Raw genomic sequence first — 117,230 nt, forward strand, 5'->3', positions numbered from 1 at the left:
CACTAACCCTGTCTTATTCTTTAGTGGAGCAGCATAAGCTTTTTTAGAAAATGTATCTATTAAAGTTAAAATATATTTATTGCCAGAATTGTCTCTAGCATAGTTTTGCATATCAATTAAATCTATTTGTATGGTTTCGTTTATACCCAATACTTTAAAAGACCTTCTAATGAAATTCTTTCTTGCAGGCTTATGAAGTTCATATGCAATTTCATTCATTTTTTATAACATCATCCTTTCCTGTAACTCTAAATACATCACCATTAGCCCCAATCAAAAGATTATCTTCCATTCTTTTAAATACATAGTTTTCTGGTATATATGGTCTATTATCTATATACTTAAATCCACTCAAAGATGTTGGGTCAGCAACTAATAAATCAGGATTATATTCCATCAAATTAAACTTGTTTTCTCCATATACAAATTTTGATCCATCGTAATGCATAGATTGTGACATTAGACAAATATCATCCAAATGTTCCCCCTTTGGTAGATTTCTTATAAATTGTTTTTTGGCATCCCAACATTTTTCTTTTTTATCAAAAGTTATAGTCTGTTCTTTTATAACACAGTCAGTGTCATCAATGGCAGGTTTAACACGTACTAACCTTTTACTATTAAAACTCCAATAGCCTGCTTCCATTTTTGGAACTTGTGAAACATTCACAGCATCTTTACTATCTGTACCGTCTATCAAATTGCTAAGTTTCTGTTTCTTAGCATTCCAAACACCATTCTCTGATTCTAAAAATTCATAATTATTATCATCTTGTACAAATTTACCATCTTCTTTTCGTATTAAAGTCTGTTGTAAAGTGGGCACATCATTTAAACTTTCACCCTTTTCCACATCAGTAATTTTCCGTTTCTTAGCATTCCAAACACCATTTTCTGATTCTAAAAATTCATAATTATTATTGTCTTGTACAAATTTACCATCTTCTTTTCGTATTAAAGTCTGTTGTAAAGTGGGCACATCATCTAAACTTTCACCCTTTTCCACATTAGTAATTTTCTGTTTTTTAGCATTCCAATTTTTATTCTTAGATTCTAAAAACTCATATTTAGTTTTACCTTGTAAAAAGACATCACCTTTTCTAGTTAATGTCTGACCCAAAGTTGATACATCATCTACAAACTCTCCATCTTTAACATTACCAATTTTACGGTTTAAACAATTCCAACTATCGTCTTGTAAATTCAAAGTAGGTTCACTACTAGCCCTGGGTTCTGCAGTCTTATTATATGGATTATATAAACGATAAAATTTATCTATAAACATATTTTTATTTAATAAATAATACCACTTTCTCTCAATTCCTCAATAATGGAATCTATTTCATTATCCACTCCTGAGTTACCGGCTTGGCGACTTAGCCAAAGAAGTCTTAACCTATCTACAAGCTCATTAGGATCATCCCAATAAATATAGTCTATTTTATTACCAGTCACTTGTCTCAAACCTTCACCAACAGATTTAAATAGAGGTTTGATTATATTAAGATATTTAGTATGTCTATTACTTGAAATTGGTGCACCATCTTTGTAACTCTTTAAATGCCCATTTGTAGCTTCCAAAATTTCTTTATAATTTTGCAAATCAGCCGGAGTATAATCCTCAGGTTCTTTTAAAGTTAACAACTGCCACAAGCCTTTTGTCCCCTTGTAAGTTTTATTTGCAACTGTAACATCATCATTGGCAATATCAACTTCCTTATTTCCAATAAAAAATTTATTTGCTTCTCGTCTAATACCATATGTAGTGTCTGTCATACTACTTTTACTGAGGTAATTTCCTAAATAGTCTGATGCTAAAAGACCAAAATCTAATTTCTGTGGAGTGGATTGTTGTATTGGTTGTAATCTTGGTATCATTGATATTCTAGATGGAGTCATTGGGAGTATCTCCATTTGAGGCTTCTCTGTTTTACCAATAGATGTGATTTTCTTTAATTCTTGTAATGGCTCTATTAAAGGTTGGAATGTTTGGAACCTCTCTTCAGCCTCTAGAAACTTGCCACGTTTTAAAGCTCTATATTTCTCTCGTATTTGATTTGCAGAGTCAACCAATTCTTGTTGAATGTTTTTCATCTTTTATTTACATTTTATTTATCTCATTTGACAAAGGATTGTACTCAAACACTTTATCATGTATTATTAAACAATATGCAGATGTATTTGCTGGTACATTTTCTGCAGTTTCAATCTCTAATTTAATATCAACAATTCCTTCCTTCACTGTTTCGTTCTGTCTAGAACAGTCTATTACAATTAGTGGATATTTCTTCATAAACTCAGCCCTACTAATCATAGGATCTGGGATAGTATTATAGTAAGTCTCTCTAAACCTCATAAACATCTCATAAGCTTTAGAGACATCTCCATTTTCAAAGTCGAGATTTAAATCACTATAAGGATAATATTCAGAGTTTAGAAATACTTTGAGATTTTTTAATTTACAGTGATCAAATTCATCAGTTCTTTTTCGTGCACTATTATCCCTAGCTGTTTGGAAACCAAATATAATATACCTAGGCTTCTCCAAACTGGAAGATGTCTTTACTGACCATGTATGTCTTGTAGTATTGGGATATGATGGAAGTTCATGCAGCTCTAAACTTCTAAATGCAATTTGCAAATTTTTATTTTGCAATAACATCTTTTGTAATTGTAACTTCTCCCCATCTGATGGTATTACATGTGGCATCACCCATTGAATTGAGTTAAGTGTAATTTTGGGAATCATATCAGCAGTGCCACTGGCTGGAGCACTAGCGGTTGTTAATATACAATTCAAATCATTTTTGGATCTTTTCAATACCAATTCTTGTTTGACATTTACTAATACCTTATTAAAATCCTCAAATACACCCATTAACAGCTCTAATGGCAAACATGTACTAAACTTGCCACCTTTATGGAACTCTTTTAAATTCGTGTCAGAATCAAATGCTACATTTGACAATTTAGTTGTTTTATTGTAAGAGCTCAATATTTTCATAAGACTAGAAATTCCTGGGTTTCTTACAATGTCTATTTCTTTACCTGCGACTTCATATCTAATTTCATCAAATAAGAATGCAAATGCATTATTTATAAAATGACCTTTATCATGATTTTCAATTTCTCCCTTAATATACAGATAACTCCTACATGGGAGAGTTAGCAAATCTTGATTATTAATACATATTCGAATTTCATCAGAATTATTTATTGCCAAAGTGTTGTGGGGAACATAGGAGTGATTTGTAATTTTAACCACACTATCGTCGAATTGGGATTTCCCTGTAACGTCTAGAAAATCTTCCATTTTTATTAATAGAAAATTTTAACTTTAGTCCTATTGATCGTAGGAACCTAGCATTTTGTACACTTATAGATAAATTCTTATAAATTCTCATATCTTTTTTATATGACAAGTAATTGTAGTTTCTTCTCCGTTAAAGTCAATTGCCTTGTCGTGTTGATCGGCAAATGTAATACTGACAACATCTAAACTTCTCTTATTTACAGGAAAATATATAATATTTCTTGGAACTTCAATAATTTTGTAGCCAGGAGGAGCTTCTGGATAAAAGCTATGTATGGTGTGTGATTTGTTGCCATTTAAATAGGACCCATTTGCAATATTACATTTTACTCTAATCACATTTACATTATTAATGTTTATTTTATTTGTAGATTCAAACTGAACACCAGGAGTAGAAACACCTTTAAATCCTAATAAAATAGACCCTAAACATGGTTTTGTAAAATCAAACACGTGGCTAGAAAGTAATGTCGCTTTCATAGTTTTATTATTAGCTGTAAGGAAAAAGTCTGGGATTTGCTTTTGAATTTCCTTTGCAAGCTCAACCACCTCATATGTTCCTTCAGAAATTTCTATTGTAACTGGAGCATTGTGGTCATAATAGAAAACATCATCACCTTCTCTAATGGTTAATTTGTTTCCTTTAAGTTGATTTAATTTTGGAATAAGCCCTTTGAATAAAAGTTTGACTTTAGTATTAATTAATGCTTCTCCATTTTTATCTACTATAACTTTAAGTTTACCATCTAATAACTGGTTTAAATCATCAACTAAGATCTCTCCCTTTGGTAATGTTTTTTTCTCTACTTTGTAATATGTTAAAGTATTAAGTGGTTTTTTTACATTAAATATAGAATTATAACTTTGAAAATCTACTAATCCAATTACATAATCATCATTTAATTCTATGGGAGGAAAGAACACTGACTTTAGCTCTGGCTCTGTACCCGAAAATGTTATAGTAAACGAATCCATTTTTATAAACAAAAATTTTTTATGAATGATAAACATAAAATTCCACAAATAGAACTATTTAAATCTTGTATTTGATTGGTTGTATAGAATATTTTATGTCCCTCAAAATATTTAATTACTTCTTTTGGAGGTTGGATTCCAAATGGGTCAAAATAAATTACAATATCTTTATTTTTACGATATGCTGTCCAATGTGTGCCAGATGAACTGTCTAAATTAACTATTCCGCACTCTTTTACTTTTGGTGTTAGATTTTTTAGCTCGTTTTTTAGGTACACCCCCCGGAAGTGAGGCACGTCTTTTGCGGCCTCTAACAGCTGGTAGTTGTCCATCTTTTTTATTAAATTTTAATCCCATTCCCATTTTTGCTTTTGCCTTCATCAAATTTGTCACCGCATAAGCTGCAGCTCTTTCAGCAAGATTTGCGTCCTTGGCCGTTACTCTAGTCCAAGCTAAGTCTGCTAATCTCATGTCTGCTTTGTTCCGAGCAGCGGTATCGGGATTATTCATGTAGAATATGTCATGCTCTTTACAATAAGAGTCTAGTTTATTTTTTGGAGGTACATTTTTAGCTAAATTCTCACGTACATTCGTTCCAGGTCCACAGTATTGATATGTTGGTATTTTCAAATTAAATGGAAGGTTATTTATAAGAGTATTCAATAACCCTCGACCCCTGTAAGGCTTTAAGAATAAACCTTTGCCTTTTTTACATGTTTTCTTATTATCATTTTTTACCATTTTTATTATATAAAAAATGTCTTTTATTCAACAAAAACATAAATTTAAAATAGTACATACTAAGGAAAATATACCAAAGAAGTTGGGTCTATTTCCTACCAATATTCGATGTGTTATTTGTGGTCCAAGTGGAAGTGGGAAGACGGTTGTAATTTACAATTTAATTGTAAGAAAGGAAGGATTAAAATTTACAAACTTATATTTAATATCTAAATCTTTAGAACAAGAAAAATATAAAAAAATAATTGAAATATTTAGTTTGTGTGACGAAGTGAAGTTACACACGTTTACTGACTGTGAAATCACACCAAATGATGTAAAATCACAGTCAGTTGTTGTATTTGATGACATAAATAGTCAAAATATTACACTTTTTTTTTCAATGGGTCGACATAAAAATATTAACTGTTTTTACTTGTGTCAATCTTACAGCAAAGTACACAAACATTTACGTGATAATGTAAATTTCCTAATATTATTCAAACAAGATGATTTAAATTTAAAACATGTATATCACAATCATGTTGGTAATGACTTTTCATTTGAACAATTTAAAAATCTCTGTCATCAATGTTGGGATAAAACTAAATATGGCTTTTTCGTAATAGACAAAGAAAGGTCAAAGAATAATGGCAAATATAGATTTATGTTTGATCAATTCTATCAAGAGGATGGTAAGGGTAAATAAATAAAAGACTGGAGTTTTTTAACATTTACATTTATTATATATCTACACATACAATTTATTGAACATCAATTTTATAATGACCAAGTGCAAGAGTATTGATGCCATCTTCTAGAATAAACCTCTTGTCATCATCAAATGATAGTACTTTCTTGTTCATGGTCAAGGTTTGAAGATGATGATTTGTAGATTTTATCCTTGTCACATTCTCATAGTAATCTTGCCCAGTTGCAAGGCAGTTCAAATAATGTTGATGTCTGAGGAGATGTTTAACTGTGGCAGCATCAGCTCCTTTAGCTTTCTTCACCTCTAAAGCTTGCTTGTCTTCTTCATTTAACCATTTTAGAGGAATATAAGAATATAACTTTGGTCTTAAACCACAATATTCATACATAATATGACCATCTAATTCATCTTTAAACTTGCCAGTGACTTTTTTATTTTTATCAGAGTATAAGAAATGGTCTTTACTATATCCAGAGGTATCAAAAAAGTGCAAGTCACATTCTATTTCCTTGTAAAAGTCCTCTGTAACTATAGAATACATTAAAGAATCTGTATCTGTCATAAGAAATCTTTTGTTCTTAAATTTTGACATATAATTATAGTGAAAATCATACATTATTACTTTACTAATATCCAAAATTGTCATTCCTAAATATATAGGTTTATTAAACTTTACAACTAATTTATTTAAATGTATAGCATGTAAATTGTTATCGAACTTTTTGCTACAGTCAAACCTTGGATTAGTGACATATTTTGTTAATAGTGACTCATCTTTGAGATATATGTCACGAAACTTGCGTTGATTCATAATTGTTCGACCAAAGAGACTATTATTTAACAATTTGTAAAAGTCTTTTTCGAAATCATTTTTAGCACATTTGCGTTTTTCAATATTAAAATTAATATAGGGTGCAAGCCATTTGGACTGTCTAAATTTTAAAATTCTATGGTATTTTGTAGCAACCAAACCCAATTCCTCATATTTTTGTAATGCTTTATAATGTAAAATATATTTAGTTTTGTCATTTAAATTAGGTATTAATTTGCCATTCATTTTCTCAGGTGCCAATGGATAGTCATTATGTAAATCATGTAAGCTTTTATCATATTTTAAATCAACTTCTAAAATGTATCCAAACTCATCATTTTGATTGTATTTGTAGTCTATCTCATTCGTCCAACAAAATCCATCCACGGGTAGTGTCTCACACATAGCTGTGGAGTATAGCGAGTTACAATCTAAATATATTAAATACACACTTTCTTGATTGGGATCATAATGTTCGCCCATATATCTATTATTGGCTTTAGCATAACGTGTGGAAATCATACTGACTCCTCCTCTGATTGCACTTTCTATGAACAAATGCATGTCAATATCTTGAAATAATTGTAATTTTATACCAGTCATTCTAAGACAGGCTTCCCATGTTAGTCCTGGAAGTGAATACATATGTACGGGGTCAAGTTTATAATCTTTTAAACACAGGTCTCTAAATGTCTCAAAGACATCAGCCAGTAGCAATACATCTGTTTTAAGATATAAATCATGATATTCTTGTAAATTGTCTATATTAAAATGGGTCCAGACATTTTTAGCATGTTCATATTCCATGGGAGAGATATGTTCTTTAGTTAAAGTACTGTAAAATTTTTCAATTGGAGGTAGAGACTCTGCAAACTTATCTGGTCCTGTCATATATTCATAGGGAAATACACCTTTGCGTTGTAGTAGTGGATTGTCTATGAATCTAAATGTATTTAAATTGGAAGCTAATTTGTATAATGGAAGGGACAGAAAGTTATAGGAATCCAAAAATACTAAATCATCAACTGAGAATGAAATATACTTTTCCATATCCTTGGCTATGCAATTTAATTTACGATCAAACTTTCCCAAGTGTTGCATTATTAAATGTCCATCATAATTTTTCAAGTTATGGAAGAATACTGGTATTTTCTTTGTTACTTTATAGTTTAAATTACAATCATTATGGGCAGCTCCACGGTAACGGCCAGATGAATGACAATGATCACGTACCCTATCAAAATATAGGGGCTTTTCACAAATGTGACAATGCGTTGAGTTTTGGAAAGATGCCTCTTGTTCAGGAGTCATTACAAGAGGAATATATATCGCCATTTGACTTTTAATGAAGTCATAAGTCTCAAATAATCTTTTGAAAAACACGTCCATAACATTTTCACCACTATATAACTCTTCAGAAATAATCTTAGAATCTCTCACTACAACAAATGCAAATCCAGATGGAGTATGATTGTTTGAGTTTATAAAACATTCAAAATCTGCATAAATCACAAATGAGGCTTTAAGTTGATATTTATAATTTTTAAATTGTAATGTATCCTGCTTAGACATTTCCACTCGTTGGGCATCAAAGTTTTTACAATATGTTATATGACGCTCCAATTTATCATTAGTGTAAAAATGTTGTAAACACAGCTTACAAAAATGCTTCTTATGGTCGTGTTTTGTAGACCGCAGCATTAACCTATTAAAATCACGAATTAAACAATAATGTGATTTACGACCTTCTTGTAATAATAATAAATCTACATGAGTATTACTATTCAGTTTAGTTGTTCTTAATGGATATATAAATTTTTGGTCTTCAACTCCAAATACATTAACACTTATATTATTTTGTCTTTCAAATTTATCTATATCAGATATTTTAACAGGATACTTTATGTTTGTCATATTTAACTGATTTTCATAGGGTGCATATTTCGATACCCTTTCAGCATGTTCATTGGAGTTCCTTGGATGTAAAGCTGCTAAAATTGACCAAAGAAAGCATTTATTATCAGCATTCTTTATATTTAAAACTGCTTTTGTCAATTTAATACTTTTTGGTGTGGGGATATATGACTTTGGAGTTAGGGGCTTATACTTGTAAACGTGCAACTGCCAATATTTAGTATAGTCATATATCCATCCACTACCTTCGGCTTGGTATTTGTGCATGGAAGTGTCAATCTTTAAAAGAGCATTTTCAATTTGATGCTTTAAATCTCTCCTCTCAATGGTTAGGATAGTAAGGCTTCTAAAATCTGCAATACATTCTTTCTCATTAACTAATTTTCCATTTTGATCCACTGAATATTTTATAAATTTGATTCTCCTAACTAAAGTCCATTTTATTGGCAGAGGACAAGATTGAAGAGTATTTTTAAGTTCAGCTCTAATCGATTCACCAACAAATTTAATCATTGTATATGGACATTTATTGCAAGAATTGACATGTCTTTTAAAATGACCAACAACATTTTTTTTACAAAAGTTACAATTCTTATGCCTTTGTAATATATGCGATTTTAGAGCCACATTATTATCACAGATTAAATCACAAACCTTGCACAGTTTCACCTTCATTTGGTGTATTAACTTGTAATGACGGACCAAATTGCTCTTCTTGGACAGCGAGGCGGGACACAGTGTACAAGTCAGCATCACGCTCATGAATGAAATACCACCCGGATGTCACTTCTATATATAGACTCTCGCCACCTGGGGATTCCCCAGTCGCATGACCGCTTCACTTGATCCGTGTGGCAGTGCCCGCGGCCGGGAGCGCGCCCGGTTCACGTGCAAATCTCGCACTGTTAAGTTGATGATTTTGAGAATATACATGTGGATGGATGTGGATTTGAAATAGTAATGGTTTTATACAATGGTATTGAACATTTATATAGGGGTGTATAGGCCAAGAGCCGGATTTTTAAAAAAGTGGTCAAAAAAAGCTCACCATTTCCAGACGTGTTTTTCAGTATTAAAAAAGTAAAAAATTTATATATGGGTGTATAGGTCGAGAGCTGGGTCCTTAAGAAAAGTGGCCAAAAAAAGCTCCTGGGGCTTCGGACATTTTTTTCGCCGAAAATTTTAAAAGTTCTGGGCCAAAAAATGCCGGAAGTGGGGTCATATTGCCCTATTATATCTACTGACATGTTTAACTATACAGTGTGTAGCCACCATCACGTACTACATGGAATCATTTTTAAGGCCGCAATAGCAACTCCATATTTATCATTACGTTAGAAGTAAATTGAACAAACCTTCCTCGTAAGCAATGTAACCTAAGATACTAATATGATTGCATAATTGATCACTAACTAAACTTATTCATTTTCGGACTGGTGTAGATAGTTAGTTGTCTTTATTAGAACTTTAGATTATGAATGAAAAATTATCTGTGCTGTCACATTAAGCCAATGCTCATACTGTGGAGCACATAGTAAATGACTGTTGTCTTACTTCTGGGGATTTGGTAGGTCATAACACAAATGATACACTCTTCAATAGCTTACCGCCTTGGATTCAATTTTATAAAATATTTTTACTTCTAAACAACCCTACATGATTATTCAATTCAATTAATAATAGCGGATGACAATGAGAACCATGCGTAAGCTACAACGATTCATAGTACAAAAAAATAAAAAAAATAAGGATCTAGTGGGAAGATTTCCAGAAATTTAAATAATGGAAAAGGATGTCCTAGCCTCTACATCCATAATCAACCTTGGTAAATATCCATTTGTGGCTTGGAATCCATTAAAGCAAAATATATAGTCCTTAGATGAAGGACAGTAAGACTTTAGCAAATCAAATATGTATTTGGTTCCAGCTAAGGTTTTCATCCACTACCAGACCAAGATGTTTAATGCTTAATATTTAATTTTAAATTGAATTTTTGGAAATTTAATCCGTAACAGTGAGGGCCATTGTATACAAATTTCAAATTGCACTAGGAGTACGTACATACACATTTCAAGATACGTGCGCTTAAAGATGTATAATTATTAGGTTTTTAAGCTCTACAAATTGCTTTAGAACAAACATTGCGATTGTATGTTATGAGACTAAAAATCGGAAAATCCATTTTTAGCACATAAAACCCCGTTACCATAGTCCGATCATGCTTTTTCGTGAACTCATTCAAATAAAAGTTGGTTTACATTTCATCAAAATCGGATGATTTTTACTCGAGTTATAGTGCCATTGGACACACATATACACCACTTGGAAAACAAATTTTTGGGGTTCATCTGGGCCCCAAAACGAATATTTTCGGTCAACTCGAAAGTGTTGACGAAAAAATACTTTCTTCGTATACGGTTAAAAGATGAGAAATAAAAATTGGTCCCAGTCTAGGTCTTACCATGATACCTACTGTAATAGCTTATATTCCCATTATGGGAAGTTCGTTAAAATAAAATAAAAAACTGTTTTATAGACGACTATTTGAGAAAAAATCCCTCCTGTCCTATCGGCGAGAGTTGGATTCTTACAAATCAAAACCAAATTAATCTAATTAATTATAATTTTACCTAAAACAGTAGTCAATTATATGAATCAAATCCAAAAACATTATTTCTGGGCAGAATTGTCAAATACGTATTAATTACTGTCAGTAAATATAAATTCAAACTTCTTTTACTAATGCCATTTATATTTCGGGATGTTACGAGTTCGTATAACACACATGGAAAGGGGGTGGAGGAAACTTATTTGGAAGGGCTCAGGAAATGAAAGGAAGGGATAATAGCTGAGCCCAGGGTGGTTTACTACATAAACCAGTCCGTGAACCCAGTTATGCGCTGCACCGGCGATTTCATAAAGAAATATAATATCGAGTTAGCAAAGTAGAACTCAAAAGGAAATCAGATATTCGTGGATTATATATATGTCAAACGAATTTATACTAGTTATTGCATTTACTATCGAAATTGTTATTTATTTTTTGTATTGTGCCCAAAAGTATAAAAGGAAATATAGGCCGGTTATTCCAAACCTACATTTCATTTTTAGGGTTATAGTCTGTTATAGATTAACAAAGTTTCCTTTGAGGCTTTTAGCTGGTTATGTTTGAATTTGTTCAATAAAAGTATTCAAGCCCTTTGATGTTAAATATAGTAAAGACTGAAAAATATGTTTCATCAAACATAGTTTCATGAAATATGCGATGATTTTCTTTTCAACAAAACTTGCGCTGCCCAGTTTTTTTTTTCAAAATAACATCCTGATCGTAAGAAAATATTTTTTTTGTCAAATTCTCTTGCGATTGTTCATAAACTGTACAGTGTATACCTTTGTTGAAGATTCACATTTTCGTTGATTTCTTTAGTTATGAACTAATAAAAGACTCATTCAAAGTATAAATAAACAAAAGTACTGTACAAAGGATAAATATTTTACTAAAAATATAATCAATCATATTGAGTGTAGATCAACAGATTACCATTATGACCATTTACGATATTTATTTTGTCAAATTCTCTTGCTATTGTTCATAAAAAGTACATACCTTTGTTGATCTCTTTGTGGATCTCATTTTCATTGATTTCTTGTAGTTGAGAAGACATTTAAAAATATGCCTATTATACATTAAAATTTAACCATTATAAATTAACGTCAACAAAATAATAAGAACAGTGTGTTACATAACTTATGATTTTCACAGTGTCCTACTTTTGTAACATTTAACCTGTAAATTCATTAAACAAATATACGATTTGTACTCCGTTTCATAACGTGAATGTGAACAACCTTTCTCACGAATACAATATTCATGGTTATATTTCAGAGGTAATGAACTAATCTCTAACGGTTTTGGTGGTTGAGTTCAGTCATTATACAGGGTTATTCTAAATGATGGACCCATTTTTAATGCTTTATAATTTTTATACTATTAAACTTACCGCTATAAAATACACATCAAACGAAAAAGCAACTCAAAGAGTTTATGCCTTCCAAAGACACATCATTTAACAAAATCGATCCAACAGAACTGTAGATTTAATTGTACAAAGTTAAAAAGTAATCTCCAACTTTTTTCACCACTAGAAATTTGGAGGTTGCTTGATGTTTTTGCAAATAGCTTTTAAATGGCGAGGAAATCGACCATAGTGGAAGGTAATATTCCGAAAGAGAATAAAATTTCCTACAATCTACCATTATGCATATCTTGAAAATACTCAATAAATGTAGCCTAAATTTGGCTTAAAATAAAAAAGTGTGAAATTTAATGTTTGCTATGTTCATTGTCTACGTTGAAGACAAGGATTTTCATTTTTTTTTTTTGAGGCAATTTTTGGTACCTTTCTTGAGTATTTTCAAAAAATGCCTGATAGTAGATTGTAGGAAATTTTATTCTCTTTCGGAATAATACCTTCCACTTTGGTCGATTTCCTCACCATTTTAAAGTTATTTGCAAAAACGTCAAGTAACCTCCAAATTTCTAGTGGTAAAAAAAGTTGGAGATTACTTTTTAACTTTGTACAATTAAATCTACAGTTCTGTTGGATCGATTTTGTTAAATGATGTGTCTTTGGAAGGCGTAAACTCTTTGAGCTGCTTTTTCGTTTGATGTGTATTTTATAGCGGTAAGTGTAATAGTTTAAAAGTTATAAAGCGTTAAAACTGGGTCATTCATTTTGAATAACCCTGTATAATTAACCCCAAAGTAATTAATATTGTTGTGTTTAATGTAACGCTTACGCGGATACTCTAAGCAGGTAGGTAGATGTTCTAAGAATCACTTGGACGCTAAAACTGTATGATTAAAACGTTTCAAAGGTATTCAATCGGCTTTTGGACAATACATGAATGAACTTAAAGGTATATTGTTGGGACGTTGATTGGGACCAAGTAATTTTGTACGCCTGTAGACGCCTAGTCTTCGACCACAGCACCGTCACGTGTTACAGTTTACGTTCCCTTATTTGAAGGCTCGGTAAATATTTCATATTATTAGAGATAAATTAGCTTATCTTCCTTTGGGTGACATTCCCATATAGGTTAGGTCTCATTGTAAGAACTGTGCTCTGTAACAATGTACTTTTCCGTTTTGATGTCACATTTCGTGTAAACAGTTTTCATAATGATTTTATTAAAGGGATGCACCCTAAAAGCTCTTAAAGTTCCAATGTTATTCTTATGGGCATTTAATGTTTACCATTAATTTGTTTATCATATACCATCTGTTAAAACAATGTTATTTATGAAATCTGTCTAAAAATGTTTGTTTAAACAAACATGATTTATTTATTAATTTTTTACTCAATAAATTAATTTTTTATCAAGATTGAAATATTTGAAATATGTTTAAAATGTTATGTAAAACCATAAACTATGTGTGTGTGTGTGTCCGGTTATTGGTGCGGTTATTGGTTACGAAGGAAAAAAAAAATTTAAATTTGAAATTCCCATGTTATTTGTATGGAGAATAAGTTAATTATCTCTGAGTAATGTAATGGTTATGTGGTTTATGCGAGTCTTGCATGGACACTGATAAGCATTTATAATGACAGTTTGCATTATCTGTTTCCTCGGATTTATAAATTTAGAATTTAGGATACCACCGGTTTTCTCACCTTACCTTACGCTATGAGAATAAGAGGTGTAAAAGTCATCTAAGGACAGTTCCAACATCTCTCACAGTCAGAAGGGAATATTCCACGTTTGTTGATTGCCTTAAAGGTTTAAACGTTTGTAGACGTTTAACGCTGTTAGGTGATTAGCACTATTTAGCTTTCCGAGAAGACTCGGAGCTATTTGACGACTCAAGTGAGTCAGTTAAGGCTTGATTACATAGTATGTCACAGGCTGGCTCTGGGTTGAGTCAGCAAAGCGATCCTGTGCCTATAATATCAGTAGAGCAACCAACTGTGTTAGTAGAGCAATCCTTAACCTATCTGTTAATGTCCTTCCTGTAATGCCTCTAAATGTAGCTATCCTAGCTGTGGAGCCATATACTGTTACTATCCTGTCTGTAATGCCTCTAAATGTAGCCCCCCTAGCTGTGGTGCCCTATACTATTACTATCCTATCTATAATGCCTCTAAATGCAGCTCTCCTAGCTGTGGTGCCATATACTGTTACTATCCTGTCTGTAATGCCTCTAAATGTAGCCCCCCTAGCTGTGGTGCCCTATACTATTACTATCCTATCTATAATGCCTATAAATGCAGCTCTCCTAGCTGTGGTGCCATATACTGTTACTATCCTGTCTGTAATGCCTCTAAATGTAGCCCTCCAAGCTGTGGTGCCATATACTATTACTATCCTATCTGTAATGCCTCTAAATGCAGCTCTCCTAGCTGTGGTGCCATATACTGTTACTATCCTGTCTGTAATGCCTCTAAATGTAGCCCTCCTAGCTGTGGTGCCATATACTGTTACTATCCTGTCTGTAATGCCTCTAAATGCAGCTCTCCTAGCTGTGGTGCCATATACTGTTACTATCCTGTCTGTAATGCCTCTAAATGTAGCCCTCCAAGCTGTGGTGCCATATACTATTACTATCCTATCTGTAATGCCTCTAAATGCAGCTCTCCTAGCTGTGGTGCCATATACTGTTACTATCCTGTCTGTAATGCCTCTAAATGTAGCCCTCCTAGCTGTGGTGCCATATACTATTACTATCCTAGCTGTAATGCCTCTAAATGCAGCTATCCTAGCTGTGGTGCCCTATACTATTACTATCCTATCTGTAATGCCTCTAAATGTAGCTATCCTAGCTGTGGTGCCATATACTGTTACTATCCTGTCTGTAATGCCTCTAAATGTAGCCCTCCTAGCTGTGGTGCCATATACTATTACTATCCTAGCTGTGGTGCCCTATACTATTACTATCCTATCTGTAATGCCTCTAAATGCAGCTATCCTATCTGTGGTGCCATATACTATTACTATCCTATCTGTAATGCCTCTAAATGTAGCTATCCTAGCTGTGGTGCCATATACTGTTACTATCCTGTCTGTAATGCCTCTAAATGTAGCTATCCTAGCTGTGGTGCCCTATACTATTACTATCCTATCTGTAATGCCTCTAAATGCAGCTATCCTATCTGTGGTGCCATATACTGTTACTATCCTATCTGTAAAGCCTCTTATGTGACTTTCCTATCAGTAGAGCAACCAACTGTTAATATCCTTCCTGTAATGCCTCTAAATGTAGCTATCCTAGCTGTGGTGTCCTAATACTGGTAATATCCATCCTGTAATGCCTTTAAAAGTAGCCCTCCTGGCTGTGGCGTCACGTACTGTTACTATCCTGTCTGTAATACCTCTATTATGTGGCTGGGGACGACCCAACCAGCAAATAATGTATGTTTATTGACCTTTTCCTCAAACTTTGGCAACCCTAGTATAATTATGCCACTCATTGTTGCTCATAAAATGTGTTCTACTATCACACAAAACTCAGTTTTTGAAAGCTGTTAATTTGATCTACAAATAATTTTGACAAGGTTCAAATGGTAAAAGTCATTCTTAGGAGTGGTTTTACAGGAGCAGGCAGTGGAACTTTCCATTTTGGTTTAACCGACAATTACACAAGCAGGTAGACAGAGATTTAGATAAGACACATTTCCGCTATGAAACATAAAAGTAACAAAAATCTTATGATTGCAAACCTACTCTATCAGAGAGATACATGCAATCAAGCTACATCAATAAAAGGTTTACGTACCCGATAAATAAGTACCTATAAGATAAATTACAAATAATGAAGTCTTTATTTGACTCAAATAAAGTATCATTAGCAAATTTGAACGAATGGTATTTTTGGCCTATGGGGACGTCAAAATGAAAAAAAGTAAAACGGTCCCGGGTCTAGGTCTTACTGTGCCACCTACGGTAATAGCTACTTCCATATAGGGAAATTTGCTAAAAAGCAAACAAGAAAGAAAAAATGCCCTGCCACAACAATCCTGCACACTAGGCGAATTTCCATTTGCCTGATGTATTTTTTTACTTCAATATATTTGAATAACTTAAGGTTTAACCAGGAACTAGGTTTGCTGCTACAGAGAAGGTAATAAAGTGTGTTTTTGTAAAATACTAATAGCTTAGTATTGAATAAATAATTTGACCAATTTAATTAAAATACTTATTTTGTTAGTTAATTAGTTAGTTAGTATATACATACATATATTATCATCATTAGAACTAATAACACGGTTGAAATCAATCAATCTTTTGAAATATTTACTTTTGAAAATTTTCCTCCAAAACATTAGGGAATATGATTTATTATATTTATAAAATGTTAAATCAATATTACTTAGCACCAATCAAATATTTAAACTACAATTACTTGTTTCATATCATAAACTAATGTTAAAAAACAAATCTTGAAAATGTAATATTGAAAGCAAACGTTTGATCTCATGTGATAATCGAATTCGACTAGTCTATTTGCATATTCACTGTTTGAATTCCATCTACACACTCCGGATGCAAAACCCAATTTAGATTAAATTTTATAACAATGTAGGACAGAATCCCTATTTAAAACTTAGTGAACCAGAAATATGGAATTATATTGGAGATTGCTGTCACATCAATTTGCATTTTATTCAAACAATTTTAACATTTCAAAAGCTTGAGTAAATTTATCGTTTGGCTTCAGTGGATGTAGTCCTTTAATATAGAGACAGTTCTCCTTGCTTGGCAGATCTCTCCTAACCACCGTCCACCGGGTCATGACATGTTCACTGGTGGGACTTGAACCCGAGTCTACTGGACAGAAGTTCCGCACTGTCACAACAGTAACTAGACTGGTAATTGTTCTTATGGAGAATAAATAAACTGTTGTAGTTTGCTTGTTTTGTATATTTAAACCAAATTTGGAATTTTTTTATTATACTATACTAAGCTATCGACATTGCAATAAAAAAAACACATCTCAATATCTTCTCCGTAGCAGCAAACCTAAGTACTCACTAAAATTAATGTTAATTAAAAAGAAATAAATCTGACAATTTTTAGGGAATATTTTAGTAGAAATCCAGCCTGGTAAATGGAAATTCTCTTAGTCTGTAGGTTTGCTGTGGCGAGGGTATTTTTTATATTATAATTTGCTGAACCAACCTTAACCCATGTGTGTTATATTGATTAATAAACAGATGACACAAAACAGTAAGTTTGGTGGATACAAGCGTGTTACTAACAATGGTACTATAGCGCCAACTATACACAAAACTACAGTTGTGTTTGTCAAAACTTCTGTTTTCTAACTCCTATTTTGGTGGTTTACAACATAGTCTTAAGGGCTACTTTATTTTCTATTAAATATAAATCTATAATACAGAATTGCAATTATATAATATCTACGTATTTTCATTACTCATAAATAATGTAGCAAACGACACTGATATTACACGATGATGTAGTATTGTTACATTTTTTTTACCGGAACAACATTATACATTTTTACAATAAGAGGTAAAACTAAAATTAAAACCATTCAATACTGGCCAAGTACTAATAGGCAGTTAATAAGATACCTTGAGACCTTGAGAAAAACGAAAAATATACATTAATTAATCAAAAATTACTTTAGGAAAAGCCTCTCATTTTAGTAAACTTTGTATTTATCATTTAAATATACTGTATTAAATTATTCGGTTCGGTATATTCATTTACAAAGTAACCATACTATGAGTATTTGGTCATAAAACACTTGTTTAACTTGAAAGAATAACGACGCGGAAACCGCAAATTTCAGTGTAACATGTGTTACATCACATCATGTGTTGGGAATCTCGGCACAGAAGATGAATGGAAGAGTAAACGTGGCCGGAATGCCTTGTTGGAGTAAAACTGAGTCGAATGTTTTTAGTTATGCATCCAAGTATACATACCGGTAGCTTGTGTCTCAAAAGTCCCACCCCTGTTATTTTTTATTAATATAGATAAAATTATAATAGTAGGGAATATTTATAATGATCAAAAAATGAAGTTTTTGTGTATGTAAATTTCCCAAAGGGGGGGGGGGGGGGTAGGTCAAAAGTTTCAAACATAAACAGCTATTGAGTTACATAAATGTAAGCGTAACAATAAAAGAAAAAGAATGGCATAAACTAGAGGCTGCTACGTCAATCCTATCAAAAGTTATGGTAGTTTCAAAATCTAATAAAATACGTATTCATGTAAATGTATGAATATAAGGTACTTACTTATTCATGTTAAAATTTTAAAAATTACATTGATTAAATTTTTTTATAACAGCTCAAATCAACACTCAGTTTCCAATCACAGGTTAAATCCTGTTCGAGTTGACGGGGCAAGAGTAGTGACCCTGCTAGTTTGCTCCCGGCCACGATACTTTCCAAATTGTAATAATGCTTATTTTATACTTCTAAGAGAATCACTAAGGGTAGCTCACAATATATATATATACATATACATATATAACAATTTGAACGAATAGTATTTTTGGTCTCTAGGGACATCAAAATGAAAAATATATCGATGCCGTGTCCAGGTCTTACCGTGCCACCTACGGTAATAGCTACTTCCCCATAGGGAAATTCGCTATAATAATTTTGTCTAGGATCAAATATTATATCAATTTGATTCTCAGATTACAGCTGAAAACAGTAATTTGATTGTTCAAATTATTTTTTGTGTCTCGCATTATTGAAACATTTAATGGACCGGAGAAGTATAATTTATTAGTCCGTTTTAGCGAAGCAAAGGTCCAGAAAAGATTATACATAAGTGATAATACAACAACCCTCTAGGCCTAGCCTGAAGTGATGTATACAAATGGTTCTGGGCTATGGCTATAGTAAAGCGTCCTAGGGTGTGAAGATGGGACCAAGAAAATCGGGACGAAAATGTTTTCAAAATACGATCTCAAGCATAACTTGAGCGAGGCTAATCAAGTGGGTAGTTAGAACGTTTTACTTCTGTTTGCAGTCTTGGGTTCAAATCCAGCTAATCACCAATGGATTCTTGTTACGTGGATCAGGCCTACCAGTCTAGAAAAAAATGTTTCTTAGTCCAGAACATCTTCTGGCGTGAAGAACGCCTTGGAAAATGCATCACGATAGTTAAACGATAAAATTACAATTAAGTGTAAACAACAAAAGAATGTACAAAGAGAATTTTACAAACAAAATAAATCAACCAACCTATCAAAAAATAAATCTGTCGAACAAGTATGGCGATTTTGATCAACTCTGGTTCAGAAATGGGTATAATGGCCGGCATTATTGAAACATTAATGGAGCGGGAAGGCAGAATTTATGAGTGCGTTGTAGCAAAGCAGGGCCCACGGTTGGGTCGATGCCAGCTATGTCATCAGTCACCTCCAAAGAAAACAAGACGGCCAATTCATTCGTCTGTGATTTGCTCCACCTGTTACTTCCGTTTCCGGTTGTTTAGACGCGTGTTTCTACCGTCTCAACACGATATCGGCTAGTACAGTATGTTATGAGATAGTGTCGTCTTGTATGGAACCCCGCAGAGGTCGAAGGTTATGGGGGCTCACAAGGTTGGCAGTTGGGACGAGCCCCTGTCCTAAAACAGACACTAAATTAAATTATGTAGCCTAATCTAATAATAATAATAATTAATAATAATCATTAAGGATTTTCAGAGGATCATTTCGCATGGAAAATAAATAAATATCTTGCAATTTATGTAAAATCACAATCGACTATGTAACACAATACGGTAAAAAAGTAAACAGAGTTTAACAAAATCCAAAAACTAAAAGCTCTGTGGAAAGTTTGCTATTATTATATACGTGTCAACTTACTGTCCAAGCGGCTGATGCCTATTATTGTCATACAAATAATAGCACATAGTAGTACATATAAAAGCACTACTTATGGAAAAGATTGGAAAATAAATATACATGGGTCGTTATTCTGTGTTTGATAAAGAAAGGTTTGCTGGTCGTCTGCGTGGTATATCAAAATTTATTCTTGGATATTATCCAATGCTTTGGATCAACCTTTACATTTTTTTACTTATTAGTGAAAATTGTGAAGAAGCTGTACATTGCGTTTGAATGCGGAGGTCAACAGTGAATATTTCATGTTATACGAATGTTATTGATGAGACTTTTATTAATATTTCCAATCTGATTCCAATTGAGACTCTTGTATAAAAATAAATCAGGACAAATCTACTGGACCTAGATTCCCAGTTGAATTAGATGGGTATCAACCTACTAGACCTAGATTCCCAGTTGAATTAGATGGGTATCAACCTACTAGACCTAGATTCCCAGTTGAATTAGATGGGTATCAACCTACTAGACCTAGATTCCCAGTTGAATTAGATGGGTATCAACCTACTAGACCTAGATTCCCAGTTGAATTAGATAGGTATCAACCTACTAGACCTAGATTCCCAGTTGAATTAGATGGGTATCAACCTACTAGAACTAGATTCCCAGTTGAATTAGATGGGTATCAACCTACTAGACCTAGATTCCCAGTTGAATTAGATAGGTATCAACCTACTAGACCTAGATTCCCAGTTGAATTAGATGGGTATCAACCTACTAGACCTAGATTCCCAGTTGAATTAGATGGGTATCAACCTACTAGACCTAGATTCCCAGTTGAATTAGATAGGTATCAACCTACTAGACCTAGATTCCTAGTTGAATTAGATGGGTATCAACCTACTAGACCTATATTCCCAGTTGAATTAGATGGGTATCAACCTACTAGACCTAGATTCCCAGTTGAATTAGATGGGTATCAACCTACTAGACCTAGATTCCCAGTTGAATTAGATGGGTATCAACCTACTAGACCTAGATTCCCAGTTGAATTAGATGGGTATCAACCTACTAGACCTAGATTCCCAGTTGAATTAGATAGGTATCAACCTACTAGACCTAGATTCCCAGTTGAATTAGATTGGTATCAACCTACTAGACCTAGATTCCCAGTTGAATTAGATGGGTATCAACCTACTAGAACTAGATTCCCAGTTGAATTAGATTGGTATCAACCTACTAGACCTAGATTCCCAGTTGAATTAGATGGGTAGCAACCTTAAGTGTATTAATAGAACTCATATTTAGACCTATCGATTAACTGGTCTGAAATGATTTTAGAGTCAGTATTTTATTGGAAGTACTCAAATTTTAGCCTTACCTTTTTAAGCTTGCGTTTTAATCTGACAGTTAACTTTATCATACTTTTCTGACATTAACTGTGAAGAAGTTGAGTTCAACTAAATCATTCATGCTATGTTTAACAATTATTTTATCCTCTGTATGTCTTTAGGTTTAGGTTTGGTCGCTAATTTAAAATTATATTTGATAATTCTATTTTCCTACGATACAATACTTGCCTGCGTATAGTCTATTCAAAAGGTATAGACCAGCATTAATGAATTCAGCGTAAAATGAATAATTACAACAGATTCCATCACAAATATAGTTTTTATCCAATTAAAAATCAAGAACTGAAAGCATACTTTACCTTAGGGGAACGGAAACATATTCCAGCTATTTCCGTATGCAACTTTTTAAATCTACAGAATTTAAATATTATATCCATTTAATCGTTCTCAATTCACACGTAGAGAGCAGTAGGTAGGTCCTACCGCTGTCCTAGGTTTTGCCGTTTATTCACTTTGTCGTTTATGTGATATTGATAAGTAAGAGAGTGAGTAGTATTTGACAGTAACATGTATAAAATACCCCCGCCGCTCCAAACCTGCCGTCTAAGCGAATTTCCATTTGCTTGAATTGATTTTCAATTAATCTATTTATAATATTCGGTTTAACGAGTACCTAGGTTTGCTGCTACAAGGAAACTAAAAAGTGAGTTTTTAAGTAAAATAATTATAGCTTAGTATAAAATCAATACTACATTTGCCAAGTTAGATCAAAATATATCCATAATCTAGCAAACTACATCATTTTACAATATTCTCCGTAAGAATAACATGGAAATTTTAAATTTAAAATTTTTTGAGTTTTATCCATAACCAATTACCGTACAAAAACACTTTGATATACTTAATTATTTGTTTTTTTTTTAGCTCTTTAAGAAGGTCTATAGAGAAATTGGGAAATCTTTTGTTTTGAGGGTCAAAAATATGAAAAACGAATTTTTACCCCATAAAACACGTTAAACCCCGTTCCCATGCATCATGCTGGTTCGCAAACTTATTCAACGTTTATCCCGCCTTACACCTTTAAACTAAATTTCATCAAAATCAGACAAAAATTACTCAAGTTATCGTCCGGACGGACATATATATTACATATATAAAAAATTTACCGAATGGGGTTTTTGGCCTCTGGGGACATCAAAATGAAAAAAGTAAATCGGTCTTGGGCCTAGGTCATACCATGAGACCTACGGAAATAGCTACTTCCCTATAGGGAAATTCGCTAAAAGCTGTAAAATAGCACACACAAAAATCTATTTTTATTTAACTCTTTTTCAACGGTAATATAATATTTAATTGTAACGTATATTTATTTATCCACAGATATTTACTTGTAACGTTTTTGCTGGTCCTAACTTAACCTCTAAAATAAATACATTTTAAATTTAATCTCGTTTATTTTTTGTGACAAATTTGGGACTATTTATGTTTGTTATCCGATTGATTTACTTCCCAGTGTATCACAGCCTACATGGATGCACCGGTAAATTAGGCGACTGAGGCAATCAAAGTTTTTGCATTAAATAAACATTTAAATTATGGAAATTATTAAAAGACTTGTTATCAAGGTAGACATTTTAAATGTTTGATATAACACGTGAATAGATGTATTAAAAAAACAAGAGTATTTTAAAGCACTTGTAACCTAGGGTGACTTGCTATTGAGGTTCTACTGTATGGGTTTTCTTCAATTACAAATGTAATTTTTGTATAATAAAATCCACAACTGGAATCATACAGTGCAACTTTTCCAAGTGGGACATAACTCTGTTAAACTTAACTAAACTCAACAAGGCAATTACTGCTCAATTCTCACGAGTGGTAGTGAAGAGGATTCATAGCTAATCGAATATTCATTGGTTAAGTCACCAGATTACCTCACGGCCTTTTTGTTCTGACCGTAAACGTTTTCAAATTACTAGCATTTGTATGTATGTAACTTTTATAAAGTAATAACAATCAAATTAATGGATTTCAAGGTCTTAATTATTTATTAATTATATATTTATTTAATTTATTATTATATATTGGTTGACTTTTAACTAAACATTTGTGGACAATGCAACTTCGTAAATGACATTTATTTCATTTTTTTAAGTATGCAAATAAAACCGCCAGGTAATATTTGACGAAATATTTTAAATATGCAAATTCATTAAAATCAATTAAAAGTAAACATTTGTCTGTGCTTTCTAAGACATTAATAACTCTAACGCTGATAATATAACGTATTTACAAATAGGTACTGTAAATTGTTCTAAAATGTATTTATCAACTTTAATATTTTTAATAAAATAATTTATGTATTAATATTGTTAGAAAACCGTGGAAGTTATTAAAATCACGTTTTAACTTGCTATTTTTATACTGTATATTTGGACTCTATGTTTTATTGCAATGCAATTATTTTATTTCCTATAATTTGATTTAATTTGGTTAAAATTACTGAAGCTAAAAACTATAATTAAGACGAATACAGGCTAACAGAGAATACACGGCTTTAAGCTATAGTTTTGTTACACATACATACATACTCTACTTTATTTAGAACTAGCTAAAGTACCCGTGCTTCGCTACACCTGATATTAAATTTAAGTGCGGAGGTAAATGTACAAAATTTTGGGGTAGCTAAAAGTTAAATGAAGGAGTGATAGTTGCAAAACGTTTTTTAATTTGTGCAGTTTCAGATTACAATGGGCTTAAGATTACTTTGCAACGATTACCGAACGTTTTTATAAACAATGTTTGCAGCTTTGTTGTCTGGTGTGTATATGTGCAAATCTTTGCTGCTCAATACACGTGAGCATGCCACGTATAGGCCATGAGAAAACCATTGATTTTCTATATGTAAGCCGGCTACTTGAAGAGTTTGGCCTTGTACTTTGTTTATTGTCATGGCAAAGGCTATCTTCAGAGGAAATTGAAGCCGTTTAAATGTAAACGGTCTGTTGGAATGATTGGAGTTCTTGGTATGAAAACTTTATCGCTTTTTGCCCATCTGGGGAGGAGCTGGGCTTCAATAACGTTTTGCTTCAACGAAGTAAGGATAATTCTGGTACCATTGCAGAGTCGTAGAGGTTCCAAATTTCTCAGTAGCATTACAGGTATCCTCACTTTCAATTCAATTTTGTGAGGAGGGACACCTGGAAACTCCAAGGTGTTCCCAGGCCACCCTAGCCTGATGCTCTTCAGGTGTTTCATCGGCTCTGTGTGACGCAGTTCTACTTGTGTTGGCTGATACTCGAAGGTTGCGTTCATCAGATGTCTCTCAGGGTCTATGTGAGGCATGCCTGATTGAATCAGCTAAAAGCCTAGCTTGGCGTTCATCAGGTGTTTTAGATGCTCTATGTGAGGCATGCTTGATCGAATCAGCCAAAAGCCTGGCCTGGCGTCCCTCAGCAGTCTCCGAAGCTCGAGCATTGCTCGTTGCCTTAGCTCTAATTGATTTTTGTGAAACATTACTTTTCTTCTTTTTAGGCATGACCTAAATTAATAATAACAGCAATAAATACAAAACAAACAGTAACAAAGCTGAAAGCACGCAGCAACTGAGACAATCACAGTGAAACTAAATCTTTGTTTACTTTGATTAGCTGTTTACTTCCTTGAATAAAGAAAGCCACTATCTCCACACATGCTAGTGGCAAAAATTCGGGAGCGGAACTTAACCTCTTAACCTCTGCTCTTTGAAATGTCAAATTCAAGTATTTACCGCTTGACTTATATTAATATTTGGATATTTATATTCTTCCAAAATGTAAACATTGCTACTTTGGATGTCCATGGGGCTATATAAGAACACGAATATGCCTATATGTTAACCATTGATATAAGCTACCTTCATGCAAAATATTATTAAAATCGGTTCAGTGGTTCTGGTGTTATTAAGTAGCACACACACACACATATACCATCTCATTTTTATATATTAGTATGGATTGCCTCAGCCATAGATTAAATAATACCATGGATGGGTACCAATTAACTTGCAACTACTATTATGTTGAATATAAATACGATAAATTAAGAATGTTTAAAAATCAAACATCTACCTCAACAGTGTTGGACGACCATCACTTATTTATGCTTTCCATGTGGGAAAGTAAACTACCTCAATAATAGTGAATTAAAGATTAACCGCCAGTTGATGGCAGCCTCTTGAATCTCTTACCTGAAGTGGCTGAAAACCTCTAAACACCAGTGAACGATTGACGTATTAGTCAATTTGGTGGGTATTTTCCACTAATGAAAACGATTTTGGGTATAATAGGGGTTGTTAAGCCTTGGTATGTAAAATTATACGTACAATAAGAATAACTGTATACGTAAATTTATGAAAATAAAATGTAAATATACTGTTTACTGCGTTACTTTCAGGAATTTTGTCTGATAAGTGTGAATTAAAAAAGGGATATTATTTGATTTGACTTGCACTATAAAATTCATTAGCCTGGGATTGCTTTACATATTCGTGGTCTTTAATTTTTCTTTGTGGGAGCGAGTTGGTTTAATAGTAGAGCACTAGACTACGATCCCTGAAGTCCCGGGTTCAAATCCTGCTGCTCAATAATGTATTTTTACCTACCTAATCATTATACAACCTCCGTTAGGACTAGCCTGAAGTAATTTGAAAAACAACCCCGGCTTGAGTCTAGTTTAACAACTATTTTCCCTTTCTACGTTTTTTCCTATTCTCCAATTTATGCTGATATAAGTAACAAAGGAAAACTAAATAATTTCTGTATGGACAGAAAAATGGTTACCAAACAGTTATTATAAATATGTTAGATAAAAGTGTGTATTATCTGCAATAAAAGGGGATTTGTAACATTTTATTGTAAGATTTGGAACTTACTGGTACCGACTCGCCCATGAGTATCGTACAACCAAGTACGGTAACCCCTCTCTTAGAAATTATCAAGCAGTTCCTAACTGTGATGATAAATTATGTTTTTATTTATCTTTAAAAGCGATTGTTGTCTTGAAAAGAGAGATTACCTGCGTGAACCCCTGCGAAAGTGGACGGGACATGACGAGAAGATGGTAGCACTATAGTACACCTGCGACAGAGTGAAGATCCAGCGGCATCACAGGTGGCGTATGTACCTTGACGAGGAGCTGGTGGCACCATAGACGCAGCTGACGACAGTACACCTGCGACAGAGTGAAGATCCAGCGGCATCACAGGTGGCGTATGTACCTTGACGAGGAGCTGGTGGCACCATAGACGCAGCTGACGACAGTACACCTGCGACAGAGTGAAGATCCAGCGGCATCACAGGTGGCGTATGTACCTTGACGAGGAGCTGGTGGCACCATAGACGCAGCTGACGACAGTACACCTGCGACAGAGTGAAGATCCAGCGGCATCACAGGTGGCGTATGTACCTTGACGAGGAGCTGGTGGCACCATAGACGCAGCTGACGACAGTACACCTGCGACAGAGTGAAGATCCAGCGGCATCACAGGTGGCGTCTGTACCTTGACGAGGAGATGGTGGCACCATAGACGCAGCTGACGACAGTACACCTGCGACAGAGTGAAGATCCAGCGGCATCACAGGTGGCGTCTGTACCGCACCTGCGGCGCGGCGGCGCCGTACACCTGACTCACTGGGGCTACCCACGCTTGTAGTGACGGTGTGTTTTGGCGCAAGACGACTATCAGAATGCCACTTGGCTATGGGCCGGCTAGGCTGCGGCTGGCTATTGCTGGCAGTGTTTGTGTGTTCGTGTCGTAGTGTGTGTCCCGTGTCGCGGTCTCAACGTCCAGGGTCACTCATGTCTCGGGACCACATCCTCCTCCTTCAACAATACGTCATGGAGGGTCTTGGACTTACCAGGCTTCCTGACACCACGAAAGTCAGTAAGAGTCTCAATTATTCACTTTTTATGGACTTTGTTAATTCACTACTACTGTTTTTTTTCAGGATGACATTTAAAAAGTGAAGTTCAAATCCGGCATAGGACTAGGTTATTTTAGGTTGGGTTGAGTTAGGTTAGGAACCAAGACGTGACTTCAATTATATTTCTTGTTTTATACAAATTTTAAGTTATATATTGTGGTAGTAGTGTAATGGAAAAGGTTCCTTTTATTATTTTATTCTATTAGGTAGTTTGTAAATGACAGACTACATGTGGATATTAAAACCCCAGTAAATACCGTGTTTAAAGTAGAAGTACAGTAATCCACTGAAAGTATAAGTTAATGTTAACGTTTAATTTCTTGGAAAACCAACATTGTAAAATTATTTCTAGTTACAATGTTTGGTACATTACAAAAAAGTAGGCCTTTGTTAAATATAATATTTTTTAAAGATTAGTCCCGTTGCACTACAGCTCGCTTTGTTGAGGCCAAGCGTATTGCGATAGAAATGTGCGCAATAGCTTGAATATATAGAAACAGGCTGAGTTACTTCAAATATATTTTGATTATAGCGTTTATATTGTTAGATACCTAGGTTTCATATTCAACTCCTTGTAAGCTAATGCTATTGTTATATGCATTTTATATCAGAATTTAATCGTTTATCTGCCCTAAATTGGATGTGATGAATTAATATCAAGTGATTTTTAAACGCGTAATACCTTTAAAGTTTGCACGCTCCTTTAGTTGAGAGTATTAATTGATGTCCAGCTTTGTGGAGGGGGGTTTACCAATTGTAATTTTTTGTTTTAACTATATATTTTTCTAGTTTGTTTAGTTAGGTTACTTTAACCATACATGGGTAATGTTTTATTTTATTTTTGAGATATGCACACTTATGATAAATGTAGCAAAAATATAATTTATGACGTAGCATGAGCTAGACTCTGATTCTACGTTATATGTGTACAGTATTGCTCATTTTGGAACTTTGGAGGGTAAAATGTCACCTCATAAAACACTATAATAGTTGCTGTACTCGCGCTTGCAACGGGAAGAGGCCGCTGAAGAGAGCAAATTTTTCTTTAGATCTATTGTATAAGATAGTTACACATCCGGCAACCGTGTTAGAAATAAAATTCAACCACACCACTCCATTTAGAAAAGTTTATGTTTTTAATTCGGATAAGTGAATGACTTATAAGACTACATAGTACGAAATATAAAAAGGCACTGATGCACTTATGAACATGCTTGAACATAGTCCCGTTGCTAAAACGATGCTACGTACCCCACTATGATAACATGGTTTAAGCCACCTTCGATAAACTGTTATAGTATATTTTTATATGAATTAAACTGAAATCGAGTAATTGCAAACTAAATCAATTGGCGCTTAATGAAAATTGCCAGTCAAGACGTTAAAAAAAACTGAAAAAAACAAAAGCTAATAATATTTGAACGTGACATTGGAAGGGCTGGAGGCGGAAACAGATAAATGATTAGGGGGAAGGGAGGGGGTAAAACGACGTGGGTAGAAGCACAATGTGAGTGTCGAATACGAACGTCATTTGAAAGTAAATCTTATAGAAAAATTGCTAAATTAGCTTAATGAAAACGTTTTCATTATAGAGTTGTTATGTCGGTAATTGGAGTATATTAATATAATTAAAATATAATTGGTATACTCTGCTTTAGTTAACACTAATTTGTATGGTGTGAGTAATAATATTGCATTTATTTTGAGAATCCCTAACGAAAACGAACTGAGTGAATAAAGAAATGGAATGCATGTATTGATTATAAAATTTTTTAATAAATCTGTTTATCTTTCATTATTTTATGTTAGTTTTTGTTTTAATTTTTTCCACCATTAATACTTTGTTAAAACCATTAGTCAAAGTGCTTGTTTATAAGTTATTAAAGTTTCAAATAAAATTTAATTGATTTAAATTTTTTTTTTTTTATATTAAATTGTTGTTTTATAATTTTTTAGTATTGCATATTTACTATTATTTAAATTAAAGATTTATTACAGTAAAGACTCTTAAATCTTTATTTCTGCGTACAACTTCTATGGGGATCAAAATGACCTATACTTACAATCATTAAGTATACACGTAAGCATACGAATGATACAAGTAACGGTTGCTTTCGCGCACAACGACTTTGAAAAAGGCTCCAGCGTTCCATTTATTTTAAATTGTTAGAAATATGTTAGTTTTAGACCAAAAACAATACCTCTGCTAAGTTCTGTTCTGGCAAAATTTGTTTTCGTTAAAAAACTACAAATGACATTTTAATACTTGTAACATTGGCCTTATGCGACCAAGTAGCCAAGATGAATTTACGAGATAACGAGGAACATGTAAACAAAGGACTTTTAGCATATAGCAAATTAACAATACGGTACAAAAGAAAATGACATTCCGATGATTACCATTGAGCATTGATGAGGAAATTAGTTACCTCATAACCTCATAAATGTGACTTTAGAAAAAGCAATGGCTGTTGTTTGGTTTCGTCGCCGTTAGTTTTCGACGTTTTCGACAATGCGCTGCCGTCGAAAAGAAATGTACGTTTTTCCTCGATCCCAGTCACTGACGCGTCGCACCAATACTCGTCGTATCAACATATGTTAAATACCACACGTTTTTGATAATGAAAATGTTAAATTTGAAGAATGAAGAGACAGATGTCTTTATAACTTTATTAAAACTAATAGAACTGAGAATGAGGATTATTTACAGGTAAAAGCAAAAAATTATGCATTCGTAATAGGAATTTTAACAAGAGCTCTAAATTAGTTATTTGGTTTTAACTTGTTTGTTTTATTTAGACATATTCTAAGTGTGGTTCAGTGTAAGAACTAATTTCTTGAGACCCTTGTAAATCATATCACATAGCCTCTAGATCATAAAATGGGTTTAAAATGCATTTTCTACATTTGTTGTCTAGAAAAATTGCCTTATATGATCCAGCTCAAAACATAAGAATATTGAAAGTGTTTATTTGCAGTTTTCTTTTACAATTCTGTCTTCCCATATAGGGAATAAGCTAGTACCGGAACTGAGAGCCTAGACAAATCTGGTGTGGATAGCTTAGGTCTATTATAGTAATAGACCATTATAATAATGGTGATCAAACCAAATCTGTGGTATAGGCTACATATTCATGCATCTAGGTGAACGTTCCATGTTTAAAGCCTATCTTTAAATTAATTTTAGCGAATTTCCCATATAGGGAGTATTAGCGAATTTCCAATATAGGGAATAAGCTATTACCGTAGTACTCATGGTAAGACCTGGACCGGGGACCGATTTACTTTTTTCATTTTGATGTCACAGAGGTCAAAACCCCATCCGTTCAAATTCATATTTTATTTGTTCGTCCATTAGCACGATAACTCGAGCAAAAAATCATTCGATTTACATGGAATTTGGTACAAACGTATAAACCTACGTTTATTCAAACTAGTCTGCTAACATGTTTAGACCATGGGAACGGGTTTATGGGGTAAAAAGTGGGTTTTCTCCTTTGGACCCTCAAAACATAGAATGTCCCAATTTGTATTTAAACCTTTTTTAAGAGCTTAAAAACAAAAATTTAGTATCTTGAGGTGACTTTGTTTGTCTTGAAAAAAAACTTTATATAGCTAAAGAGAAAATTCAAAAATTGTACTGTAAATTTAAAATTCTAATGTTATTTTTATAGGGAGTAAGTAAATTGTTGCAGTCTAATATTGTTTATAGATATTGCGAGTCCCATGCCTCACTTTAAGTTTAAGTTTCCTAAAATGAAACACTCGCTTAGCTTAGTGAAGAGGTGTTAGGTTAATGAGACATAAGACTGCTTAAGGGTGTTACTCAACGTGTAATGAACAAAAATTTAAATTTAGAAAAACAACAAAAGTAACAAAGTGTTACAACAGCAAAAGAAAACTTAAAAAAGGCAAAAATCAACAATAATAAGATAAATAAATTTACAACGTTAAATTTACAAGAAAAGAAAATCAATTGAAAATTTAAAAGAATTAGTTAGTGACAAATTATATGACTTTTATGTTTGACAAAGTTTTAGTTAGATATTTTATTCTTTCTACATACTGTCTATTGTCCCAGAAGCACACACACCGATACACGCACTCCCAAACTCCCGATCTTCTTTCTCCGGTGGCCCGTGGTGATCTCCTCGATGTTTTCCTTCAGATCCTCCAGCTCCAAGAGTCGTCACCCCTCCATCTTCTTCATTAGCCCTTCTCATTGGCTGATTACCGATAGGGTGTGTGGCTTATAGGTTAACGGTGTTTCTTGGAAGTCAGCCCTACCGGTCATCGCCTAGCTCACATCAGCTGGGAAAGGAATTTGTAAATCGATGCTCATGCTACTGTTCAACTCTGTTCACACCAACTGGTCGACTAAGTGTAATGTGAACAGAGTGTCTGCATAGATGAGCACCGTGGGTACGGGGTTAATCCCTTTTCTTACAATATATATATATATATATTGTTCAAACTTGGCAAAATTATTTATTTTATACTAAGCTATTTGTATTTTACTAAAACACACTTTATTACCCTCCTTGTAGCATCAAACCTAGGTACTCGTTAAATTTAATGTTATTTAAATATATTTGTGAAAATCATATCAGACAAATGGAAATTCGCTTGGTCTGCAGATTTGCTGTGGCAGGGGTATTTTAATAATATACAATATTTAATATATTTCGAAGAGTAGATTTATCTTTGGAATTCATGGGTTTAGGATAAAATCAAATTTTATGAAGGCCTAGCACAAAACGGCCCTTTCCATGAATGGCATAATTATTATGTAGGCCTTTAAACAAAAAAAATCTGTTAAGAGATTAACTTTTACAATAATAAGTCTTGTATAACGGCACAGCTTTCACGTGAGAATTTGGTTGGAAATAACTTATATTATTTGTAAAATCCTTATTAGTACATGAAAATGGCTTTTAAAGTGTTTAATTTATGCTTAAAATGGCGAACCAAGTACTATTGGAATACCTACAAGGACCATTAAAATAATATTTTAATAAAACCGTATAGTTTAACACTGGTTTCGCGAGGAAACAGCATTTGCAATTTGTTGTGAATTAAAACTCAGTGACCAAGTGACCAAAATAACTTTCAACTCATCACATTATCCACCGAAATGGCTGAGTAATTATCAGTTTCACTTTGAAAAGCTTATCTTTTAACACTATGACGTGGAAAAACACTGATGGATAGAAAAATTTAAGACAGCCATCTCGATGACTATTTATATTGGTATCCTGTTTAAGAATGCTAATGTTTTCATTTTGTAATTTTTTGTTGACGGTGTCAGTAATGCAAGTTTATTTACAATAGTATTAATTAAGATGAGAAATTTGTGAATAAAATTATGCATAAATAGCACTAATACGTGAGTATTACCAAATGTTTTCATCAAATTTGTTAAATATTTATTTGAAACAATTTTATAATATTATTGTTTGAATGAAAACCAAAATCTGTTGGAATTTAGAAATATGTATGTTTTATATTTTTAACCTCCTTAACAAATCAAACACCACCAAGCATTGTTCGGTTTCCTGTTACTTTAATTTAAAACGTGGACAAGAACAGTTATTTTATAATATCGACGACAGCTTTAAATTTAATCTTCTAATAACACTAGTTTATTTATTGATCCCACTTTAAAACTATTATTTGATTTAATGTGGATTTTAACATAATTGTGTGTTGAACATGGAAATAAGAGAGTTTATGATTTATTACAAAGATTTGTTTCCTTGTAACAAGACAGAGGCCTACAACCAACAAGAAACCGAAGCAGTACAACCTCCCGTTTAGTGTAAAAACCATTATTAATGTGTGCATGCGTCCTTAAATTAAATCACTGCTCAGAATTTAACACTCGTGTTGTTTAACCGAGTGAGATGACTGTTTTACTTTGTTTTACAAGTTAAACGACGCGATGTGTGTCTATCCGTGTTAATGTTTTACAACAGGGTTCAGTGCTTCTTCCAACTATACATATATACATATATACAACTATACACCATTTCAGAATATGACTATGACACAAACCACACGTGTGATTAAATGTATCCATTAAACATGAATAGCTAAACCATTAGTACGCTTACAAGGTGTCTTGTTAGAAAATAAATAATCATACTACCACTTCAATACAAAATGTGACTATTATAAACATTTATATTATAAAACTATATATGCCAATATTTCTGAAGAAAAAGGGCTGTGCTGTATTTTAAAATTAAATTGTCATTAAAACTGCATTACTTTGTTAAGCTCTTTAATTTCAGATTGAAATGTTATCAAATGTTAATAGGTTGCACTCGTGTATCCATTTAAAATGCAATATTAAGAAATTGCTTTTAGGGAACGTAACTTATGATTTAAGATGCATTTAAGAAATAACTTCACGGTTCAATACTTTGTCTATTTAGTTTTCCATAGAAAAAGATAATATTTCCACAATATTGATATTTTTTCCTACCATTGATATTCATGTATTTTGAATTTCCCAAAAAGAGAATAAGCTATTACCTGGTCTCATTGTATGACCTGGGCCCGGGATTACATTACATTATTTGTCATGAGATCCGAAGCCCCCTGACTGCATACCCGGTACCTGTCGTGAGACTTACCCGGGCCCCATGATGTAGGCCGAAGCTTACGCATCAACCTTTTGCACATCATGGGCGGATGACTTAAGGTCATCAGGCTCACCGGCTGCCGAAGCAGACCCTTCGGAAAGAGGGTTGCCCCTCAATCCTAACCAGGGTTTCCGGCTACTTGTTTAAGCGTCACTCCACCTGGGTTCCACTAGGTCGGGACCTAGAGGTCCATGGTAGAGCGCCCCGACGCATTTAGTGCAAGTAACACTCGGGACCTATCTAATCCCTGACAGGCAAGCCCGCCATCAATAGCCAGAAGGAAGGGGACCGTCAGCACGCTGACGGGGGGAACCCCAACCTCCCATTTACACCACTACCCGATCGAGGCCTTACCCAGTTGCTGGGAAACCAGAGATAACCAGAGCGATAGATCCCCAGATACCCCTGGCGGGCTCGGACCCAGCACCCGATCTACTTCGTTTGCCCGTCAGACCCAACATCACTGCCAGGCCATCAGGGTTTCCCAAAAGGAGGCAGGTATAGAAGTGGGACCCACCCGGATGAACCTATCCACCAGAGGTGGCGACACCCTTGACTCAATTGAGGTTCCGTGAAGAACCCCCCACACTCAAGATAACCATACCGTCCGTGCTCAGAGACAGGGATTGGTTTGCATAAGTGCCTACAAACCGTTGCCCTCACACTGCGGAAAGTTACGTTGCCCTTGAGTGTCCCCGTGAGCTACGGGTACTTGCCCGTTTTCACCTCCAGGAAAGGTTACTTCCAAAGTCGAGGATTTGCCACACTGAATGCTGGTCGCACACAACAAGCAGGCCGAAGCCCAAAGAACCATAGACACAGGTAGGTTAGAGAATATGATGCACTTCCATCTCTCCTAGAGCTAAACACCCCTCCATCCTGGATAAAGGAATGTCACTGGGACCCAATGCCCAGTCGTCCATGTCTGTGGCCTACTTGAAAATGCCGATACCAACACCGAGCATTTACCTCCCCTTTTGGCCCGGACTTTTTTTTCTTTTTGGGCCCGGGACTGATTTACTTTTCCGTTTTGAGGTCCCCAGAGGCAAAAAAAGGCATATGTTCATAACTAGAAATACACATGGTCCCTGAACTCTCTGCCGACCTTTTAAGGTATACTCTCCTAGACTAAACAAATTAAAATATCACATTAATAATTTCAAAAAATAACTTGAAAATAAGATGTAAAGCCAAGATTTTTTTCACGAAACTATTTTTATTTTATTACGGCTATTGGTAAAGAATTGAATTCTGGTACATAAATAAACAATGCCATGACCTCCTTTGAAAAAAAAATGATCATGTGTAGTTTTAAAATGGTGGCCATTAATAACCTTTAAACTGAAACAACATAAAAACTAGATCGGTAAACAAAACTACTGTTGTGATGTTTTATTTTGACTGTTGTCACAATTATTCTAACTACACAAAATCTAAGAAAATAGGTCTACTAATAAGGGTGATAACTCGGTTAATATCTATGGTTGTTGGGTAAGCTGGTCACTTTTCTAGTTAGCTAAAACAATTAGCCGTTTTAACTGTTGGTTATCCAATGAGCGTAAATTATTAATGTAACCAGTATCTTAAAAATAAGACATCTCCCATTTTATAGGCCGATTTTCTTAAATTTGGTATCGTTAGAGTGAGACAATTATCTTAATAAAACATTACAATAGTAGTTTCGTTTACCTATCTAGTTTTTATGCCATTTTAGTTCAAAGAGTTTTATGGCCGTTATTTAAAAACTACACATGATAAAAAAATTATATTTTTTCTCAAAATAGCTTGTTGCGTTGTTTATCTAGATACCATAAGGTTATTCTGTACAAAAATTCGTTATCAAATAAAAAAAGGTTTTGTGAGAAAAAAAATGTTCGAGTTTTAGATTTTTTTAGTTTATATTTTGTTTGTATTTTGCACAGAAATCATACCTTAAAAGGTCGGTAGAGAGTTCAAGGACCCCCTGTATGGATATGTATACAGGGTGTCCGGTCATAAGTGTTAAATAAAATTTTGCATCAAACTACATGGTAATGGCGACATAATGACGCACATTTGAGGTTCCCTACCTCAACCGTTAGGGAATAACAAATAAATTAAGATTTTTAAATTTCTTCGTTAAACAATTATTTTTAATATCGACGAAAATTTAAATAACATTCAGGAATTTATTTCTCGGGTACCGAGTTCCGCTGAGTTAAACAAAGATTACTAAAAACTTCCTTATTTAAAGGGCTTTACAATGATGTATAACTACAATTATCTACTGTCAAATCTATGGTGAATTTTACGTACTATTGTAAAAAATCACGGTTAAACCAAAACAGATATTGTAAAAAATCATGAATTTTACTTACTATTTTATGAACTGACCACTGCTGATGTGGGTTTGTGTAATTTATGATTCGTCAGACTACACTTTCATCAAACTAAAGAGTTTTTGTTTAGACTTTGGAAAATTTGTTATTAAAAAAACATAATACATTAGTAAAAAAACACAATACATTAGTAAAATACCCCCGCCGCAGCAAACCTGCTGTCTTAGCGAATTTCCATTTGGCTGAATTGATTTTCAATTGATCTATTTAAATAACATTAGGTTTAACGAGTACCTAGGTTTGCTGCTACAAGGAAACTAATAAAGTGTGTGTTTTAAGTAAAATAATTATTGCTTAGTATAAAATGAATATATTTGCCAAGTTTGATCAAAAGATATCCATAAACAAGCAAACTACAACATTTTACAATATTCTCCATAAGAATAACATGGAAATTTTAAATTGACCATTTTTTTAGTTTTCTCCGTAACCAATAACCGAACAAAAACACTTTGATATACTGAATTGTTTGTTTTTTTAAGCTCTTTAAGAAGGTTTAGAGGAAAATTGGGAAATTTTGTGTTTTGAGGGTCAAAAGTGAGAAAAACCAATTTTTACCCCATAAAACCCCCCATAAAACCCTGTTCCCATGGTCCGATCATGCTGGATCGCGAACTCATTCAAGTTTATCCCGCCTTACACCTTTAAACCAAATTTCATCAAAATCGGATAAAAATTACTCAAGTTATCGTGTTCACGGACACATATATATATATATACATATATAAAAATTTGAACGAATGGTGTTTTTGGCCTCTGGGGACATCAAAATGAAAAAGTAAATCGGTCCCGGGCCTAAGTGTTACCATGAGACCTACGGTAATAGCTACTTCCCTATAGGGAAATTCGCTAAAAACACAATACAAATCAAATCTATGACATACTTAGTCCGAAGCACAACTTTTAGTGGAATCGCAGTTTGGGTGTAAAGTGCCCTCCGTTTTCCCGCAAGCAGGCCCTAGCTCGCTTGTGAATTGCGCCAACTGTGACCTCATACGTCAATTTTTCCCTTACTTTCCCAGCACCCTCAAAGATTCTTTACCGTAACTCAACTTCAGAGTTTACAACAGTCGAGTAAACTAGACTTTACATGTAACCCCAAACAAAAAAATCTAGTCTGGAGATCGAGGAGGCCATGTCACACTTCCTCCACGTCCAATCCATGTCGGGTAGTTTTGGTATAGCCACAACCGATTCATTGTGTAACACTTCCGCGAGTTAATTGAAATTTTACCTGAAATATGAAAAATATACGATAACCGTAACATTATCACAAATCCATTTTGCTACAATATGTTTCTTTTCTTAGCTTAATAGTTATAAAAATACAAATCATTCGTTGCCTGCAGTTAAATGTATTATTCTTCACAATAGCTTTTCTTTGCCCTACCATGTTTTTTCACAATGATAGAATTACATTAGGAAATTTTAAACTTGGTAAAAACTATTATACACCATTGTAAAGCCCTTTAAATAAGGAAGTTTTTAGTGATATTTGTTCAACTCAGCGGAGAAATAAATCGCTGAACGTAATTTAAATTTTCGTCAGTATTAAAAATAATTGATTAACGAAGAAATTTGAGTAGAATATTTTCCGTACGCCAACGATTATGTGTTATATCTATTTAAAGTTTTGTGAGGATTCTGGAAATGACATTTAAATTAACAATTAGTGCATTTTTAACAGAGTAATATAACCTTTTTCATAAAAACTACAATAATTTTTGGAAAACCTTAATTTATTTGTTATTCTCTAACGGTTGAAGTTGGGAACCTCAAATGTGCGTCATTATGTCGCCATTACCATGTAGTTTTATTCAAAATTTTATTTAACACTTATGACCGGACACCCTGTATATACATGTCTGTTAGCACGATAACTCGAGTAAAATCATCTGATTTTGATGAAATTTGGTACAAACGTCTTAACCTACATTTATTTTATTCGAATGAGTTTACGAACCAGCATTATCAGACTATGGACACGGAGATTTGTGGGGTTAATTTAGGTTTTCCCATTTTTACCTCAAAACAAAAGTTTTTGCTAATTTTAAATTTCTATGTTGTTCTTATGGAAGATAAGAAACTTTTGTAGTTTGCTTGTTTATGAACATATTTTATCAGATTTGGACACTTACTTTTGGAACCAGGAATTGCAAATTTGTAGTTTCAGCTTAGAGTAAAAACCTATGTTTGTTGGGAAATGTAATTTTGGTCAATAACAACCACGTCTTTATAACGTACGTGTTGTGGTATAACGTGTTAAAACGTATAACACGTACGTATAACGTGTAACACGTAATACTGTATAGGGGGTACTGGTCGCCATTTCCGTTAAAAGTATTAACGTATCAGTTTTGTGACGATTAATCTTCATTCAAGGACTTGAGTTTAAGTACAACAGCTCCGGCTTTAGATTAAACAGACAATCTTGTGTTGCTCGGGAGCAGAATGAAACCCCAGTCAGTGTGTGACTTTGACACGTTCAACTTTCTTATTGAAGTCTGTAAGATTGGATTTCCGGAATTTCATTTGGAAACAAAACTTGAGAAACAAAAATACTGTTTCAATATTACTTTAAAAACAATTTTGCAGCTTGGAAGTAAGTAGATGAAAACTTGAGATGACGAATTATACTAATTTAGAAGGAGTTAGAGAATGTTGTAGTGAATAAACTAAGACTATCTAAAAGAATAAAGTTGTATTGAATATATTTACTGTTTCAGTAACCTTGGACCTATTTACATATTTAACTACATTCACTGAAAGAATATGTACAATAACACATATTTAGAAATGAACCAATTACATTGTGAAGTCCTTTTTCATGTAAAACTCCACCATTGTGTCCGATTTGTTTTAAAGTAGCCTAATATTTTTTTACTTAAAACAGTTACAGATAATGAAATTCCAAATCTTGTAAATAAATTTAAACAAACGTTTCTTAAACATCCTCATGGCCATTTTCTAATAAATAGGAATCTAATGCAACCTAAATGTTACAAAGAAAGCTATGTTTGAAAATGCTATACGAATAAAATAACATGAATGTCTGAGCCTAAAAATAAATTTATTTCGAAGAAGTTACGAATATTTTTAAACAATAACACTTTTAAAGCAACAAGATAATTAAAAATTATCTTTTCATCTTAAAAACAAATCCTGTTCTTAGAAATTAAATCAAATTGACAAATAATCTAATTAATAAACACTTGAATCATGTAGGAAATACTCAATTCAGTTTTATTAAATCACAGAGATGTTAAAGGCATTACCGGTATTCTTGGTATTATTGAAATATTTACCTCGCAGCAATTTCGGGAATACTTCATTTTCTTGTTCAGGTAAATATTAAAATAACTATGATTTTATCATAGCTCTCTGTACATCTACTTACCAATCCACATATAAATGTGTTAAATTGATTAAGCAGTATCAATTTGCTTAACAGGTTTGCAAGAGCAGTAAATATGATTTATATCACATAGGAAACAATAGAAGTATGATAATACCAGTTTCATCGTAGAGCAGTCGAATATTTTATCGTGTAACTACTAATCCATAGACAGCTTTTCGACCAACACAACACTAAATAGAAAATACCTGGATGTTGTAAGTTGGCCTAACGTGAATTCGATAAACATGATAATCTATCACTTTACAACATTATGATGACTGTAGCTGGTATATCAGTGACTGTAGGAAGCCTAACATTAAGTTAGGGAGCGAGTTGTATGGTGGTAGAGCACGGGGCTTCGATCCCTAAGGTCCTGGGCTCAAATCCCGCCAAACACCAATAAATTTCTTTTATCTAACGCTGCAATATGTGAAACAGTCCCGGGCTGTAGCCTAACGCCCTAGGACATGGTAGGGTATTAAAAGAAAAACATTAGGTCCGTACATCCTCAGGCAGTTTGACATTAATTAATAAATATAAGCGTCTATCGTGCGATAGTCTAACATTATTTAGGTCATAGCCTAGATCACAAAGAACTATTTTTTGACCATTAGTTATTAGAGCTAATCATTTTGTTCGGATTTGGTTCAATCAACCTATAGCGATCAGTTTTCTTAAATCATCCATGTCACAGGAATGATGGTTGATCGTTGGGATGAATTAATAATGTTAAAAATAACAAACTGTACTGTAATAAAAAGTTAAATTAAACTGAGGTGTTTTTATCCAAGAAAGGAAAATAACACATTAAACTTTAACACAACAGATGATACCAAGAAAAACATTAATTAGATCTAAACAACGAAAGGAGTTATAACTGAATTCTATGTTAAAATTTGTGTTTTCATAAATCATGAATCGTGAGCCAAAGAAATCACAAAACCTAACTGGGTCAGTATCTTATAAGGATTCTATAACTTACAGCTTGGAAGCTTTTGATCCCTAGATACTTCCAACGACTTTAAATCAGCTTCAAAGTGATTTCTTCGAAAGGTTTTCCTCCGGCATCAACACTAATTTAATTATGTTTTATTTGTTTCTGATTTTGAGATTACGATTCTTAAAACCTCATACAAAATAAAACAAAGGACGTCCATTAAAACCGTTCCAAAATTAATTGTATTATTAGATTGTAAAAGTCGCTATAGTATATGATATGATGTTATCATCAGTTAGAGTTATTGCTTAATAAAAATAGAATCAACACCCCCGCAACAGCAAACCTGCAAACCTGCAAACAAAGCAAATTTCCATTTTCCAGTTGGATTTTTACCATAGAATTTCCTTTAATATGATATATTTATTCCCCAATTAAATAAAATGAGGATTTAAAAGTACCCATGTTTGTTGCTAAAAGGATGGAGAAGAGGTTTTATCTTAATATTATGGGATAAAATAAATAAGTTCAAATTATATCAGCAAACAAGCAAAATACAAAAATTTTTCTCCATTAGATTAACATGAGATTTGTAAATGCGCTGTTTTTACTTTCTCCCCCTATACATTGTGTATGAAGAATAGTAAATTGCAATACTAGGGCCGAAAGTGGCATTTTCCAGCGAGCGATCAACTTTCAGTTGTACTAAAAAAACAATTTTAATTACAGCACGGGATCAATGAATGATTTGTATTGGTCTTAAACTGTGTGTTTTTTTAAATTTACGTTTTCTGGCAAACAAAAACATCGGCTATTTATAGCAAAAAATTTACAATTAGTATTTACTATCTCCCATTGTATCTTTTACGTTTGTAGCCTTCACAATGTTTTAACGACTCTTCCTGGACTATAAAAGAAGGTATTTTTTCAGTGGTCTTCAGGTTTCTATCTCACATGCTAAGTATATTATTATTTAGAAGTTTATTGTTGGTACGTTTGAAAAGATAAGCTTCGGTGGCGAGGTAGGATTAAGGTGGTATGTATTACAACATCAATAACGATTGTAACAGCTAGGCGAAGCACTCGCAGTCAATTATGAGGCATTGTAGTGAATAATAACTTCTGCATCCATTAGAGTGACAAGAGCATATGATACTAAATTGTTTTGTGCTTTATTGTGTAAATCATGATCAAATAAAATGGGATGACGGTTGAGTATTTAACAGGTATTTAAAGGAGATTTAATATTTATGATTCCTCATACAAAGCTCTAAACTGAAAGTCACTAAGGAATTTGCTTCGTGTATATTTTTAGATTTTGTAAATGTTCTTGTAATTCATTAATTTATTAACAATTATCATAGCTCGTCTTGCAATGGTTAGAAACCAAACCTTACTCATTAGAAAGGGATGTAGATTGGTGATTTGCATTTTTAAATCGTTTGATACGATATGAAGCAGACTAATTCAGGTATTATCACCAAAAAAACTAGCATTAAAAAAATAAAATAAAGAGTCAATTTTCAAACGAATCTCCCAAAAATCTGTTTATCAAACGTTAAACCTTTGTAAAAAAAAATAAACTTACCTTATTTTAAAATGCTTTTGATTGGTTTTAAATGTGGGTTTATTAGATGTAAAAATGATTAACGGTACAGTTTTAATGTAAGTTGGCAGTGAGTTGTAGGATTTATTTATAAAACACAAAATATACAGAATAGTGTGACAGTTGATTTTGAAAGCGAATTCCCAATCATCAGTTTTGAAAGTTACGTCTAGTCAAAATAAATAACCACTTATCAGCTTAAACTGATAATTCCCATAACAATTGGTTCATATGTAAAACAATTGAACAGTCACGTTGTAAATGTGCATACAATGAACACAGGTATTATGATGAATCGATTGAATGGCGATTAGGTGTTAATTAATTTAGTCAAAATTGGTTTAGTGTTTTATTTTTTTGTAAGCTAACATTCATGCGTAGTAATAAGTGTTGTCACAATATGGAAGAAAGATTTAAGATATTCATAGTTTTACAAGATAACTCCTCAAATTTTTATGTATAAATGGCTAATACAGGTATTAAAGAGAATCAAACTAATAAAAAATTACGAACATTTCCCGGAAGTTCTGACATTCACAAAACTTCCGAAACAGTATTCGAAAAAATGAAAATGTTGAATGGACTTACGCTTTGATAGAGCAGTTTAAGTTATCACTAAAAAGCATCAATACTCATCTAACAAATAATGGTTTAGATAAAGTAACTGGTTGAAAATAACCGAATGTACACAATTTCTTAGAGCTCTGCCATTTGACAGGCAATATCTTCACACATTATTGCACGATCCTCACATATTTATATCTCACATACAAAGCCCATTTTTGACGAGTTGAAAAATTTTAATACATAGATAGCTTTATAAATATCACCTTCATATTAAACTCTCAGAGAATTGGTCTAGCGTTTAATATCTCATACATCGTCTGCATAGCTGGAAAACAAAGAAGGACATTTTTCCACGAAAAAATTAAATGATCCTAATCAACCATTTATACAGAGTGGCTAATAAGTCCAGGGACAGTTAAATATTTAAAAATAATAAACATTCTACATAATTTGGATTAAAGCACCTTCTCATGAGGGCGGCCCGATTTGAGTTAGGATAAAAATCATGTAAGCATAAGTTGATACGCACATCAAGTTGAAGGTATTTGTGGCAAATAAAATGTATCTCTGAAAACTTGAACCTAAACGGACAACCTAGTGAAAATTGCAGGCATTTAAAGATTCTGAATATGCAATTCAATGATAGGCTACTTACTGAGGACATCCGCAATGATTCAGAAGAACATTTTGAAAGTAGGAATATTTTGATAAGCTCATAAAATTGGAGTTTTTTTATTAGCAGAAACACTACAACCCCTAAATAAATCGGAAGACTGATTCAAACATGGGGTCCGGCCATCGATTTTATATTGCAAATTCTATAAATCTTTGAACGCCTGCCATCTTCACTCAGTTTTTCTTTCAATTCATGGAATTTTTTTCTACTAACAAAGACCTTTAATTTGATATGCATTTTGACTCATGCTTACAATTAAATTTTCTTCTAACTCTGAGGAGGTAGCGTATCGCTGAATAATTTGCCACTCTGTATATTTGACAAAAGAAAACAAGTGTATTTCTACGAGTATTTTATTTATTACCTATTAAACCTATTTAAGCTCAAAACATTTAAGTGGTAATTTTGTAGCTTCTTCTGTAAAAAAATTTACAAACTCAGTTTAATTTTAATAACAATTCAAAAGAACCATAAATTCATGTAGGAATTTCTTGAGGGGATCACACTTTTGCAATCAAATGTTTTATAAGTACTTGAATCTACTAATGTGAACTCTTTTAGGTGGCGGGGGAAAGGTGTTGAGGAAATGACAAACAAAAAGGCACTTAAATTGTATTTTATTTACATCAGTTTAAAGGTTTTCAGAAACCACGCTAATGCGGAAACACCTGTCACGCTGACAGCCTCTGAAATGTTTTTGAAATATGGAATGTTCCCGCAAATAACACTCTTTGTTTACCAACAGGAATTTACTACTCTGTCTAAATAGCTTCTGCCCCTAACTAAACCAACTCATTTAAACAACTTCAGAAATAACCGTTACTTTTAAACCATTCTATTTTGGAATGTTTAATTTTCCTTATGGTTCATAATGTTATATTTAGTTTTGCAGGTTTATCTAAACGAGTCATCAATATTTCAGACTTTTGACCCCTTTACTAACAGTATCGTATAAAGGATAAATCCAGTTTTATCTATGTTAGTTTATATGTAGTAAAAATACACTTGGTTTTGCCCCGTTGACTTCAAATGTTTTCAGTGCTTACCGAAACTATCAGTGTACTTTTCTTTTTTAAATAATACTTTTCAGAAGAAAATGTATTTATGGTTGTTCATGGACAAGAGGAATTTATGTAGTCAGAGTGTAATTCATAATATTAAAATTACGGCCCTTATTCAAAAGTATTAGGTTTAGGATAACACGTTTTGCGGAAACTATTTTAATATAAAATTTGACTATTTTTCGAAATACTTAAATCAACGTGTATTCAATAAATTAACAATTACCTTCAACAGTTCACCCATGATATTCAGTTAAATTACAAGTCTAATTATAGGTTGTCATTATATTCAGTATAAACGTTTTCCAAACAATATTTTATAACATAAGACTATTTGTATAGATAAAGTCAAGGTCTTCAAAACATTTTATATAATTTCATTCCAATCCACTTAGTCTGCAGGTTTACTGCGGTGGATTATATTAATTTAATATTAATTCTAAGAACCATTAGTTGAAAGATAGTACCTTGTCAACATTAATTTGATAAGTTCTACGTATCACGTTCTTAGGCTACTATATTAATATTATTGATTATTTCTATTTGGATAGGTAAAAAAAAATGTCCATAGATAACTCCAGGAGGAAATTTCATATTTTTCCTAGTTTAAAACTAGTATACAAAACAATCAATGAGTTATTTGGTTATTCAACATTATTCAATAATCTCACATAGTCTTAAAGAGGTAAAACCTTTTAAATTGTTGAAGGTCAAGTTAAAAAAATTTTATTTAATTGAATAGTAAGGAATTCACACAGTTTTCATAAGCAATTCTTTTTCCTATTTTTGTCTGTGGTGTTTAACACTTAAATTACTATTAAAAGTTATGACAAATCTTTATAGTCATTATAGTTCTTTGTTCCTGTTGATATTTAAATTATAAAACTTGTAAAACTCATTTAGTTTTAAGTCAAATATTATTTATATATACCGATTGTGCTACTGTTTTCTTTGCTCAACTATTTTATGTTTCGATTTTATATGTTTATACTCATGTTAAATAGTTTAAAAGTTTATTAATTCAGCTTTTGTTACTGTTAAGAAAGTGAAAACTACAATATGGCTGACTCAACGTAAAATGCTACGGACAAGCCTTTTATAAAGCTTATGTAGTACCTAGTGTTAAAATGGCTTTGTACTCAGTGTTAAAATGCCCTTTGTATTGAATAAATGTACTAAGACGCTGACTATACAAAGAACTATAAATTTATTGGTATTGATATTTAAGTGGCTCTCAAATTCACAATGCAATATATTAGTAAGATGTAAAATGTATGTAATCTGAGTAAATGTCGAATTTGTAAATATTGAAAACGACATTGTGTTCAATTAATTTATGTGTGACGAAATCGGCTAGAAAATGAAACAACTGTGTCGAAACTAGTCGCCCGAGACTACAAAATAGTTGACGAAATTACATACGTAAACCTATTTATTTTGTCATAAATCAATCCTGGAGGCAGTTCTGAATAAATTGGAACTTAGATTTGTGTGCACTACTTAAAATAGTTATGACGAGTTCAATTCTTTAAAGATTGAAGGTTTTTGAGATTTTTGGAAATGACAACAAAATCTGACTATTCAATCGAAATTACATAGGTTTGACGAGTTAAAAGTGACAAAAACGTTCTTAAGTATATTTAATATTTGTAGATTTAAACTAATATGAGTTGATTAAGCTGAAACGTTAAATTAAAACTTAAAACCTACTAAGTTATTACATATGAATTCAATTCGATACCTTTCATTATAATATAGATTGAACATACCTAACCTATTGCCATGGATACTATCCAAAATAGATACATAAATCTTACTCAGGAACTGACCCTTAGATCTATGAATTGTAACCTATCCGTTTACCGTATTGTAATAGGAGATCCTCGCCTAATACCAAGAGATCATATCTAATTTAGATATACACCTACAATACCTCAGGGACGGACCTTTGACCTTTGGGACAAGAGGACTACGTATCTCATGTATTCATTGATTTGTGGTGTTCTACTCGGTGAAGTCCTTTTTAATCCGCGCACAAAGGCAGTAATAATGGGTTCACCAATACTTTGGTGAATTTTAGCCTCAAATCTAAAGTAATAGGTAAATAAATTATTCGTAATCGCTAAGGAATGAAACCCCATGTCATTCTGCCAGCAACCGGAAAGTCATTCAACCTTTAAATGCATTAGAAAACTTAGATAAGACAAATTAAAGTTTGAACTTTGGAAAGCGTACCATCCAAATGTACCATGACAATCATTGTCGAGACAACTATTTGACGTATCTTAACCTTTAGCCCTTTAACCTTGTTACCAAAGGAAAGTTTTAAAACAAATTCACAACTCTTAAAATGTGTTTAAAATCATTGTTTTATATATCCGGATGTAAAATTGCCGTTCCTTGTCATATAGTATTATTGTAGAACTTCATTTACTTAAAGAAAATTGCATTGAAACGCTTCGTTTAACCTAGGCAAAAACTATCGTCACGTTACTAGTATATGAGCAAAGACGTAACAGAGTACAGCATGTTTTCTCAACTAATTAACGATTATAAATCTGTTTGGTAGTTATATTATAAATGCAAACGGTTTCTGGCGACTTGGATACATCTGCCTGTTTTGCAACTGTGTTTTTTCACAAATCCCGTAGTAAACTTTGAACGTTTAACCATATGGACTGTTGGTCTTATGTTGGTTGGCGTATCAAGCAGCTATGGCCGTTTTACAAAAATGTAAATAAATTAATAGTAACATATGCTTGTAAAAGTCGTCTACAGTACAGTAGCAAATTACTAAATACAGTTAAAAAAAGGACATCCCTATGAATGCTAATAATGCTATTGAGCATTGGTTATATCAAACACTCGGGTTGTATAAAAATTGATGGAGGAAATCCGATGTAAAATATAGGCCAATAAACTATAAAATATTGCCTACAGTATTATATCATCAAGTCTTATACAATGCCACAGCTTTAATAATGGACTATTATGTGCCATTTTAAATGAAGATTTATTTATTTAAGTATTTTATGCTATGTCATTAATGCGTGTTTATTTACAATGGCTTTCAATCACTTCAAAATGCTGTGTACAGCACCGATACTTGAGCATAATAAACTGTTATTACGTATATCATTTATTTTATTCCATATCTTAGTCTGTGTTTTATACTATCATGAAAATCGTACATTTGTAGGCCTATATATTATTTTCTAACCTCTCAAACAAATCAAACACCTCGAGCAATGCTCAGTCTCCTGGTACTTGTAGTTAAATATGAATTCCATTTTAGTGCTAATAAACGTGAGGAAGGACTGTGCGTCGCCTAACTCGAATATTTTCGTCATCATCAAGTATTTGGAAAGAGCACTGGTGGAAACACATGGCAGGATAAACACTGCGTCGCACAATGAACAGGTTAAACAGAGGAAGGACTCTGTAGTTAGCAAGTTGTTTATCAAATAAAAATTTCAACAGGCTGCAAACTCATTTGGTTTGTTGTCTTTCGTAAAATGTATGGGCCACATAGGGATTGAATAAATGCATGCTTGTAGATTAGTATGAAAATGTTTATCTTCACCTCCTGAATATTCACGTGAAAGATGTCTATGAAGCCAGTGGCTAAGAAACACCTAAGGATTAGTGAAAACATTATTGCCGCTTCGGTACGGGGCTCGAAATCCTAGCGCACCTGGGATTCGCTCAAAATAATTGATCTCGTTCTAGCTTACTGGCCCAAACCATGCAACTGATAACGATATGCCAATTGTTTTATGAGGGAATTACTTTTAAGTCTTAGTATTTCTAAATGGGTTTATTCAGTTGATTTGAAAGTAAAATATATGCCACTTGTGGCATTTTTACAGTTATTGTAAGGGGACGGTCCAAACTTTTGTTTTGCCACGATTTAATATCTCCTTCTGTTGGATAGCATCATTAATGGTTAGCCCAATGACAAATGGAATGATGGTACAGCTACGATCTCACCTGGAATCGATAACAGCGACAACAGTATTTTTAGTCGAGCACTACAGTATAACCAATCTTGGTCAATTAGTCAATAGACAGTAACTAGGCTACTCTCACTTACACATATAATAAGTAGATATACGATCTCTTCAAGACGAGGGCGCCATTATTGAAATTTGCACTCTTCAAATGATGATGGTGTAAATGAGAAATGGTCAATGCTTGGGCAATGATTGAGTTAATTTACGACGTACGCACGCACTGACGACGTTGCGTTTAAGGGTACCAACGTAACCTAACCTAACCTTATTAAGTGCCCCTTACAATTAATAATGCACAGTTAGCTTTTGCCAACTTATCTGGACCCCGAGCTTGCCCCTTTCCAAACTAACCTAGACAATACCTAACACAGTCTAATGTAAATCTTATGTACCTAGATAACCTTCGTTATACTAAATCCAGGGTATAAGAACAGATATCTTAGAAAACTATACAACCATGTCTATAACTAACTCTATAAATCTATAAACACTTTTGACTGGCCTGAATTATTAGTGAAACTATAGTGGGTCTTTTATATGTTTGATTTAATAACAGTTTTCTCCATATTATTTTAAAGTATCAAGAATACTACCTTTAATACTTCCAGTTATTATTAATTAAATTTAAATTAGAAGTAAATAGAAAATACGTGACCATAATATTTTAGAGCTAACGAAGACAAAATACGCAAAACTTAAGGAGTGGGAAGTCAGTGATTGGAAATACTGTAGATTGCGCTTATGCATTTAGGTCAGGATTAACCCATTGTCTTAAGTGGATTATATCACCCACGGTGAATGAAGCACAGACGTACCGGGTATCTTAACTTTGTAAATTTTAAATCGTATTCAATAATTTTAATTGTTCAAGATTGATTCTGGCGTTCGTACTTTTACCTATGGCCGTTTTCTAAACTAAAATTTTCAAGTAAATTTTTGGAATAAAAAATTTACTTAATTGCATCGTTTATTTACTTTACAGCACTCGTGTGGTAAAGTATCGGACCAATGGAGTTTAAGGATTGAGATATAAGTCAATTGTAATGCTTGGAATGCCAACTTATCAGCTGATGGAACATCGCACATGCTTTCCCTAACTTAGGGTAAACTAAACGACTTGCTAACGACAGTCGCAGGAAGATTTGTTGAAAGATTTTGAAATAACTTTAAAATCTTTTCACAAATTGGGGATTAGGGAAGGATAGATATACTACACGCCGGGCTTGATTATAACGCACTTTGATTAAATATAGTGTAAAAGGCATTACTAATTGACAGCTCCAATGACACCTTGGTCCAGAAACGATTTTGCTTAGAATTGTACCACGGCCCATCAGACTTGAAAGCGAGCACAACCACTTGGTTTCTCCTACAATAAACAAACTACCATAGACACTACTAATAAGTATATTGGATAATATATTGCCAACTAATTACCCTGTATTGATAGTTAACAGTAACTGAGTAATATGAATCATATGTTTCTTTCTATAGAGTTTTATCAAACAGTGAAATGACGAACCGACATGGCAGTATGTAAAATCAAAACTAAAGTCCTCAGGGAATTGTACAACAAACTTAAGTACAGCATAAGTAACATAGCCTACTCCTAACTGTCACAATCTGAATTTCACTAAAGCTTTTCTTTAGTCTCCCAAATCTCTTCTCTTTGTCATTGAAAAATTTCTTGGTATCCCTTGAGTGAGCGTTATGGGGAAAGTCAAACACTTCGTAATAGACATTTCCTTTTGAAGACACATGTATTTATACATTTTCAGAAGAATGTTTCCAAATATATGGGTTAGAGCTCATACAAATTTACCATTATTAGATGATGATTAATTAAATAAGATCCCTTCTATTATATGAAAGAAATTCATAAAATATGTTAATGATTATTTATCAAACGAAATAAATGAATTATTCTTGGTGGAAGTCTTCCATCAATTTATAGTAGTTTACGTAACGATTGCGTTAAGTTGGTCTTTACGACACGAGTAGAAAATTTAAGGCACGAGCCTTGGCGAGTGCCTTAAAAACTTCTACGAGTGTCGTAAAGACTATTAACGCGAGTTGCGTACACTACTTTACCTACGACCGTATTTTAATTACTAAAAATCTGGTTTTTTATTACTAACAATCACTACTCATAACTTCCTAGAGAGGTTATGTTTTCGTTTATTGTCATTGTCACTGAAAGTGATGCAACGACTTATTGTATAATCAGCTGATTTAATGTAATTACGTGTTTGTAAAACTTTGTTAAATAATACGTTACTTTTTCAGGCAATAGGTTCTGCTAGCTGCATTCTTACCATAAATACTGTATCAGGTACAATTAGGGAAATATTGCATATATTTTTGGACAACTGAATAATATAGTGAAACAGTTAATTTACAGTTAGATCTCATCATCGAATATGTGGTTCACAACGAGTTGGGTGAAAAAGTGGTTAATAGGTTTTCAAAATAAACCAGAAAAACATTTTCATTTATCAATTTAACCTTATTTTGTTTCGTCCATTTAATGAATTGCTGGTTTGCAATTGCATATGGTACCTTTGTTTTGATTGTGGTGGCAAAAGATTAGCACAAACAGTTTGTGCTCTCATTTCTATCTCGTCAACATCACTTTCACTAACTGATATTTTAAAATCAACCTTCATTTAACTTCCACCAACTTAGGTTAAGAATACGCGAGTATCAACAGGAACAAGCCGGATCAACAATTAAAATTGTCAACTGATCAGCTGATCAGCTGATTAGTTGACGTTCGAAGTATTACAATTGTACTTCTTTTCTCTCAATCCTTGAACCTCATTGGTCCGTTACCCGTGTTGATATGCGAAAAACTATGCTGATATGAAAGTAAACAGCTGTTTAGTGAAACTTTTCAATTCTAAGAACTGAACTGAAATGGCTACTTTAAAAAACGGTCGTAGGTAAAGTAGTTTTCACCATTTTTAGAGTTTTCTCCATTTTAAATTTCATGATAAAAAATGATCAACGTTATAATTAAATCTGAAATGAATACACAATTGCTAAAATACTAAATGCCACAATTAACTAAATAATAATATTTTTTGGAAAATATAAAATTGTTATCTTGATGAATATATTTCAATCTCACTGAATAAAATAATTCCACAGAGAATAGTGGATTTATTTAGATTACAAGTAAAAATCATACTTAAGCTGTTCAAGCTCTATGATTTAAAATGTTTACTATATTAACCTTTAGGTTTATCAATGTTCTGAAGGGTATTTCTATACATTTCATAAATCATTTATATAATAAACGAAATTATTCTACAACGTTTATAGTTTACAGCGAAAAACATAGTCTGAAATTAAGTTTGTTGTAGCCAAAGTAAAATACTAAAATAATTATTTAAGTAGTCGACACACAAATATACATTTCTTCTTTTATTGATTCAAAAACTGTGCTACCCTTCCACGAAAATTAAAGCTTAACTATTTAACGATAAAAAGTTTTATTTTCTGCGGAACAAAGTTAAACGGAATTATTGCTGCAACCAAAGTAAACTCAAAAATAACTATTTTTGTAGGCGGAACAGTGTCAGTTTTTTTGTTATATTTGTTTTGTTTATCATTCTAGTTCACATATCGCGCATCTCTTCCAAGAAATATACGCGTACCTGATGAAGTATAAAATAAGTTATCCACATGTCAAGCACATAACGTTGCAAAGTTCGATTCAGATGCTATTTTTATTTTTCTTAGACTTAATCCAACGTAATAACAGTTCGAGAAAATTTACTTTTCAGAAAAAAATACTAAATCACTCTTTTTATGAAAACATCATTGTGTTTTTGAAGACATTTATTACATTTATATTAGATTTATGTACTTTATTTTTATTTTAAAACTTTAATAGTATTTAGTTAGTTGTGACTAGCTAGTGTCCTATTGCTGACTTAAGTACTATACCTAGAGACGAGACTGGAACGGTAATAATGCGTCTCGATTCTTTGTAACTTTCTACGCAATACATGAAGCAAAACACATTGCTAGACTTAGTTTAAGAGATTATAGAAATACCTATTTAGAATGTTCTAAGTCACTCCCTACGGTTAAGTATTGTTATCTTTAGATTATTGATACGTGTTTGAACCACGCTTGATCCCTATTTATCGATACAATTATAAGAATAATTTTATTTATAATTTTAGATTTTATTTTATAATATCAGCCCGGAGAATTGATTCTGCAATTTACCTGTTCTCTTTAAGCAAAACAGTGTAGCGTGCTCTGTTGAGTGATAGAGGGATAGGCTGTTGGCCGTAGTGATCCCAGTCTTATTCGCCAGTTGGCCCGTCCACTTTCCCCCCCTCGACCATTTTGTGCTGTTTTTAGCGCTCTTTCATTCCCACGCCTTATAATTCATCTGCCGATGATTACACGACCAGAAAGGTTATCTAGGCCGTACCTTGTAGAGACTGATTATGTCACGACTTTTGATGATCATTTTGTTCATTTTTAGCAAATTTATACTATAAGAAATAAGATATTAATTACATTACGTCTAATGGTAACAGAGACCCGAGACTGATTTACTTTTTTCATTTTGATGTCCTCATAGGCCCAAAAACACTATTAGTTGAAAATATTATGTATAATATATTCTTAAAGTCTATATCTCAGGCAAGCAATCGAGGTCCGATTACCTACAAGAATGTCTAGTAGGGTTCGATAAACTTGAATGAGTTCTCGAACCTGCTCAGGCAAAAAGGAAAGGGTGTTGTTGGGTTTTATCAAAATTTTTTGATGATTTACTAACATTTTTATTTTTATTTTCAATTTCCCGAATTGATTCTGTAACAATTCAATATTTCCACTTATATTTTATCATAGATAATTTAATTTTCACCATATGCTTTTCATTTTATCTAAATGTCAATTCCTTTTCAAACCATATATAGTAATTAATTGTCCATGCAGACCAATAGGTAATCAATTTAATACAATATAATATAGAAAATTTTCAAATGACCTAATTTCATGTAAATATACAATAGCTTATAATTTTTGTAACAAAATTGCTTCAAATTCAATATAATTTTATTTAAATAACTTTTCAAAATTATAATTTAGCTCTATAGCAAATGAAATTTGTTATAATATATATGTGTGAACAGTGGCTTACAATTTTATGTGATTAAGTCAGCATTGACATATGTGAGTGCAACAATGCATCAAACCATCATTACTTCCAATGGAGCTGAGCTAGTATGAAGATGTAAATTGGATACTACCTATTTTAATATCAAACTTTATAAAAAAAGTGTCTATATTTGATCCTAAATTAGTGAAATTCGATTGAAAAAGAACCGTCCTTATTACAAACATTAATAATTAAGTTACAACATCAAGAAATTTTGCTGCGAAGAAGACATCAATTTGGTGAGATCACTCCAATAGGCATTTCCCCTTTGGAAGCCATTAAAACATTTTTAGGCCTAACCTTTGGACATTTGTACTCAAATTCAAAGTCAAGAAACTAATGAAAGCTTAATATTCAGAACTTTAATTCATTCAACCAATATATAATTTGAACCTATTTTATATTTCAAACAAAATTTTAATTATACTATATAAAATCACAAGATTAAATTCAAATGCCACTTGATCACCCCACCTGAGATAAAGATTCATGCAATAAATTATAACACCTGAACCTTTAGAAGTATTGTAATAGGCTTAGCAAAAAGCTTTCATTATTAAATTCATTCCCCACTGATTGTAAACTTTATTGTTAACCCTTTATTTTCTTTTACTATCAATTTTGTATTTTAATTAAATAAATTTAAGTTTCGATATTGTACATGGAGTTTCCATTGTATTCCTAACTTTAAGGTTGATTACAATTCAATAATTCTTAAATGGGCACAATGCAGAAAAATACATCACAATATGTCGCAGCATGTAAAATTGTAACACTTGATAAATTGTAACAATAGAGGTTAGATGAAATCAAATGAAAATACATATCGAAATGTAAATGAAAATAAATTTACATGAAAGTCACGTAACAGTTGGAAAATGCATACCATTTTGTACTTATTGTTTCAAGAAAAAAATGCAAAATTAATTGTAATCCTAATTTAATTTCTATAATTACTAAATTTATTATATTCTCTAACTGTTACGTATATTTTATGTATTTTCATTTACATTTCGATATATATATATATATTAACTCCAGATGTTTCTGATTTACAAATTGTGAAATGTGTGAAATGATGTGATGTATTTTACTGCCTTGTATCCACTCAAGTAATTTTAGATCAATTCAGGAGTTTCTGATGGAACAGCAAAATAAATCTCACGAATATGTCATAAGTGATCATATCATATAACACCTCATTATATCGATTGTAAAACATCTATTTCCTGTATGAAGACATAATATTAAAAAGAATATCATACTTCAATAACGGGAAAATGAGGTACGTCAAAAAGAAAAATATGCAATATTGCGAAAAAAGACTAAGAAAGTAAATGTTAAATAGAGTGGAAAGTTGGACAATAATAATAAAAAAAAACCCATAACATTTTCAATAATTGTCATGGTAATTCATGAATACGATATCAAACTTAAGAAAATATATTTTTAACGATTTAAAGGAACTAATAAAATAGATGAATTATTTTAACATATTTTTTTTTATTGTAATTTTACATACGCACGATTATGTACTTAGACAAAACTAGCTCGACTTGAATAGGGTGACAATAGTGTCTAGAGGATAACAAAGCTTAAAATATTTTTCAAGAAAAGTAAAACCTAGCAAATAAAAATGAGCATCTAACCTTTAATTTTAATAAGTTTATCCAATACATATTTGGTTTCAAACCAACCTATCAAAGTCATTTGTAGTAGAAATTTTCGATGCCGGTCACAGTAGCATGGTAACACCAATTCCTCGTTATCGTGGTGATTAATAGCCCTAGCCGCTCTGGCCAGGAGTGAATAGACCTTTTGTCAGTGGACAATCAGTATCCAACTACATCAAAGTAGCATAATTACCTCTACACTACATTAGCCACCTCCCTGGCCAATATTGAGCTTGCATACATTCCGCACCCGGTACTTTCCTGTTAAAGGGAACATTCATTATTATCGATGATTTATTTTCGATATATCGATAGTTTTGTTTTCCATCCGATATATTGATAGTAACAAATTGAAACGTATCAGCTGACAAGTACGATATAGGATACAGTAAATAAATATTGTTCAGTATCAACAAACAATTAAAAAAAATAGCCTATATTAAAATGAAACTGTTCTAAACTAACCTAACAAACCAAACTTGCTGTAACATTTCAAAAATCCGTCTGATAGCCTATTCCCCATATGCCTTTTCTCTTCTGTTGGAATCAAATGGAATTTTGAAACGGTAACTTAGCCTATACAGCAAGTTTGGTTAGTTATGTTTGGTTAGTTTAGAATAGTTTCATGTCCTAATCCAATATATAGGCTATTATTTTTGCCTAGACAAGGTTAGTTCCTAATTTGTAATTTAAATGCGTTTGAAGATATTAAAAAAGAAGGAATACCAATCGTGAAGTAAAACAAAAATATCGATATATCGAAAATAAATCATCGATAATAATGAATGTTCCCTTTAACAGGAAAGTACCCCGCACCCTTATTTGAAACCGGGACATAACTGAATTTTCTCTTTTAGCAATTTAAAATTATTAGTCAATTAATAGGCACTACCCTTCAGGCAAGCTATATTAATAAGCTATATTTTGTAATTGGGATTTTTTTTATAGTCTCTTAAAAATGTATGTTCTGCATACTTAATACGATAAGTAGTTTCCCTGTTACAACCCTCTGTCAGCCGCACTACGTAACTGATTTTTGTGATTAAGGTGTCAATGTAAAATGTAAAGGCTATGATCTGGCGCACCTGCGAATGGTAATAAAATGGTAGTTTACATGAGGGGTTCCTAACGTTTATTTTAACGAATTTCCCATATAGGGTATAAGCTATTACCGAAGTACTCATGGTAAGACCTGGACCCGGAACCGATTTATTTTTTTGAATAATTGGAATATTAGGACTTCTGAAACCGCTTTTACGCCGATTTGCAAAAATATATAAATAATGTTCCCATTTTGAGTGCTTGGCATGAGAACCAGTACAGAGTAGTAAGCCTACATCCAAACGATACTTACCACATTTACTGCACGCTGCAAAGTGGGCTTTTATATTATTGGTTATAAATATTACTGCTCTGTAATAAATCTTATGCACAGGTTGCCATGATAAATAGCTTGAATGAATACAAACAGAATAAAAAATACTATGGAAAATACACACTACAGAATTATTAATTGGTAACATGTTTATGTTGTTTTTCTTCCGGAGTTGTGCTAATTAGATCATATTAGATCGTAAAAAACCTCATATCCTACGTCCTACCATGTCCTTACCTCCTATTCTGCAAATAATCTAATTACTTAGCTTTTTATAAAATGTAACGTTACAATGGAATTGCACTCAGTTGATTTTATATAGATTATTTTGATTCCCCTTGAGATTTGTTTACTTCATAATTTTAAGGGTACACCCATTTGGTGATGTATTAACAACGTGTAAGCTGTTACAGATGTTTATGGTACAACTATTTTTGGAATGATTTAAAAATAGAGAACACGCAAAATGATTTATAAGAGGAAAATAAGAAAAATAATTTCCTTAGAGATTTCGAATTTCAAAATAATTCTAATTCAAAACGTATATACGAGTTGAAAAGGAAAGAAAATAACAAGAAATATTGTTTTTACTGAGGGTATTCTTTGGAAACAGAAGCCCTACATGTGAGGAACGTGCACCAAGTTACTTTTGGCGATTTTAACTGCCACCTAATTTAATAAACTTTATTTTTCTTTAACAGTTCAGAGAAATCGTGTATAACAAATGCTGCTATATTTTTTATGTACGACGAAATATATATACTTTAAATTATATAAAATTATATACCTAACAAAATGATGTGTGACTATATAAAATTACCTTAAACATGTTTTAAGTCATGTAATTGTCGTAGGAGCGGCTTAGTAGTTCTTGGATGTACCAGTTAGCTCTAATAGTCTATCTATGCTATAAATACCTTGGAGTTTCAAACTAGTTAACGTCTCGGTGCAGCTGGAAATCACGCCCTAAAACTGCAAAGTGTTTAGCACCTAACTTCCCAAAGTGTTAGACACTATGTGACGAAGCGTGGAGGAGAGCAGTCTTGCGTAATTTAGAGAGTGAATTACTGTGCACATTTTAATCCGGACTCTTAGACAGCTGATTGGATTAGTTCAACATGAAAAGTAAATTGTTTGGCTTAGTTAATGGACACGTCATCATTTCAAAGTATAAAGTTTTCCTTTTTATGGTCTAAAGAGGACCAACACATTACAAGGTGTGATTCAATTCCCATCTAGGTTAGCTCAAGGGCAAAGTTCAGCTGACCCCACAAATGTTTTGTTGCAATTTAAAATTCGTGATAAAACACGTATTTGAACAATACTATAGTTATTTGTGCAACTAGTGAGCAAAGGACTCACTCGAGAGAAATACTTACTCAAGAGCCGTAGGCGAGTTATACACGAGTTATGCACGAGTGTATACCACGTGGCATACATTAATATTTATATTCGTGTGATACTCTTTGTGCCTTATTGAGTAATTAAATAATTTCTTTCATTCCTCTGTAACCATCTACAGATTAAGTATTGCAAAATTGTGATGTTAGGCACATATTCGAGACAACGTTTTAAATATTTTTCAAAACCAATTTTAAATTACAAATTAGCATTTTAAATTGAAAATAGTAAGGCAAGAATGTATGCCAAGGTATAGTTTAATTCACGATGGGTGTTAAAAAATGAAAGGAAAGCCCTGATGAAGAGACATGAGGAAGGAGTAAAATAATGGTGTTAGTATTATCATAAGGAGATAATAAAAATAATATTACATCAAACGTTTTCTCGAACTTGTTATTTAATCAATGGTTGGATAACAATGCTTATGGTAAAGCTAGTGCAAAGGATCTCTTGTAAGGGCAAAGACTCGTCCTTAATCTATACTATTATATAAAAATCTAATGGTGTCTGTTTGTATGTGTGTTACTAATAGGTGCAAAAACTACTGAACCAACTGGGCTTAAATTTTACAAAAATATAGCTACCATACCAAGGACCATTATAGGACTATTCACATTTCGATACTGACCGTAGGCTTTGCCCCTTTGGCTTTAAAAGTTCTGAGGTGAACATTTTAAAAGTAAATATTGATTGGTCTCCATGGCTGCGATGAGAACACTAACAATGTTTGTTTACATTTGTTTTGACATTTAAATGTAAACAAGAAGTACTGCTAAACTGCATATTTCACAATTTCAGACAGCTGATACAAAGAAATTAAATATAATATTTTCTATAACTAAAAGGGAAGGTTTATTTTAATCTAACCTTTTATCATGGATTATTTATTCTTAAACTATGTCATCGATTATAGAAAAAAAGATTCTATAACCATTGCTGTATCATCTCCGGATCTGCTTTGATTTTTTTAAAGCGTCTAAGTTATGAAAATAATGTTATTGATATGTTTTCATGGAAACAGTATGAAAATTACAATGTATAGATGTTTTGTATGAATTTGGATGCTACTTTAAATAAATTCTAACTGCTTCTTAACATGTGTTAGATTAACTTAACATAACTTGCACATCACATTGTTTTTTATATGTATATTTAGGTAAATTAAGTACTATGCTTAAATTAAACTAAATAATATCATCAATAACTAAATTGTATTGATTTTTGTTTTATAAAATCTGTTGTATATGTGTAACTATATTTAATTATCAAATGGTAGTAAAAATACTCTTATTTTATCTTAACATAGCTTTCAGTTCACATTTACTTTATTTGATACATTTATTATTTGTGTTTTGCCACACCACTGATTAAATTAAACCAAGGAAAATATCATAAAACTAAGCAGTGCAAAGTGTTCTTTTGTTTCTAAAATCAATGAAATGTCTGTTACTATGTTTACTTAATGGTAAGTGTGAAAATGTTAAGGCAATGGACGATGCAATCAGAGATGCAATGAAACATATTGCTGTTACATTTTTTAGTCCTTGATGCTTTGATAATCATATTAGTTTTGTCTGCTGTCTTTAATGCTAAATTATTGGTTTGAAATTTTTTATAGTACCTATAGATATAGTTTCTTTAATATTTCAAAAGACTGTATTGATAAGGCACAGCAATATTTCTAAAGTTTATAACAGCTGACTTAGTTTTGCTAATTATTTTATTGTGAGTGAAGACACTGAAGATGGAAGGATTTGTGATTTAATATAAAGAAGAGTGAATAATAAAAAAGTGCATTTAAATTTAATAATTAGTATTTTTGCAACTTCAAAATTGAAATCTAAAATGTCAATAATAAATTAAAAGATATGTAATTAAGGGAGATGAAGGTAAATCATGTATGTCAAAGTTTTATTCGAAGATTTGGTCAGTTTTTCTCATATTTTTTTACTACACAAGATTTAAAATTAATCAAAACCAAAATGGTGGTGTCCACTACTTACCAGATTTAAAAGTCATAACTTAAAAGTTTCTATTAAGGCCATAAAAGTTGAATTTTGTTTCTAAAAGCGTTGGCGGATGTGTAACTATTATATGCAACATATGTAAAGATTAAACTGTTTCTATTTTGTGTCCTCTTTGTCTTTCCGTTGCAAAGCACGGGTACAACAGCTAGTATTTAATATTTTAAAGCCGTTGTATTACTTAACATATAAAATAGTTCTGGATAAATAATTCGTAGAATGCTTGTATACTTAAGGTTGTATACTTGAATTTGAGCCCATATAGCGACAGATATGTTTACAATTTAGACAACAAAACACACTGTTACACTGTAATTATTTGAATGAAAAGTATCCCAAAAGTGAAGCAGAGTATTTATTAATTAGGATAACAAATATATACATTAAATAAAAAGATACTATCTCAAACGATATGCCATCTAAAGGTACACATAATGCAATAAGGTTTAGCCTCTCATAGATCACTGTTCTGAAACTTTGAACATTGAATAGAGGCACATAGTTTTAAATGATCTGCCCATATGTGTTACACTGGTAATTTTAATATGTATTTTATCTGTATAATATGATTACAACTGCAAAGTGATTAATTAATCACGTTATATAATAGAATCAACTAACTGAACTACACGACTGAAAAACACCAGCTTTCTTTAAAAAATCTAAAATATTTTGTAAGAGAATTTTTTATAAAATGTAAATTAAAAAGAAAAACCTATACTCGGGGCCAAATGCAGTTTAAAGCTACAGTAGTGCTACACGTCAATAACTCTATGATTCCATTGCAATGATTTTGCTTTGTGCTCCAGTTGTAAAGGTTGTATAAACGATGACAGGGTTTATATGGATCAACAATATCAGTCTATTGACATTGTATGGCCGATCCATAGACCGTCCACAAAACATATAGTGCACTCTGTTTATGTAATGAAATTCGAGAACTATCCCAACGTGAGTCAACTTTTGATCAAAGGATATCAAATTTAATCAACTCGTACGATATCTAAAATCTCCATTTCGATATGACGGTAATTTTCCTATCTATTTGTTACAGTAATTATCAGAAATATAAATGATTGTATAGATTAAATGCAGATTACCCGATGGAATTTATTTTTGGATTCTATTTGTATTGCTGTCATTGTATTCAGTGAATACGTTTTTACAATGCAGTTGAAGTGGAATTAATTGAAATAGAAATCTCATTAACAAACACATTAATACATGACCGTTGCATCACACGCACACCTCATTGATGCCGAATGAGGTGTGCGATTAAACTACGTAGATAAATATCTTACAAAAAAGTACCTACGAAAATATCGAATACAAATATACGCTAGATTTTAGGTAGGTACCCTTAGTAGTAATAGGTTAGTCTAAAATATGTGCATCAGCTATGCTTTATTGCTTTCTAGCAAATTATATAATCATCAAATCCTTTTTTTTTTGTAACAACAAAATACAAGTAGGTTTTACCAAATTACAACCATTTAAAATTAACAATAGGCTTATGTTTTACGGAAACTAGTAGATTAAACAAACTTCTTTAAGCCAAAAACATATTTATTCCTGGTGCAAGTGTAAGGAAACTTTTATTTTTTAAATCGACACAAAAATGTAGTACTATTCTAATGCAATTTCCCGTGGGTCAAACATTACAAAAAGGAAAAAATCCCATAAATATAGAGAATGAAAAGGACAATATACAAATAAAATACATATTTATAGCCAAGAAAGAATGGCATTTGCAGGAAAAGGTTGCATGACAAGTGTACCGAGTATTGGTGGGCTATTTACGTTCAAATGAAAATGCCCTGTTTCAAGCTTGTATCAAGCATATATGGACCGGAAATATAATGTTTGCACAAACCATTTTCAACAGAAGTGGGTGGTGTATTTTTAGAATGCGGGCTTTGATGATTAAGGCAATCTTATGTTAAATATGTGTGTTCTGTCTTCCTGTTACTAAATGTGGGGTCAGCCGGCGCGCGCCACGGTGCGGAGGCGTCTTAGTTTAACACATTCCTTTGAAACTATGCCACTTGTAGCTATACCAATATAATCTACAGTTAAAGCAGTGGCACGGGCTTCGATGCTTTTTCATCAAGGGGAGTTTCCTTAACAATATATATTTGTATATCACCCGGATAATCCAACCGCTTTATTTCACTGCGACCACACAATCATCATATGGTCTTTCATATGCGTGTTAATTAATTAAAATTTTTCATAAAAATTAGCAAGTTATGGAAATTATAAATGTGGATTTAATAAAATGGTATTTGTTTAAGTTCTTTAAAGGTTATGGAAAGCGGAAAGCTTAGTCTTGTCATAAAAAGAAATGATTGAAAGCTAAACACACAACTAATAACCAGTCCAGCACATGGTTAAACAATATTTATCTATTAATGTGGAGGCAAACAAATAAGATAAAAATGTAAAAACAATGAGATCATATAGGGCTAAACATAGAAGGGTGCCACATTGAACGGTCCAAAAACTACTGTATTTATAAAACACGTGCATATTAGCCAAGCCGCAGCAAACCTGCAGGCTAAGCGCATTTCCATATGTCTGAATAGATTTTTACAAACATATTTCCTTATGTTCAGTTTATTTCCTATTAGGTTTTACGAGTAAATGTTATTAGTATAGTATGATAAATAGTTCTGATTAAAATATGTCAATAAACGAGCAAACTACTACAGTTTACTTACTCTCCATAAGATTTACAGGAGATTTAAAGTTTTTTTTTTTTATTTGATATGTAACTGTTAATTGTACAAACACGTTATACAGTAATACAAACAATTTTTTTTCGTGTTTTAGGGGTTAAAATTTAAAAAAAAAACCAGAAAAGGTTTTAAAGCCACGTAACATCCACATCCTATTGCTCCTGCTGGTTCGTGATTCGTGAACTCATCGCAGTATATCCAGTCCCCACACATTCATGCCAAATTAATCCAAATCGGACAAAAATTGCCCGAGTATATATACACATATAACACATAACATATATATATTGAAAAATTAAATAAATTCCGAGTCTAGGTCCAACCATGCCATAAAAAACGAAAATGTACTTGTAAAATGCACTACGTAAATAGCTTCTTCACTACATGAGAAATTCGCCAAAATAAAACAAACAGAAAATATATGCATTACTTTTGCTGTTATTTGCCGTGTATCTCCTCTTGAGATTTACTAAAAAGAATTTTTTTTTTTCTTTAAGTGGTATTCAAAAATATACTTGCATTCCCAAATGTAATTAAACCATAACTTATCTTTTTTTAAATTATTTCCATCATGTATTTACCTCTATTGAAGTACTATACTCTAAACCCTAATCAACACATCTATTCTGTCTATCTTTGGAAGTGAAGGATTTTAGAAGTTGAATGAGAAAGTCGAGCGTGAACGTGAAAATATTGACATTGGTGTGTAATGAATACAAGAGGCAAATCTTTAGCCTTGAGTGATCAAAGGGAGCACAAGTGGTGAAGTAGTGGGGTGGGAAACTCTGATTCTAATCCTCTTACCTTCGTAGGACCAACAAGAGCGTGTTTAACTTGCCTCTTGTGTTTACACTTCTCTATATTCAGGATCAGGTTGAACATATTCCTTAATCTAACATTCTGTGTGTTATTTACAGTCCGCCAAAGTTACTCAATGAGGTAATGCTATAGACAAATGCAGATTTGTTTGGCCAGACTTCAGACAAGTAGCTGTATGTTGTACTGGGGCTGAATATTGTATAACTTAAACTTTCGAAAGATTGAAAAGTTTTCACTTAAAATATTCAAACTTCATCGAATCACTTAATTACTTTATTAAGACAGTGACGTAGTCTATGCTCGTATTTTGAGCTGAAAAGGAAAAGATGAATGCAGGAGTGTAGAATTTGCGAGATAACCAGTGTGGCATTTATAATGAGGATCATCCGTATCATAAGCCAGGGTCATTTATTAACCCAGTTGAAGATAGCTGAGTCCAATTTCGATCCGCCAAAAAGCTACTGACTTTTCTTAGGATCGAACCACCTATATTCTGTTTATAGGTCATTATGACCACGAGACTAACCAGCTAAATCTGTTTACATGCAAGTTCATGTAATGGACACTCATAGTTCAATGTCAATGAAATTAACACATGGTTTCCGTAATTTTAAAAGAGTAGTCGTTTGTTTTTTGAGTCATAAACATACAAAAGGGCTTCATCAATGACTGTGAATTCATGAAACTGGTTTTCAAATTAAATTAAATATCCTCCTTAATTGCAATTTTTCATTACAATTGGCAATTCGTGGAAATTACAAATGTGAATTAAATAAAATGGTATTTTGTTTAAGTTCTTTAAAGGTTATGGAAGGGTTATTGGTGTATTTTATATTATTTACAAATGTTGTTTATAGAAATTTCGAATGCAGCACTGAAGTTCAAAGTCGTTTTATCTTAGACATACTCATAGTAAATTAGTCATGGTGACTTCTAATTCTGAGCAAACCAGAACCCTACACTCTGTTTCTTACCTTACTTTGGAGATTTGAACCTTTAGGGTACGCCGAGTTCCCTGATCAAAGACATTGACCTTTTAGCGAATTTCCCTATAGGGAAGTAGCTATTACCGTAGGTCTCATGGTAAGACTTAGGCCCGGGACCGATTTACTTTTTCATTTTGATGTCCACTGAGCCCAAAAACACCACTCGTTCAAATGTTTATATATGTATATATATATATATATATATATATATATGTGTGTGTGTGTGTGTGTGTGTGTGTGTGTCCGTGAACACGATAACTTGAGTAATTTTTATCCGATTTTGATGAAATTTGGTTTGAAGGTGTAAGGCGGGATAAACTTGAATGAGTTCGCGATCCAGCATGATCGGACCATGGGAACAGGGTTTTATGGGGTAAAAATTAGTTTTTCTCACTTTTGACCCTCAAAACACAAAATTTCCCAATTTTTCTCTAAACCTTCTTAAAGAGCTTAAAAAAACAAACAATTCAGTATATCAAAGTGTTTTTGTACGGTTATTGGTTACGGAGAAAACTAAAAAAATGGTAAATTTAAAATTCCCATGTTATTCTTATGGAGAATATTGTAAAATGTTGTAGTTTGCTTGTTTATGGATATCTTTTGATCAAACTTGGCAAATATATTCATTTTATACTAAGCAATAATTATTTTACTTAAAACACACACTTTATTAGTTTCCTTGTAGCAGCAAACCTAGGTACTCGTTAAACCTAATGTTATTTAAATAGATCAATTGAAAATCAATTCAGCCAAATGGAAATTCGCTTAGGCGTCAGGTTTGCTGCGGCGGGGGTATTTACAAATACATTGCAGTTGAACCACAAACAGTGCTTCATCAACAGTTTGCTTGTCAATTTCTTATTTCTTGTTTTCAATTGTTCTCATCGAAAGGGATTTTTAGAAAACAATCTGCATAGGGTATAAGAAAACTAGGAGAACAAAAAAATACAGTACATGAGCTGCTGGAGCTTAGACTGGACGTACTCTTTCAGTAGAATTATGAATCTACCAACTATACGCCGTGAGGCAGAGTCAACAACGTCATTGCCATGAGTCCTAGTCTAAAATACACATCCTTTGTATATATTTTGATATAATCATCTTTTTTAAATTTCGAAGCAGCAAAGTTATGCAAATAATAGTTATACTAAGTTAAAGAAAACATATTGCAGCAACTTATTCACAAGTTATAAGAACTAGACGGACGCATTGGCTTAAGGCATAGCCTTATAGCGGCTGGTAACTCACGCTGTAAAAATGTGCTGGGAATGCAGAAGGACAGAGCAATGGTTAATTACTTAGGTTAAATAATAGTGAAGTATTTGTTTCCCCGTTGTTCTATATTCCATGTGGTAATAGACTTTCACTATACAATGCAATAAAGACCAGGTTTTACCTATTATATAGGCTATACATAATAAAATTTACATTTATAATCTCCAACTATGAAAAACCCAATATTTGTGTATTATTATTAATCTACAAAACAGCTGGGTTACTGTGTTCAAAACGTAATTTTTTAATATAATACTACTGGTAGTAAGTTAAACAAAGTGTATTGATATGTTATCATTTTCCATTATTTCTTGCGACGCTCTCACATGTTTCTCGACAAAGGTTTGATTTATATGATAGTAAAATCCAGCCCCAATATGCAATGCAATTTAGCCCCTTGTCCAGCTTACGTTGCTTTTTATACGGGTTTGTACACCAAAGACTTTTCCTTACCTAATATCAATTTATATTTCCAGTAGCCCTTTCAAAGAATGAAAGTTGCTAAAATATAGCCTAAATTCAAAAAAGTGATAAAAATAATCCAACAAACTACAAACCGATCACAAACCTACCGGCCTTATCAAAACTCCTCGAAAGAGAAAGAGTCGTCTACAAACACATCACAGACCACATATATAATATAACTTAATTACTTAACTTAATATAACTGAAATATAACTTTATTACAGCAAACCAAAATGGATTGAAAAAACTGAGCACCTAACTGCTAGGCCACACGACACAATAAAAGAACTCATAGAGAAGCACACATACACAAACATAAAACATAAATACACAAAAAACATTAAACTCAGAAACCCCCCAAAAAAGGAAGAAAATTTACGACTCCTCGATCAAACGATTGTGGCGAAGACACCAGAAGTAAGTAAGCCCAAGAGTAGTCTCATTTAATATCCTGATCTAGCTGTTTCATTTTTTTTTGTTCCAAAAATTAAATTCATGAATTTTTTTTGGAAGTAGTAGTATCCAATACATTTATAAACTACGAATTTTTAAGATATTTTAGGGAATTTCCCAATAGGGAAAAAACTATTACCGTAGATGGCACGGTAAGACCTGGAGCCAAGACCGATATACTTTATCATTTTGATGTCCCTAGAGGCCAAAACACTATTCGTTCAGAATTGTATATATACGGATTTTTCCAAATCGTCTGGACATATTTTGTGGACTTGTTCCTTGGGCTAAGACAAACATAAAATGCCATATAAGTATGGGTCTAAAATGCCTAGATTTCTGTTTGTCGGTCTGTTTGTGATTTTTAAGAATTATTTTAAATCTTGAGCATTTTCAAGATATAAATATCAAAATTGGTATAAATGTGTATTTTAGTAAGTAAAAAGAGCTTACAAAGTTTCGTTCCAATATCACGATCACTTGAGTAATTTTCCTCCGATTTTGATGAAATTTGATTTTAAGGTATAAGGCGGAATAAACTTGAATGAGTTCGCGAACCAGCATGATCGGACCGTGGGAACAGGGTTCTACGGGGGTCAATATAAGCAACAATATAACAATATAAGCCGTATACATGCAGTTAAGCACATATATTTAATTAAATATAAACTACGGAACCATTAAGTGTATATGTATTTAATTTTACGATACCAAGAGAGTAATAAGCCCAGAGAATATTATAAGAAAAACTCCATCATCTACTTTTCAAATATTGAATTTAAGCCAATTTCACCTAAATACAAATAAAATAAAATTACATACACATATAGTAAACCTATGGCTGTAATAAATAACTTATAAAGTCTGTTATGAATTTTCTCAACTTGTAGTTTTATTCTAACCATCTTAGATAGTTGGTGAAACTCTCTTTTTCTAAATCCCGATATGATATGAAATGACAACTAAATAGTTTTAAATTCAAAATCGCAATTTCACAAATGGAATTTAAAGCTGCGAGGTATTTAGTTAGGAAAGAGAAGCTCTAAAGAATGTCTGAAAATTTACTGCCCCAAGTTTATGAAAAGAAGACTTTCAGTTTAACTTATTTTGCTTTTATGTTAGGTTTCCTCAAAGTATTACGTTAGGACTAGCAACAATCTGCAGAGCTATTTTATAGGTTTTTAAAATATTACAATACTATATATAAGATATACTACTAATATATATTTTGATCATAGACCTTTACATCCATAAAAGGATGATTTCTATTGGCAAACTGTTTCTCTGTTGGGAATTTGGAGTGGCTCCAGACAATTTTATTGATCTTGCTTTCACACAACTTAACAATTACCTAATCGAAGTAAGATTGATTAAACAGCAAGTAGGCTAGTTGCGTAAATATTAGACCCAATACTAGAAACTGTTTTATGATTAAAATACAAAGAATAATTTTACGACTCTTGTCGTAATACCATACCTTCATACGTTTCCGAAATCACTCAAACATAGATCCGACGAATAACTAGCAAAGTGAGAAATTCAATTTTGATGTCAGGTTTTGATCTGCCAAAGAGAGGAGAGTTGGGCAGGTAAAATGATTTTGCCTCTGTTTGGTAAAAGGGTGGGTATCGTTTTGTTCCTCCAATTTTCAAACCAAGTTGATTACGCGCCTACAAAGAGAAGACAATGTTGATAAAAGCTAATTCAGTTTCAAAACTCGTTTAAGGCAGTGACTACTCGACCGAAATACGGCTACAAACGTAACTTTTAACTTTGATTCATGGCACAGTAAAACGGCATATCAATCCAAATTACTATGTAACATTAAGGGCGGTAAAAATGTCAATGGTCAATGGCTGGTCCCATGGCCTGAATGTTTTTTTTTTATAAAATCTTGCTTTCTGTTTGCAGAAGTGAGGATCCATGCCTCTACCCTCGCGTTCAGTGACGCCGATATACAACTTAGCACTTATTCAGCGTAGTATACATCGTTGTTCTCTGCGCGTACAAGGACTTATGAAAGGCTATACGGCATATACTCTACTACTAGTTACAATAAGCTAACAAGCACTTGTCACTGACGACCAAAATTAGACTAGAAATCATTAAACAAACATCATCTGACCAACAACGTTTTATAGAATAATTATTAAATAGATGTGTACAGTATACAGACAGGTGTTCACTGGAGATTCCAAAATAGTTTGGTTTCAATTGTAAAGCAACGCATTTTGCTTTCAGTCATATATAATAAGCAATTTACAGGATATAGGATTTCGATAATCGAGACCAACTGATAAATTTTGAAGGTAACTCACGAATATTATCAATATAATAAAAGTTGACTGCGCTGTTGTCTAACATAAAACACGCTAGCATGTCAGAAGTCCCCTAATGCGGTTTTAAATATTTTAAATGAATTTTCTTTTTCAACGCCAGTGGCATTTCACGAGAGTTACGAGGGATAAATGTTCAATGGATGTCCGGGAATTGAACCCGTCCCACGCGCAACGAAGTCCGGGACGCTAACCACTAGGCTAGCAACACAACCAACACGATTTGTACGAAACGAATTTTTTTATGTATCGCATTCTGTGGTGTTTTCAGAAGAAAAATAACTATTTAATCGTAATAGATTCAAGTTGTTGTGCTTAAAATATTATGGATGATCTTTTGAATAATACGTTTGTTATAAAGTCAAGATACTCCATTAGTTTTAATCAAACAGTATACAGTATAATATACTTGAGTGTAGAAGTAGATATGCTGCTTTGTTTTACTGATAATTAACAATTGGGCTACATTTTTTAATTTAGTCAGTATTCATATATATTTACTACTGTCTTCTGACAGTGAATTTTCATTACTGCTTTAGCAAACTTAGTGTTTTTGTTCTAGAAACTATTTTACATTCACTACTTAGTGTTTTTGGATTCAATTTAATTCCCATTTGAATAACAAACTTGAATTTTGAAATGTTTATTTTTGTTGTTAGGTCACAAAATAAAACGCAAGGGTTGTTGAGATCTCGGTATGACTAGTTGGAAAACACAAATTCCAGAACATTTTAAAATCTGGAGCCACTCCAAATTCCCAACAGAGAAATTCCTAACAGTGAAGAATTCCCCGAAACTTACAAATTGCTATCACAATTCATACGCATATTTATAGCTTGTATGAATAAAACAGTCGATTTTCTTTCATGTATATTGGAAATTGAATGCTTTATTATATTTTCCCTGCCATGCTCGACACATTTAAGAATTGTATTGACAATTTTAATTATAAAAGAAAATATCATTTTGTAATTATCAAAGCTTTAAAATGTTAATATCAGTTTTTCCCGAGCTTTTTAATTAAATTAAAACCCACAGTTTGGCAACCATGCCAATGTGGTCGAGTTTTGGTCATTTTACTGGCTTTGTGGGGCTATTTTAATGTTGAATTGCCGGTGACTCACTTGGCTCAGTCTCCAAGAATTTCAAACAAGTTATATTCAATTTTACATGTCGTGCAATGATTTTAAAATTATTGCGACGTTTTCCGTACTCTGAAGTTTACTAACTGTGATGTTAGGTTATACATTTCTGTGAAATATTTGAAATTGCTATCCTATTAATTTCTAATACAGTGTATTTTGTAATCTTTGCAATAAAGAATTTATGATAAACGACTTTTTAGATTGAAACTTCATCAGACCTACAAGGAGTTAAAAGTAAGTGGCGCCTTTTGCCACTCTGTAGGCCTGAAGATGGTTTAACATATAAACATACTTAGAAACTATTATAGTTGCCATTACATCAACCAAGGATATATGCAAGTATAGTAAACTATTTTAAGAAGAATCTTTATAATGACGTTCCACTACAAAATTAATACGCTTGTATGATTTGTAAAATCACATTAATAAACAAAATTCTTACGCAAAAATTTGATCACTGGAGTTTCTAAACCCTCTGCGTGTTACGTATTTTTTCAATAATCACGTGGTAATAAGAGTAAATATAATATACTCGAACTATTCGTAGTATTATGATCCGTTATCTACAACAGCTGTTTACAGCTTATTCTTACAAGCTGGTATACTGTGACTTGGAACATGCATAACATACTTGTATCTTGTTGAGTCGCAAATAACTAACTTAACAAGCTTACAGCTATCCGTGCCTCACTTCATCAGACTGTCCGGCACATTTGTAACACCACCGAGACTCGACGCAAACACCTGTGCTAAAACGTCCTTGTTTCTCAGATAGGTTGCACAGTATTTTTTTATGCGGATACCCTAACTATGTAATATTTAAAACCCCCACGACAGAAAACCTGCAGACTAAGTAAATTTCAAATTTTCTGGTTGGATCTTTACCAGAATATTTCCGTAAACCAGTCATATTTATTCCCTATTTAAATATAATTAGATTTAACGAATACTTCGGTTTGCTGGCAAGAGAAGGGAAAAGTGTGTTTTTATTTAATGGTAATAATGTAGTATAAAATAAATAGATTTGCCAAATTTGATCAAAATATTTCCATAAACAAGCAGATTATTTTCAACAACCGTCTTATTTTCCTCCATAAAAAAAAACATAGGCATTTAAATGTACAGTTTTCTTTATATTTTCATATTTTTATATTTACCTTTTTGCACTTTGCTGCACTTTAGAGAAATGTTTACTCGAGTGCAACAAAGAGAATTTGCGCTCGTGTTATACTCTATATTTTCCCTTCAGCTACTATAAAACATAAATAATGGGTAATTATGTATGTACAGGTTAACTTTTACAACGCAGTTTCACAAATTATCTTATTCAAACCCTAATTAAATTGCCACACAGACAAATCAAAACATAAAGGAATTTGTTTCACACATTAGTAAATAAAAATCTGAATGACATGTCACAAACATAATGAATCAAAATCGGAATATAATTGTTGGTTCCTAATGTTTATTAACACGCAACATATGGTTAAGTTAAGTCGTCGTATAAATTGTCAAATGGAATGACAAATAAACACTACACCAGCTGATCGATTTAGCAGGTGTTGCCAGCAATGGTTGCCAGCTTGTTTTCAAGCATACCCGTATTAAGTGCCTAATACAAGCACACTTATTGTGTTGATTGATACTGGAGTGCGGGTAAGTAAAATGAGTGCGAAAAAGTAAAATGAGTCCGGGAAAGTAAGTAAATGCAGGAATCAGCTATGCGTGCTATCCGTGCAAGAAAGCCCGCTTTGTCCGGTTACATTGTAAATCTTTGTAACTAGTAGCTTTGCGAATTTTTCAGGAATGTCATAACGAATTCCTCGTATTTGCCTTTAAGAACCTGTATCAGTTCTTTTAAGTTCCCAATTAAATACTTCATTTAACAGTAATTTTTCATACCAGCTAGTCACTGTCAAATCAGTTTAATTAAATATTTGATATTAGATCTAGATTTAATAATTAATTATGTTGAAGATTTATTAATAATGTTTTTTGGAAATATTTTGACAACAGTTATACTAAAAAGCAGTAAACCGTGAAAAGTACTAAAATTTTTAAACGATAGTTATATTTACTTTTGTTTCAGTGAAGAAGGATACTCATGTCGTGTCATAAACCGTCTAAAAATGTTTTCCATCCTTGTAAAATTATGCAGCTTGGTAGCCTTGCAATTGTGTTCTTATGTCTAGACCACACTTGCCTCCCAAGCCGAAAATATAACTTTTGACACTTTATTCAATTGAGTTAAAGTAAAAATCAGTTTCCTTGCATATGTCTGTGTACCTGCCCTTCGATTGTTTCGGGAGATACGAATGGCACAACAAATCATTTTTTTATAGAGGCCTTTCAAAATTCCAAATTTATCAGAAACTTCTATTTCCATGAGAATATTGAATGTACGTATGTCAATTCAGCTGCTTTAGAGGGTTTTTTTTGAAGAGGGGCGCTACTATTTTGACGGTGCACTAGAGTGGTTTGGTTTGTTTGGTTTAGTTTATGATAACGACAAACAAGACATATTTTTACATGTTACCTTGTTTCTCTTTATCAATTACTAAGCTGAACTAAACTATACTAAGCTTACCTAATTAACAGCTGCTGAACTGCACACTATCAAAGAGTGACGGCCCTCTTCTCGAAATGGTCCAGTACTTTCATCAATCTAAATCAATGTTTTAGCCACCGGGTGCAGAATTACCAATATTCAAAATTTACTCGATAAAGCCGCTCTATCACTTCATCAACCCCGTATTTAAATACAATTTTATACACGAGAGTGTTTGACATGACAGATTGTTGTGACGTACAAGAACTTGACCATTGAGGAGACGGCGGCGGCGGACCTAGACTCAACAGAGTGAGAGAGTGATCACACCACAATGGGGTTATTGTGTTCATTGTCCCAGCACTGATTGTGATAGTCCATTGTTGCTGAACAATATCGGACGATCTTTCCGCTAACTCGCATATCGTCACCAACTTGACCTTTGTCAACATCTACGACGATAGTGAGTGTTCATGCTGTCTTCGTGATGGCTTGGTGAAATCTGTGTAGAACTACAATTCCTTGATAAATAGTAAATTAGAAATTAATTCAGTCTGATTAAAATATGAAACAAAATAAGTGCTAGGTTTTATATTTGTTTAGTTTCAGCGAATTGCCTTGTTGGTGAGTTGCGGCCCAAATCTCATACCGCGTACGAGTTGCGGCCCAGACTGAAAAAAGTTTTGTACGATTTGCGGCCCGAGTATAAACGGGTTGATTGCGGCCAATGGTTTAATGGTACATAAAATAATCGTACACGATTTAAGAAATCTGTTTATTGTGTTAGTTCGGTTTGCACGACACTTTGTTATAGGTTTGTCATTGTCCATAAGTTTATTTTGCTGGCAAAAAATTTAACACTAACTGTTTTTAGAAAATCAAGAGAAGCACATTCACTAGCTACACATTTCAGTGCCAAAGAGTATGTTTTCTACGTTTTGTCAGGCAGCAAGAAAAATTTCAATGGTAATAACGTTTCATTTACCTTGAAACTTAAATCCCTCATAAACAAAGAACGGTTTTGACTTCTCACTAATAATAAACTCCATAAGAATAGATTTAGAACATTGACCAAGCACAGCAGTGGAGGAACTGATAGACATATACATTCCTGTATTTTGTATACCTGTTTATACTTGGGCCGCAACTCGTACGTTGGTCGGGCCGCAACTCACCTGTCTCTCTTGGATAGATTAGTGTCCCGGCCGCAACTCACCTTTAGCCTAGGAAAGAGTATGTTTAATTACTAGTACCGAAAGTGGCATTTTACGGCGCGCGCTCAAGTTTCATGTGTGAGGCAATGCTGAACACAGGAAGACCCAACTTCACGTGCGAGGCGAAGCCAAGCATGTGAAAGTTATTTTCACGTACGATGGGAAGCATTCTTCGCAGACGGGAATAGTTGGAACAAGTGAGCGAAAATCCCTTTCACATTCAAACTATTTATATTTAAATGGAGAATCAATGTGACATGTTTAAGGAAAATGTTGATTACAAATATAATCAGACAAATGAAAATCAGCTTATTCTGCAGGTTTGCTGCATTGAAAGTATATGATCATTCATACTATGTAACAACTTGTGAATGAAACGATTTGATGAAGACAATAAACAATTTAATCAATGTGTTGAAATTCTCAATAATATCCATCCTTACTAAAACAGAGTTTTTTGCTTACTGACGTTTTAGACATGGTATGAAATGACCCTCTTAACCACATAGGTCTCTCTATGGCATCTTTTAAGAATCATCAAAGTAAGCAGGATTAATTCTAGTATTTACATTTCTGCTTGGTTCATAAAAATACTATAATTTAGCAACAAACAATATAGGTCCTACTGGTAATCACAGGATATCAAATATAAACAGGTAAAAAAATCAGTCTTTTTTAAAAATAATTACTACAATTTATTTAATGTTTCAATACGAATACCTGTATACGTTATTGTTAATTCAAAATTTATCATTAGAAGGTTTATAATCGTAAAACTAGCTGGAATGAAAAATTACTGTTAAATGAAGTATTTATTTGGGAACTTAGAGAACTGATACAGGTTCTTAAAGGCAAATACGAGGAATTTGTTATGCAATACCTGAAAAATTCGCAAAGCTACTAGTTACAAAGATTTACAAAGTTACCGGACAAAGCGGGCTTTCGAGCGTAAAACATCTAATTTCAAAAAAACCTAATGTTCCATTATAAAACTTGCCAGTCAGCACATTATATAAAAAAATACTTTACCCAAAATATTAAAATATAAAATAAATATGTTGTAACCATATGTGGAAACGTCGTACGAAAAAGACACTATTGTTTGGTTACCGAATTTATTACACAATAAAACTTGAGCTATACCCAATTTATTTAGTAAATATAACTTTGAATAAAATACCCCCTCCGCAGCAAACCTGCCGTCTAAGCGAATTTCCATTTGGCCAAATTGATTTTCAATTGATCTATTTAAATAACATTAGGTTTAACGAGTACCTAGGTTTGCTGCTACAAGGAAACTAATAAAGTAGTGTGTTTTTAGTAAAATATTGATAGCTTACTATAAAATAAATAAATTTGCCAAGTTTGATCAAAATATAACCATAAACAAGCAAACTACAACATTTACAATATTCTCCATAAGAATAACATGGGAATTTTAAATTTACCATTTTTTTAGTTTTCTCCGTAACCAATAACCGTACAAAAACACTTTGATATACTGAATTGTTTGTTTTTTTTAAGCTCTTTAAGAAGGTTTAGAGAAAAATTGGGAAATTTTGTGTTTTGAGGGTAAAAAGTGAGAAAAACCAATTTTTACCCCATAAAACCCTGTTCCCATGGTCCGATCATGCTGGATCGCGAACTCATTTAAGTTTATCCTGCCTTACACCTTCAAACCAAATTTCATCAAAATCGGATAAAAATTACTCAAGTTATCGTGTTCACGGACACATATATATATATAAATCTATATATATATATATATATAAATCTATATATATATATACATATATAAAAATTTGAAAGAATGGTGTTTTTGGCCTCTGGGGACATTAAAATGAAAAAGTAAATCGGTCCCGGGCCTAAGTCTTACCTTTGAGACCTACGGTAATAGCTACTTCCCTATAGGGAAATTCGCTAAAATCAAACGGAAATGTTAAATGTGGACTGGAGAAATATCAAGTCTAATGTTGTAATTTGTAACGATAAAGTATAAAAGTCTTGAAACCTATAAGACTTACCCTTGGCCAGAAATCCAATTTCATCCTCTACTGAATGAGCTGCTTACCTTCTCTGGGATGACGTAAATGGAGAACTACGTCATTGTCACTCCACCCAGCAATATGTTACAGAACTTCCTAGGAAAAAATACTCAACACTGGAATCAAAAGCATAATTTAATTTACTCCTCCCAGATGTGCATACCGATCACTATACAAACCGAAAGGAAAACGGCTCATTTTGGATTGAAAATGGACGTCTGAAAATGATAATTTTCATTGGTATTTATGTAAGTATTTACATAGTAAAGTTTCTTGAACATAATTTCTTATATTAGTGTGATAGAGTGTTATGTTACAAAATTTACAAATAGCCTAAGAAGGTTCTAACTTGTTTTGAACTATTTGAAAATGGGCTTTAGGTAATATATTAGGAACAATATATTGAAATTGAAATTTCCAAACAAGAGGTTTAAAAAAAGTGCTTTTGATCAATATATAAAAATTTAAAATGCATGGATAAGAATAATATTTTATATAAATTTAAATCATGCATAATTTATATAAATAGGGTTTTAATGATATGTCTAAATTGGTAAATAATATGTAGTATTGTTATATGTTCCGTAAAAGACAAAAGATTACTAGGTTTTAGTGAACAAGTAAATATTGTATAAACAATCTTTCAAACAAAGAATAAAATGTTGGTTGAAAGTGTCAATTTAAATATGTGCGTTTTTGTATGAAAATTCGAAAGGTAAGTGGTAACAACACTATACAGGATCATGGTCGAAGTACTCAACTCAACTCAAGCAGATGTTTTCCTTTTGTCAATCCTCTAACAATATTTTGTAAAACCTTATCTCAAGTACAATCCTATTTTGGGCAACCAGGTTCTTGTGTTTTTTTTATATTTTAGACTATTAAATGTTTTACCTACGACCGTTTTTTTAAGTAGCCGTTTCAGTTCTGTTCGTAGAATTTAAAAGTTCCACATAACAGCATGGTTTACTTTCATAACAGCATAGTTTTACTCATAACAACATGGGTAACGGACCAATGAGGTTCAAGGATTGAGAGAGAAGAAGTAAAATTGTAATGATTCAAACTTAAAATATTATTCAGCTGTTCGGGCCAATTTAATTGTTGAGTTGTGCAATTAGTGTTTGTTACAATGTTTCGTTGCACCACTTTCAGTGGCTATGAGAGGCTATAAACGAAGACATAACCTCTCTTAGAAGTTATGAGTAGTGATTTTCTGTAATTAAAACACTGTCCTATGTAAAGTAGTTTACGCAGCTCGCGTAAATAGAGTTAAACTTCTACGAGTCATCGTTGTACTTCAATCCTACTATCTACTTTAATATACTACTATTAAAGCTGCTAATAATTTAAGAATCCCTATATAATATTTTACCTTAAGAATGGGGAAATCCCCTGAATGTATTTAAAATCTTGTTTATAAGCTCGGATGACGTAGGAATTTTTTTTTTAGATGTCTCAGAAAAATGTTGCAAAACATGGGCTGCACTAAGGGGCTCATTTGTTTTAATACATCATATCCTAATAAAACTTATGGCACATGTGCCAGTCTTAAATTGAATGATGGTTTCGTTTATATAGGATAAATGGGTACGTACCTTTAAATATCAAAGCCTATTACGAAAAACTGTTTACCTGGTTTCTAGGAATTGTAAAATAAAGGTAGCAGTTTTTTCTATATCATAAGATAAAATGTCTGTTTGAGAAAAATAAAAATACTGTTATTGGCTTACGCAAGTATTTATTTTCTACCACTAAAACGGCATGGAAATTCGAGCAACCTTGTATAACCTTTGGTATTTTCAAATCCTTATAACTGAAAGCTAAAATGAAAAACAGGCTGAATTTCTGAATGGGAAGGGAATAAATTTCATAATTAAATAAATGTGAACTAAAGAAAAATAGCACTAACATCTTTGAACACTTTTATAAAGTCCTAACGTCATAAAAATCAAGTAACCATGAAGAAAGAACAACGATGCAAACAACTCAAATGTAGTTATTTACATCGTTGAGAAAGACCTGTGTTCATTGGAACCAACTTCCTGGAATCCCGCGTGAAATAAAAACCACTAGTTTTATTACACGATCATATTTAACAACCAACTCATAATTCGGATCAGCTGTATTCTTACGACGAATTCTTTTATCCATTACTGTTTAACTATTTATAATTGTTTATCATTCAAGGTAAACACTTTTTAACACTACTCAACAAATTATTTACTTAATAGCTGTGTCAACTAAAATATATAAAAAATAATGTATACTTTCGAATAAAACGTATATTTAAGAGTTAAATATACATTTTTGTATTTATTTGATCAGTTGTGTTACTAGTCGAGTTGTTAGGGCCACGGACTTCGGTACAAGAGTGGCGGGTTCAATATCCGACTTAACCACTTAATTTTTCCCAGTTTTAGAAAACACCAACGGCGTAGGCCTATACTATAAAAAGTTGCAAAAATCAACGAGCTAAGCCTAGTAATTTATGTTCACCGTAGTAAATATGCATATTTTTAAATATTAGTGAAGCGTAGCTAATTCTTAGTCAGTTTCTTCGTGATCAATATTTTATAAGATCAGTTTTTCTCCCTTTTTGATGGATTGGAAAATCAGTAAGGGTGGATCCAGCCCACAGAAATCGGAAATAGCTATCTCATCTGTCAAGCAAGCATATGAAGAGGATTTTTCTTATGATTAGGGAGACGATAAGGTCCGGGCTGTAGGAGAATATTATGTATATTTAGTTCCACGATATTTTTTTTTATTATACCAACGGTCGCCGTACACTGCCGTAATAAACCATTCTGTTTCAAACAATATATCATTTTATCAACTATATATATTATACGTCAAGTGTAATTAATACAATACACATAAAAAGAGTAGAATAATTCGTTATTATTTTGTTTGGGGATAAACTTGGTATGTATAGGCATATAAAAGTCTGAACTAAAAACAATGTTATAAGGGACTGTATTGGTAATTTGTATATGCTTTTTATAGTTTTCTTAAACTTATTTTCAATTTTTAAAGGACAGTTGGTTAAGAGTACCTTCATTACTTCCTTTGGTACGAACCTGATTGGTTTTTAGAAGTTTTATACAAATTATTAACTTATAAACTTTTATGTTGTAAATTGATATAGTTTTTAGAATGAGGAACGGGTGTTCAAGTACTTAAAAAAAAACAACTCTTATAAGTAAATTCAAAACGTTCATGAACGCAAACTGCTAGATCGACAGAGTGCGGCAAAACCCCGATCTGTTTTCTGCAGCGTACTTTTCAGCGACAGGCCGTCTGGTGGTCGGGGGGTTGGTTGGGGGGGGGGGGGTAGGCTCGTTAGAAAGCCTACCCGAAGCCCTTATCTGTACTCTGTACTCAAACAGCACTGTTTACCTGAGCAACGCGCACGTTTGTGATAGAATTGATTTAAAAAAATAATCATTAAGTCATTGCAGCTCAGCGGCATGTCCATGCATTCCTTTCGACATGGAGAAGTTCCGTCGCAATTACCCGTATGGATAATCAACATAATTAAACAGATTAAAACAAATCAATCTGTAGGGATAAGAATTAACATCGAACTTCAAAATTAGTGTAACCAAGCGGTCAGACGTGTTCAAAGCAGATGCTTGTTTTCGGGCGTGCCTACGAGGACTGTTTTCCACAGCAGCACAAACTCTACCAAATCTTAGTTGTCTGGCGTCCGATCTGCTTTGGGCGGCTTGTCAGCTTCTTTTTGAATGCAGAAGCCGTTGTTCTTAAGTTGGTAACCCACCTATTATTATGCTACTTGACGGAATCCATGTCGCCCTAATTAAAAAAATGCACGGGACCCACTGAGTTGCAATGACTGAATCAATACTTTTTTAATTCGATTCAGGTGACCACTGCTCTATGACCACAGATAATGGCATCGTGTAGGCTTTCCAACGAGCCTACCCCCACCCCACACTACCCTCAGACGACCTGACCCTAAACAGTGCGCTGCATAAAATATATACGCTAATGCTAATAAAAAAAGTTCTTTATTTTGAGTAAAATGCGTGAGCTAAAAATAATTTACTTTCAAACAATTGTTATATAATTATAAAATTGAATTTAAGTGTAACTAGAATAGAAATACTAACTTTTTACATCAGTCACATTTATCTACACATCAATTTGCAATTATTGTTACTTATGTTTACACTTACTGAATGCTTATTATTTGGCAATAGATCATAAAATTACATTTTATTTTGTAAGAAAAGTGTACTTCAAAATAATTTTCTTTTTTCACTTTCCAAGACTGTCTGTGCTTCCTTATCTTGTATTGTAAATATTAGTGGCATTGGAGCCAACGATCACATAAGACCCTGGTCTTATGTGATCGTTGATTGGAGCGTTAAATATTTATATCTTTGAGATTTACCATCAAAGTGATACAAGCGTTAAATTTAGTTTTTATATTAAATGCATTTTTAAGTAACATTGGGGGGAAATACGTTTTTTTTTCTCAAAACGTAAAAGACTAAGTATGCTTACAAAAAATATCGCTTTTAAATAAATTTTTAAAATAACCTAATTTTAAGTTAAATATTTTTAACACGTGTGTACATTATGAAACGACATGCTTTAGATATATTGAACTATTCCATGAATGATAAAGGAAAACTGAAACTTACGTGATTTATCTTTTTGTAGATGAACATCAGTGAAACCGAGTACACAACTAAGTATGAAACCTATCTCCAGACAGTGAGAGAAAACAAGAAGATTCGCCTGCAAAGAGACACCTACGCCAAATCGCAACGCTTTTATAGTATCGCTCATTTTGGTAATTAACTCAGCTAAATGTAGTTTTAGATCCTTATGATTCTTGGAAAGCGAATACGGAGGATTTAAAGGATATTTAAACAAAAATAGGTCAAAATCTAGGCTAAGATCAATTTTAGGCAATAGCTCCTCTGGTCATTTCTCTGTCATGAAAATATCAGTTTCCTTTTGTCTTGCAAAGTTTTGTTTGGGAAGTAAGTATTAAGACAATTGTTCTAAACCCAACCTTTCATTTAGTATCTAAAAATATCTAAAAGTACGTATTCCTTTCCTTTAGAGATTACAGACAAGGCGTGTTGGCCGTTTACGAGAAATTAAATTATATCCTTATCAGAATCACCAAAACAATTAAATTCGCAATCGGCAAGTGTACTAACTGAAATAACCATCATCAATTGAATGATAATTGAGTTTACTAAATGAAACTAAATTAAGTCAAGATAATTTTTAAATTGTGTTAAACGAATTAAATTGTTAGTATTTAAGTAATTTAAGTAAGTTTAACATACGTCGCCAAAATATTTTGAAGAATTCCTTCTCGCTTCATGCTTCTACTTGGGTTCACGACATTTATGCCATAGTGAATAAATTTAAATATATTTTTTTACTATTTTAATAAACTTTCAAAGATTTAAAAAGTTAAAAAATATTGAAACATACAATGAGATATTGGATATTAAAATATTAAATCATTAGTTTTGAAAACTTTTTCTGCATTGACATGACATGTCCATGAACCTACTTCTACTTTTTACTTTTCTACTTTTCTATTTTATTTTTATTTTTTATTTTTCTTCTTTTTAGGCGCACTTGTAATGATTAAGGGGTTTTAATGGTTATAATATGCAGCTGTACATTAAACGGTCTCAGGACTATTCTGTTACTAGGAGGAGCTCCGAACGTCAAGAACTATCACGGTAGCCACGAACTTCTCTACTTTCCAGTGGGAGTAAAAAATGCAACAGTAAACCAAGCTACGTTGAGAATATTCGCTGTGGCGCCACTGGGGCAGAGCCCTTCGACGCCGCTGACACTAAGAGTGTACCTGATGGAGAATGGAGGGGGTAGAACCCTCTTGGACTCCAGGAGGCTTGTACTGAAGGACACCTCCCGATGGGTAGAGCTGGACGTAGTTCCTGCAGTCATCTATTGGATCTCAGGGCAAAGGTTCGTTCTGCTTACTTGTCAAATAAACAGATTTTAAGGAAAATTAAATCAAGCTTCAATTATTTTACCTAATATCACTATAAAGCTTGACATTGTTTTTAAACTACTGTACATCTATCACCGTGCTAGCAACGAACTTAGAAAGATATTTTCATCGCATGTTTGTTATACTATAAAAGGTTTGTTTAATAGGATAACTAATGTTAAAACTTACAGCTAATTCAGAGGGCTTTACTATATGCATACTTATTAATACGATGTGCTGTTTAAATCGTTGTTTTGCTTCGTTATACGAAACTAACAACATGTTGTGATGGTATGATAAGTACTAAATAAATCTGCGAAAATTTAGTTTTTAACGGACAAATTAAAAGAGTTTCCAAACATCAATAGGAATATGCACTTGAATAGAAAGGACGCTATCCACAAGTAAAAATTTTTTTCTAGTTTTTAGCTTACTGTACTACCTGACCTGTTAAATTGTACTGCAAAGTGCGGGTTTATAAAAGTTGACAAAGCGCGGTTTACTGTCGTTATCAGATATTTAGTCGGTACGGCCGGTCTGGGACTTCTCACCTAGAGACTCGAGTTATAATATGGCTTTTGAAAATTTGTTAATCCTGGTACACAATCGCTTGTACTTTATTTCTGTTTTTTTTTTTCGCCTCCTGATCACAAATTTAAATTAATCTAGAGGTTAAAATACCTTTAATCTGTCAATGTGATCAAATGTCACCGATGTGTACAAATGTCATTTCGCTTGTACTTTGCTTAAGGTGTAGGTCTTTAAGACACAAATAAGTCGATTGTGAGTCGGTGGCTCAACTGATGACGGATCATCCATGTCAGCGATAACGTGAGTTCGGATTCTGATACCTGCAGCTAAATTGTATCACTACAATTCACCCTTGTCTGTACCGGTTCACCCCGTTCAATGCTGGATACATTCTACGCACAGGCTCTAGGCCTATGCGGACGGGCAAATGCAAATTCCTCTAAATTCTCAATTTCTAAACTAAATCACACACTATAATTTGTTTAGAAACCTGGGCCTGGAGGTGGAGTGTGATGAGTGCAGTGGGAGAGGGGTCAGGCTCGTCTCCGGCACAGGGCCTGAAGCTTCTTCCTTTGACCCCGTCCTGAACGTTCTGTTGACCGACAGGGAATCGTATCCTCGCAGTCCTAGGGCCATGGAGGCAGAGCACCGGTACGACGAGACCCTGGGCTCAGACTGCCGCAAAGGCCCCAACCACGGTCGTTGCTGCCGCCACTCCATGGAAGTGGTGTTTAAAGACGTTCCTGGGTTCGAGTTTATCTTGCAGCCGTATAAATTCAACGCAGGGTTTTGTAAGGTAAATTGACAAAGATGATCAGTGTATATAAATATGATTTATTTTTTACCTTTGACGTATATTGTATACAGGATCTTCAAAAAGCCCAAGAACAGAATTAAATTTTTTAGCCATTGCAGATAATGCAAAGAAGCTTTGCAAATTGATACCATACAAACCTGTACATTTTGAAGCAAATCTTTTTCCATCATACTGGGTAAAGTTCACAAGGCGTTGAAATAAAAGCTTAAATTAGAACATACGTAAAGTAGTACATAAAATTAAAGGTCTCTATGAAGAGAAATCAGTGCCACGATGCCGGCAGATGATTGCCAACATTGCCAAAACGGCGGCGATGTAAAATTACAAACTTAAAACTGTTGAACAAAGCTAAGTTGTTAATCCTTGTAAAACTGCCAGTGTTTTGGCAAAGATGAAACTTTTTTGGGTCGTTTGTATCAAAATTTATAAAAAATACCCCCGACCCAGCTTACCTTCCGACTAAACGGATTTCCATTTGTCTCGATTGATTTTCAATTAAATTTATTTAAATAAAATGAGGTTTAACGAGTACCTAGGTTTGCTGCTACAAGGAAAGTAATAACGTGCCTTTTTAGTAAACTATTAATAGCTTAGTATAAAATAAATAAACTTGCCAAGTTTGATCAAAATATACAGACTGTCCCAAAAGTCCCGGACCGGTTCAATATTTTCTAAACGATAACAGATAAATCAGTAAGATTTGGTACACCAAAACCACACCTAAAATCTACAGTCATGTTATTATAACGAATCTCATGTTATTAATCGACCGATTTTGGTTTTCTTTATGTCAATTTTGTTGTTTCGTCAAGACCTATAAATGATACCAAACTCGACTATACTTGTAATTTGAAACTTTTGAGCTACCCCCTACTCCCACTACCCCTAAAGGCAAAATTTTCAAAATTGACCATAGTTATTGTATCCCCTCATATCTAAGAAGGTTGCCGCAAACAGATTTCAAATATCTCTATCTATATTTATTTTTATGAGAGCAGATATCAAAGGAAATAATGGTTTACAAGAAAATTATTTAAATCAGGTGTTTTACTGTTGGGGAACAGTAAAACACCTGATAAATAATTAAATAATTTTCTTGTAAACCATTATTTCCTTTGATATCTGCTCTCATAAAAATAAATATAGATAGAGATATTTGAAATCTGTTTGCGGCAACCTTTCATTTCATTTCATTTCATTTTTATTGGGGAATAAAACCTTAAATGAAAATAGGCATAAGCTAGTTTCGCACATTTTTTAGCATTTTGTCATGTAATCTTTACGTCGTTACGTAGATTTTCTATACCCCATTTACTTTTATTTGTATATTTTTAAAAGTTTTATTGGGAAATATAATGTTTAAAACTTTACCAAGGTCTATTATTCTGTATGTGTGTATTTTTGCATCGTGATGAAGTGTCACTCATAGCTCTAACCGAAAGGGATTTTCCGGCACTTGCTCCACAATTCTTCCCGTCGTCGGCTTTTCCTCGTACGTGAAACTTCCACATGTTCGGCGATTTACACTTGGAACTTAAGCACGCACCGAAACATGCCACTCTTGGTACTTGAAATGAAATATACTATTCTCACCTCAGAAACCTAATTATTTTTGTCATTTACTGATTGTGATGGGAAATGTCCACAATAATGTCTTGGATAGTGTTTGAACATATTCGTAGTATATGCTTAACACATTTACGTGGCTGATTTCTTTGGATGGTTATTCTCAGGGCCGATGTCCTCCAAGATACCATCCTGCTAGTCAACACGCTCTTCTGCAGAGTCTCGTCTGGCAGATGTACAAAGTACCCAGACCCTGCTGCGCTCCCCACGTTCTTGCAGACATTGAAGTCCTACATCTGGACGAGACAGATCCTTCTTCACTCAAAGTATCCACCTGGAAGGGAATGCAGGTTCAGCGATGCGCTTGTTCATAGTTATGGGCACCGTTCTTGCCTTGTGACCGTCGATAACGATAACCTTACAGACTTGATCTTTAGCACACATTTATAGTAGTTTACGCAACGATCGCGTAAAGACTGTTCACGCGAGTTGCGTACACTACTTTACTACGACCGTTTTTACTAACAATCACTACTCCTAACTTCTAAGGTTATGTTTTAATTTACTGTATAACCTTTAATTGCATCAATATCACTATATTGATGCAACGATTCATTGTATCAACCACTCATTAACATTTAAATTGGTCTTAACAGCTGATAAGTTGACGTACAAAGCATAAAAAATCTTCTTTTCTCTCAATCATTCAACCTCATTGATAGTGTTGTAATGTAAAAAAAATGCTGTAAAGTATTTTCTTTCCATTCGGAGAACCGAAACTGAAATGGCTAGTTAAAAAAACGGTCGTAGGTAAAATAGTTTATATTTTTAACAGTTCTATAACGACCAAAGAGGCTGAATATACGTTTAAAGTATCTTTACAAAATCAACGTACACAATTGCTAAAATGTATTTGGACAAAAGGTGAGATTTCTAATGCTTCTTTACTGAATGTGAGAAGTTTTTAGTTTACAGGGCACACTGTTTTGATGATAACTCATCGGTGAATTCAATATTTATAAATAAATGTAGGCATACATTACGTCTTTTAAGGCTGTTTTAGATAGTATTTATGGTATCCAAAATGAAAGGAAATTGTTAGAAACATTTTACTAAATGCTCTTTATGTAGTCTCTTACGCCTCAAGATGTAGGTATAAAATAGGTAGAGTAGTCATAAGCTAATAGTGTTAAGCCAAAATTCATTATTTTTTAAGCGTAAAACCATGGTTTCTGGTTTTTTTATGTGCAATTATACTTTTTAAATAATACAATGTGTCCGTAACTAAGAACAAAAATGTTAGGAATAGGTTTAATGGGTCAAAATAAAACGAAAATCAAGAATGACAATTTACAAAAAATGCATAATAAGCGAGATATCCTAGCTCAAGAGGTTTTATAAAAAGAACGAATCTTGATTTCAATTTATTATGACATATCAAACGTATTTCTAAATATTTTGTATTTACATGGTTATAGTGTGATAGTTATATATATTTTTTATTTTAAGATTTATGTTTATAAACTCTACTTTTATTTTACACCTTTACCAAAGAAGCCTTCCTACTAAGCATATTGATTGATAAGGGATTAATATAATGTAAAACTCAACTCACATAAAATGTTCAGCATATGACGGCAGCTTCATAACCAAGAAGTAGTGATGGGTAATTATTACGGAAACTTACTCTGGCTGCCGCTGCCGGTTCGAATTTGGCATTTACCGTCCGCATTATTTAAGGAACACATTTTTGAATATTTTAAATTAATCACTGCTCTACACTAATTTTTTAAACTCATTTAGTACACATTTCCCCAAATTCTTTCACATTCACTCACTGCTGTATACAATTTAAATTACTAAATTATTCAAAATAAAATTATTAATTAAATATAGTTAAAATATTTGAGTTAAGTTGATACCTATTCATAAATAATGTTTAAGAATATGATGAACTGTGTAGTCTGCCTAGTTTTTTTTTATTTTTGTTTCTTTTTGAGATAGGGAATCTAGAAAGAACCTCATACGAAAACATATAACTCTTTTTCATGTTTCAAGATTTGTTAACCCCCGGATTACGTTTGAATATATGTAACGGTTTAAATACCTGCATTCAGTAATAAAAAAAGTAATCAATTTGCATTACTAAATGCAGGTATTTAAACCATTATAAATACAATGTTTGACAATGAATGGAACTAGACATTCATTTGTTATGTCAAAGCTGTACACATTATTAGAATAAAACATAAAGTAATCAAATAGAGTATCTAAAAGTGTTTTATTGTTAAATACTAATTTCTGCTGAGTATACAGGGTGATTGATGAGCCAGCTGTTTATGTCGAAAGCTACAAGAGATATTACAAAATTGTTAAATTATAACGCCCTTGGATTTTTCATAAAAAAAATTTTGGTCAAGTTAAAAAAATAATTTTTGCCGCTATTTTTCTAATATGGTCGCCAACTTTGATTTTTCTTATGGAAGACCCTATATTTGATGATTTATTTTGAAAGTAAATGTCATTTAAAAACGTTTTTATTGTTCGCATTTGTTTCTCTAAAGCCACTCATTTAGGAGTTACAGCGTGTTAAAACTAAGTAAAAATTACTTGCAAAAAACGCAAAATGAGTTACCACATCAGATGTGGTGATTATAGATTCTATCATCACACCATGGTCACATCATGGTGCATTCTGCCCCATTTAGCTCCTAAATGAGTAAGTTTAGAGAGAAAATGGTAAGAGTAAATAAGTCTTTAAATTGCATCTCGATTCTATACAGTTTATTAAAGCCATAAAAATATTGATTACATTATTTCAAAATGGCCGCCATTTTCCAAAATGGCAGAAAAAAGGAAACTACGTATTTTATGGGGTTTAAGAAATGTAGATGCAATTTTAAGACTTATTTACTCTATCTATTTTCTTTCTTAACTTAGTCATTTAGGAGCTACATGGCGCAGAATGTACACTGCAAGTCATTTTTCTTAGTTTTAACACGCTGTAACTCCTAAATGAGTAGCTTTGGAGAAAAACTGCCGAGTATTAAAACGTTTTTAAATGGCATTTACTTTCTAAATAAATCATAAAAATATAGGGTCTTCAACAAGAAAAATTAAAGTTGGTGGCCATATTGGAAAAATGATGGCTAAAATTATTTTTCCAACTTGACCAAAATATTTTAAATAAAAAATCCAAGGCAGTTAGAATTTACAATTTTTGATATATCTTATAACTTTCGAATAAAACAGCTAGCACACTTATATCAATGACCCTGTATATTGCTAACTGATGTCAAACTATGTATAAATTGCAGAATATTGTATATAGTAAAAACTACAGTATTACGTTGTTAAAAAATAAAAGAAGAAATGTAATTGTGACAGAAGCTTACTTCCTGAATGGCCAATTAAAGTTTGGTGTATTTGAAATGGTGGTTAAATAGGTTCATAAAAAGGGGATGTCTATCATGGTAGGGCGTGTAAAGGTCAATAATATAAGCTATAAATCCTAAACTAGGCTAATACATATTACCAAAATGAACACTTTTTTAAATCAAATCATTCAGCAAGATGTTGAAAATACTATATAAAACCTATTTATTTTTAGGTTAAGTATGTTTTAAGTTGTTTGAAAACCATAGCAAGTAATGATTTTATCCTTTGTATTATTATTAAAAAAAATTAATGTAGCAAATTCTTATTTTTTGGATACACAACTTAACTAATTCATTGCTAGTTTGTTTTCCCTTTAACTAACACATGAAAATGTTTACATTGACGGTTTCGTTAATTGGGTCCCAAACGATGTAACATTATAGGAAATGTTAGCACGAATGGTCCTAAATAAACAACTGTACAATTTAGTGTTTAACTCCTCCCAAATATATACTTGCACACCTTATAACTTTTCAGTATTATTTAATAACTATTGTACAAGCAAAGATTACAGTTACCAGAATAATGTTAGTGTTACTTTAAATTATTTGTACCTCTCAGGTAGTCTACCACTATACGTTATTTATTTGTCTTTTGTACTTTTGTAATATTTTCGTCTGTATATTTAGTTTAATAAATTTGGTGATGATTTTTTTTTCATTTGTGTATTTTAATTTTGTTCTGAAAATTTACCTGACGTTGAAGATCCTTCGTCTGTCGAATAAGGGAAAATCAGGATCGTGTTAAAACTGTGTTACGACTAATAAATAATTGAGGAAAGAAATTCCCAAATCGGATAACGATAATGACTCAACTGTTGGTGCGTGTGACAACACAGTGATTTCCATCGCTGCACATCAATAAAATAATATTTACCTGTCACTCTACTACGGACTAGTCTACCTTATGCATTGATTGAGTGCGCCGAGTCAACAAAAACACTCACAAACACCACGCCAATACCTCGGTAAATTTTACGTTCACACTCTGCTTTCCTGACACCAAAGTTTTAGAGGCTATGATTGTGAAGATCTTATGTCAGTAAGTGGGTAACTAGAAGATGTAAAATTGATAGTAAATAAAATATCGAGATACAGTATGGATGCCAAAATCTACTATCAGAACAGAACCTTTTACCTACACAAATAAATCAGTTTCAAACTATGAATATTCGTAAGAACTATCTTGATGGAGACATTGAGGATGCTAAGCTTGTAAACAGATTTTGTGATATGAGATTTTTAACATTAACGTTTACCCAGTATACTGAAAGTGGCGAATCAAATGTTCGCTTATAACATAAAGTTTCCACATCTTTTCCCCCACCGGGCTTGATGCTGACGGTGATTCTTTAAAATAAAATAAAATCCATATAATAAAGTTAACAAACTTGGGTTTGCGTGAGTAAAAATTAAGCCGAGGTTGTATAGAAAGCCATCAAAATATTCATCCAAAGAATAGTATGTTCTGCTCTTGAGGTGAGGCACTAGTCCCCGAGCATGGATATCATATCTAGGCTTCTGACAGAAAATAATTAGTTGTAGATTTTGACACCTATACATCACAAAATAGTTGATTTAAAACACAGGCACATGAGCATAAATGTTGTACATGGTTACCTTCTTCATAAATACAATGAATCATGGTGTTTGAATGACTTAAATAAATTAATTAATGCATTGTGCATTTGAATTATTTTTCATTATGTGACGGTACTAATTATTCTGAGATAGATTGAGACCTAATTAGGTCTCATTCGGTTTCACTCATTTTCGTGTCTAACGAAAGAGAACGTACTCATCAAACGCTAAAAAATTATTTTGTTTATTTGGGTTTTAGTTTAAAAGCTAAATTAAATAGTCTCTCTTAAGTCCCCAGACGAGGAATAACATTAACATTGGATATTCTAAAAAGCTACAAAACAGTAGGAGAATTTAATTTCACTTATATAAAATTTGTAAGTTAAATAAAGCCCATACCAATATATAATATGTACGACGGCCCTGAAGGGACATTCTCGTTTCTTTTTGTCTTTCATTCACTTCGACTTTTATCTCGAAGTACTTCGACTTTATTCTCGAAGTACTTCGACTTTATTCTCGAAGTACTTCGACTTTATTCTCGAAGTACTTCGACTTTATTCTCGAATGTGCTCTTATTATAGTTTGTTATAATTTTACGGCAACCACAACCCAACTAACTGTTGATGTAGGGGTGTTTCTGATGTAGACATATTTTTGATAAGAATTGGCAGACAGAAAGAGGTTTGAGCTTTAGGACACATAATGGAATATGACATTAATGAACTGATTGAACAATATTTTAGTTTAGGCCTTCAACAGCCTGAAATACTTGCAATTCTTTTATTGAAGCATAACATTTGCATAACACTTAAAAGGTATACCGAAGCTCGGACTTCATAGAAAGAAACACTTTTCTGAAATTGACTCTGTCAAGGATTTTATTAGGTCTGAGTACGACAGAGACGAGAGACAGCAGTGAGACAGCAGACAGAGAAAGAATCAGAAACAGAAACAGAATAGAATGAACGTATTTGTATTGAAGTTGAGTTGAAGTAAAACTAGACTAGATAGAAATGTCGAAGTACTTCGAGAAAAAAGTCGTAGTAAAATGAAAGACAAAAAGAAACTGAGTGTCCCTTCAGGGCCGTCGTAAATATAAGTAAAGTTTGAATACTAGTTACTTTGATCTCGGAATCGGCTGCAAGAAACGTGTCCATACTTACGGTATAGCCAAAATCTGTGTCAAAAATTAATTCTGGACCGGTCTTATATCCAGGAAAAAACTATTATCGTCATAATAAAAGTACAACATTTTGAAAATTTAACATGGGCTTTATGGGATGCCATGTCACCATGGCAGTTTGACATTACCGTACATACATTATTGTAACGTACGTTTATACAGAGCGAAAGAAAACGACAATCTGATATATACCGTTGGGTACTAAAAAAATAAATTTGGTCCATATCCAGTTGTAAAATTAATAGTAAGTAAAATTAATGAGAAAACAAAACAAAATACTCTTAACTTTAACTCTTACCTGTTTTTTAGATAAATAAGGTAGCAGATTAATAGTATTTTTTAAACTTAAATATTATTTCATTTAGTATTTCACAGCATTACCTATTGTAATACATCTTCCAATATTTGGTACAAGCGTGTAAACCTACGTTTTTTCGAACAAATTTGTGAATCAGTATGATTGGACTATGGGAATGGAGGTTTATGTGATATAAACACAACAACAAACATACAAAATAATTTTAGAAATTAAACCATAACGCGCTTGATTTACATGTAACTTGAAAACAATAATTATATGTGTTTATGTATATAGTTTCTCCAGTGATATGACTTTGATGGTATATAAACCTATTTCTGGGCATTTAAATCAGCTGACTAAGATTTCAAAAGATTAAGGGCTAATATTAATTAATTGTTTTGTACACTTTTAAAACAACTAATAACCTAGATGGTCCGAATGTTGCATATAAAATTAAACATGGGCGTCTACAGAAAACACTTCAGAACACCACCTCCGCAGAAAACCTGCAGACTAAGAAAACTTCAATTTGTCTGATTGGATTTTTACTCAAATATTTCCATAAACAATAAGTATTTATTTCTCGTAAAAAAATAGATTTAACGAGTTATTAAAATTGGTCTTCGGGGAAGAGAAAATGTGATTTCTTTGATAAAATATTGTTAGTACAGGAAAATGAACGAATTTGTAAATTTGATTAAAATCTATCCATAAACAAGCAAACTAAAACAGTGTTATTTTTCTCGATAAGAATAGCACGTGATTTTTAAATGGACAGTTAAAGAAAATTGCTCCTTAACCTTTAATTGTACAACAACGCTTTACTAAACAAAATTATTACTTTTTTAAGCTTCACACAATGGTTGTAAAAAAAATTGGACATTTCAATGTACTAAGGGTCAAAAATTGAAAAACCAATTTTTGGAGAAATGCAAAACCCATAACACTTTGTTCCTATGACCATTGACTATACACAGAATAGATTTCCCATGTAATGTAAAAATTTGAAGCCAATAAAACGTGGTGCAATCTGTTGAGATGGTCTACCAACTAATGACAATATTCTGTGTTAAGTGATAAATCAATCAGCTTTTCTATGATACTGCATTAATTTTAATTAATATTCAACCCAATACACTGGTAAACTCTGGTGAGATGGTCCCTGAACTTCATCTATTTTCTTGGCTTCAAACTTTCATATCACATGGGAAGTCTATTCTGTGTATAGTCAATGCTATGACCCAATTTTGCTTGCTGATTCGCGAACTCTAATGTTAATCCCGCTCTACACAATCAAGTAAAATCGGCCCGCGAGATGATTGCACCCCTCTACACCTACCTTGCGGAGATATTCTTCTCTTCCTCTCGCTCCCAACAATCCTAAATAAACCCGTTTGCAGGTCCATTTTTTTAAAGCGGGCCTGTCCTTCACAATTTGATCTATACAAACTAAAACTTTACGACTAAGGCTTTACCTTTGCTTTAAGTATTCGTTACAAAGGTCTTATGGCCTGTTAAATATTATTGTCCTTATCAAATGTAGTATACTTTATTATCAGATATTTATTTGTTTTGATTATTGGGTGTGTTGGTTCCAAAAGTAACAACTAAACGTATACAGTATACAGGAATCAAAAATTTTGCTTACACAAAGTCAACTACGATATTATTGTTTTAACAGATTGCAAAAGAATATTTGGACAAATGACGTTGACCAAAGAACACTCCTAGGGTGTACTAATGGCTTACCTGAGCAATGCTTGGTCCCTAGGAACTTTATATAAATCTACAAGAATAGAAAATCGCTACATTTACAATTAAATCCTTAGAAAACTCAAATAAAACCAACTGACAAAGTTTTTATAGTCAATTTTGGTTATTACTTAGGGATACTAGAGCTAAAATACAGATTCTGTTTAACACATTTGATTAATCTTATGCGATTAGTTAAAACATATATGTTTACATTGGAAAATTATGTATAGTAAACATAAATTAAATTGTCTTTTGGGCTAAAGCCTAGTGTCCTTAAATTTAAAGGTAGGTCATTATATTCATTTGAATATACATACTTGTCCTACAAGTATTGACCCTTCCCTTAATGAAACTGGAATTTAATAAATTAATTTTAAACCTAACAGGACTGAAATTCAATCATCATTTTCTGGGAAATGTAGTTTCAGAATTACGTAAATGTGCAACAACGTCAAGGAGAAGTTTATGTCTTCTTAGTACAACTTGTTTAAAATTGAAGGTAAAGTTTAAAGACAAATGTCCAAGAGTTATCAGAAACCAATAAATGATAATCTGTCAAATGCGATACATGTCTAAAAGCAGATGATTTGTCTCAAGTTGACGGAAACAATGTTCAGAAGTGGGCATAGATTTCTGAGAATCAAATAATAAAGTATGGTTTAACCTCTGAGTTTATGATCAGCGTATTTTTATACAACAAGTTACTGGTCCATCTAAACTTTCTAAGAACTGTTTCAACTTTTATTGACATTTTTTATAAAAAAGAATAAAAACATAAAGAGTTCAATCTTGATCCTATTTCATACTGATTCATGATTATATATACAAAATATATACAGTATGATTCAAAAGTGCAGGAACGGTGTAATATATGTCATACTATTAAAGATAAAGGAATGAAACTTGGTAAATCAATTATAGTCATAAATTTCTAATCTTTTAACCTATTAGGCCCACAAGGAGTCAGACGAATTTCTTAAATAGCATCAAAGGTTGAGTTTGGTATCAAATTAAAGGTCTTCGTTAGTATAACACAGTGCCAAAACGGAGTAAAAAATAACCGCTGGTCAAAGTTTCATTGAGTTTGCAATGTTTTTAAATACTGTAGAGCACCCGCTAGAAGTCGGAAGAAAATCATAATCATAAGCATAGGTCGATATACACATCACATTCAAGGTATTTATTAGTAGAAAAAATTCCACAAATTTGAGCTCGAAATAACAGCTGGGTAAAAAATGGCAGTCGTTAAAAAAATCATGATGGCAGATTCGAGAAATATTTAAACGGCTGTCATTTTTGATTCGTTTTTCCGAGTTCGGGTTTTCGGCAATGTGTTTTAAGACCTTTAATTTGATACCAAAATAGACCTGCTATGAGGGAATTTTGTCTTACTCCTCATGGGCCGTTCCCTTTAAGAGAAAAAAAAGAATATTAGCTCGAAAAAGTAGACATTAATACTTAAATATATATACTTAAATATAATTCTGAACTGTGGTATTTTTTATATACCAAGTTTTATTACTTTATTTATAATGGTAAAAAATATATTACACCATTCCGGGACTTTTCAATCTCACTGTATACTATTCAATTATTGTATAATGCATGTGTAATCCACAGTAAATTATTTCATACTATTAGAAAAATTAAATTAATTTCAACATTCGTTGAAGTATTTGGTTTCAATAAAAATTTTAACTCAATATCTTAATTTATTCACTTTTGTGGAACTAAATGATTTAATTTTGCAATTTATCAACTTTCTTATAATGATTCATTATTTGTCATTAATTATTTCATAATTAACGTTAGCACCATTAATAAACACGATCGTGCTTCTTCTACACAATGTGAAATGTGTTGCTGGTTAAAGAACGAAAATTAGAAGATCCACCCACTTAAAATAGGAAGGGAAGCCTAATGCGTTGACTCATTAGTGTAATTTGTGTCATGAATTTACTCTTGATTTATTTTGAATTTTTACAAAGTAATCAACAGTTTATGTAGGTATTACAGATAATATAAGTTACCTGGATTGAATATATTATAGATGTTCAGTAAAATACATTAATAATTATTTTTTGTTAAAACACTTAAGTTTATTTAAACTTTATTTTGTGTTAACCTTGCAGATTGTAATATTGTTTGAATATAAAACGAATTATTATTTCACATCTTAGTATTGTGAATACACGACCATATTATGTTATACGCATATTTAAAATAAACAGTATCAGCAATCTGACACATACTTCCCCCCATTAGCTTTTCAATAACCTTTATAACGGTAGTAAGCGGTGGGAGCAACTATGACATTTGAAAAGGAAAATAACATTAGTTACGATAACTTTTGAACACGATTTTTTACAGCAATGGAAGTTACACAATTTTGTTTACAATTTAAAGAGCTATAACATACAAAATCGATTGGGCTATTTTTGAGAAAATTCTATTTTCCGTTAATTTATGGGACAATCACCATTAAAAATCAAAATTTAAAAATAAAAAAAACACCTGCAGATTAGTACCTGGACCTGGTTTAGTACCTACATTCCAAATTTTATCAACATCGATCCACATGCTCTGTTAACATCCACATACACACACACACCTCAAAACTTAAACTTGAAAATTTTGGCGAAAACAATACTTTCTCCATACTATGTATGGTATAAGGGGAGAAAGTAAAAATTATTCCTGTTATGTTTGGTACCATAAGTTTAAAATTGAAACAAAATTGTATAGATCGTGTCAATTAGGATGGCATGTGTGGGTTGAATGATGGAAAGGTTCCCAACAACATTAAAAATCACACTATACGCTAGTGTACATTCATTTATAGGTAATTAGTTGATGAGATGGCCGTGCAAAATAACAGAAGTGACGATGGAAGAAGTGTTATTTCGCACACACGCATCCCACTGGCCAATGTAATTGACACGATCTACACTGTGCTAGTTTTGGTCCACCCTGGGGGTCCATTCCCAGTACCCGCCATGTCTGACGAGCCTTCCCCTATCCGCCACCTAGGGAGGCGCCCGATAGGAGACTAGCAACTCCACACGGGAAAAATATGGTAGAGGTGGGTGGAATCATTTCTACAATAATTAACCGTTCTAATGCCAGTTTATAAATTTAAAAAAGCCACTAAGCACGATACCCACTGTGGAAGGTGGTGCTAGACATAGTACTTTCCAAAGACTTCCTAACTTTTTAGGGATATTACATAACACTCTTCCAATAGATAAGAGTAATTTATATTTACAACTAAAAAAGCACATGCAGGGTATAATAGTTCTGCTGCTTCCCAAAAGGTATTATAGTGCTACTCCCAAAGATAAAAAATTACTCCAGAAGTAGGAATTTTGTGCTGTTATAGTAAAATAAGAACCTTGTATTGAAAGACTTTCCAGAACAATCATCGTTAAGAAATAGAAATGTTAAAATAAGTGGAAAACGTAATAGATTATCCCCTACCCACCTGATACAGGCCACCTCTAATACTTAACCTAACGTGACTAACCTATACTGCCTTTGAAGGTGTAGCCATAGAGATTAGTTATACCTACTAACTGTAGGGGAATTTTCAAGAAGAGAGAGTCTGGTCAAAATAATATATATCCTGGAAAATGCATTACTCCTTAATACAATATTCAAACGAACACAATTAGTTTAATCTCTATAGGTACACCTGTAAATAATATATAGTTGTCTACAATAGATATTGAAGGCCCAGTTTTAAAATAGTAATATGTACCTTAGTACGTTAGTAAACTGAGTTAGTATCCTGAAAAAACTAAAAGTAAACAATTTAAAAAATACTAAGGAGCCTTTCAAAGATTTAATAGTACATTAATAATATTAAAATTTACAGAATAACCCTTATTATAAAGGCCAAGATACCAGCCTAACATATGATAATTATTATCTACTAAACCTGACAAAAAGTGAAACTAAACCAACCTGTTTTCTTAGTAACGATGCAAAAGTCACAGTAGGTTTCTTAATTTAATATCAACTAAACTTTGCAGCTATCAAAATCTTTTCACACTATTCACTGTTCCGAAGTTAACAAACGTATAACATTGTTATATTTTTACAACATATATATTAATTTAAATTGTATTTCAAGTCACTCTTTAACCATTACCAAGTAATGAGAAATATCATTTAGTAAAGCCAATTCATAGAATTAATGTTGGCAGAAATATTTCCATGTATCCAGGCTAAATTAAAACATGTAAATCTAAGACAAACAAAATTAAATGCTTCCTACCTTTGGTTGGCTTCAGCTGAAATTTGACCGATATGATGTGAACAAAGGCATTTATATGAATTTCGCATTGGGTTTCCTCCAATGCTTATTTAAGAAAACTTTATATCTTTACAGCTATGTTACTTAAAGCTCCCAGATATTTATAATGGTATGGCCTACACTATAATTAACCTGTATATACACTTCTTTTTTGTTTTCAAAACCAATTATCCAATGGACCCATGCATACCTCCTCTAATACGTTTGCCCATGATTTAGCCAAACCCATGTGAAAAATATCTTTTTTATTTCACTTTACTACAAAAAAGTACTGGTCACTTGCGTACTATTTTTATTTCCCCTTTAATAAATCTGTACGATATAAGGATTAATTAATTTTAATCGATTGCTTATGGTAAATTAAACTCTATGCAGCTTCATGAAGGTGTTCACATCATATTGGACTTTTATTGGCAAGACACAAGACGAAAACAATGAAATAACATATACAATTTCCAAGATACATGTACGACATAAAAAATGTTCAGGCATAAAAAGAGAATATAACGATGCTTACAATTACGTAGGCATAATAAATGTTAATTTCGTTGACTAAAAACTGGCAGCGTCGATTCAAACAACATATCGATATTTAAATCATCCGGCGTGTTGTTGGAAAATATAGAAAATCGTTTCTCGATAGTCTTCTTTCTGTTGACATTTTAGTTAACTGGCCAACAACACCAACTGACCAACACTTCTTCCCTTCACGCGGTTGAAATAGTACCAACTTAATTCGATGTATGTTTCTATAAGGTACTTCGAACCGGTAGAACGTATTCGTATGGTAAACCTAACCGAAGCCTGGATACAAGAAATTATTTAACACCCCAAACACTCAGAGATATAAATTATTACCTTTGGTACGACTGCAACCACGAACCTGGGAACAAAGTAATTTTTACTATTTATGTGTTTAAATAAGCTTTAAAAGCTTATCTAAGGAACATCAACATATACTTTGACCATAGCATTTATTATACAGGAGGTATCTTCAATAGTTGTTTTATGTTGTATTAAACTATGGAAATTATAACACAACAGGAACACTCTCCAATAAAATTGGAGTAAAAAAGCCGGCTTGAAATTCCTTCTTAATATTTTATTGACAATGACAACTCACAGAAATGTAAATTTTGCTTGAAATGCAAATATAAAAAACGATAATTAATTTAAAGCTTAATATTTCACATTTTTTTAAACAAAAAATACTAAACAGAGCTAACCGGTACGTAAACATAGGAGATAAAATATCATATTTTGTATTTTGTTAAGAATATACCAACGAAGTATCTTCATTTTTGTGGCTTTATTTTGTTGTTGATGTATTTTTATCAACAGGCCTAATAGCATAAAAAATATATACTATTTTCGTTCAGGCTAAATCACAGTTAAAAAAAAAGCTCTTAAATAAGCTTGTTAGTAATTATCTTTCTATAAATAAATGTGGCCCTTGTTTGGGCTATGCTATATTCAGTTCTAACTCCATCGTAATTTGAAATTGATTAACTCAAGGCTTAGTCACAATTTAAATACACCGCCCTTTTAAATGTGTTTTATTATTGTTAGGCTAAGATTAATTATTTATTTATTTACATCCTAACGGTAGCAATCAATGGTAATACAGACCTATTAAGTTAGAGATAATAAATAGGGCCAAAATTTAAGATAATTATCCCTAAATTTAATAAAACTAAAATTTGTTCAGGGCTATCTTTTTTACGATTATGACTATGAAGGTCAAATAAAATAACTATGTTGATATTTTACCAAAAGGTTGAAAATATTTAGTTGCAAAAGGTTGTGAACTTAGCAAGAATATCAATTTTACCATTAGAAGTACCGTTTATCAACACTTCATTCAGTTTTAGTAGGCCTAAATAAAGCACTGATTCAGCGAAAACCTAAATAGTCATTTTCTAAAACAAAATAAGCCATATAAATGATGAGCCATTAATTATTCATTCTGATGTACGCTAGACTATGACATTATCATACTTTGGTTTTAATTTTTGCAGACAATTTAAGCTTGTTTAGTAATTCTGAATAATTTAAAATACATACCAGAATTAATACTGCAAAGAATCTCCAAACAAAGATACATATCGTGACAGGAAAATCTGCATAAATATTATCACTGAATGAGTCACTTGACACTAACACTTTTAACTAAATGTCCACTAATACACACTTCACAATTACAAACACTACGTTATACAGATACTAACATTCACACTACAAGTTCACTACGAATACTACGCGTAGTAACATGAAAATACATCGTACAGTTCAACGACAGTTGCAAGACAACAATGAACCAATAAGAAACGAGCACGTCATGCGAGTGGCGGACTTGCTGATCAGCTGATCAGCTGACAGTGAAATAGGTTTTTGGTTAGTTTATTAGCCAACTTTTTAATGCGGTACAATACAATGTATTATAATATTATTTATTGTATTATTTATGGAATATTAATTATGTAGCCTATGTATGTATTATATAGGCCTACTATTTAAATTAATATAACATGAAAATAGGTAAATAGCTGGACACGAAAAATATATTTTCGTTACAATGCAATTACGGAAGTAATCAACTGTTGTAAGTAGTATTATTTTCACTAATAGCATAGACTAAGCAACACAAGGGAGTATGTTTTATCTATGCTAATAGTTACTAAATTCAAAGTAATATAGTTACTAAATTCAATGTTATATTTAGCTCAGTTCCTAATTTTGTGAATACCATTATTGAATTGTGAATATCGTAATACTGTGCTCATACTATGATTTAAGAAATGTTAACTTTAATTATGCTATATTATAAGAAATGATTGTGCATGATATACATTCGGATGAATAACATTGAGAGTGTATTACTGTGAAATGGGATAAATACGTCTGTTATTACCTAGAGTATTTAACAGCAAAAAACTACAAATTACATTGTTAAACTAGAGTCTTGAGTGTTGTAGCACAGATTATAGAATATATAATAGTTTACTCTATAGTCTATGGTTGTAGTTTTAGACGGGTCGCCGGCGCGGGCTCGTTGTTCCACGATCCCATTGTTACGACGTTCCGCGATCCCAGTGACTAACGGATCGCAACATTGCCGGCGAACAGATGTTATCATGAGTTTGTTGTTGCTGAAATGTATTGTGGAAATTTTCAACATAAATGCTCGTATGCATATAAATGTTTGTTATTTTAAGTTAAATGTATACCTAGAAGAAGGGAAATAAACTGGCTTTCTAGCTTACTGCTATTTCCTTATGTACATATAACAGTTAGGCTGCAAAAGTCATATTTTAAAACGTTTAGATTTACTTCTAATCTGCAGTTGCTACACTATTTTACAATTGACCACATTTAGTTGTACTGGGTTTTATTCAGATATTCAAATACACCATTACAGATTTACAGTTACTCTTGTACGATTAGATGGATATGATTTTTATATTTTTCTGTCCGATATACAGTATATTTAACCCCTTTTAGGAGCTTAATAGCATTATAACACCATTATTATTACATAACCGACTTAAATGGCTTAACAATTAAAAAAATAAACAATATTTTTAGCGAATTTCCCCTCTCTATAAGGAAGTAGGTGGCACGGCACCGTAAGAACTAGACCCGGGACCGACATAATTTTTCATTCTGATGTCCCCAAAGGCCCAAAAACACTATTCGTTCAATTTTTGCGAATTTCCCATATAGGGAATAAGCTATTGCCGTAGTACTCATGGTAAGACCTGGACCCGGGACCGATTTAATTTTTTGTTTTGAGGTCCCTAGAGGCCAAAAACACCATCTGTTCAAATTCATATATATATGTCTGTGTCCGTTAGCGCGATAACTCGAGCAAAAATGATCCGATTTCGATGAAATTTGGTACAAACGTGTAAACCTACATTTATTCGAACGAGTGCGCGAACCAGCATAATCCAATCATGGGAACGGGAGTTTATGGGGGGGGTTTTTCCCATTTTCGACCATAAAAACAACAAAAAATTGCAATTTCTTTTTAAACCCTTTTGTAGAGCTTAAAAAAAGAAATAATTTAGTATATTGAATAGCTGTTGTATGCCTAACGGTCACGGAGAAAATTCAAAAATAGTGTAATTTAAAATTCCCATGTTATTCTTATGGAGAAAATGAAAATTGTTGTAGTTTACTTGTTTATGGATATATATTGATAAAATTTTGGCAAGTTTATTTATTTCATCCTATACTATTGACGTATGGTCAAAAACGCTTTTTACCTTCCCCGTAGCAGCAAACCTAAGCACTCGTTAAATCTAATGTTATTTAAATAGGGAATAAATAAATATATCTTATTTATGGAAAAAATTTAATCCTGATTACAAAAAAGTAATCAGACAAATTGAAATTCGCTTATTCTGCAGGTTTGCTGCGGCGGAGGTATTTTTATGTATACCGGTAATCTATAATATGTACAACTACCCGTTGATTCACGGGGGTACAATTTATAAACCACCATTAAAAAAATATATATCAAGATAAAATCATTGACCATACACCTCTACAGTATTGGTGTATAGTCAATTATGAAATTTAAACCACTAAGTAGAAGATGAACATGAGGCAAACCCCATTTTTGAAAATCTATTGTGTAAAAATATACGTTATACGGAAGCTGAACATTAGAAGGAATGTTAAAATCAGCGGGACCTTCGTAGTATGGGGCTCATAGTATAATTCCTTACGTCTCTATTTCATACCTTACGTCCTGAGGTGGCCAAGTTGGGTACGGTCATATCCTGAGTCGCAGCTCTTTTTGACGAAGACGACAACCCCTTGAACGAACACAGAGAATATTTTATGTTTATCTCTCATTCATTGTCTTTGAAACACATTCAGGCGCTCACTAGTATCCAATGGCTATATATAGCATCGATGTTGATTTAATGCGCCACTATTAAGATAAAAGTAAATAATGAAATAAGTAAACAAAAATGTAAATAAACAAACTGCTGTGAATTATATGGCCAGCTGTTGTTCATAGAATTAATTGAATGAGGTAAACCTCTAAAACATGTGGTGCAGCCCTTTGGAAAACGTCCTGTGGGGTGGAGCCTTAAGAGAATTTGTTCATACCAATAGTTTTTTGGCAAATCTACAAACCCTGAGCTTCATTTTGATGTGCCATATGCCTATGGTTTCTTTAGTTAATGGTTTTAATAGTTAACATAAAATTTAACTAGCTGTTGGCCCGTCCTACGTACGGGAATCAAGTAGTCGATTATTACAGAATATAATTCAGAACAGTTAGTTTACACGCATAAAGGAACATTCTGGCAGTGTTAATAGGAAAAATACTCTTGTAAACAAATAATATCATGTTACCACCTATTTCTATCATCCAATTATAGGCCTATACGAAATGCATTTAAAATCGGATAATTTTACAATAAAACAGTGATTGTAACACATACACACACACACACACACACACACACACACACACACACAGACATCACTTCGAAAACCCACTTTTTTGGAACCAGGGGGCCCAAAACAGATATATACACTCAAACTCGAAAATGTTTACGAAAACAATACTTTCTCCAAATACTATGGTATAGGGGGAGAAAGTAAATAGTCGTACATATTTTTTCGAATCATAAATTTTACCACCCGTACGGAAAATACATTACGATATGTAATATGACAATTAAAATACTATACAGTGTGGGTTTCTAAATACTCTATATAATTATTTTAAGAGGTTGGTGGCCTCTTTTAACATTGCATTTGTCCGTCCACCTATCCAATTATCCGGCAAAGCAATGAGTGAGCTGGTACAGTACTAGGGTGAGCTGTACTGATAAAAAGTACAGTAGCAGTGATCAGGATCCAAACCCACTACATCGATGCCTTGGGCCCGTGACCGACTCATCAAAAGATACTGGTGTGCGACCAGTCCATGGGTTATAGAGTGAAGGCTCAAATCCTGCCAATCACAAATGCCTTTCAACCATATGAAAATCCTGTTACCTGGTTGTTCGGAGCTCACCATAATATGTTTGTCACTTATGCACAAAAATAAGTATCTCAAACTATGAGAACTTTCACTGTATAGGGGAACTCCCTTACTAATAGCCATACCATCAAATAATATTTAATATTTGATCAGCCAGCCAGGCCGAAATCAGTAGATATATAGCATTTGAGAAACTAATATTGTTACAATAAATTATTATGACATAATATCTAGCATTTAGCTAGGTCGAGTGATTATTGTAACGTGTATTACTTAACATATTATTTCGTAGATTTCAAAAGTGAACTTAGGAACTCGATCAAGAATAATGAATGAATTATTTACTTAAATGAACGATTATTTAAACACTTTTCAACGTTTTTACTACAACTAGAAAGAAAAGAAAATTGAGAAAGCGTGATGTCAATTTAATTAAAAGTTTCCGGAACCGAACGACTAGAGGCCTTCACTTACATCAGTCTGCTTTAAATCCTGGGAAGTTTGAGTTTCCAACTTAAATTTAGGAAATAAGAGATAAATTTATAAGTGAGGTCGGTTCAGTTTTTTCTAAAAACAATGTACATTTCAAAGCAATGACTTTTTAGGTTTACGTTGTATGCTTCATCTGTTTCACAAGCTTAACTTATTTTATGATAGACTATGAGTTAACAATTTATAACAATTATGGAGACGTATTAGTTTAAAGTAAAATCTGCAACGGCAATCTAAGTATATTCCTATACGTATAAAATGCAATTACTTAATAACATTCATAGAATATATATTACATGTACCTTGCAGTACAAAATTAACAATGAAATCGGGAGAGACATTATGACAAAGTAAGATAGGGGGGGATAAAGCTAGGGCTATCACTTCAAAAGTTTAAAAAATGAATATTAGTTTAAATAATCAATCTTTATTAATTGTGCACAAATACTGATAATAAAATCAACTATTTTATATTTCATATCGAACACGATAAACATAAATAATTTGCTTCTATTAACGTCAAAAAGCTAAATTCCTCACTTATTGCAAGAATTATATGGACTCATTCAACATATTTTTCGATTATTATCATTCGTCCCTAAGCTAGATCATAAGCTTTAAATTGACAACTTAATCATGATACAGGGTAAACCCTCATAGTAATAAATATATATAAGATGTATATACATTATTATGTGTGTCCGTCAGCTCGATAACTTGAGTAAAGTTTCCCCGAATTTGATTAAATTTGGTAAAAATGTGTACACCAACGTTCATTCGAAGTACGAGTTTAGGAATTTGCATTATCGGACTATGGGGACAGGTCTTATGGGGTGGATATTGGAATTTTCCACTTCTGACCAAAAAAAGTGTTTGCAATTTGTTTTTAAACTTTTTTTGTTTTAAAAACTAATTCCGATGGTAAATAAACGAGTATACGTCTTAAGACAAATGCAACTATAGGCAATACAGATAATCGTATAAATGTGTATAATCGTAGAAAAGTTCAGAAAAGGAACATGTAAATATTGTTTTATCCCAAGTTACTAATCTAACTCTTCCTTAATTGTAACTACAAGATATGGTACAGTTACTATCTAAAACTTTCCCTAATTTTAGTTTTGATCAATACTAACCTGAAACAATTACGACTCTATGCCTAGGCGGGCCTATAACCGACCTTATTATTGTCTATAGTAGTGTCATTGATCTTCTACCCACGTTATGTGTCATTATGTAAATCCCTGACTTTAAACGTCTAATATGTTACTTTATCAGAATATAATTAGTACAACTTAACTCTGTGTTAGTGATTACCATGTTTAAGGGGTTTTGACACATTTTTAATAAAAAAATTTGAATACGTAATAAAGCCAACCATGAGCCACCATTTTATCTTGACGTGAGGAAGTGACTAATGGAAAGGGGTTCAACCTTAAAATGTGACAGTATATGTTTCTTTTTTCCTCAACGAAAATAAAAGTTTGGTTTTAGCAAGATCAGCAATTTGACGTATTTCATGGAAGACAACCTACTGTTGAAAGTTTCGAGAGTCCATTCTAAATTCCAGAGCATTTATTGGCAAACGAAAAATCCTTATTGTAAGTAGTATAGTTTGTCGGTGCCGTTTTTTGCGCATCGGCATTTTTGGGCTAACTCCCCGCCTTATGCCTAATTGCTAGTACATCTACCATTCCCCTTTCTAGTTGTTGTCTATATTTTTATCTTATCTATATATATTAGGCGTATGAGTTGTTTAATATTGTCAGTTTAGTTTGTCGGTGTCGTTTTTTTTGTGCTAACTCCACGCCCCATGTCTAATTGCTAGTACATCTACTATTCCTCTTTCCAGTTGTTGTCTATATTTTTGTCTTATCTATATATTAGTCGTATTAGTTGTTTAATATTGTCATTCTCTTTTTATGTTATTCCAACTATATTGCATAAATACCTCTTACCTTTAGAGTCATCCATATGAAATAATATTTAAAATTGTCTCAATTTTTAGATGTATTATTGTTTTTTATTATTGTTCCGTTTTGCTGTATCGTTTGAAATTTTTGAGATACAAGTGATTTTAAGTCTTGCTACAAGAAAATACTCTAAAATTAAAAATTAACTTAAAATAGCTTACAACCTTGTAATTTGAAGACACTAATACAAATGTCAAATTTAAGAACAAAAGATTTCTATGTTACAGAGGACCTTTACAAGGAAATAGAATGTGACTTGCACTTTTTTTTATACCTCTGGATATAGTAAAGATATTGTCAAAGCTAAACATCTCTATAGACTTATATTATTTAATCTGTCTTGTAACTGTGCAAGATTACTATGAGAATGTTGCAAGAATTAAATCTACAAATAATCATCACCTTCAAACCTTAACTAGGGATAAAAAGTACTACATTTTCATGACGTTAAGAGGTTTATTGTACAGTATAGCATCAATACTATTACAAATTTGTTACTAGAATATGTATGAGTTTTTACATCAAATACTCTGATATTTGTCCCCTTGAGTTGTAAACATCAAGTGAACGTACTATACATTAACAAATACATTTATCATATTGAATTGTAACATGAACTATTTATAATATTACTTTTGTGTTATCATTATAATAGACAAATCACTACGGCTATGCAATGTAAATCTGAGAGTCAATTATCATGATGAGCTACAACTTTTAATCTAAATGTAAAAGTTATTTAAACATACATATACAACAGTACAATACTTTATGACAAGAAAATAAAAATAATATTTGCTACTTGTTTTTACCCTATCCGTATTAATTATGAAAATCAATCCTGGAATTTGTGGATTGATTAAATGAAATACAATGCCTTGTTTGAATAATAATATACATGTTTGTGTACGTTTCTACAAGTAAAATTAGTTATATTTTCATGCTAAAAATGTTTAATAATGTTATCAAACACAACAATTGACTGTGGCCTGAGACTTTCATGGGAATTAGTTACTTAAATTTCACACATTTCACACAATTTGTACACAAATTTCACACATTTCATGTAATATAACAACTAACTTTGACCGTGATGTGAATTTATGTAAAAATATTTTACTCAAATTTCACACATTTTACACAATTTATAACAAAAATTACATACACTTCACACAATATAACAACTTACTGTAACTTTGAAGTGAATTTGCGTGAAAAATTTACTCAAATCTCACACATTTCACACAATTTGTACAAAAATTTAACACATATCACACAATATTACAACTTACTGTAACTTTGAAGTGAATTTGTGTGAACAATTTTACTCAAATTTCACACATTTCACACAATTTTTACACAAATTTTATGTTATTTAACAACTAGCTGTGACTATGATGTAAATTTGTTACACAATTTTCACAACTATTAACAGATGAATGGTGGCTTGTTTGTACATATAAAAATAAAAATATTTGTTAATCTGGTCTAATCTAAATTGGCTATTAGAATAGAAATGTATTATTTACAATGTACATAACCGAAATAAAATCTCAGTATATACAGTGCCTGTTTACACGTAATTCTAATTTTTTAACATTTGAAAATGTATGCCCACTTCCCTTTAACTGGTACTCTCGCATTTCATTCTTGATTTTGTCTAATTCACTATCAACTAACTCTTTTAAATTACTAGAATTATAAAATCCCTTGTTTTTTGTTTTTAGGTTTATAGTCAACACATCGTCTCCATTTAAATACTCCACCTCTACTAGCAAATTGGCTTTAAAAGAGCCAAGTGTTTCTAAGCATTGCTGGAAAGTATTTACTATTTCTGGTTTTATATTGTAAAGAAACTCTTCTAAATTTGTGGATGATTCAGGATATGCAGCAAATGTTTTTACTCTACACCTAAATGTGCAGGGTATTTCCTGGAACAATGATCTGGACATTTTATCTTCTTTTTCTATAACAAATAAAAACAAAAATATGTTTGTACCTAACACAATATCTGATATGATAGTAAAATCATACCCCAGGTTTGAGCAATAAAAATGCGTACTTTTGCACATGAGCTTAAACTATACATTATATAATTAAATGCCTGTTTTTTTTTACCCCCCCCCCTCCCTCCCTCTATTTTAGGTGGGATATGTTACAATGATGATAAAAGATTTTAAAGATTTACAAATTTAGAATTGACCCCCCTTTTTTTTACTCATTTTCTCTTCTGTCCTCTGACTCCTCTTCTTCTATTTTCTTCTTTTCCTCTTCAATCCTCTTGTCTCCAAAGGGGAGGGTGTGTATCCTGTCAGAGCAGAGGAAACGTTTCGGATCGTGGCATCGTAGAGCGGTTTTAAATCCTGTAACAGTAGTGATTTGCATTCTACTGCTTGAAATGCGTGTAAACGGGAGCTTCATTTCAAAATTCCCTCGAGACATCAAACTTTGAAAGTAGTCGTCGAAGGTCACATGTTTTCGCAACATAGATTTTTGTGTCCCCTTAGCCTTCATCCCGTAAACTACTATTTGTCCTGTCTCCAGTATCAATTTCTTCTTGCTATACACTTTGGAGCACAGCCCTACATATTCTACTGGCAAATCTCCAGCAGCTTCGTCCTTTGCCAGGCCCAAACCAAAACGTCTCCCAGCCTGGTACAAAATATGATTCTTAGGGTAGTTGGATGTGTCAAGCCTGGTGAAGATTGGACTATTTTTTAGGTCCTGGTACAAGTCTTGTGTATATATGTGGGCTAGAATACTATCTGTATCACTGTACCCCATTCTAATTTTATTTCCATACATAGGTTTTAAATAGTCATAATAAAACGAATACATTATAGTTTTACTGATGTCTAATATAGCAACACCCATGTATATTGGAGTATTGAATATAATTTTGGGTTTATGCATGACGAAGACTAGGGTGTCCTCTGACACAGCATAAAACTCTTTAAATAGTCTACTTCTTGAGAACTTGTCCACTTGTTGATTGGTCTTCGCAATCTTAATATTGACACGATCATCCAGTTTCATTATAGATCTACCAAATGCAGAATTTGAAAACCCTTTGTAAAAGTCTTCTTCAAATTTGTTTTTAGATTGTTTACGCATCTCTGTATTCAAAAGGATGAATTTCTCACACCATTTTGATTGTTTGAATTTTAGGATCCTGTGTACATGTTTGAGAACAAGACCATGTTTCATAGCTAGCTGTAGACTAGTATGGTGCAGTACATAGTTGGTCTTGTCACGAACAGTGGCCATGAGGCACATATTACCGTCCTCGTTTTCTTCTTGAGTCGGAAGAAAAGGGTAGTCTCCATGGGCTTCGTGGAGATGTTCAGGGTATTCCATGGTCACTTCTAAAAATGCTCCAAATTCCGAATCCTCGCCAGCTTCTAAGATGCCTTCCAATTCGTCAATGTCAGACCATTCAAATCCTCCATAAGGAAGGGGTTGGCACATGGCTGTTGCATAAAGTGAGTTCATGTCTATGTTGTATATGTAGGATGATGCCTCCTCCTTATTATATAACTCCCCCATGTAATAATTGTTGGCTTTACAATACTTTAGGGGTGCCGTTACAAATCCACCTCTCATCCCCCTTCTGCAGAAGTCGTGCATCTCTCTGCTAGTTAGCAACTCGAGCCGTACATCAGTAATTTTTAGCATGGCATCAAATGCGAGACCTGGAGCGGTGAAATAATATGCAGGGTCCAAACCATAAGTCGAGTGTACAATCTTCCTAAAGTTTTGGAAAACATCTCCAAGGATAATCACATCTGTCCGTAAATATAGCATTGTATATTCTTCAAGATTAGCAATATTAAAGTGTGACCACACCTTGCAGGCATGTTCATACTCTTCTGAACTTAACTCTTCATCTGTCAAGGAGTTGTGGAATGCTTCAATTGGTGGGAGTGATGTCTCACTCAATTTTGACATGTCTGTTAGATAATTATAAGGATAGACACCCTTCCTTATTATAAGGTTGAAGTCTTCCTCGCTAGGAAAAAACTTCCTACAAATTTTCTTTTGATCATTCTGTAGGTTATTACATAATTCACTAAGACTGCGAGGCATAAACTTAAAAGAGTCTATGAAACGGAGTTCCATCTTTCCCACAGTCTTAGAAAACGATGTGAATTTATCGTTAGTGTTTGGTACGACTTTCACTTGTCCGAGGTTCGGTATTATGAATGCCGAATCGTACCGCGCTAGGTTAGCCACCACTACTGGAATGTGTTTTTGATCTCTATAAAAAAGATTACAGATCCTGTGACAACATCCACGATATTGGCCAGTCAAATGATTATGATCAATTGATTTTGGGTTGTTAAGTGTAAATTCGCCCTTGCCACAAACATGACAGGTTGTACAGTTATCAAATTGTCGCTGTTGTTCCTCTGTTAATACTGGTATCTGCTTAATCCTATTGCTGTAGAGAATAGACTCAATTTCCCGAACATCGTCCATAAGCATAGACAATATTTTTTGTGGCGCATCCAATCCGCAGTATTCTCGAAGAGGTTTAGTATACTGTTCTTCTTCATCCAGTAGGAGGTAAGATGCAGCAAAAGGGCAATGTTTTTGTAGAATGGTAGTGTTGCCAGTTGAAACTTGTGGTACATTTAACGCCTCAAAATCTAAATAAGCAATAAATCTAATCATTTTCTGTCTATTGTAGTTTTGAAATTTCATATGAGCCTTATCTCCAATGGGCATTTCGAATTTAGTGGGGTTATCAGGATCGCAAGTAGGTTTGTGCCTATCCAACTGTTGTACAGCAGTCAGTCCAGTTCTATCGTAAAATCGCTGCCCACATCTTCTACAAACGCAAGCCCGCCGATGTAAATTTCCAAGTTGTAGTCCAACGAGAGCATCAAAGTCTTTAATGTAGTGGAACGTACCATTTACATACAATAAGTCTATGTTGTTGTCTAAGTTGTCCTTGGGTGGGTTCCATGGGAGTATTCGACCGGCATGTATAAAGAAAATAGATAAGCTACAATTATTTCTTGCTTCAAACTGTGCAATAAAATCATTGTCCGGTCTCAAAACGGGAAAAGTGATATTGCTCCAGTCATATTCATTTTCAAATTCAAAGGCTTTTGTGGGGTCTGCTTGAGCAAATTTACACAATAAAGCATATTTAAAAGATATGTTTTTGTGTTGAACCGGAGTTAGAATGATATTTGTATTTTTTAGAATGTTGTCACCGGTACAGGTCTCATCCATGTGTTCTTCTAATTTATCGTTTTTAGCAAAAAGTGTGTCGCAATTAGGACAGCAATATTTATTGCCCACTTTATGGTGTGTGTTCTTTAAATGCTGTTTGTAGGATTTAAGTGTAGAGAATGTGGTTTCACACAATTCTTCCGAACATTTATACTGCCGCTTAGCCTTTTTGTTGCAAGTTCTAATATGTCTTAAATAATCATTGCGGCGTGGAAATATCTTTTTGCAAATGGTACATTTGTGACCCTCAGTCTTTACATGCTTGAATTTGTAATGCTGCGTTAAATTTCTCTTGTTAAGATACGTCTTGCCGCAGCCTGGAAACGTACAAGGAAATCTTTTATCCGAATGACAATCTCTAATGTGGTCATTCAAACGGCGCCTTTCATTATAATGCCTTACAATCCCAAGAGCAAAACATATGCCACAGTAAAACCTGTCCGGGTGGGATTCTTTAAAATGTGATTCTAACTCGTCCGGCGTTGAGAATATGTAATTTTGACAGAGGCTGCACTCAATTTGGGCTGTACTCGTTGACGCCATGACGTTCCCAATACCTGTGACCAAACGAAAAAATACTAATATTTTGATATCAAAATGTATATTTTACAAGGAACTATTAATTTATACACGACTATACAACACGATACTATGTATTTAGCAGCGATAACTCTAATATCTAGAACCGTAAACACGACAAAAAATATTTTCGGTGTTAGCGGGACCCCGAGTCAACATCCTGATAACTCTCACTTTCAACAACCAGTTTGTAGCTGCAAGGTCGACAGCCTTGGCAGACTCTTTGGTACAGACATACTCGCGACCGTCATTTAAGAAGGACCACCGTTATTAACTGTTATGGAGCCATACTCTGTTGCGGTGTTAAATAATAATTTAGAGAATTTTAGTTACTTGTGTGTAAATGTATAAAATTTGAAATTTTGCAGAGAATTAAATCATCTTAGTCAGTTATTAATAAATTACTAGGTACAAGATTATGATCAACGACTCTATGTACCCTAAAAAGTTGAAGATATAAAACAACATATTTTAACATTCAAACAAATCAAGAATCAAATTATTTATTTATCAAGATGTACAAATTAATAATGCTTTAAAAGTATCTCTGTTGTTATCTATTCGGCCTTTATACATCAGATCGTGATGAAACTTTAACTAATTAGTACTATACAAAACGAACAGTTTTATTAGCCAAATAGATTAATATTTTTATGATTTTTGGGTTCCATTTGCCAGTTGTCAAGTCAATATAGACAGTTGGCACAAAGCACAATTATAGATAACCGATATTCCTGGTTTTGATATAGTATATAGCAAATTGCAGAGTTAACTGGCTAAGAAGAAAACCAACTGCATGTATTGAATACTGGTTTGCAAATATAGCATGGTCAACTTTATTAATGGTTTTCCAATTCCTTATGGAGAACATTTTATGTTACTTATAAATTTCTGTAAAAATTTTAGGAATCACTTTATTTTCTTCCTGTCACGGGATAATGACCTTTAATTTGATCCCTCTCCCGATGTTCTACGCCCACAATTTTGGCACAAAGAATCGCCAAACATAATTAATATATAGATGTCTCGACAAAATGTAGAAAAAGAGTACATAGTGAAATAATAAAAGATATATACTTACATAGAAGCGGCAGCTACAGCTACAAAACCATCCAACTGGGATGTTACGGCAAAACGTGAGATGTCACATAGTCTGAAATATTAACAAAATAAATTATAATTGACTTCTTGAAATATTATCATTTTCTCTAACTGATAAAAAAAAATCTGGGTAAAAATACACACGAGCAGTAAAAAAAAAAAGACCTTTAGAAAAATATATAATCTTGTATGTTAAGCATTGACTTTAAATAGAGAAGGATCCGGCCATATGAACCTTTTCCCCTTGTCAGATCTAGTAGGATTTAAAAGTGATAACTCTACATGTCAGAAGCTTGAACACATCTCATTGAATTGACAATCTAGTGTGTTAACAGCTGTAAATACTACCCTTTGCACTGTGAAACTAATAAAAAAAAAGTCAGAATACTTTTTATCATGAGAGGATTTATAAGTCCTTCTGTATTTAAAGTCAATGAAGTAATGTTTAACATACAATTAATTATCTGATAATAAAATAGAAATTAAATTTAAAGAGCATTGTCAATGTAAAATTAAATGTAATGAAATAAAAATGGTTTATTTATACGTCCACAACCTCTGGATAAAAATCTAATCATATTATACTGTGTAATATTATTCTGTAATCTATTTACAACATTTAATGCAAAACAAAAAAAAACGAATAAATTTGTAAAACATAGAATACTAACACCTCTCACACACGCACGCATATACATCCACTCACAAACACTCACACACCTGATAATTTAGAATCAACACAAAAAGGGTCAGTACACTCATTACATCTTAAGCTTTAGTTCTGAGTTTATTAGAGAGCATCAGCGAGATTTACAGTCATATCATTGATCACAGAGTTTGCTCTAGTGAAGTGTAAAGGTAAAAAGAAAAAAAAAATCGATAACTTATTCAGTGATTAGATTGTTGCAAACACCTTTTACCTATGCCCACTAATATATCTCCCCAATAAGTGTAATAGATGTTATATATGTACGTTTTTAAGTAAAACAGACTGATACATAGTTCTTTTCAAGATGAGAATTTATATGCATAAAAATGCTGATAAAATTAATACACACCTTAAAAGATTATTAGGAGAAGGAGGAAATGATCCTGACAGCTGTCATCGTAGTCTCGTTCTAAGACCCCACACACACACAACCTTAAAATACAAATATTAAGGATTAATACATAATCTAGTCTAAAAAGAATAAAGCTTTACATGCTTTTAAAAGGGGTCTTGTTTATAGAAGCTAAAAAAATATAGTGGATGTATACAATTTCTGCCGCATTTTAATTAATAGCTTAAAATCATGTTTCTGGGTCTTGTTTTAAGAAACATCTAACTAACAAATACAAATAACAAGTGTCGAGTTTATAGTGTCTTACATTTTTTCAATTTACCATTGTAAAGTAAAGCTGTCCCATTTATAGTTACTGATTTCACTATGTCAAAGTCAATTGAGTTTCGTAAACATGAATGCTAAATTATAATTGGTCTTGTTTACATGTTTATCAGCCCAAATAAAAATTTTATCGATGTTTTCATTGATTTTTAAAACACTGTCATTGATATATTATGATATATATGTACGTTTTTAAGTATAACAGACTGATACATAGTTCTTTTCAAGATAAGAATTTATATACATTTATTTATACTCCTAAAATTATATGTGAATACACACCTTAAAAGATTATTAGAAGAAGAGGGAAATGGTCCTGACGGCTGGTATAGTAGTCTCGACCCCACACATAGACCCCACACATACAAGCTTAAAAATACAAATATTATAAATTAATGCATAATCTAGTCTAAAAAGGATAAAACTTAACATGTGGGCAGCTTTAAAAGGGGTCTTGTTTATAGAAGCTAAGAAAATATAGCGGTTGTATGCAATTTCTGCCGCATTTTAATTAATAGCCTAAAATCGTGTTTCTGAGTCTTGTTTTAAGACACATCTAACTAACAAAACACATAAAATCGAACTAAAATATGCTAACCAATCACTAGTAACATAAAATGACATCCTAATCTAAAACAAGATCATATAGCCCACGCATCCAAGCTTTTGCTTTCTTCCGTGTCAAGGTCAACTACTCGACAAGCATACAGTTATATCAGGACTCAGGTTACTGGACCATCTCTATCTACTACTCGCTCCTAATTTACATCTGACATTTTCGGCTAACGACATAGCCCATAAGTACCAAGTAAATATTGCTATTATTCATAAAGATATTGAAATTTGCTAGAAGAAAAAAAAATCATACAGCTAACCAAAACAAAGTGAAATATTGTTTAATTCTGATAAAATCGTGAAAGTTGTCTTTAGATTTTAAAGGAAAGGAAATAAATATAGAAAATACATCTTACCTTAGTATGTAGAGGCTCAAGACGAATACTGGCTGGCGAAATGGAGGCTTGATGTTTTATACTGTACAAGTGTGGAGAGGGATAAAACCGTTATGATTGCAACACGGATTTGCAAAAGTGTGCTATGGCTATGACTCACATGCGGTTAATCCGCGGGATAAAAAGATCCTTGATGGGAAGAGGGTCAAACCATTAGACCACAACCCGGATTCGCAAAAGTGTGTTAACTACAACTCACATTCAGATAGCTAATCCTCAAAGCATAGGCATGATAAAAATTATAAATATATAATTTAAATAATAACAAATTTATGTTTACTATGATATATGCAGAAACCGGGTGTAATAACTCACAAGGCAATAACATACAATATGGTTGGAATAACATAAAAAGAGAATGGCAATATTAAACAACTCCTACGACTAATATATATATATAGATAAGATTGTAATATAGACAACAATATATCAACATATCAACAACTGGAAAGGGGAATGTTAGATGTACTAGCAATTAGACATGGGGCGTGGAGTTAGCACAAAAAAAACGACACCGACAAACTAAACTGACAATATTAAACAACTCATACGCCTAATATATATAGATAAGATAAAAATATAGACAACAACTAGAAAGGGGAATGGTAGATGTACTAGCAATTAGGCATAAGGCGGGGAGTTAGCCCAAAAATGCCGATGCGCAAAAAACGGCACCGACAAACTATACTACTATTGTATATTTTGTAAATATCCTCGGTTCTTATAGCTGGCCATTAAAAAATTCATGCTCAACAAGGAAACCAAATCCTTAACATTTGGCTTAAGAGAATGTAACTAAAATTTGCTACACTATAAAAAAGTAAGCGTGAATTCATCAATGCCTGTATTATGATAGTTTATCGAACTTCATATGTAGACGAATAGTTTATTCGCTTGGCAACAATACTGAAGAAAAAGAATTCCTCAATACATTTCGAAAACGTTGTAAATGTCGTTTTACGGAATGTAGCATTCCAATATTTTACGTTACACAAGAATTATTTTGGGCTAAAATTATGTTAAGGTTTCTGTAGACAGCGAAAATTATTCAATTAATGTAAAAAGTCTAGAAGGAAAAGTCTTTTAGTGACCAGTAGTTGTCATCTTTACTATTGTTTTGACTTGCTCCATTAATTTGATTTATGATCCATTTTTCGAGTACAAAGGTTTCATGGAACATTCGACATGATCGATTACATAAAATAGTGTGTTTATTTAGTAAAATTATTCCTTATCAAGCTCGAGGAAGATTTTAATGGTATGTATTTAACATTGCGACAGATTTATGTAGACCAAAACTAGTCTAATATCAATACAGTAGTGTAATGGATATTTGATTGTAAGTACTGTATTTGCATTAAATCTACTGCCTTATTCAAA

General features: G+C 32.7%; 1 protein-coding gene across 1 annotated transcript; it reads left to right on the forward strand.

Moving 5' to 3' along the window:
- The first annotated feature begins 27,414 nt into the window (after positions 1-27,414).
- LOC128998715 (bone morphogenetic protein 2) lies at positions 27,415-89,582 on the forward strand. Its single transcript, XM_054424975.1, has 5 exons — positions 27,415-27,546; positions 81,247-81,379; positions 82,266-82,545; positions 83,588-83,897; positions 85,652-89,582. The coding sequence occupies exons 1-5, from the start codon at positions 27,466-27,468 to the stop codon at positions 85,856-85,858; spliced, it is 1,011 nt and encodes a 336-aa protein (XP_054280950.1). The 5' UTR covers positions 27,415-27,465; the 3' UTR covers positions 85,859-89,582.
- Positions 89,583-117,230: the final 27,648 nt, after the last annotated feature.

Source organism: Macrosteles quadrilineatus, unplaced genomic scaffold (assembly GCF_028750875.1).
Source record: "Macrosteles quadrilineatus isolate MER2022 unplaced genomic scaffold, UCM_ALF_1.0 Scaffold_7__1_contigs__length_78375512, whole genome shotgun sequence".
Lineage (NCBI taxonomy): Eukaryota > Metazoa > Arthropoda > Insecta > Hemiptera > Cicadellidae > Macrosteles > Macrosteles quadrilineatus.

Bases quoted from the DNA above. Each gene is read 5' to 3' on its own strand.
- LOC128998715 (XM_054424975.1), top strand. From the start codon at position 27,466: ATGTCTCGGGACCACATCCTCCTCCTTCAACAATACGTCATGGAGGGT. The intron at 81,380-82,265 runs GTAATTAACTCA...TTCTGTTACTAG, and splicing joins TTATAGTATCGCTCATTTTG to GAGGAGCTCCGAACGTCAAG. The intron at 83,898-85,651 runs GTAAATTGACAA...GGTTATTCTCAG, and splicing joins TCAACGCAGGGTTTTGTAAG to GGCCGATGTCCTCCAAGATA.